General features: G+C 37.3%; 8 protein-coding genes across 8 annotated transcripts; 4 read left to right on the top strand and 4 right to left on the bottom strand.

Annotated features, from left to right (window-relative positions):
* Positions 1–1,193: 1,193 nt before the first annotated feature.
* On the bottom strand, positions 1,194–2,388 carry LOC132854008 (transcription factor HES-2-like). The gene is made up of 3 exons (XM_060882114.1): positions 2,193–2,388; positions 1,994–2,081; positions 1,194–1,889 (listed from the first exon to the last, which is right to left on the bottom strand). Exons 1-3 carry the CDS (start codon positions 2,364–2,366, stop codon positions 1,573–1,575), a joined length of 579 nt encoding a protein of 192 aa, XP_060738097.1. The 5' UTR covers positions 2,367–2,388; the 3' UTR covers positions 1,194–1,572.
* Positions 2,389–13,776: 11,388 nt separating this feature from the next.
* Positions 13,777–14,704, bottom strand: hes2.1 (hes family bHLH transcription factor 2, tandem duplicate 1). Its single transcript, XM_060882381.1, has 4 exons — positions 14,621–14,704; positions 14,415–14,510; positions 14,219–14,306; positions 13,777–14,102 (listed from the first exon to the last, which is right to left on the bottom strand). The coding sequence occupies exons 1-4, from the start codon at positions 14,702–14,704 to the stop codon at positions 13,777–13,779; spliced, it is 594 nt and encodes a 197-aa protein (XP_060738364.1).
* Positions 14,705–25,146: 10,442 nt separating this feature from the next.
* On the top strand, positions 25,147–70,523 carry espn (espin). Its single transcript, XM_060881060.1, has 14 exons — positions 25,147–25,814; positions 30,643–30,836; positions 37,542–37,728; positions 38,407–38,589; positions 40,355–40,486; positions 40,724–40,940; positions 42,055–42,320; positions 49,437–49,604; positions 52,069–52,297; positions 58,328–58,473; positions 60,194–60,586; positions 67,939–68,019; positions 68,436–68,455; positions 68,986–70,523. Exons 1-14 carry the CDS (start codon positions 25,521–25,523, stop codon positions 69,131–69,133), a joined length of 2,658 nt encoding a protein of 885 aa, XP_060737043.1. The 5' UTR covers positions 25,147–25,520; the 3' UTR covers positions 69,134–70,523.
* Positions 60,593–65,073, top strand: LOC132853376 (espin-like protein). The gene has a single exon (XM_060881062.1). It carries the CDS (start codon positions 62,521–62,523, stop codon positions 64,459–64,461), a length of 1,941 nt encoding a protein of 646 aa, XP_060737045.1. The 5' UTR covers positions 60,593–62,520; the 3' UTR covers positions 64,462–65,073.
* Positions 70,524–71,158: 635 nt separating the features above from the next.
* On the top strand, positions 71,159–82,819 carry arhgef16 (Rho guanine nucleotide exchange factor (GEF) 16). The gene is made up of 15 exons (XM_060882161.1): positions 71,159–71,265; positions 72,611–73,230; positions 74,414–74,465; positions 74,730–74,884; positions 75,309–75,365; positions 76,469–76,629; positions 77,824–77,976; positions 78,517–78,646; positions 78,761–78,835; positions 79,011–79,103; positions 79,338–79,492; positions 80,885–81,031; positions 81,517–81,587; positions 81,750–81,851; positions 82,526–82,819. The coding sequence occupies exons 2-15, from the start codon at positions 72,718–72,720 to the stop codon at positions 82,663–82,665; spliced, it is 2,004 nt and encodes a 667-aa protein (XP_060738144.1). The 5' UTR covers positions 71,159–71,265; positions 72,611–72,717; the 3' UTR covers positions 82,666–82,819.
* Positions 82,811–88,163, bottom strand: ybx1 (Y box binding protein 1). Its single transcript, XM_060882163.1, is given in 10 exon segments — positions 82,811–83,163; positions 84,037–84,307; positions 84,429–84,526; positions 84,642–84,953; positions 85,380–85,469; positions 85,591–85,624; positions 85,841–85,904; positions 87,815–87,969; positions 87,971–88,103; positions 88,106–88,163. Coding segments are annotated over 9 exon segments (1,158 nt in total). The 5' UTR covers positions 88,149–88,163; the 3' UTR covers positions 82,811–83,163; positions 84,037–84,078.
* A 1,285-nt stretch (positions 88,164–89,448) lies between these two features.
* On the bottom strand, positions 89,449–113,744 carry ppih (peptidylprolyl isomerase H (cyclophilin H)). The gene is made up of 9 exons (XM_060881852.1): positions 113,575–113,744; positions 103,316–103,380; positions 102,216–102,239; positions 101,840–101,884; positions 98,945–98,987; positions 97,135–97,227; positions 93,076–93,163; positions 92,837–92,877; positions 89,449–89,908 (listed from the first exon to the last, which is right to left on the bottom strand). Exons 1-9 carry the CDS (start codon positions 113,638–113,640, stop codon positions 89,840–89,842), a joined length of 534 nt encoding a protein of 177 aa, XP_060737835.1. The 5' UTR covers positions 113,641–113,744; the 3' UTR covers positions 89,449–89,839.
* Positions 105,431–108,190, top strand: si:dkeyp-100a1.6 (probable G-protein coupled receptor 160). The gene is made up of 2 exons (XM_060882315.1): positions 105,431–105,570; positions 106,577–108,190. The coding sequence occupies exon 2, from the start codon at positions 106,589–106,591 to the stop codon at positions 107,657–107,659; it is 1,071 nt and encodes a 356-aa protein (XP_060738298.1). The 5' UTR covers positions 105,431–105,570; positions 106,577–106,588; the 3' UTR covers positions 107,660–108,190.
* Positions 113,745–114,204: the final 460 nt, after the last annotated feature.

The raw sequence follows: 114,204 nt of genomic DNA, 5'->3' as shown, positions 1-114,204 counted from the left end.
AAGTTATATGCTTGAAATGTGCGTTAATTAATTTCACCACACGGTGGCAGCAGAGACCGTCTCTCGGGTAATTAAAACCACGTGATTTGGGTTTCCACGTCATTTTGAATTCTCAATTATAGTGCACTTAATATAATGTACTGTGTTACAATGCAAATCATGAGTAAAAATGTATAAATAACATCCGTGTTTTTACAGAAGGATGTGATGCCACACCAGGTAGAAAGTAACAGGTTATTTGACCTTAGTTGTCCCTTACAATAGTGATGGTCCAGTCATGTTTGGACACCCAGATTATAATCCCACACCATGTAGCCTTGTGTATTTTCTGCAAGTAAACTGGAGTATGGTGCTTATCCAGTCCAGTGATGTTTTTGTGCTCAAGTCGCATAAACAGTGGCAAAAAAAATTCATTAGCCCAGATCTTTTATTTAAAAGTATAATACATAATAAGAATAATTACATAAACACCTCGTAAAAAGGAGACTTTTGAAGACAACTCTACGTGTTTACAAGTAAACAATAAAGAAATAAATGACGTCTCTGAAAAGGAAACTGTATAACATCAAAATGTGTTTAGAATTAAACAGTAAATAACACGTCTGTAAAAATGAGACTGTATAACACATCATAACGTGTTTACAATAATAAAATAAACAATAATAAATAGCACGTCTCTAAAGAATGAGACTATATAACACATCATAACGTGTTTACAAGTAAACAATAAACAATAATAAATAGCACGTCTCTATAAAATGAGACTATATAACACATCATAACGTGTTTACAAGTAAACAATAAACAATAAATAGCACGTCTCTATAAAATGAGACTATATAACACATCGTAACGTGTTTACAAGTAAATAATAAACAATAAATAGCACGTCTCTATAAAATGAGACTATATAACACATCATAACGTGTTTACAAGCAAAAAACAATAAACAAAAAGCACGTCTCTAAATAAAATGAGACTGTATAACACATAACGTGTTTACAATAAACAATAATAAATAGCACGTCTCTATAAAATGAGACTATATAACACATCAAACGTGTTTACAATAAACAATAAAAAATAGCACGTCTCTATAAAACGAGACTGTATAACACATCAAACGTGTTTACAGCTAAACCCAGAAACACCACGTCTCTAAAATGAGACATTTCTAACACAACATAGTGTGCTTCAAGTAAAATAATCTGCAGAGACTCAGAATCCTGAAGTAGACAGAATCCTGAAGTGGAAGTGCAGGTTTTACACTGGACAACCCACAGGGTTTTACATAGGCGTTTTCTACAAGCCCTCACCCAATTAAGCCCAAACCGAATAACCGAGTTATTTACAGGTCACGCGCAGGATCTCTAAGAAAACGAACCGAAAGTTACAAACGAGCGAATTTTGACAAAAGCGAACGAGAAGTATACAATACTTAAGTAAATCAACTTGACTTAGTACCTCAAGTCAGCACGTTATACACATCTGCAAATATTTACAACACATTTCTGGGCTGTTTATGTACATTATTTGACAAGTGGCATGAAACAGTACGCCGCCTTTCCGCATCTACCAAGGTCTCCACATGGGCTGAGCGACAGCCTGTGGCGCATCCTGGGGTCTCTCCGGTGTGACGCGCGCGCGCTTTTCTCTCCGAGTGATTTCGATCCATTTCAGGCTCAGAAGCCGCTCGTGCTGGACCGGTGATGGCGCGGTGGATGCGCGAGCGCTGCACGTGCTGCAGGACGGAGAACTCGAACGCAGTGACTGCTGGACGAAGTCGTGCACGCGTGCGGAGGTTTGTTGGTCGAGGCTCGTTGCCGGGAGGAGCGCAGAGACCCGCTGAAGGCACGCTTCATAGCCTTCTCTGTAACTTACTGTAACATCTGGGGACAAGAACAAATAACACATTTAGTTTTCTTTGCAAAAAAGATGTGGTACTACGTTAGATTAAAATAACACAAAAATAATAAGAAAAAACAGCGCGCACCATTTGTCGGCATTTTAGGGACATCGGCCAAGAATTTGACCGTCAGTTCCAGGATGTCTGCTTTCTCAAGCTTCGAGTAGCGACAGTTCTAAAACAGAAAACAAAAGAAACGTGAGTTCAAACTGCAAATTGCATTAAATTCATTATATTTCAGACCAGATCTTTGTGGTTCTGCAAATGAAAATGAACTTTTGCTTACATCTTTTCCCATTAGAGGAACGATGAGGTTTTTCAGCTGGTTCAGGCAGTCGTTGATGCGCGCTCGTCTGCGCTTCTCCATGAGAGGTTTTAAAGTTTTTCGGAGCTCCGAGGCCTCTTTTCTCATGGCCACTGTGCTGACACTGCGAGGCGGGAAAGACACAGCCGGAGTCATTCTCGATGCTTACAGAGATCTTGTCTTTCCTGGCGACCAGAGGTTTCTGTCTGAGATGCGCTCAGCGCGCGCTATTTATCCGTGTTCGGTGCGTCATGGGCACGCCCACCACAAGCCAAGCGCGCACACAAGCTAAAGTTTTGAGGCGCAGAACAATAGCCTGGCGTTTAAAATCTGTGCACGTGATCCCTTTTCATTAATTTATCTTACCATACAGTTTTATGATTCTTATTCTGATTAAATTCTGCAATTTATGCTACTAACCAACTTTAAACTTTCCATTAAAATGCATAATTATTTCTGAATCTAGAAATCATTTGTCATGTATTTTTGTCTTCGTTTTGTTTTCATTAACCATCTTATATAATAATGATATATAATCTGCATATGTAAGCTTACAGTAATAGTGAACACTTTTTCACTACTACGTGAGCTGAGACCTAGCAACTGAAAAATAAAGTTTATTATATTCTGGCATTAACATAGAATATAATAAAGGTATTGACACATTGTTAATAGTGTGTATTAAAATATATACAAAGAATGGTGTGAGACAAAAAGGAGGGAAACAACGAATGGCTGGACAAAATAGATGTGCAATGGGCTGGAGAGGGAGGGGGGTGTTAAATATCTATAATTTAAATTACAAGCACAGATCCCCAAGCCACGCCATTTTAAGTAACATCTGCTTGTAAAATTTGATCAACAATAGTTTTTTTCACTGGCGTGTTCATGCGATGACGTAGGAGTTCACCTGCATCCATGGTGCACGATGGTTTGTGTATGTGTGTGTGTTGGGGGAGGGGTACATGGGTTATCTACGTTTGACTTATGTTTATTTCAAAGAGTCCACTAATCCGTATTATAAACGGTCTCTAAAATGGGTATACAACATTTACAATACAGATATTCTGTATTTTTACGCACAGTAAGGAAATGCTCTTTGCGCTTTGGGTATCCTGACTACGACGCATGACTGCTGTCCCATTTGTGACCAAATCTTTTAAAGCAAAACTTTAAAGCAAACATGGCAAAAAATAGGGCTTTGTGGTGTGCGCGCCTGGAGATATTTTCAGTTTGTAACCCGTGCATCCCCACGGGATCCACGCGTCCAGCACGCGTCATGGCGAGGACACCAGATGGCCTCCTAGTTAACTATCCACCCCCTTCCTACTTGTGCGCAATGGTCATGCCTATGTATGCTCCATCCACGAATTTTGTGTGTGTGTGTGCATAGTTTTTTTGTTGAAAAATATTTGGCGTCAGTGACCCATCTGCATGCCTGTCATCAGTGGATTTGGATTACAGGTTATCAGACAAAAGAAGAAGCGTTTCTTGGTGTTTTGCGCGTGCTCATTGGCTGGCTGTTAGCTTGGGAAATTTACGGCTATTAATGATGAACGATGAATGGGACAAAGCGACGCGTGTTTATTATTTTTATCTGTGGAAAAAAAGCATTTTGGTTGTAGAGGGGCTACGTAGGCTTGTAAAAATATTCTTTATATAACTGCTGTATAAACATGTTCAAAAGCCTATGTGTGATTTAGTGAAATATTATAAAATGTAATTTTAGGTTTACTGTAAGATGCGATTCTTTGTTTTCCAGATGTATGTAAGGTTAGTTTTATACCTATGCGCGCATCTGTCCTTATGCGCAGTTCTGTTTAACATAAAGTCTGTAAGACACATTCGACTCTTGTTTGTTATAGTTTTTAAATTGTGAGTTACGGGTGCGTTTTATATGTATTTTAAAATAATAGTAAAAAAACCGTCATCAGGATTGCATAAGCAAACACAAGGGAGCGACAGAGGCCCCCCGCTCCATAGCTTGTAACCGATGCGCGCTCTGCACGCGCCCCAATTCCCTGCAGGCTCCATAATCACCAACCGCACGAGCCACTCGTCGCGGGCACAGAATTGTGAACTCGAGAACTTTTTCCACGGTTGGGGTTTCTTTTGTCCTAATAAACGCATTTTAGCGTGGGTGCCCCATCTGTGAATGCGCAACTGGAGAGCGAGGTTTTTTTTTGTTGTTGTCTAGGGTTTGGGAATGACGAGGTTGGTTGTTTTCTTGTACAACACGTCTGATGGGTGAACAGCAAGCAGACCTGTCGTTTAAACCCCCTCTTTTGTAAAACCCAATCAGTGTGGTCGAACAATACACTTTTACACGAGCCACGCGTCTACACGTGGGAAGAAAGCGACGCACATCGTTTTAACTCAGACTCCTTTGTCCGAAACTAAATGGAAGCCTATTTAATTTAGGCGGTTTTTTAGTGTTCTATTGAGCACTGTAAACAACTTTTACCAGAAAATATTAATGAATGTTCTTAATCTTATATCTTATAATTGAAATTTATCTTATAATTTATCTTATAATTGAAATAAGCTTAATAATAAAACGTTGTCCTTAAATCTATATTTTCCATCCCTCATAATCACAATTATTATCCTGCCATTAAAGTTGAAGTTGTTTTTCCTTAAAAAATATAAAACCTGCAATACTGACCAGATATTCCATATGTAAGTGTGAAGATCATATTTATAGTATGAAATACTGTCCAATATATTCTAGGTGTTATAACATTGTGATGTACAGGATATTGTATACTGTTTTCCTCACTATACACAATGCATATCTAAATAAGATTCTAAGACTCTAAAAACGTCTTGTATTGTTATTATGAAAGGCCTTGGCAGGAATTAAGAAGGTAAGATGAAAAGAAAAAGAGGACAAAGGAAACGGACACCACACATTTTATTTTGAAGTGGGTTTTAATTTTTATTAAAAAAAATTAATCATTTACAGCACTTCATTTAGTCTTCAATATATATTTTGTTAAAACCATAAAAAATCAAGCCTTATGACTTCCCTATGCTGAAATTCATAGAATAACAGATAACAGATTTCTCCATCTCTCTCTCCATCTCTCTCTTTCTCCTCTCTCCAGTCCGCCGAACAAGCAATAAGAGTTCTGAAAAATAAGTATCTATTCCTTCTGGTTTTTCAGTTTTCTTCTTCTTCTGCTATCTTAAAATACATTTTCTTGCATCCATCTGTTTGTTATTGCCTTTTAAATTATAATTGCTTATGATTACTTAATGTACATAAAACTGATAGTATGATATAATATATTCCGTAAATAAATAGAGGAAGACATTTAGAACATGTGTGATAGATTATAGAGTATATATTATTTTACCATACAATATATATTTTGCCATTAAAATGCTGAAAAATTATATCTTTTCAGACATCTTTAACAATAAGATGATGCTATAGAAGTGTGTGTGGTTTTGGAGCACACTGAATCAGATTGGCATGGGGGAAGGGAGTTGTGTACTGTTCTACGAGTTCATTCAAAACTGAATGCAGCAGATGTTATAATACAAACTTAGACATGTAGACATTGAAAAATATTTTATTCAGTAAACTGTGTGAATGTACAAACAATTTCTGAATGTGTAGTTACTGCTGTTATTTCTTCATACTTGTTTTATGCATTCTGAAATTAAGTGCTCACATTAAAGGGTTTAGCATATTGGAAATAACATTATTATGTAACATAAAGGTTAAGTTGCAGCTCAACATTTAGGCCTATGGATATTTTGTTATTCATACATATTTTAAGTCATACTTATTCCCTAAATTTCAATATTAGAATCCCCCCTTTTTATAGAAAGACAAACACATTGGTAATAAGTATCTGGGTAAGATGAAGTGAATTTTGTTTCAACTTGTTCATTCATTCATCTTCTACCGCTTATCCGAACTACCTCGGGTCACGGGGAGCCTGTGCCACGGGGAGAACATGCAAACTCAACACACACAAGGCGGAGGCGGGAATCGAACCCTGTTTCAATGGAATTAAATTTGTCATTCGCTGTTCGAAAAATTATGAAAATATTTCATAAGTTTTTTTCAACATTTTCTAGTTTTATGTATCAGTAAATATGGAGACTAAAATATAACTGGGTCACAGGTTTTTAGTTTTTAGCATGTCACAAAAAACTATAGTAAATGAACAATGCTTTGAAAGATGGTTCTCTTGTTTCATGCCAGAATAAAGGGGCCTTACTAGGATAACCAGCTGCTAACCTCCACCCCATGTTCATAAAGCAGGTTGCTACCAGACACTTTGTGATGGTAAAAGGAAAAAAAACCTGCTTGGAGAGCATAGAAGCAGGAAATGAGTACAAGCAGTGGATGACAGGTACCATGTTTAAAGTCAGCAGGTGACTTTAGAGGCTCTATAAGTTTTCACCTTGAAGTTCTCACTCACACTCATTTTCTACCGCTTATCCGAACTATCTCGGGTCACGGGGAGCCTGTGCCTATCTCAGGCGTCATCAGGCATCAAGGCTACCTTGAAGTTGTCACACAAAATGGAACTGAATTGGATTTCATTAAAATTGTATACTAAATATTGGCAAAGGTTTTTGGACATCTGATCATCACACTCATATGTTCCATTCCAGATTTAGCCCTTCTTTGCTGTTATAATTCCTCTTTTCTGGGAAGGTTTTTGGGATTGTCGCTGTCAGGATTTGTGCTCATTCATCCACAAGAGGATTAGTAATGTCTGTCAGTAATGTCATTCAAGAAGGCCTGAGACACATTGTTTTTCAATTTTCCAATTAAAAGGTGTTCAGTGATGATGAGGTCAGAGCTCTGTGCAAAACACTCCATTTGTTCCTGTCTTTAAGGAGCTTGCTTTATGCACAGGCTCATTGTCATGCTGCAACATGTTTAAGCCTCCTAGTTTCAGTGATCAGGAATCGTAGTGATTCAACATACAAACACAGTATAGTCAATTTTGTGCTTGCAGCTTAAATATTTTGATGAAGGCCTGCATGCGGGTGTGATGTGACCATAAACATTTGGCAATATAGTGTATGTCATGAATATACACAACGTAACCTGTAATACCGAAGTGAAGAGGGGAATCAGTACAGTTTGCAATAAATTTTATAAATTAAAAATAAAAACATTTTTGCATGAGGATTGCATTTTCCTTTGTTGGTGTGAAAAATAAATAATATTTTAAATTAAACAAAATGTAATTAAATAATTAAATTCTAATAATAATTAAATTAATTAAAGTACAATTTTTTTGTGCTAGTCAAAAATCCCAGAATTAGCTGTTTGTAACAACTGTATTGCAGTATTGTAACAGTTTTGTGCATTATCCAGGTTGTTCTTTAAACAACTTCCTCCATCTTCCTTCATTATCTTTCTAGAAATGGTTTGAATATAGCACAAACTGAACCTATTTCTTAATAGCCAAATATTCACCACACTTCATACTTTAATATTTTGACATTATTGTTTCCTGTACTTTATTATGATAGCTCCTTGGTCTTCAAGGACCAGGAATATAGATGTTCATTCAAGTGAACCTTTAAATATGTCGACTCTGTTCATCTAATCATGTGACTTCAAACCTCATTTCACAAACTTTTTACTTCAATATTAAGAACTTTGTTGTGTAGGAAAAATGACATATAATCCAAAAATGACATATAAATAAAAAAAAATCAGTTTCAAAGGTTGAAACTACAAAATGTTGAAAAGTTCAAGGCCAATACTTGATAGACACTGATATTTTTCTGGTTTGGGCTTGATCTGGGAGCGTTGTCCTCTTCACATCCGCTGATTCTGGAATATTCACAGAGAAAGAGGAAATGCATCATGTTAGTTACAACCCAGAATACCACCCCTTACCTCTCCTTACAAATGAACCTGGTTCCCTCCAGGAATCTTTTCCTGGAGTTGGTGGGCGTTCCTGTTTGACCATAAGGATTTGGTGCACTTTTGGCCACGATGCCTTGCAGTCACACTCAAATGTACTGGCCTTAGTGCTGAAGTTGTACTGTTGTTTCAGCACTGCAGGTTCAGAGGAACGAGGAGAGGATTTGTGTGGCTTGAATGCAACAGTGCACACTGTCTCAGGGGCCCCCTTAGCTCAGAACTCCTGGGTGGATGAGGGTGTAGAGGGTGTAACCTTTGGGCTGGATGCTGCATTTTCAATCTAAACCATCGTTCTGTGCTGGACAAAGAGAGAAACCATTGAGTTGCCCATGCATTGGTGTCTTTAGATTTGGCCATACAATGTGGTGGCACATGATTGGTGACCAAGAAAAGGGTGAAGTGCCGGATTGCAAGGTATTAATGAAGTTCCTCGAAGGCAAACAGCTTCGCGTTCAAATGCAGTATTTTTCTTCTCGGTAGGGGTCAATTTGAGGGAGACCAAAGACCTGAAGACAGGGTAGCTGACTAGGACTCTATTGAGTTCAAGGTATGCTCGCTCTGCATTGCTGGTTAACAGCACCCAGTCCACTTGTTCCTTCTTGGTCAGGTCTGAAAGGTCTTGAGGTTATAGAAGAGTAGTTAGTCACAAATCAACAATATTAACCAGCCATACCCATAAAGGCACATACCTGTTTCTTCATGTTGGGTTGGGGTGCTCCATGACTGCCTCAATATTTTTCTCCTCTTCTTCTCCTTTTCCTCAATGCAATAACCCAGGTACTCAGTCAGCCTCAGGTGGTACTTGTGAGGGTAAGCTGTAAAACTCACATTCTAGAGAGCCTCCAGAACCTCCCCCAGATGGTATAAGTGATCTGACCATGTGGAGGAGTGGATAATTACATCATTCATATAGAAGGCTGCAAACTGATGAAGGGGCCTGAGAAACTTGTCCATTAGACACTGGAAGGTCACAGAGAGGCCCACTTGCCAGTAACCGTTTGTTAGGTCCAAGGTTGATATAAAGCATGCTCTCCCTTGGCATGCCACGAGGTCATCCATATGGGGGAGGGGGTAGCTGTCGAAGTCCTATTTCGAGGGATCCATCAGGCTTGGGCGCAACCAATGGGCTTGTAGACTCTTTGATGATCGCATCTCGCAGCATTTTGGGCATTTCCTTTGTACTTTTTTATTATTCACTTTCACTTTGTATTATATTAATCTTTGTATAATATTACATTTTTTGTATTATGTTTCTTATGTTCTGTAAATGTGCTTTGTGACAATGTCCATTGTTAAAAGTGTTATACAAATAAATTTAAATTGAATTGAATTGAACTTTCTCTATAACAAAACTGCGAGCTTTTGTGACCCTATAGGGCCGCTGTTGGACCACCATCCCAGGAGGAGTTTGATCTTCTAATATACCAGGTGGTTGAAGCCAGGGACAGATAACAAGATGTCCCCAAGCTGGTCTGGGAAAGGACCTGAAGTTGGGTTGGTGTTGGAACATTCTTCCTTTGCCCCAGGACTCACTCTTGTAGATATGTGATGGAGGAAGCAAACACAGACACAGCAGGCCCCTGAGAAATCCATTTTTCTAGGACATTGGTGTGATAAAACTGTTGTTCTGCACACTTATTTGGTTGCTGCAGGTGAGAAGTTCACAGGACCTGCCCTCTCAAGTACTGTGTTTGGGCCCTGCAATTTTACCAGGAATTTGCACATCACATTGGCAACTAGGAGGTCTGGCTCTGTGTACATGGGCTTGTCAGTGGGTCCCACGGTGGTGTGTTTGTGTGTGTGAGTTTGTGTGTTCAGTTCAATTCAATTCAAATGTATTTGTATAGCAATTTTAACAATTGACATTGTCTCAAAGCAGCTTTACAAAACATAAACATAAAACAAAATGTTAATATAAAGAATAATATAAAGATTAATATTATACAAAAAAATTAAAGATTAATATTAGATATACTTAAATGTGTTTGTATTAATCTTTGTGTTTGTATTTATATTTTATGAGCAAGTCTGAGGTGACTCAGGTGGCTATGGCAAGGAAAAACTCCCTTGAATGGTAAAGGGAGAATCCTTGAGGGGAACCAAACTCAAGGCGAAACCCATCCTCATTTGGGTGACACTGGAGTATGTGATTATAAATATACAGACCAAAAATGTTGTAGCAATGATTAGGTTGTTGCCCTCAAAGACCACATGGAGTTGGTGTCTCCTCTTTAGCATAGCAGAGTCCAACTGGAACTGGTAAAACTCTGTATGCCTCAGGATCCTCACAGAGTCAGCCTCATCTCAGTGGAGGTCCAAAATCTTCATGGCACAGAAGATAATCAGAGTTGGTACAATTTCTGGATGCCTTGAGATGGGTAGAAAGAGAGAAGCAGTGGACAGGAATTAGCATAGCTGCTGTTCATAATATTAGCAAGCACTAGATGATAATGTGCATTTGGTCAGATGTGTCAGAGCACAAGATTATGGGAAGTATTGTGTCTATGCCTGACTAAAGAGATAAGTTTTTAATCTACTTTTAAACTTGGAAAATTTGTCTGAGCTAGGAAGACTATTCCAAAGTTTGGGAGCTAAATACGAAAACGCTCTACTGCCTTTAGTAGACTTAGATATTCTGGGAACTATCAGAAGTCCTGAGTTTTGTGATCTCATAGCATGAAGGATTGTAACGTGTTAGAAGACTAGTTAGATACATGGGAGCTAAACCATTAAGAGCTTTGTACGTAAAAAGCAGCAGTTTGTAATCAACAAAACTGTAAAGATAATATAATTGGGGTTATATGATCATATTTTCTTGTCCTGGTAAGAACTCTGGCAGCTGATTTTGGACTAACTGTAGCCTATTTATTACAGATGCAGGACAACCACCTAGTAATGCATTACAATAGTCCAGTCTAGAGGTCATGGATGCATGAACTAGCTTCTCGGCATCAGATACAGATAGGATGTTTATTAGCTTGGCAATACTTCTAAGGTGGCAGAAGGCTGTTTTTGTAATATGAGGATATGATTTTCAAAAGACAAGTTGCTGTCTAATACAACACCCAGGTCTTTCACTGTTGAGCTGGTAGTTACAGTACATCCTTCTAAATGGAAGTTGAAGTGTGAGAGTTTCTGTGTACTGGTTTTTGGATCGATAAGTATTTCTGTCTTATCAGAGTTTAACAACAGAAAATTATAGGTCATCCAATCTTTTATCTCTTTAACACATTCAGTTAATTTGGACAATTTAGCTATTTTATCTGGTTTATGAGATATATGACTTGGTATCATCAGCATAACAGTGGAAACTAATCCCATGCCTTCTAATGATTTTCCCTAAGGGAAGCGTGTATATTGAGAAAAGCAGAGGTCTTAGAACTGATCCTTGAGGGACCCCATAATTAACTGGTAATAAACTGGAGTATGTGTGTTTGTTTTCTATTGATACCAGAATAAACATAAGAATTCTTCTTATATTCCACCATGCTATTCATAGTTGAGGCAATCAATAACTATATTTTTAATTTAATTGCTTTTAAAAGCAGGTCCATAATTGATATATCCAGTTAGTCCATCAAGTGATGACACATTGGAGTTTCATGATTTCATTTGGTAAAGAGTGATACAAGAGATGCTAAAGTATACACATAAAGTTTGTAAGCCTCTAGACCCTTTAGTATTTTTTTTCTTGCTTTGTGACTTCTATACTACTATTTGTAGTAGTCCTCAGTACTGACACCTACTCCAACCCTCATGTTTAGTTGTACTGTCAGTTGTAGCTTTGTTTTTCTTTTAGAATTGCCCTATATTTGGCTCCATGGATCTTGCTCTCAATCCTGACTAGTTTCCTAATCCCTGTTGATAGACATCATTCCTCAACATGGTGCTACCACCACCATGCTTCACTGGATGTGTTTTTATGTTTCAATTGGTCAAAATTCAGTGTTGCAGTATTTGTATCCCTAATCTTATAAAATTATAAGCCTGATGAACAAATGTTAGAGCTGCAGAATAAGCAGCATTTTTTTTTACCAGGACCATAACATATCAACCATGTATAGATCAATGAAATTGTCATTATGATTTTATAATGAAGTCATTTTGGTTTATATTTTGGTATGGATATTTTTTTACTCATTAATGATTCATTGTGTCTCACAGCTTCCCTTGCAATGATATTTGCCTTCATGTTGGCTTCATTTACAGTACATTATGAGAAGTCTTTGTTGTTGCACCTACATCTGTAAAGCAGCAATATATTTTTTATGTATTGGGTATAAGCTGCTGTTTTCAAAAGAACTGCTGAAAAAGAATTGCATAGTTAAAGTTCTGGAGTAGTGACATAATAAATGTTATTAAATGGCCATTGGGTTTTTATCATCTGTTTGTCATAATTATTAACTTTAATAAATGTGTTTCACTTTATTTAATGTTTAAGGTAGCAATAATTGCCCATGTATGTAGGGAACTAAATATGATAGAGCATGCTTATAGTAATCTAAAGTTCACCAACAACTAAATGTTTTTTTAATTTATTAATGAAAATGATACTTTTAACTGTTTCACTGTTTACAACTTATGTAATATAGTAAAATGTTCACAAGCTATTCCATCATAACAGCTATAATCAATTCATCACTAGCTGCTCTTTTATTCTCATTCTTTACTTGCATAATACAACAAAGTTCAGCTTGATATTTTAAGATAATGCCCAATATCCTGAAGACTTTCCTATTTCACCTCTTCATTTTTACCATTAGATGCAGAGCATCTGTCTTTCAATTGCCTGTTCATGCGAATAGAAGCTTGTTTTTAAAAAAAAAAAAAAAAAGGAAAACGTTTAATAAAAATGAATATAAACATGCAGTTGTTAGAGCTGTTGTTATGGAAAATGAATCAACTCTTTCTGACTAATCACATTTAAGTATTCAGCAGAACTTGTGTAGTAAACAATAATAAACAGATTTTTATTAGATGACTCTGATCTAGGAAAATATTGGGTTTATGTCATATTTCACAGGTTTAGAAACCTTGAATTACCCCACCACATAAAGTATGAGATATGCATAAATAGAAAAATCCTGCATTTTATATTAAGGCAAAAGATCATGGAAACACACCATATTGAGCATTAGGATTTGCATATGGTATCACCCTTTACTGTTTCAATAAAATACATAATGGCTGAAACCAATGACAAAAACAAACAAGCAGATAATTTCATTGTATTTCTTTTTATTTTTATTTTTTTTCTGATTCACAATAACTTTTTAACACACAGTTCCATTCACTTCATTCACACCTAACAACTTATTAACACACAGTGTTTACAAATTCTTTGCACAGACCAAATATACAAAAGTCAATCGTGCAAACCTCATGAAATTATAACCCGTGGGGTTTACAATTGTGTTGTCTTGACACCCCAGAGAGGATTGCATTATGTTACTAACATTACCTATTGCTATATAGAATTTCTATTTCTATGCATGATCTGTGCTCACTGGCGCTTTTATCTTTGTTCATTCTAGAGCCAGTTTTGAACGCTTATGGCATATGCATGTCACAATAAGTACATTTTATATATGTATATATGTATATACAAAGTTAACGGTGAATCGTTATCTATATCTATTTCGAGACTTGTTTGGTGATCTACCACGGTCTCCACATGGTTTGTGTGGTGGCTTGTGGCGCAGCATGAACTCTACTGGAAGTTGGTCCAGTGATGCTCACGTTTTCAGTTCTACGGACGGAATTGTTGGCTTTCGGGCTAAGAAGTCGCTCGTTCTGCACCGGTGAGAGAGCGCTGGAGGTGCGAGCGCTGCAGGTTCGGCAAGCCGGTGAGCTCGAGAACTTCGACTGCTGGATGAAGTCGTTCACGCGCGCGCAGGTTTCATGGTCGAGGCTTGTGCGCGGGAGGAGCGCGGATACCCGCAGGAGACACGCTTCATAGCCCTCTCTGTAACTCTCTGCTTGAGCTGAAGGGAATAGAGAAAACTAACATTAGACATGCTGTCTTTGGCCACATGAAAAAGAACTGTTCTAAAAACAACAACAACATTTAGGAGATTATTAAATGTACTCTAGAAATTACCTTTAACTGGTGAAGATGGAAGTTCTCTAAGAAACCTAACGGTCATTTCCAAGATATCGGCTTTCTCCAGCTTTGAGTAACGGGAAGTCTACAAAAAATAGAACAAAAACGAAACATTAGGGTTCCATTCAAACGAGTAAATGAACCAAACATTGTTATATGTCATAAATCTCCATCTTTACACAGGTCTACTTACATCTTTGCCAACTAGAGGCACAATCAGATCTTTTAAATTGTTGAGGCTGTCATTGATGCGCGCACGCCTTCTCTTCTCCATGAGAGGTTTGAGAGTCTGTAACAGCATGGGGGGAAAAACACCATTAATGATATGAAAAAGGTAAACACAATACATAAGGATCTTTGTGGCAAAGTTACATTTTTAAAAACAGAAATTGCCTTCACCTTTCTCAGTTCGTTCGCTTCTTTTCTTTGAGCCACAGTCATTCTGGAGCTGAATGAGTCTGCAGTAATTATGTTAGGAGTCATGTTTCTGTAAGCCTTTCACTTAGTAGTGACCTCGTAGAAAGTCGAGAGTGGTTTGTGGTCACTGAGACAGGAGTCCTGGCTTATATAGCAGTATTAGGCGTCCGGGGGAGTGTCCCAAATCTATTGTGGCTCTCTGGTGAGGAGGAGGAGGATGAAGCTGGAGATCCAGCGCGCTTTTTCTTAGCCATCTGCTTGCTCACAGGAGAATTGAGGTTTAATCTGAACTGGTGGCACGCGCCGGACTTATGCTTATGGTCCGACCATATGCGTGTATGACCATATAATTTTATTTTTATATGTGTTTCTGATTTGAAATAATTGATAATAATATAACCCCACTTTGAGATACTGAACCCAAAAATGTTGTGAACTAATTTATATATAATGCATGTCTAATTTTAATGTTATTTTTTACAGGTCATGTGAGGGATGTCATTTCAATTTTCAGAAGCACTTATGCATTGAAAATCCTTCTTTTTTCTTCATGTCACTGTTGATATTATGTTCACATGATGTATTGTGTTTACTGTGCAATTTCAGGGCAATTCACATGAAAGCACATGTGGACAAAAGTATGTGAATTGTTTATTTCTTTAACGTGCATGTAGGTTTTTCAGTGGTTTAAGATGGCTAATATTCATTTTTCATACACTTGTTAATTAAATATCCAATCTTTTTTCATTCTTAAAGAAAACAACAGCACAATGCACGTAAAAAATGTGTATTGTTAAACATGTTCTTGGTATAGATAGAGTTGCTTGTATGCAAATGTGCTTACGTGGTGTTTCCATGAATTTACTTTGTTATAGGTTTAACTGTGACATGGCTGCATATGGCTCTTGGACAGGGGTCAGGTATCTTAAGCACCAAACATTCAGCTACCCAAGCCACGCCACACGCGCACACGTATTTGACGTTTGTGTAAACTTTACAACGATTCTGATTGGCTGAAATTGTTTGTCTAGTGACGTTTAGCTACCTACAAACTATGAGACTTCAGAGGAGTTGGGGGAGGGGACAGTGGTCTGTAAAGCATGGGCTTTTATGAATAAACATAATGCCTCAAAATCTACAAAGTCTAAAATGCTTGCATACTGAATGTTTTTTTTTTAAAATAAGCATGTTGCTTTAAATCGCTGTACTTTTGCTTTCCAAAAACGCACAGGCAGCCTTCGTTATTCGAAATCTCATCCAAAGTGTTGAAAGAATACATGGTTATTATGAAATTGTGAAATCATGCTAGTGTCTTATTCTGAATCACATACTAGACCGAAACCGTTCATCGTAAAGGAAGTCGTTGTATATATTAAATACTGTTCTCACGCGCTCGGCACGAGCCAGTAATGCGCGCCAGATGGACATCTGCTAGTGCAACTAATGTGCGCCACCGTACCAACCCCCAACATCTCTGTCTCACTTGTAACCTGTTCAGTGTCCATACACATCAAGTTTGTGGCCTATATATTAATACATTTAAAAGCAATATCAAACGTATAAAACTATTCTTAGAGGTTCTTAATCCAGAGTTTTATTGTTGAAATGTGTCTCGTGCACGCGTCTCTTGCTTATCGGTGTAACAGTTAAACTGTCGAGCTTCTTGCTATTCGACTCCTAAGGGGAAAACACCCAAAGGGTGATTTCGGTTTGACGCGGTCTTTGTGCATATTTATGGCGTGGATATCCCATCTGTGCACGCTTCAATTTGTTTTAAACGACAGACATAAACCATCCCTAATAGTGCACCAATTTCAGGGACACATAAGTAGTTCATGCAGTTCATGCACCATTACCTTATTTTGGTAATATTTTGGTGAATCAGATCAGAGTTCTAACTAGATTCTTTACACTGGCTCAAAATTAATGTTTGGGAAATATCAAGGCTACTGCAATTCTACACGTTCAAAATAAACAAATAAAGAACCTTTAACACATTTTAGTATGATTAAAGACAAAGAGTAACCTATGTAGCTGCTTTTGACCATTTCCTTAAAAAAATTTTAAAATAGAATTTTTTTCATTTTTTTTTAATCAACAAATTTTAAGCAGAAAAGCTCATATCAGTCCCAGAGCCTGTGCTGACATATTTCAAAGCAGGAATTCTTCCTGGATAGGCCACCAGACTTGAAGCTATTCCACTGCAGGGCACACACAATCTTACACACTTATACCTACCTATAGGATCAATTTAGAAAAGGCAATCCATGTACTGGCATGTTTTATTTGGGAAGACACCAGAGTGCTTGAAGTAACATATATCGATAGGCAATGAGCAGGCACTGATATAAACCAGACTTCAGGATCTAACTATAGACCCTAGAGCTGTGAGGAACCAACAACAGCAATACCTAACAAATGCCTCATACTTCTGGCATAGGCATATTATAAAAACAAATATAATTATGTTATAACCAAACTCAAGTGAATAAGGTTGGAGTACTGATCTTAGTTTACCAATGCTTTCTTTGTTCATGGTTACACTGTCTTGAACACTGGCTCATGAACAAGGGGACTTCAGGGAGAAAACACATCCATTATCAAAGTTTTACATATCCATTATCTAGTTATTTTTACTGAAAGTTGAAAACCTTTTCCAATCTGGTGAGCCTGTGCCCACTCAGATACTTGATCTTGGTGGTTGTTGGGCATCTCATGATATCAGCTGTTTCTCAAATTCGCAAGCCAGTCCATCTAAAACCAACAACCATGCTCACTGCATCAAAGAGAACACATTTTCCCCATTCTAATATTTGATGTGTACTTGGCTGTATAAAGCTCTTGGCCGGTATATGCATGATTATGTGCACTGTGCTGCTGCAGTATATTTGGCTTATTGAATAATTGCATGTAAATGTGTGCAAGTGTCCTCAATAAAGTTAACAATGAATGTATTAGCCTATTTGATTAATACACCTGATTAGAACTTATAGTGCAGTGCCCCTGGACTCAGAAGTTTTGAGAACTGCCGGTCAAGACATAAATGAAGAATATGTCAGCTACATTATGTGGATACTTGACCATCACAACCAGATGTGCTGAATTTTGGATCTGAGATTTTGGACCTTCAATGAGAAGAGGCCAACCCTGTGAGGATGCTGAGGCATTTAAAAATGTACCAGCTGTAGTTGGACTCTGCTTCATGAAGTATTCAGACAATCTAAGAGGAGATGCCAACTCCATTTGGTCCTTGAGGACAAACACCTCTCAGTCAATACACAATTGCCAGAATGTATATTTATAATCACACGCTCCAGTGACACCCAAATGAGGATGGGTTCCCTTTTGAGTCTGGTTCCTTTCTTTCTCTACCATCTAAGGGAGTTCTTCCTCACCACAGATGCCATAGTCACCTCATTTAACTCTAATAATAATTATTAATTTTTGTATAATATACATTCTTTGCATTATGTTTCTTATTTTCTGTAAAGCTGCTTTGAGACAATGTCCATTTTCAAAATTTTAATTGAATTGATTTTAGTCCCTCTTCTGGTCCTTTTCTGCCAAAATAGTCTTAATTTTTCTGGGAAGGGGTTTCCACTAAATTTGGGAGTATGGCAGTGAGGATTGGTTCCCATTCAGCTATAGGCCTGGTATGCAATTGGCCTTTCAAATCAACCCAAATGTGTTCAGTGATTGATGTCAGGGCCTTGTGCATGTCACTTGAGCTATTTTGCACCAATGTTTGCAAACCATGTTTTTATGGACCTTATTTTGTTCAGTGGGGCATTATGATGCTGGAATAAGTTTGGGCAATACCTGTTCTAATGAATGGAGTTCATAATGCTACAACATATAAAGGCATTCGTGGCACATATGTGATATGTTTATGGTAAAATTTTGTGGAAAGCCCACAGTATTTTTAAGAAACATTTAAAAAGTTTTACATCAAAATAAAAAAAAAAAACAGGTTTGCTGTTAAAATTTCGGCTACACTCTTTTGGAATAACTGGAATTGGTTAATGGATATTCTACCAATGCTACTAAATTAATTAATTCATTGCCACTAATAAACATGTATTACCATTATTTCGAAAGTCGAAATATGTCTAAATAATGGACACATATAAAGCTCATTTTACAAATTTTGTAAGGTCAGTTATGGCAACGATGGAATAATCCTGTTATGACCGCTTTGATTGTTGAACCTCCATGTCTACTTTTGCCGTTCTATGGTACCAAACAAATTTACAAGAAAAAAAATATTGTTAATATGTTAATGTCTTGATATGCTAATGTCTATCTTTATGTTAATGTCCTTTATGACAAACATCACTTGGCTCAGACTCAACAAAACTGAACAGCTGAAGATTGGATGAGGAAATTCCACCTGGGCTTTACCAATCTTCGAGTGCCCAGTTTTACTGAGCCATATTTACCTATTTTTCTGTTTTTGTAGCTGACAGAAGTGAAATTCTATGTGCTAATCTCTTTTACTCAGTTCATCTAGGAATTGCACTTTTGTAATAAGAATAAAAAAAGACTAATACCATGACCAAATATAATAGTATTTACTTTACTGATGATTCACAATAATTAGAGGTACAGAGTTTTATATTAAAAATGAGTCATTTGATAGAGAGACATGGCTTGAGATGCTGTGCATCAAGCTGCTAATAATAATTAATCATTCCAGATTTGTGCTTGAGCATCCCAAGCCATAACGTAACATAATGCTATGTTGTGAACATCTGTTATTGTGCAAAGACATGCCATGTGTAGTATTAATATGTGCTATGTTGATAGTAGTGTAGCTATATAGCTTCAGATGTAACACATCTGTTGAAGCACCAGGCTTGTGTGGGGGATGTTCCTGTGGCATTTTAGTTGTTTTTGCAGTCTATTTAGTTGATTTGTATAGACGAGCCAACCCAAGCCTATTCGTGATCATGTGTTCAAAAACATCCAATAGCCAGACATTTGTCTGTCATACAATCTTTCTTATGTGTTTGTAATGTCATGAAGACACACAATTTACCTTTAATTACGCAAAAACCCAAGCCAAACATCAAGCCAAATAAAGTGAACATCTGCTGATGTGTAACTTTACGCACAAAGATGCCTTTCCCCATGTGCATTTTGTGACGTTGTGCAGCATCACCATCTATTTCACCAATAGAATTGCAGGACTCAGTCCCAAACCAGGCATCACAGTCGGAGCCTGAGGTAGAAAATGTAGAAAATTACTTAGCATCTTTAGCTGCTTGTCTGTGTTGGTCGGACACATTTAGCAAAGTATGGTAACTTTCTATCCAGCCTTTTGTGCGCATGTTAGAATAAATGAAAACTGCTGCGCCCCGAGATCCAGAGGGTGCATTTTTGTGGTCATATTTAAAGCACGAGGACGGCACGAGCCACACAGACAAAAGAGCAGATGGCCCTGCAATTATCATGAATGATAGAGACAAGAAAGGCACTCGCACTTTTTCCATTTTATTTATCTAATGATGAATTTAAATGCAGTATAGATGTCCCGGTTAGATATAACATCGGTAAATAGGACAAAAACGCAGGACAAGCAATATATTTTGTAGTAAAAATAGAAAATCAATGCGCTTAATGCTTTATGCAATTTTTATTTTTATTTTTTTTATTTATTTATTTTATTTAGTGCTATTTATGAGTGAGCACGAATTGCCGGGATTGCTCTTATATAAATATGCTCTATTAATTGTTCAATTGCATTAAAGTCTCCAGGCTTAGGCAGGAGTCTGGTGGTTCATGTAGTTCAAGAAAGGGCGTAAATCTGCCCCGCCCACAGAGCGCATGTCCTCCTCTCATTTGCGCTCGAGCTCCTGGACAGAAAGCGCGCTCGATACAAGCGCACGCGCCTGATCTAGTACCTGCAATACTACTCGGGCAGAGAGGCAGAGAAAATGAGCGCATGCCTGGTAAGTCCTATCTCATATATAAATATAAATAATATATATATTTTAAATAATCTTAATTCGGCTTGGTAAAAATAACTGCGCAGCCTACATCCGTTTGTGTAGCATATACATTTTAAGTATTTTAAATGCATTTATTGTATTTTATGCATTTAAATTGCAGATTGCATTGCTATGATTACATTAGTTTATTATTAGCCTATTACAATGATGCAAAAGTGGTTCTGATGTATGCTTCTGATTTGATGAAATCGTATATAATTTGTAAAGCTACGTCATGCGTGATACGGAATGATTAAAGCATGAAGAATGAGTTTTACCTTACACAATTTTAGCTTATATCCATTATCCACTCATGAAGTGTGACGTAAGGGTTCTTTAGCTTGGCTTTCTAGAGGAACCTTTAAATGGTTATGTGTAAAACTCTACTACAGGGTGTTTCCCTATAAGGAGAAGAACTGAGGAACCCGTATGGATCAAGGGCCAGGAAAGTGAGCATTAGAATCTCAGAAAAAATGGCTAACTGTGTTGTTTATGGTTTTATTAAATTACCTGGCAATTTATTTGTTTTATGAAATTATCAGCAAGTACACCGACCTTGACATTCTGGTAAGTCCTAAAGTTCTGAAACAACTACAAACAAGAACAACATCGCAAGCAAAAAATATTTTACTACTTAATTTCAAGAGATCTGTTAAAAATGATGCACAGATGAAGTGTTATCAAAGGTTACCAGCATGCTCTAAAAATGTAATCATATTATAGTTTTGTTAAATCTAAGCATTCACAAACTTTTCGGAGCTGACCCCTTAAATGTCAAATATATTCCTGGTCCTGAGCATAGATGTATGTTATGAGCACACGGGGAGCCTGTGCCTATCTCAGGCGTCATTGGGCATCAAGGCAGGATACACCCTGGACGGAGCGCCAACCCATCGCAGGGCACACACACACTCTCAATCAATCTATTAAAAAAATGGGCTCATTATTTAAATGTGTACAGTAAATATCTAGCTATTTATTGGTGTCAAAGAGCATGTTTGTTCTAAGATTACAATTCACTGTAACTTTCAATAATTATTTATAGACCTATATGTATTTGGGGTGTTAAGATTTGGATTATATCAAATCAAATGTTTCAACACGTAAGTGAATAGCTTTAAGAACACAATAATTATTGTTTAATTAAAGTTACTGAAATTAAAGTTGTGCTGTGATTTCCACATCTGTAACAAAATATTTCCATCTATAGCAAAAACATGACCCCTGGCTTTGTTTCAGTGATCCCTGGTGATCCCTCGATCCCATTTTGAGAACCAGTGTTGTAAGATATTGGCTAAACTTGGATTTACATGTAGATTAAACTACAGTTCAAATGTTCATTTTGGAAGTGGCTATTTTACCTATTCAAATTCTTTTCAGATGCAATCTTCACAGGTTTGAAGTCATCTAAGCTACATGCACAAGAGACAAGTGTCTTCATCCAGGTAATTATGCATTAAAGTGTTTATCAAACACTTGCAAATTGCAGTTTGACATCAGTCTATATTAACTGATGTGGAACTTCTGTAATAGCGCATAAATTAATATACAGGAATTGTAAACAGCCCTAACAACTCCAGGGTCCTGGATTGATCCTAAGCTCAGGTTTCTGTTTGTGTGGAGTCTTAGATGTTTTCTATGTGTTTGTGCAAGTTTCTTCCAGGTTCTAGAGTTTCCTCCAATAAACATGCAGGTGAACTGGCTATGTTAAAGCCCCTAGGTGGAAATGAGCAGGTGCACTCAAAGGACTGGTACTCCTATACGGGTGAATTCTATTGTCCTTTGCCAAATTTGCCAGGACAAACCAGTTAATCATTTTCAATTACACATCTTTAATACAGTAACCATGTGAATAGTAGTTGTCATTGTATACTTATCACATATTAAGTCCTCATTTAATTGATATTCACCAAATGGCAATTGCTGTGCTGTGTGTGTGTGTGTGTGTGTGTGTGTGTGTGTGTGTGTGTGTGTGTGTGTGTGTGTGTGTGAGAGAGAGAGAGAGAGAGAGAGAGAGAGAGAGAGAGAGAGCGAAATAAAGATTTTTCTGTGCATGTTGTGTCTTCTTTGAACACATACACATACAGCCAGTAATAAAATTGATTTTATTCTCGTGTCTGTGTTATTTTTAAATGGTTTTTAAAAAAGTTCCTTTTGCATAAATCATCAGTATGGCCAGGCTAAAAAATAAAAAATGTTTTTGGTTTTGTGTGTGAAAAAGAGAAAATTTTCAGAAAAAGAGAAGCATAAATGACTCCATGTACAAATGCTCAAAATGAACAAAAAGTGCATACAACAACAATGGCATACGATGTTAAAAGAGAAAAGGATTAAGATAAATAAGCAAACTGGCAGGCCTTAATATTAAAAGAGGTATCCATGGCAACTAATGCAACAAAAGATATTACTGCTTTCTTTAGAAATTGATTGAAATGTGAATTACTACCTGACGAATGATCAGATTAAAAAATTTATGGAAATATGAGCTTTGTGAAACGCAAAGAACCGTGTAAAAATCTTGCAATGCTTCATGCAAGAAAAAATTTTGTTTAACATGTTAACATGTCTGTTATAAGGTTATTTACTCTCAGAAATAAGCATCTTTAAAGGATGTGATTGATATGTGTGTGTGTGCGCGCGCGCGCGCGCGTGAATGTAATTCCCCCTCTTGCGCCCCAATATGGTGTCCGTGGGTAATGTTTAAAGCTCTCGCTCTCACACTATAGGGATCTGTCGTGTTTTGTTCTGGTTTAAACTGCTAGAGCACCAGATGGCACTTTTCCGTTGGCGCTTTCTGACTCGTGGCGCTGATAATTGGAGGGAAATTTGAATAACTGTCACGAGTCTGACGCGTGCGACTTATAATTCAGGCATTTCCCACGTCACGGCTAAATAAGTCTCCGCAGGCTATGGGTCTTCTCACGGGTAGCATACACAAAGAAACCATATGAAACCATATTACATCTTAAATCATGTTCCTTCTTTTTCTTTTTTAGGTGGGTTGTGGGGGTGAATTAATGCACTAAATATAGTGCAATATATTAATGCTCTAAATACGCATAATATCTGTCAACATATATAAATATATATATTATATACTATATATAATTATATCATTTATAATTTATATATATATATATAAATATGTACTATATATATATATATATATATATATATATATATATATATATATATATATATATATATATATATATATCATTTATATATATATATATATAAATGGTTTATACAATAGGATATATGATGTATGTTTAAACCTATTATTCGTGATTAACGTACGAATACGAACGTTTCATGATTTAAATATATTTAGGATATATATATCCATTATAGGTTTATTATACATTTATTATTGCATTAAAAATATTTCATCGACTTTATTTCAGTAGTCAGGAATTTGCATAAAATAGCAAAATACTCAGGCGTTTATTGCGTAAAAGTGAAGTCCATGCTCATTCTGAACATCTGACACAACATTCCCTGTGGTTTTTGGGGACTTGTTGCGCGCGACCTTCCTGAGGATTGACCGCCTTAAGCCTGACGCGTGCCGCTCAATATCTGATAAGTGCATGAGAAGAAAGGAGGAGAGGGGGAAGGGGAGGGGGAACATGCAGGGGCGGGGGTGAGCGATTGAGGTTGTCATGAGAGTGTGGCACGCGCCAGGCACGAGCTTAAATCCCCCTCCCTAGGGATCTTGAGCACACAAAAGCGGCTCGAGCGGAAAAAAATAAGAGTCTGGAGTTGCATTAAGCGTGTGAAGTTGAATATAATGAATGAATGAATGAATGAATGCCCGAGTTTTCATTAGTATGTAAGAAATACTACTACTTTTTTAAAATGATAGACAATGTATTTTTATAACAAATAAATAAATTAATAAATAAATAAATACTAAAAAGCGTGTTGAAGCCTATTAATGCAGTTATAGTAGGTTGTAGTTTGATGACTTTTACACTATGGATGACTTTTACAGGAACTAATATAAAAATGCACACACAATTCAATATAATCTAAACACGGAAAGGTAACATTGCATTTAACAGTGCCACTCGTCTGCCATCTATTGGTCATAAAGGGTAAAGTCCTAACACTATTATGCAAACCTTATATTTGAAACAGATACATAGGCAAAGGAGGAAAATAACGCAACAATTAAAAAATCAATAAAGGCAATTAAACATAACAAAGACATTAGACATAAAATAAAAAATGGTAGATTTTTTTAAGTATTAGTAGTGCTAAATAATAACAGTAGTATTAAGATCACGCTTTTAAGACAATGATAAAATCACACATGGCTCACTGAAATGAAATCAACAATGTAACACGTGGTGAATAGCGGCTCACGAGCGGAGGGTGAACTCGTGTTAATAACATGGTGTTGTTTTCACGCGCCGCCCCTTTAACGCTCAGCCGGTTTAAGTGAAACAGGTAACAACCCAAAGCAGCCAATCCTCCTCCCCTTCATAGATTATTTAACAAATTGTCGAGGAAGCAAAGGCGTCTAAAGAGACCCGGAGAAGAAAACGCATCATGACTTCAAACTATTCATCAACACAAATGTAGGTAGGTTATCCAGCAGGTGTCCTGGAGCTGCTGGAAACAGGAAACTTCAAACGATCCTCTCGCATCTGGACAAAATGGACTGGCTTTCATTATCAATTAACATATGAGTAACGCATCATGTCCATGTGACGTGACATGCCGTCCGAGCTGCTCTTGGTCTTTAGGTCTTTCCCATCGTTTTGATCGAGTGAAGAACATTGTGTACGCCTACTTTTCTGAGTATTTTTCTTTTGCCTTGAGTAACACTGGAGGGGTTTAACATGTTAAACGGTGCATGAATAGTCACTTTATCACAGGGAATCATTATGGCTGTAGAGGCGACACTTCTGGCCGCCAGACAAGGCGAATTTGAAACTCTGAAAGTGCATTTAGAGCGAAAAGTGCTCAATAGTGATGTAAAGGACTCGCTCGGAGCGACGCCTGTGCACTACGCGGCGCGCGCTGGGAAGCTCAAGTGCCTCCAGTTCTTAGTGGAAGAAGCGAGTTTACCGGCCATCAGCCTGGCGCACAATGGCGCGAGCCCCGCTCATGACGCAGCTGCCACCGGCAACCTCGCGTGCCTGCAGTGGCTTCTGACGCAGGGAGGCTGCCGCGCAATGGTGAGTGTAACGTATTTGTTTTTTTTGTTTTTCCCCAATTTCCGTTTTTTAAAGCAAACTCAGCTCAGATTGCTCAGTACACACTGAGCAGGTGTTTCAACTATGCATGCATGACATGGCACATGGCACCCTCTACCCAAACCATCTCATGATCAGTGGCATGCTGGCTCAGCACAACAATTGACACTGACATGATAGTGTGTGTGATGCCAGGCAACAGCAGTTCTATGCTCATATATGACATTTACATGAACCCTGGTGATGCCTGGTCCTCAATTTGAGAACAAGCAGAGTAAGGCTATCAACAGGGTTCATGAATCATAACCAGGGAGACTGTGGTTAAAAAAAAACATCAAAATGGTAGAAATCACAACCCTCAACATGTTTTATTCTGGACTTTTATTAGCACACTTTAATTCAAACCGCAGTAATTCAACACAGAAACAGGTCAGCCTATAAATGTCAACGTAATGTGTGCCTCAAATTAAATTGTCTATATATTGTACACATTAAATTAATGAGAGTAATATTTATGTTTCTTTTTTTTTGCAGAAGTGTATGGCTGCAAAAAATCTGAGAGCACATGGTCTAGAAGGCCATTAACACAAACTGTATTGTAGATATCATCTATAGTCACATATCATATCATAGATATCATAGATTTGTACAATTGCTAGATTTCTTGAAAACTGAGCCCATTAAATCAGGTGATTAAGGAAGCTATGTCAAATAAAGTAACTAGTAAGACTGTACTTTAAAAAAAATGTTCCCACTACTAATGATTTGCTTTGATTTCTCTTAAGAAACCTGTGAAACACATTCAGCAATATCAGTGTCACTATTATGCCTAGAAGGACAAAATAATATACCCCTTAAATAATATCTTATATATAATATCTTTTATACATAGATAGATAGATAGATAGATAGATAGATAGTGGGGTGTTGGATATATTTAATATCATTAAGATCAGCTGTCAAAACTGACACAGACACTTTTCACTAACAAACTAGCAATGTTGGATACATATATTAACATACATACATGAGCATATCAGTATCAATACATGATAGTAGGAATTTGGTTACTGGAAATAACTGCCACGCCTCGCTTTTGTGTTTTGGCATCTTGGGAGTCAATTATGATATGATGCACAATAATGACAGTAGGCATCTTTTCACATTAAACATGAGGCGAAATCGGAGACAGTAAAGTATTAAGACTGTGGTTACACATGTAAGATGGACCTTTTTCATTCATACATTTCCTGGAAACGGAAAATATTTCACGATCATGTAGCTTTCACGTTAAAAAATAAACATTTTTTAATCTATTTTTGATTTTTTTTAGGGATTTTCTTTTTTAACTTCTTTAAGGTAGCTAGGTAATCATTAATTAGTCCAATTTTGGTGTTAATTAGACTGATTTTCAAAATGCCACACATTTTTATGGTCCTTAAGAAAATCGCGCAGCAAAAAATGAGCAAAAAGTTATGGTTTAGCTCACTGTTAATAAATTCAGTCCTCAGACTCTACATCTTTATTCTTTTTCAGCTCCTAATGCAGTGACCACACTCAGTGTTCAGTGTCCTCTTGGTTCATGTGTGTGTGAAATCGGGCTTTTGTTGTTAAATATATAATAAAAAATATAATACTGAATATGGGGACATTAATTCAAACAGTTCTGTTTATTACCGTTATATTTCCTGTGCCTTTGTTTTCTAGAGGATCACTGATAGTCATTGTAGGATCATGTTGTACAAAATCAGTCTTTATTTGACCCTACTATATTTGTTTGTATACCGTAATAATGGCCCAAATGTTTGCATATAGCTGCAGGCATGATGCGGTGATGCCGATGCTGGTATTTGTACGATGTCTAGTATATAATGTATTTCTAGGCATTTACACAGTTTACATACAAGTTGATGAGACACGAATCATATTTTGGCCACGACTTTTGGAATATATGTAAAATGACTTCTTAATGCTAACAAATTTGCTGGCTAACATTTATTCAAGAGCACATTGTTTCATTAAGTGTTAAGTCTATCAGACATTAATAGAAATGTGTCAGCACTTCCCAGTCTGGTAAATTGAATTATGTTCACTCCATAATATAAACTACAATATTTAATAATATGGCTAAAGAAATTAAACCAAAATCTGTAACTGGTTCAGACACTGTATGTAGTCCAAGAGAGCACATTCCCAAATCCCAAAAAATTGCTGTCAAATTATAAAAAAGAGCCTGAATTTAAGATTGAATAGTAGAAAATTTACACACATATTAAATATACATAACCAGTTTGAAGAGAAAACAGATCTTAATAGAGAACATGGTGTATGTAAATGCTAGCCTAATAAAGTAATAATCACCAGGAATTAACTTAGAAACATATCAAGCATTGATCACACACAATGTCTCACTTTATCTCAGTTTTTTTATTGCTATATCTTTCCTTCCCTTATGTAAAACAGCACAACAAGGCAGATTTTTGTTTTATGCTCTTACGGACTGGTACTTTGATTTGCATGCCCTGGATGGTATAGGTCATTTGCATGATGTCACTGTGGTACTTCACATGACTTCCTGTTTCAGCAACCTGATCATGTGCAATGTTTGTTGGAATTTGAAGGAAGTGTATTGATTTTCATGTCTAAAGCTCAGACCATTTTTACATTTTGCAAGACCACAATCCTTGTCCTTTTATTCAAGCCTTAATTACTCAGAATATATGATTTGGTTTAAGGAGTGGTTTGTGACTATATGTTTGGGTGGGGCAGGATGATATGGATAAGGACATGAGTTTAAAGTCAAGAGGCTCACACATTTGACTTATGCTGTAGGTTATCATCCACAAAATATTTAGAGGAAGTCCATAATAAGCAGCTGTGATTTAAATGAAATTGAATCAACTACATACATTAATTCGTGCAATTATGGTGGTGTTTGATTGACTTTAAAGTCACTTTAACAACCCAGCTAGATAGCATAGCTAGCTACATAACGGTATATATTAAACTTGCTAATTTTGCATTCTTTGTAATGAGGAAAAGGGTTGAAAGCTGTGGAAAAAAAGATGTTCAACAGTAGGTTTAAATATATTTTTTTAAAACGATGATCAACTGTGTTCAATAGTGGAATTGTGGTTTCAGTCACCATTTCCACACACTGACACTGAAGCAACATGATTCCTATCTTAGTGGACCTCCATAAGCACTTGTAGTTCTTTCTTTTGACCACTAGATGCAATAATAACTCAATGGAGCTAAACATGGCAGGGTGCCCATTAGAGTCCAAATACACTGAACATTAACTAAATGTTCTAAAGGAATTTACTAAAGGAAATAGTCAACTTTTTTTTTTTGTTCGTTGAACAATCAAAATATTTCAGTTGAATTTAATTGGATGTGCAACTATGGAAAGAACCACAACTGCGGCATTCCTATAATATTTGTGATTCTGAAATCATCTTGACTTCATCGATTTGATAAGTTTTATGAGGGAGGCCTGAACCATACATTTGTGATCTTTCAAAAAGGCATTTCCCTTTACAGTACAAAAAAAAGCAAAAGTCAGTATTTGAATGTGGATATAAATAGATTCATCATTTTACTGCGTGACACAGCAGTTTCTTAAAGTGTTTGAAAAGAGTCGCATTAATTCAGTAATTAAAAAGCTTTACACCACATGGTAACACAGCACACAAATCCTAATTCCGTTCTTAAATATGTGCTTAATACATCTTTTGAGAGGTTTGGTTTCAAATAAACCATCAGTTAGTTGTTCCACACAAGAATCTTTGCTGCTGCTCAGGTTATGTAGTGCTGTGTCATAGTTTCGTAGTTCCACAGCACACACACACACACACACACAAAACAGCCACTACACAAACAAGTCTAACCTATAATGTAAAATTATAAATGAAATTATATCCAGTGACCTTTGTGTTTAAAGGTTAGGGTGGTAGCTTCAATAATGGACATGTAACAAGAGTCTTTCGTTTCCATGTTCTTTCTCATTCTCACATTCACTAACATCAGTTATCTCCTTTGCAAGTCGGAAGCTTTAATTCATTCGTAACATAAACCTTATGGGATTAACTACAATACTGTGTTTGATACACGAGATGGCTACTTTAGTGCTTATGTTTGTTTGAAATGCCCCTTAAAGCTGCAGGATGTACCATTTTACTATTTTGCTCTCGATGAAAAGAAGGAAAAAGGCTACTGGAGATACTTACAGAAGAACATTCCATTAAAGGGGTTCTGCTGTGACTTTGCCAAATTAAATCTAATGTCTGAGAGTGCTACCGATCATAATTCATACATAATTAATGTCCCAAACCGCATCTAATCTGGTCGCTTTCAGTGTGTTTATTTTTATTACCTGTTTCATATTATTTATGTATTTTGTTCTCCAGCTTTACACAGTACTTTAGCACAGTAGTTAAAACAGCAATACATGTGCACACCAGGATTAGCATATAGCTGACTATCATTCATCAGTTCTTTAGTGCTCACTGAACATCCTCACAACTGAAGAGAATAAATTGCTAACAAATACTAGATTCACTAGATTCTAAACAGCATGAGAACTGTTCCCAAAGTTCAGCCATGATGTTGGATACCTGAGATAGGGTTTCCAGTGAAAAGGTGACTTTAATTCAGTGGATATGTAAAAGCTTTCGTTTAGTGATATAAAACTTTTGCTTTTCTTGGAAAATAAGCAACTTACCATTAACATGACATGACGTTGTTGATTCGTTTTTCCAAATTGCATAAGGGTTTTATTTCTTATTTAATATTTCTCTTGTGTTTGCAGAGTAAAGACAATTCAGGAGCCACTGTCCTGCACCTGGCGTCACGCTTCAGTCATCATGAGGTCACAGACTGGCTACTAAAGAGTGGTGAAGGGGATCCCAGCATTGCCATGGACACGGGTGCTGTGCCTGTCCATTATGCTGCTGCTAAAGGCGACTTGGCCATGCTCAGGCTGCTATTGGGACACAGCCCAAAGTAAGACCATTTAGCTAATTAATGCCCAGGATAGCCTACTCTACTATTTTCACAAAGGCCAGAAAAACGCTTTCAAAGCCAGATTGGTGATAATCCACAGTATATTGTGAATTTTGGATGTTGCATAAAATGGCAGGGAAATAATGAAAATGTCACTGTTTTCTGTAGGATTGATCTAGTTTTGTTCCACATTTCATCAGTGCTGTAGATCTAAAATATAATTTCAGTATGTCGCAGAACATGGGATGTAAAGTAATGTTCCTCAGTTGATCAGATAGTTGTTACATGTCAGTTTGTTGAGGACTGGAAAATCACCGAACATGTAGAAGAATACAAACGTGAAAAGTGAACTATGCCGTTCTATGACAGGATAAAAAATTGCTTTTTGTTACACATTTAATAAAATAACCTGACGTGACGAGATTATGTTTATGTAATAGAACCATATGCATATCTGAAATTCCAGTACAACACATACGCTGGCATTAGTGTATATCTACTACAGGATCAGTAGATTTTGTATACAACATGCAGCAAGGCCTGGGGGCACGGCGGCTTAGTGGTTAGCACGTTCGCCTCACACCTCCAGGGTTCGATTCCCGCCTCCACCTTGTGTGTGTGGAGTTTGCATGTTCTCCCCGTGCCTCGGGGGTTTCCTCCGGGTACTCCGGTTTCCTCCCCCGGTACAAAGACATGCATGGTAGGTTGATTGGCATCTCTGGAAAATTGTCTCTAGTGTGTGGTTGTGTGAGTGAATGAGTGTGTGTGTGCCCTGCAATGGGTTGGCACTCCGTCCGGCGTGTATCCTGCCTTGATGCCCAATGACGCCTGAGATAGGCACAGGCTCCCCGTGACCCGAGGTAGTTCGGATAAGCGGTAGAAGATGAATGAATGAATGCAGCAAGGCACCAGATACATATATATATATGCTGTTTTTCTAGAGCATATTTGAAAGCCAAATACTATACAAATTTTATGTTATTTAATGTAAAAAACAACAGGCAGTTCCATAATAGAAGTTAAACTTCTGACAAATCAGAATGAAGGTTAATAAAGCTATGCACACATAGGTTATTACTAGATTTTAAAATGTGTCTTATTGATTTATTTATTAGTTATATACAGTGTGTCACAATGGTAATCTTAAAAAACATTTAAATTCATAGTGCATTTGATTTTTCTGTGGGATATGCATTCAAGCAGCTATGTAAAATAAGCTCCACTTTTCAAGCTATTGCCTACCTCTCATGCGACACATACACACACACACACACACACACAGTTGCTAATCAGCTCTGTGTCAGAGGAACTCTGCCCCATAGAGATAACACTTAACACTTATGGCCTTGTTATTGTGATTCAGATTCTGCATGCACCACTGAGCATGTACATCCTTAACGACAACACCAAGGCCTTTTGGTAATTTGCTGATCCTGTGGCAACCTGCAGGTACATCTCCATTCATAAATCTCAGATATATCTTGTATGTGACCTATGTCTTTCCTCAGCTAGCTGACATTTTTACTGTTTACGTTCCTTAAACATTGGAGCCATGCAACAACTGAAAGAAAACAATGGAAACAAGACCAGGCGATGTTTTATCTTCAGCTGTCATGTTTCAGTTAATTTGTGCCCATTGTAGCCTCAGATTGCTGTTCTTGGCAGGCACAAATGGAATCCAATGTGGTCTTCTACTCTTGTAGCCTGTGTCAAGATTTGATTTGTTATACAGGTTGTGGGATGCTTTTCTTCACATCATTGTTGTAAAGAGTGGTCATTTGAGTTACAGTAGACCTCCTGTCAGTGCAAACCATTCTGGACATTCTCCTCTGACCTCTGTCATCAACAAGGCACCCACTAGAGTGTTTTTTTCCATTTACAACAATTTTCTGTGTGTGAATATTCCAGGAGATCAGCACTCAACACCATCTAGCACCAACAAGCAAGACATGATCAAAATCATTGAGATTGTATTTGTTCCCTGTTTGATATGAACACTGACATGGTGGGTGTTGTGATGTTGGGATATTGTACCTTGTTTCTTTTGTCATTCTTATGTCCAGTGAACACAAAATTGCCAGATTTATTCACAGTGCTTTATTAGTTTATTTCCAAAAAAATGATCTACTTCTTCCTCTTCTTTGTGTCTTCCATGATCCTATTTCCCATTGTTTTTGACCATTCAGCCCATCTTTGCTGTGATTCCTAGAAAAGATAGATAGATACACAGCAACGAAATGCAGTTTGGCATCTACCAGAAGTGCAAAATGTAGCAGTCGTGCAAAAGTGCAGATAAATATCTAGCATATTTACAGCAAGTGGTATATAGGAAAGCATATACAGTGAATAAATATAAAGCTTATAACAGTGCAGAGATGTGTGGACAGAGATGTATGGACATACAGGAGTACAGTGAATAAATATAAATGCGTACAGTGAATAAATATAAAGGCTATAACAGTGCAGAGATGTGTGGACATCATTAAGAATTACAGAATTACAGAAATGGTTCTAAGGCTATGGCACTGAAGAGGAATGTGCAGAGTAAAAGGTTACAAGATTACAAGATTATGGCATTTAAGGAGTTATCAAGCTGAATAAACAGTCTATGACTCAAACATATTACAAATTAAGTCTCTACATTGGTTACAAATTGAGTCTCTGCACTGGTTACATTTGTTTGTGTCTGTTTCCCAAAAGGCAGCCCAAGAATAATGAGAAGTCTCTGTCTCAGGCTCTTGCTTTAATTATTTAAAATCCCAACACATTCCACACTTTCACAATAGCATATTTTTCTATTTATTTTACTGTAGTCACTGCACATTTTATCTAATGAATTATATGCTGTAAGATTAGTATCTGAATAATAACCCAAAACTGGAGCTGTTTTTGCTAAAAGGCTTAAATATAGGCTTTATCTTGCAGCATGGTGAGTTTTAGGCCTAGTCTGGACTGCACCAAAGGTATATTCGGTCTAGGAGTTCCCTTTCTTTCTTTTGAGTTGAACAAATGCATTACCCCTGAAATTTTAATAAGGAAGAAAGCTGTGCTAGTGATCAGTACCTTAGTCCCATTCAGCAGTGTGTGCTACCGTCACCATGGTGACCCCTGGCTTAATGAGGTAAACAAATACTGTTGAATAGAGGTCCGCTTTCTGCCGGACCTGCCTTTGTTGATAGGGTTGTTTTTGACGACAAGAGATAGCACCCCCGTGGCAGAATCTGTTACCGCTGTAAAATATATGGCAGATTTGGGACGAGTGTCAAATGCTGAGAATGACCCTCATTAGGGTTATCATTTTCTTCTTGGCACTTGAGAACAGTTTTGATACTGTTTTCAATGGAGAGACAACACAACTGCATTGGGATGCTTTATGTTGATACTATTGAGGTGATGCCACAGAGATTATTTTGTATAATTTGGCAACAGCTAAACCCATAAAGGTTGTTGTTGATTTTCTTAATACATGAATTAAGATTGTAAGCAGAATGACACAAGACTTAACTGCTGCTTCTTAACTGTACATTCTCTCAACACATTTAGTTTTGTTAGAATTTATATAATACAGTGTTCAAGTAGATGATTTATCAAGTGATACCCAGAAACAGGTCTCTATTTATTCTGGTTCATTTGAAAATTTCTTAATCATGTTGGATCAGATCAGAGAGAATTGTTATCTCTACTTTATTAGTGATCTTAAATCTGTCCATCCATCCATCCATCCATTTTCCACAAATCTGATGCAACACGTTCACACGGAACATGGAGCCAATCTCAGCGGACTCAGGGCACCATGCATGGCACACGCTGGACAGGGTGCCAGCCTATTGCAGGACACTCTCACAGACACATTCACATGCTATGGACAATTTAAACATGACATTCAACTTAACTGTACATTCTCAGTTAAAAGACATGTCTTTGGAGGAAAACCCCAAAGTAACTGTGCCCCCGATTTGAAATCGTCAACCAAATTTCTGAAAGCTGCTTTGGCTTTATCGAATATCCATTTTTATAGGTTTTCATACAAATATTATAGAATGAAATTGAATTGAAATACACTTATTGGAAGCACCCATGAAATGAAAAATACTGTGGTCTGTTTCAGTATATTTTTGTACCACAATGATGAAACAATTATTAACATATAATGTAAGAGAAGCTTAAATTGGAGGTGTAATGACCTATAGCACCCATTGCAAATCTTTCTTATGTAGCAAACACAACATATTATGAAGTCTGAATGGCCATATAACAAATAGTGCCGTACAACAAACGAACAGTATTGTACGGTTGAATTGTAAACTCCAATTCTTAAACTCTAAATCATCCCATCTTTGTTTCCTTGCTATCAGTTCTTAACAGCAGACGTGATGGTTGTTATCAACCAGAGTTCACACCAGCTGTTTAAAGGTGTGGAATGTGTCCTGTGTTAGGATATCAGTGTCCTTTTGTGAAATAGTGAAAGGGATTGGAGACAGATGTAGATAAAGCACTCAGACAGTGTGGCAGCGATTTATGAATGCGGTTTGTGCTTTTGTCTGCTCGTATCCTGTTGTCACAGGCTGTGGACTCTATTTTGTAGCTGTCCACTGACAATGCTAATGGTGTATGCTACAACATACAACACATAAACATAAAAACTTGTCAGACACATAAAACTCTTCATGGCAGTGAGCAGTTATACAACCAGTTAGTGCAGATTAAAGGATTTAGCCGGGCTTAGCAAGTTTTTCAGGCCAACAGGGAGACCACGCTGAATAAGTTAAATAATTAGCTGCGACTATTATTCAACATGAATTAGTTTCTGCAGGGACTCACACTTTATTGCTAACTATCACATTTAATTGAAAAGAATCTTCCATGAATAAGAGTGTGTGTGCCCTGCGATGGGTTGGCACTCCGTCCAGGGTGTATCCTGCCTTGATGCCCGATGACGCTTGAGATAGGCACAGGCTCCCCGTGACCCGAGGTAGCTCGGATAAGCGGTAGAAAATGAGTGAGAGTGAGTGAGCGAGAGAGAATCTTCCATTCAGAGCAATGTATACTTGAGTTAGCATCTAGCTAACAGTTGAGAGTAAAAGGTGTGCAGTTCAAATAAATTTAAATTATTTGTTTAAGTTGTTCACATTAATTATGCCTGAAACATTCTAAAAGGAAAAGCCTAGTCATGAATAAAATGAAAGCTAGGAGCAAGTTAACATGACCATTACTCATTACTCATAGATTCATTTTAGTTTAAAGTCTTATGAATAGAAATAGGTTCTCACTAAAATCCATAGTCATGCCTCTGGTTAGCTTAAATGTTAAAACAGCTTAGCATATTGAGTGTTGTACTTGATAGACATGATATAGGCTACAACATACAAACAGTGAATTTTAATCTTGTTAGTCACTTTGCTTGCCGTAAAGTTAGCATTTTGAACCTCAGGTCACCTCGATGAGAAAAGCCCTCAGTCTCTCTCCGGATATCCAATATGTCCGTGCTATGAACATGCTCGTGACACTTTGTTTACCTGAGAGTGTTTGTTGTTTGTACAAAAGGTCAATTGGGCCTTTTTCAGCTGCATTTTATAAGCTGTTTGGCCTCTTATGCCTGCTTGTGTTAGATGAGCCAACTTTTGCACTTGAGCCTAAATAATTCAGATATATTCTGCCACTGAGGCAAATGATGTCATGATGGCCGCATATTACGTTTTGGATTCATTTCTAAGGTTTCTGTGCCTGTAGAGTTCCGGTAGTGTGTGTGTGTGTGTGTGTGTGTGTGTGTGTGTGCGTGTGTGTGTGTGTAATGTGGTAGAGTGATTCTGAGCTTATTTTGCTTTCTCTCCTGACCCAGTACACAGGTGACTGAGCCTGCTAGGTTACACTCATTAATCTTTCACCCATCTGACCACTTCCTAATGACAGAGCCCCTGAATAAGCCCTCTTCTTCGAGTTTGAAATATTCAGTGCCTCTTTGTTGTCAGTTTGAGCCAGTCTTATATAAGGGGACATTTTTGTCTTGTTTATGGACCTGCATGTTCTTGTTGAAAAGTTTGTAGGACTTGGCATTGTAATTGGCTGTGCGTTTGCACAATGTAATATTTCCTCCATTTTGTGGGGGGGGGGGTACTTTTTCTTTTGTGAAAAGGCTTCAATAGGAATCCAGTTCTTCTCTCCTCCCCCTCGACCCTCTCACTCAATTTCCATAACTTAGCCCTGTGTAATACTGAAGCCAATGGAGCAACACTAATCCTCTTAGAGAAGTCATTGCTAACTTGTCAGTCAGTGGCCAAATAAAACCATCCTTATGGGATTTAGACAGAAGGCTCTCACTCACAGTCTGACCTTCTGATATGACCAGACAGTTCAGCTCAGATTGGCTTAGAAAAATGGCTTACAAGTTAAAGCAGCACTTCAGTGTTATATGTCACCAGTGAATCATGTGACCATCAGTTCTGTTCATATGCTTCATAATGATGCTTGATTTCTGCAGTGGATAGACGTAGTTTCGGTGTTTATTTGACTTCATTGAAATGTGAAAAAATAATTATTTTCTGTTTCAGTTCCATAATCAGCTGGAAATCCAGTAGAAAGCACTGTTTAATTCTGCTGCTAAAAAATCCGTCCTCTTTTCTTTTATCAGGTTAGCCTTGTATAATTGAGTTAGCACTTCCTGAACTAACAAAGCAATTACTGTTTTTCATCTTTAATATTTTACAGTGTTGTAAACTTCCAAACGAAGAATGGTGCCACACCTCTGTATCTTGCATGCCAGGAAGGCCATCTAGAGGCTGTTCAGTACCTGGTGAAGGACTGTGGTGCAGAGCCAACTATTAGAGCCAATGATGGCATGACACCTTTGCATGCTGCTGCCCAGATGGGACATAACACTGTCATTGTTTGGCTGGTGAGTTAACAAGGTTGTTTTAGAAATTTATAATCACTTCTTATTTACATGTACTCTTATGTGTGTGAAGCATTTACATGCATTATAGTTTGTACTTCCTTAAACTTTCCTTCACCGCCCCTTTCACCTCTCTTTAGATATTTTTTTATTCAAATAGGTTTATAAACCCATTGAACTTACTCATTGCACATGATTTGAATTAAAGTTCAAGTAAAGGTAATAGATATAATTTGACAAACGAAACTGTATGGAAAAAATACGACTCATAGAACGTTTACACTGTAATCTTTGGCAATATTATGCAGAATTCAACTGTGGTTTAACATAAAAACGAACACTACTTCATTATGTACACTGTAATGTTACGGACCCAAAAAAATAGAATCTTTTTTATAATAATTATAAAACAATGCTGAATGTTCTGCAGACGACTGTATACAGTATTTCCACAATGTATATTCAGATTATATTTGCTATTACAAAATTATAGTTGCTATTATAGTTATACACATCTGCTTGAATCCATTCAGATTTATTCCTTTGTCCATTCTTTTCTTGCCATTATAAAGGCACTTTACTCTTTACTTCAATCCATTGCATCTGTCTCCTAAAATCCTGAAAGCCGCTGTGATTGTCATCCAGTTTCTCATACATATGGTCTGGTTTGTTTCTGTGCAGGTGGACAATACAAACATCAGTCTGTCTGACCGGGACAATGACGGTGCCACTGCCATGCACTTTTCTGCCAGCCGAGGCCATGCCAAGGTTCTCAGCTGGCTCCTCCTCCACGGTGGTGAAATCGTGACAGACAGTTGGGGTGGGACGCCTCTCCATGACGCAGCTGAGAACGGAGAGCTGGAGGTGGGTGATGCACAGAATAAAGTGTGAGGGAATACTCACAATATTTATGTTGTAAACTAAATTATATTATTTAGATCAAATCATACTTGCTTTAGGTGCTGTGGAACTCATGCCTCCAATTAAATTTAATATGGGCTTGGCACTCAGAGGGGAAAGCAGGCGGTGGTTAATCTAAATGCAAAGTGGAAAACCAACATTTGCATGACGCACAGACTAAAGCGTAAGCATATGACAGAGCAAGTCTTGCCATTAAAGGGAATATGTTTGGCTTTCACGCCCACAAAGCAAGTTCGTAACCTGTACAAATGGTCACTTGAGACTAAATTTCAGTCTGCTTCTTTTAAGCCGCAATAATACTTCTGTGTCACAATATTGGTCTAGTATTATTAATACTGAGCAATGGCAATATCTAGAGAATAAATGTAGAATAAATAAATGTAAAATTGTTTCTGTTTAGATATTGTGAATGGTGACTATTCATCGAATATAAGGGAATTACTGACTAAAATCTGACCCCTGATTAAAAAAAAATATTTAATATAGCTTTTCATTCAGACTAAACAACCATTATTCATTTTAATTCAATTAAACTATAAAAAAAATCCTGCATACACATTAACTAAATGTTTTCCAGCTTATTTATTTTGGTTTTGACTTTTAATGTCATTATTGTCAAAAACAAGTACATTTTCCGTGATAAGTGAAACTGTGTTGAATAAGTAAGCCAGACTAAATAAGCCTGTAGAGCTAGACACTAGTAATATTATCCCAGTAAACTAGTCTAAAGAGAAAGAGCGCAGACTCTTTCTGTCGCCCTGAATTTGAACGCAGGACAGCTGTCATCATGAATGTGCTCTTTCAGCAAGAGGCTCTTTTGAACTCAGTCATTAGTTTGAGAGCCCTTAGCTTTTTTCAATAGATTAACATATGGTAGGGAGTGACACAGTCGCAGATATTATTATGTGTTCAGTAGAACTGTTGTTTTCAGTGCATTTTGTCATGGCTGACTAGTTTTTGATAATAAGGCACATGGAACATGATAAGAGGAACATGACGATGGTCCATATTTTATTGGAAATGACAAAATGTATGTGTGTGTGTGGGGGGGTCTTATAGAGAAATAATGTATGGTGGGAGGGCAGCTGGGGGTCTGAAGGTGTGAATATAATTTTTGTGAATGGGAAAACCATCAAGAAAAGCTCACTGGTTAATAATACAGACTATCGCTAGACTTTAACAAGGTATATTATAACAAGTTAAGCAGTATGATTATAATGTATATACTGAAATGTTTATGGTAAATGAACTCACAATGCACTTTTGACACTAGTTGACTCATTTGTTATTTACAGTAATAGTAGTAGTACCATAGTACTGAATGTTTTATGTCCTTTCCTATTTTTGCCCCCATTAAATATTACTAAATATCAATATAAATATTTTACTGCCTCCATTTCCATTAGGAAATTTTAATATCAGTCCTTATTATTGACATTTTTACAGCGGTTCATGAAAATCTTTTATAATATACTTATATATACTATATATATTTATAACATTGAAATACCAGAGACAAAAAATAAGTTCAGAGTATATTATATATTATAGTACAGATAACTATTGCTACACTTTATTAAATTAGTAAAAATTACTAATTTATTATTAATAATTAAACATTCAGATATTTAGAGCTTGTGAAAGGGTGGCAATGATTTTAGAGCTGAATGTATTACTGTCAGTTTTCTTACTTCTTCTGTTCTCACAGTGCTGTCAGATTCTGGTGGTGAACGGGGTGGATCTGGGTATTCGGGACAAGGATGGCTTTACTGCAGCAGACCTAGCTGAATACAATGGACATGAGCACTGTGCCAAGTACCTCCATACAGTCGAAAACATGGTGAGAAGCACAAGAGAGGCTTGTGGTCTTTCCAGCTTTTATAAGAAAAGTCCTCTGCATTCTACAAATCATGATATCCATACAGACCTTACATCTAAACCAGCAGGTGACAGTGTGTAAAGGACTGATTTAGTGATTAGGCTGCAGTAAAAAAAAAAGAAAGGAAAGGCTTAATCATGACCAATGTACAGAGCTACAAACTAATGTAGAATATTTTCTGTCCTGTCTTCCTCCTAGAGCGTGGAGCACCGTGTCTTGTCACGGGATCCCTCAGCAGATCTGGAGTATAAGCAACCTGACTCAGGTCACTCATCTCCTAATGCCACGTTAAACACGGCAGCCTGTTTCAATATGGGCTCTCCCTCCAGCTCACTGTCCAACTACGATTCGGCCAACTCCAGTCAGTCCAGCACAGGGGAGAAAAAGGGCAACACGGCACTATTACGAGTAACAGGTAAAGAGACGCCTTTTACGTTATAAATCACACTGGACATCTCACACATACTGTAGTGTTATACTTTCTCACACACATTGTCATGCCCAGTCTTATACACACTAAATCATACTCTCACGCACATCACCAAACTAAATCATCATCATCATCTCACTAAACATCTTACTCTCTACACTCTGTCATATTCTCACACGCATACTACTATGCTTCCTCATATACCTTCATACTCAGGTCAGGCACACTACCAAACTTCATACACAATTTATCATACTCTCTTACACAAACTACAGTATAATACTCTTTCTAATCCACTTCAAATAACTCTCACAGTATCCAACTACACCCACACACAACCTAAAAGGGTTTTAAAGCATTAACACAGTGAGGCTTATTGAATGCATCTGTTCCACTTTCGAAAGCTGTTTTGTCCTACATGGATTAATAAACTATGTAATTATGCATACAATTTTCTAACCTTCTAAAGACTTTCATCAATCTGGACTTTGGCCTTTATTTCCCTGAAGTCCTTGTTTTGAACCAAACCACAGCCTTCCCAGTAACCCATAACATGCAGGCGTCACATCCTCGGCTGCTTAATGCAGCATGTGTTCTTAACAATACTGATACAAATGTTCCCATGGTGCTTTCAAGTTGCTTAGAGTCTAACCAGTGGTGCCCTCCAATGGAAGCACAAAGATATGCATTTCTTTCTTTTAGCTTTCTTTCTGTGTAAAGCTAACCAGACATTATACAATTTGAGGTATTTTAATCCAAATATCTTGCTTCACCTGTGTGTGTATGTGTGTGGGAATATTAAAATCCTCAAGCTATACTGTACACGCCTACCCAGCCACCTGCAGCTCCATATACCTGTTCTGTTTCTGGTTTCAGTTTCAGAGTATGAGGACAGCAGTTGAAACAAGACCAGTTTTTACAGTGGAGTACTATTGTACTTTTTCAGTGGAGTACTACGATCATTGTACTATTGCTTGTAATTGAATATGAGCTTGCTGAGTCATCATTATTTAGCAAGTGTATGAATGGATAGTGGATGAATAGGTTAATGGCAGACTCTACAACGTTGGATGAATGCTAATTGTGTGTTTTGTCAAAGGGAGCTCTGAAACAGCCATCAGTGACATGCAGACCTACATGGACATGCTCAACCCTGATGTCTCTGTTGGGGACCAGAACAAGAAGGGACCATCTAAACCACCACCTCCTCCTACTTTCCCCCCACCTCCTCCACCTGGCTCTTCGCAAATCCCACCACCTCCACCCATGTATCCCGCACCAAATCTACCCAAGGAGGATTCTGCTGAGTTTCTGAAAGTGAAGAACAACCTGCGTCATGTGGACAATTCCACAGTGAAAAAAGAGGTATGTTCTGTATTATGCTGCATCTTTTATTCGATTGAGGTTGAGTATTTCAAAATTATATACCTACATATATACATAGGTACATATATTTATACATTATAAAATATTCCTCCTGGATTATATAGCTTCTAGGGAACAGGAAGTGTATAAAGTCTGCTTACCATGTCTGTAGATTTTTGCTTATAATTATCCCTTACAAAATACACTGCTATTGCAGTTGTTATAAAAGATTGTTATTCCTTTTCAATTTTAATTGCTTAAACAGTAGTTCATTTGTTTGGTAGACTCTGTACAGGATTATGCTTCAGTGTTGAGCGTTCTGAAACAAAATACCCATTCACTGAGCTTAATGTGGCTGCGTTGTAGTGCACAAACTTTACAGAAAATGAAAAATACCTTCTAGTGTCTGGCTTCTGTTATCTAAGTGGAAAATATACTAATCAGATGTTAGTAGGGTTCGAAGCATACAATGCTTTACGGAATGACAATGTATTGAGAAGAAGATAAGAGGTCATACTTAACCTAATGGTCAGTGGGTGGTTTAGTGTATAAGATAATATGGCATGGAGTAATCCGGTAATCTCCAGGGTTTGAATGATGTGTTGTTTCTAATGTGCTTATCAAACACAGCTCAATTGAACCCCCAAGGATTGGTGCCTGTGTTACTGAAACCTTGGTAAATTTCAAGCAGCTTGTCAGTTCATTACACACAGCCTCATTATATATTACAAGGGCCTCACAGGGCATCACATCAAGCATGAGCAAGCACTGTAACAAGAAGACAGCATTGTTCTGAGATGCATTGGGTATCATTTAGGTGCAAGGGTGCATAAAGTGTTAAAGTGTAATGATGTGAATGTTTAAAATCAATTAAATCAACAGTGTGCACTCTATTCTTGGTTTTGAGTCTAATACAAAGACAAATTTTTGACTGTGTAAAAACTGACTCAGTATTTATTAATTCCCAAAATCTGACACCTCCTATAGCCAAATATAGTTATTTACTAACGTCAGCATACTAAATAATTTATGATGGGCTATAATTTTGGACGTCACACTGCGTTATCCGATTATTTGGCACATTGAGATAACTCTTGCAACAGACTATGAATAGATCAATATATAACAACAGAATGAACATAATTTCCTCCCAAAAGTCAGTTTTGTCCTAAGGGAATCTCAATTCTTAAGAAATGGCACAGTAGGGAATTACTAAGTGTATCCCAGATGTAGGACACAACTCCAGCAAATCCACAAGTAGTAGGTACAGGACAACGTTGTAAACGTGGTGTACTGTGTTGCTTGGGGACCATGAGAAAGTGCTGGATTGTTGGTGAAATGAACTTGTGGCCTGTTCAGAATCCTATGGCCCATTTCCCACTAATCAAGTGAGGGAGGCACAAAAGCACATGGACACAATGCTGCTTTGTGTCCCTGTCCTAATGAAGGAGGCCCATTAGCTGAACCAGACTCCCACTGGTTTTAATGATGTGCTGAATGATGGACCTGACATTAATTCAAGTAATTAACTGCCACCACTCCTACACAAAAGAACCTTTGGCTTTTAATGAGGGAAAGTTTTTACTTTTTTTATAGCTGTATAAGGTAGTAACCATAAAAACTGAATAAACCGTGACTATACATGCTGAAATTATTAACTGATTAGAAGATAAGAAAAACTGAGAACTTGTTCCATTTATCATTTACGTTATAGCAGTTTATAACACTGTAATGTTACAGAGAACCCAGAAAGTACAAAGTTCCCATAGTGCAAAACTTACTGAATGTTATAAAACCCGGGCACTAGACACTCCTTTTGTAAATGTTTGATGAACATCTCCATACAGACAGCTTCATTGTACCAGTGACTGAACAGTTTAATCAGTTCATTAACAACATGACTTTGATTAGCCTTAGCTTATATGGAGCATCTTCCGTACAAGTTGCTCACTTGGATGATCTGTCAGCTCATTCACTAGTAGTTCTCTAGTGTTTTTGGTTTTGTAACGCAGGAAAAAAGTTTAGGTGTGGTTTTCAGGCTTTTATGTAGAAGAAAAAAGAACGTAAGAATATCTAGGAGTTCTACAGTTGTCCAATGTGCTCACTAGCGTGGAACATGTAAGGTGTAAATCATTTAAAATGGTGTGTTAAAAGGTGTGTTTATTTCAGGTCTAAAGCTGAGCCATTGAGAAGTTTGGTTTATTAGAGTAACCCACCTCTCTCACACCTCGCACACACACACACACACACACACACACACAAACACACACACACACACACACACACACACACACACAAACACACACACACCTTCTCCCAGGTGAACAGCTCTGGTCCAGCTTTTTTTATTTGCCTTAAGTATTAATCACTGCCCCTGCCCTCAGTGGACCAGAACACACACACATGCGCACACACACACAAACACCACACACACATGCATGTACTTTATTGTTTGTACAATTTCCTAGAATTACAAAAAACGACTGAGCACAGCTTCAGATATCCTCTTTTCACAAAGCACCTAGTTCAGAAATGGAGGTCTTAATAATGTGTTGGATCAGTTACATAAGGGGTAAAAATGTGCTTCTGTTGCTGGAAATTTTTTGAGAATTCCTGATGTAAACTATTCATGACATTGATTTCTGCACTTGATTATGTATTATTATGAAATATTCATATATTTTTGTAACACGATTGCACTATGCATCGTGTGCTCTTTGAAAGTGAACAAAAGCAAAAAATGGCAAAGACAACAAACAAAATAAACAATACAAACAGATACATTTTACTACACTAAATAAGTGAGTGACTGAACATGGGCTAATTGACATTTCAGCAGCACTGCACTTTCAAGGTAAGAGCAAGCCATCAGAAAAAACTGCTGAAAAGATTTGGCCAGGTGCTAATTTTTTTTTTTCTGAATAGAAAATGTGGCAGCCAAAAGCAAATGGTGCATTTCTCCTCACAAAAAACGTCACGGCTCATAGAGTGTACAGATGTTTTTTGTCTTTCACTCAACTGTGCACACCCTTTCATGATGTACACACGTATGCACGTATATACACTCGCACGCAGTCTTCAACCGTTTGCAGCAACAAGAAGGGAAAAGCAGCATAGCAACAATAACAAACAAAAACAACCCCCTGAGGATACCGCAACGCCACAGGTGCTCATGGCAACCACTTCCTGTGGCGCAGGCTCCTGTTTAGCCTAAAGGGGGTCGGTGGACTTGCATTTGTTTGACGTTCTCCTATTCATTTGGATAGTGCATCACCATACATCTGTTACTAAGTGTTATATTTATAGAGGATAAAAGTAATTTTTTGAAATAAAATCTAAGTCATATTGCTTATTCTGTCCTACTTTGAAACATCCATATTATGCCATCCATATTCATATTATTCTAACTGGGAGCATCAGTGCACTCTTTCTCTTATACTCAATATTACAAGAAATCAATTGTTATTACTTTTACAGTAAAGGAGCTTTGTGTTTGTAATCAGATTCCTGTTCTCTGCCAGTGTGCATAACGCAATCGCTAAGCTGGCTGGAGATTCAATACCAGGTAGCCATGCCCTGCCAGTGTGTCACGGTGCTTTGCATAAAAAGCCCTAACCACTCTGGGTTGTGATTGGTCAGCACTGGGGCACTTACATCACTGTGCTAGGCTAGGATTAGCTAGTGAGTGTGTGAGGGCGGGGAAAGGTAAAGCAGGCGGCAGGTAGAGTGTCACACACGGTGGAATGGGGATCCGGTGTCACCTGTGTGACCAGCAACTCTGGGCTTCTCAGCTTCTCTGTAACTGACTGGACTACAGGGACAGAGTCAGAGTAAGACACATTTCTTATTTCTTATGTATATATATATATATATATATATATATATATATTATTTATTTATTTATTTATTTATTTATTTATTTATTTATTTTTAGATTAATACTAGGATTAGAGTTTGGAAAGAGTTTGAGTTGTCTTGAAACTTCCAGAATGTTCTCACAGCTCGAATTGCTTATATGACCTAGAATGTGCTGTGTAAATGTAAAGTAAATGTTCTTTGCTTTTATTGTGACATCGAGGAGAGGAAAAGTTCATTGTTGTTTATTATTTGGATGTTTTGAAAACTTCAAAGACATGCATAATGCTTTATATTAGCATTATTAATGTCGAGAATTCGTCTCTGGAGCTTGATCGAAGCTTGCTGGTATCCTGAAAACTTTGAATGATTCATATATAAAGTCATGTTTTCGTAGGGGTGAAGCATTAAATGTGTATGGAGGATAAGCATTGAAAAATTCAACAGGGTCTGATAGGAAATGAGCATAGAAAGGCACATCTGTATGGAGTAAAGGTCAGTGTAGGCTTTCACCAATTTCCCTGAGGTATGACAATCACACCACCTGCACGGGGTCGGCTTGTATTACACCAAAAGCCGGGTCAGAGGGAGGAAGGGGCTTAAATCAACAATGCAAATAGGTACAGGTAATTAGGCTCTCAGGGCCAGTATTTGTTAATGGAGGGAGGTATAGATGTTAAAACTACTGTAGCAGCCTAATTATAGAACCGTGGACAAGTTTAAAGTTTTTCTTTGACCATTTGCCTCTGCCATCTATTCTTGATGAATAATTTTCCTCAAGGTTGCCATAAAAGCATGTGTAGCATTGCCATGTCCTCTCTGCTTCATGTACATTTGAATTATTCAGGCTTGTCCTCTCAGTCTGTTCGCCTGTCACCTGTTTTTTAACTCTTTATTCTGTCGCATTTTGTCTTTCTCATTTCAATTTCCTAAAGCTTTTTTCCCTGTCAGTGTTTGCAATTGTCACGCATAATAACACATAGCAGACAGTTGAAGTACAAATTATAGCATAATAACAAACTGTACAGCTTCAATAGCAGACGGTTGAAGTGTTTTTGAAACCGTATAAGGTATGACCCTTGAAAGGTGAGATTGAAATGCAAATCAAGGCATTTTGCATTAGGAAAATCCATTGAGACCAGGAAAATCAATTTTTTTTTCTTTTTGTGGAAGACATGGAAATTTCTAGAAGATTGCTGTCTGTATATGATCGAAAAGAGCTGTAGAAAAGAACCATGTGACTCTTAACACATTTTTGTACATATTTTGACACAGATCACAATGATAATATAGAGTTTTATAGAGAACGGGTAGATGCCAAATAAGCAGAGTGAGTAGAATTAAGCTGGGCTTTGTTTGTGAGCTTTAAAACACTGCAAAGCACAAAAGAAAGAAGATTGTGTAAATCACATGCTTTGGCATGTTTCAGGTAGACCAATGCCACCTTTTTGGCCGGAGGGCCTGTTATGTATCGCATTTATCCTGATAAGTATTGGATATCACACGTACACACCATGCTATTGTTTGCTCTTGTACATTTAAATGCCAAGCAAATCATTTGCGTGGTAGAAACTATTTTTATACATATGCGTATAGAATCTTATCAACTTTTTCCTCCCTTGGCTTAAACATCAGTAGCTTCTGTAGGCCTACTCGTTCTTTCCTGAAACACAAGCACAAAACGACATGATTAAATTTCTCAAAGCGAGTCTGTTGTTCCAGGATTAGTTTTATTTTTTGGAAAGAGTATAGGAAGTAAATTTATAATGAGCTCACTGTAACCTATTGTGTGGTACTGTACGTTTTGTAGTTTCCTTTGAAGCATAAAGATAACATCTCATTGAACCACTGACCACTTTAATAGGAACATTTAATAAATTAGCTTATTAATATTTTTAATATGCTTATTTATACAATTATCCAATTATGTGGCAGCAACACATTGTATGAAATCAAACAGATACAGGGCCAAAGCTTCAGTCAATGGTCACATCATATATCAGGGGAAAAAGTGTGATCTCTGTGACTTTACCGTAAACTTGTCATGGTTGTTGGCGCCAGAAGGGCTGAGTGGAAATTGCTGATCTCCTTTTGTAGAGTTTATACTGAATGGGAAAGAAAACAAAAAACTCCTTGTTGATGAGACAGACCAAACTGGTCTAGACTATAGTTGTCTATAGCAGAAGACCACATCAGGTTCTACACTGAGGCTGTCATGAGAAGAATAGAAGTTTTTTTTTCTGACATCTCTGTTCACCAGACAGTTTTTGCTCACTCGTTTTTTTGCACTATTCTGCAAAATAAACTCTGTGTTAAATTCCTAAGAGCTTAGCAGTTCCAGCAGTTTTAGCATATCTGGCACCAACAGCCATGCCACAACTAAAATCACAGAGATCACATATTTTTTCATCATCCCGATGTTTGTGCTGAGCTTCAACTGAAGCTCAGAGAATTACAGGGAAATTTGTGTTAATTCAAACAAACATGACAGCGTTGATGGATTTTCTTTGATTTCATCTAAAAGAGCTGGGACAAATGCAAATCCATGAACTCAATTTACAATTTGCATCTTTTTTTTAAATAGAAATTACTGGATATAAACACACAGGTAAACAAAAAATATATACATTCTTAAATAAAAAAAGTAACTAAAGATGATATGTGCTGTATAATACAGATGAAAAGGAGAGTATAGATAGAAGGAGTAAGAGGTAGGTGTTGCTCAGGAAGTCAAACCATTAGACTCACACCATCAGCTATGATTTGCGCGTGTTTGTCCATGTACTCCTGAGGTGTAGTAAAATTTATCTGGCCAAAAAGAAATGAGAGGAGAAGAACCATTGTCTTCAATTCAATTATCTGTCAGCTGTCCTGAGTGTATTTGACTTACTTTAATACCTTTAATCATTTCAGTTTGCTTATTATTTTACACTGAACAAAAAAAAAATGACGAAAGGAAATATAAACACCTAAATAAATAATTTAATACATACCAATTGTTTGTTTAGAAAACTGACAGTCATAAAAATTGTGACAGGTTGTTGCAGGAATTCATCTTAAATGTGCTAGGATCTATGATGTGATGTTAATTTTGTAATATCACAGCGGTCCTGCCTAAATTTTAGAAATGGAAAATAGACTGAGAAGATCTATAATCTTTATAATACTGATCTAATATCAGTAGTAGGATAGGTAGGTAGTTTCATATTTAAGATCATTCATCTATAATTTATTCCTCAATTATTATTTTGTGTGCTTTAGTTTCACCAGTTGTCAGGAGGGGAGAACTCAGACAGACTGCGGCGGGTGGACTCCAACAGGAAGTCACGAAGCTTCAGTAAGCAGCCCAGCACTGGAGACTATTATAAGTCCCTGGGCAACGACATCACGGACGGGCAACACGGGACAGACATGGCACCCAATGAGGAGGTACAACAAAAACTTTTTTAAATTTATTTTTTTGTTATTTACATGACAAAAAAAAAGTACAGGAAAGCAGTACCAACATGGCTGCTAGTGTTTGTGTTCCAGTGGGTGTGTGTAGACCTAACTGGCAGCTCTTCTCTCTCCCCTGATACATTACAGCACAAATCCGTGCAAGGTGTGGTCCTGCACTGGCAGAACCTGGCCTTTCATTCACATATCAGTTGCATTGCTCGATAAACAGTGTGAGCTGTTTGCACAGCTCTTTCATCCTGTTACATAACCCTAACATTTGGGGCCTTGGGTTTTTATATCAATAATCAAAACAGAGCTACGCCTCATTTCCAAAACAGAATATGACTCCTCCGGGCATTGTAAAGGTTTATTATTAAAACAAACCAAAGGAATATAGAACATATTATGCATTATTTTTTCTACAAATGAGTTATGAAATACTGATCCAGTTGAAAGAAATTAAAATGCTAAGAGAGTAGGGATTATTATACAAAATTCTAAAAGCTCTCTACCGTCAGTTTTTTTTACTGTCTAATTTCAAAAATAATTTAAGGGACCTAAAAACTAAATTTTAAATGTACATTTTGCATTAGGGCTTCCAAAGTAATATAGTGTAATATATATTAATATATAATAATAATAATAATAATAATAATAATAATAATAATAATAATAATAATAATAATAATAACGGGATGGAGACACTGGCCAGTTATGGTCATCTGTGAGCTCATTTACTTGGAGGAGGGCACATAGGACTGTTCCACAGAGTGTGTTCAGGTGAGGGGCAGGTTAGAAAATATATGCTGGCTGGTTTCATGTCTCAGATAAAGTACGTTAGCCTTCACCCGCTTTTCTTCTGATTTAAGAGTACATGGAAAGCCCATCCTCCTATAATATTTCAGTATAATTCAGTGCAATTTCACACTGCAATTTCACACTGGTTGTTAATTTTTATGTAAATTGTATGGTTTAGTGCAGCCTGCTTGAAAATCTACTTTGAAGCCCCACAATTCTCTATCCTAATGATAAGGATCCAGCAAATCCTGGATTCTGTGTGCTTTAAGTGTACTCGAATCTATAGCAGATTCAAGTTTGCTGTCAATGGGGGAGCTAAGGAGAGCTAAATATTGGGGGTAACGAAAAATTTGGTAAAAATATTGTTGCAGTTTCTTTGTTAAAGCTATTCACTGATACCCCGTGCACACACACCTCACTATTGTCTGTAATCTCTGTTAAGCTTATTACACTCCCAGTAGGAAATTCACCCTCTCCAGTGGAACCAGATGGCACTTGACATGTCCCCTGAGAAAAAACCCATTAGCTGCTCCATTCATTGTGACATGACATGGACCATATGGTGAGAGAAGCGTGGGTTCATTTATTGTAGGGGAGGGAATGACACGCACGTGTCTGGCACGAGCCACATGCAGGGGGTTGTGGAGGCACGTGCCACGGGGGGGCTGCGGTGGGGTTGGGAGTGAAAGGAGGGGTGGAACCTTTATTAGTGCTGTAACAGCTGGGGGTGCTGACAGGGTAAATAATAGTCCCCTGAGAGCAGGAGTGTGGAGGATTGTAGGGCTTAAGTCATAACAGATGTCTGCTCATTCCTTTGAGTCACTGATTGTCTTCTCTTAGCTTCCGAACCTTAACAAGGCAGGTTGAATCTGTGAGCAAGGCGATGCTTTAGAAAAACCTCAAAGATAGTAATAAAGAGTCATAGTTATAATATAGTGATTAATTATAATTATATTAATAATATGCAACTAATATAATTGTCAGTGATGCACTTAATTATTATTTATTAAGTTTATTATTAATATTATTATTATTAATTATTTAAATAAAGGTTTTTGTTTTTTTAATCAAGTTTTTAAATCAAGTACTGAAAACATTTACAAAGAAATGTGTCAAATAATGAGTGAAAGCCAGGATCTTTTAATTCAAACCCCTTTAGTCCTCACTAAAACACAAAACACAGACGTTTGAGTAAAAGTGCTGCTACTGTAGTAATAATAACAAAATTAAAATAAATGTAAATATAAATTGTAGTTGTCATCTAGTGAAAAACTACCAGAGTGCAACTTGAGTCATTATGATAACTGACCAAGTAAACTATTCTAAAGTGCAGAGGAGCTTCATTATCAACAGTATATCAAAAAAAAGGCAAGTTAGCTGACTTCTGCTGTGTAAATATATAGTATTACTCAATTAGCAATTAGACTTTTACATTGATTGATAAATGATGATTTATTTGAAATGATTTAATAATACTCAAAAGGCACGTGTAATTATGTACTTAAGTACTGTAATGCGAATTACTTTCCACCCCTGCTAACTTCGCCATCAGCAGTGTTAAGCTACAATGTAGGAGAAACTACTGCTTACTCTTGGCTCTTGGTTTTGTTTGACATAATTTGACAGTAAAATGATGGCGTCTCCTTTCACTTTGCAGGGTTCAGTGCTGTTGGAGGAGCCAACAGACGCCTCCCCTGTAGTGGAGAATGGGATAGGAGAGACCGAAGAGCCTCCTGCTCCTCCACCTCCACCTGCGCCTCCCCTGCCTCCTGCCCAGACTCCACCTCCAGCACCCCCTCTGCCTTCTGAGCCCCCCACACCTCCCCAGAGCACCAACACTCTTCCAGGGGCCTCAAGCCAGCGCCGCATGTCCTCCTCCTCCAGCAGTGAGTACTCTCGGGCTCATCAACAACAACCCTCCATTCTCATCTCTTTTCTCCTGTCACTCCATATTATAAACATCTAATTATTTTTCTTATTGCGCGTTCTCCCTGACACCATCCTCATAAACTTTTATAGTTTTAATTTCTTCTCTGGCCATGTGTGTGTGTTCTGTTGGACATGTAGGGATGGTCATGTGGTCAGGCACTTAATGGGGGGGTGTGTTAACAGATTAGCAATGTTCAAAATGTCGGTATGGTACCTTTGAGGTTCCTGAAGCCTTTTCCCATGCCAGAAGTCTTTTGTTAAACAACAGCCCATTTTTTATGTTTATTATTATACTCAGATTATTTGGAGTATCTGCCATTCAGTGTAAACCTGTGATATGAAGCAGAGCCTAAACTACTGTGAGACAATAAAATTATAGAAAATTCATTAAGACCATTAAATCTTTATAACAACATGTTGTATTTTGCTACTTTGAAGATTTTACTGCACCATAATTACATTACTGCGATATTTCATTACTGTAAAATGATAGTCGGCCTTTGAGTCCGAAACTAAAACCTAAAGTCTGTCCAAGTTTTTTGGACAAAAACAGACACATTTCCATGATATCAGTGTTGAAAACCTATAGTTAATATAGATACTATAAATAATAGGAGATGAAGTGAACAATGCCACACTGTTTGGCAATAACTCAACCCATCAGCTAGATTCCAAAGTAACCCCTTTTGATTAGACGTTTGCTTTGGTTTACTATGCGAGATAGTATTTTGGACTACATGTGTATTTGGACAGTAATGAAATTATTTAAACATTAGAGCTGGCCAGAAAAATTGTTTCAGTGGCAAAAACAGCATTGGTATGGACTGCCTATACTGAAATGACACTAGGTGTGAAAGAGTGTGTCCTGCGTGTGACTGCCATAACATTCAGGGTGTATTTCAGTGCTCCTGGAATAGGCTCCAGATCTACCACAAACCTGACCATAATAAAGCTCCCTCAAGATTAGTAAAGAAACTGTAACTTGGTTTAATTTTGATTGCCTTGTTAATGTTCAGTAAATACAGTACTCTCTCTTTCTTAATATCTGTCATCTTCCCTCTTAGCCAATCAGAGTTATCCTTTGTGGTAAATGATTTTAACTGGTAAAGCATGGCAAGAACTAACACCTCAGTGTTCCAGTAACAATAATGGACTAGGATCTCTCTGCTTACTATTGTTTGTTTTTTTATATGGACTGTGCCATGTAAAGTTTTCCTCCTGTATTCCACCTTTATTTTGCTAATTATATTTAAAGCTTATGTCAAAACGTTATTGTTATAGCTGTATAGATGTTTTTTTAATTATTCCCTAAATGGTATTTCTAGAACCTTTATATTTATTGCATTATGTAGTTTATTTAAGCTTATTTATGCTATAATAACATAATTAACAATCTGGATGAGATGACTGAGAAATCAGTAAAATCTCTGGAAGTTGTGTGATTGTCTATGTCTTTTCTGTGGATTTAGTCATTTTATTAATCTGGGAGTCTTTAGTGAATTGAAGTCAATTTCTCAGGATGACATTAATCCTTGAACTACCAGAAATCATTTATCTCAATCCACATTATTCAGAAACAACTAGGAATTAATCAGTAACTACAGTGAAACTAATGGGAAACGCTATGTAGTTAAAGTTACGAGTGTGAGAAGTATAAATCCGTACCTGGTGAAAGGTTCTGGGATTTCAAGCATTTTTTTATTTTTATTTTAAGGAATAGACACCTAGATTTAGAGCCAGTTCCATTGATGCTTGCTGATTTATTAAACATATCAATTTTATTCACTTCAGTAAAATAATATTTATTTTTCTAATTAGAAATGCTCCTTAGGAAAAAAAAAGAACACACACTTGTGTAAGCATTAGGTTTTTATATGTAATATGTGTTGATTAAAGTTTTTCATGTGAGAAAAAAAAAATCACAATTAAAAAATAAAAACACATCCTACGTGTGAAAAAAGTGCGAAGAATAGCAAGGGAATTATGTGATTATTGACAGACCGAGTTCATGTTTTCATGAGTTCATGAGTTCACGGTTTTCGCACTTTAATTGAATTCGTTCCTGTTTTTTTTTTGCCAAATTCAGAAAACAAAAGCAGCAATGTGTCGCAATGTGTTCTTTCAGTTTCTGTTGTGTGTAAAGATTCAGTAGTGACCCCTCTAGGTTACAGTCTGCAACAGATTCGCGGTCTGGACACGGTGTAAATATTTTAGAGATTCACCCTGTTACCATGAGAGCAGCCTGCTTGTGCTTCCCAAATATCCGTTTACGAATTAATGCGCGGGGGCTATCGTTACCTCCAAATCAGGTTTAGTGTTATCCCATTTACGTAATTGCTCCTCTTTCTAGAGGCATTGGTCACAAACCATTCATTTCAGGATTATGTCAACAAAACACACTGCATTGTATACCTGGTGTTGCTTTTGTGTTAGTCAGTCCATTTGTTTGTCAGAGTCTCTGTGCCTTAGATAAACTTGAATGAGAAACTCAACAGGATGTATACACAGGCAGCTAACAAAAGAGGCCTCAAGGGCGGCTGTGTACAAAAGTGCACTATGACAACTAGATTGATTCGTTACATGTGAAGCTAAGGATTTGGTTTAGTAAGTAAATTATGCAGTTGTATAATAACTCAGTATAGTGATGCTGTAATAAATACTCTTTTGCTTATCAAGTCATTTATAAAAGTGAGACTAGCTTAGTAATTGTGGTGTTGCTGTAGCTGTAAATTTCCCACAGTTAGATTCTATCCATAGCGACGTTCATCAGCCCATTTGATGCATTTGCTAAAAAAAAAAGCAGTTCACGCTTTTGTTTTATTTGCTAATTTTGTTTTTGTCCTTTTTGTGTTTATTCACTCCTCTTTTCTTATTCTTCCTACATTCATTTTTGCCCCATCCTTACTTTTAAATTTATTATCTCTCGTCATTGTCTTTCCATCACTTGCTCTGTTGTATTCTTTCACTTGGACTTGGGTATTTTCATGCTGGTCTTTCCTCTTTTGGCCAAAATCTTCTTTTCCTCTTTGCGTTCGCTCTAAAGGAGGAAATATCCTCTCTGCCTCTGTCAATCCTGCCCCAGAATCACTACGGAAGAGGAAGAGTAAGTATTCGATTCCCCACCGCACCACAGATCTCTCTACAGCGTGTGTGTTTGTGGGTGTATTCAGTATATATATGTGTCCTTCCTGCTTCCTGTTCTCTTGTAAATTTATTTGAATATGATCCAGCATCATGGTTATATTCTTTTATATACAGTGGCTCTGTTTGAATGTAAGAAATAAAACACAATGTGGCATGCTGTTATAGTAAATATAATCTAAAAGGAATGGTGTGAGTCGCAATTATCACTCTGCAGTTGATTGTCTTCCTATAACAGCATTCCCCAAGTGTTTTATTCCTCTTATACCACAGCAGTTTGCCAACAAGGACAATTTCTATTGGTTAATGAATAACACATCATTCACGTTCGTTCCTGTTACACAGCACTGACACTGGAGACTCCCAAAAAGACTGAATAAACAACCTCAAAGAAAACTCCACCATATCCACAATTATGCATTTTAATCAGTTTGAGTGTCCAAGTACAAATCCAGGTATGTCGTTACTATAGAAACGCAAACAAATTTTAATGCGTAGATTAATATAAACCTTGCAGCCAGAACCACTGTCAGAGCTGCTGACATAGAAAATCAGTCAGAATTGAAAAATTCAACAGCGCTGTGGTATACATAAGTGTTATATTCTAAAAAACAAAGCATTGCATTGTTTTTTAGGATATCATCATAATGTTCAAGATCTATTAATCTTCAGGAGTTTTTTCAGTATGCTGGTTTAACTGTCTTTAGTGTATTAAACCTATGAGAATTCAAACCTATGACAATGTTAAAAAATTTTAATAAATTAATAAATACATTTTTCAATAATAAGCCCACATGACAGGACCATTAAAAATTTACCATGATGTGCTGAGAAACCTTTAAATGTACAATAAATGTGTGTTGCTGATCCTCTGAACAATACAAGGCCAATAATTATAACAACAATGTGTACAAAATTTATTAATTTCATAACTGAATATTTTATGAGTATAAAACGAATTATGAGTTTGCCAAAATGAACAGTAGAATAAAAAGTATATTAATATAAATAAAATACGGAAGTGCAATAAATATAAATAAAATATAAGTGCAAATAAAAACAGTTGGAGAAAGAACAACAAAAAATTGAATCTAAATATAAACATATAAACTTGTAAATTATATTTTCAAATTTTTTATATATATATATATATATATATATATATATATATATATTTTTTTTTTTTTTTAAGGGTTTTTTTTTTCTGGAACTTGTTTTAAATGAGTCGCAGCAAAAAGTGTGTGAAGGTCTGTAAACATCCACTGGGCTTATCATTGCACACAGCCGTGGTGACTGATCCCGGCCTTCATCACTGTGCTCTTTCCTGTATCAGTTTGCTCTCTTCCATGGCACACATATCTCTCGTGAGAATCCCAGACGGCTCTTCTGTTCGCTTTTGTAAACGAGTCGAGATCGCACTGATATGTGCTTGAAGCTGAAGATGTCTCAGGACACTGATGGTATTGTGTGTCATTACTGTCATGCGTGTATGTTTGTGAATATGTGTGTATATTGCATGGTGTCCTTCTGTATGTCGGGAAATTTGTGTGCTCTGTCTGGAATACTGCTGATGCTCCGCTTTACGATGGAGGAGGCAGGGCAGAAAAAGTGCCATGGAGCCGGCTGAAACAGTAATGAGAGGATTATGGAGAGAGGAATTGTTGTACAGTATGTGAGACTGCAGGAAAGTGAGGGAGAATATAGAAAGGGGAGTCTGGGGTGAGCCAATTGAAATCCACTTCCAATTTGGCAGCAAGCTACTGCCCAAGCTGATTAGTGCTGATCTCTTTAGAGTTTAAAGCTGTGACAAGCCAGAGCCGGGTTTTGGTTTTTAATCATTCTTTGGGGAAAGACTGTGATTGAGTTGGAAGTAGAAGCAAGAGTTTACAGCATTGGTGATGTAAGAACGCTACTGTTCCCAAAGGACAGCTGAAGCGAACAGGTGATATACAGTTTTGTTTTTATATTTTATAATGTTAGGATTTTAATACTTGCTTCTAGTTTGAAATTGAATGAAACTGTGGTGCAGAACCTTAAATGTTCGATTTCAATCTATGATTATATACCAGGCTGCAGTTTCAGTCAAGCAGATCTTTTGCGTCGTTTGCTTTTACTTTGTATCGTCTGGAGCTTTACTTTAAAATGTACAAATGAATTTGTTATGTAATTATATTTTCTTGTATAATTACAGAGACATTTTACTTAATACCACAGGAATGAACAGAAAACAGTTGTTCATTGTTTTTGTTTTGCAGTAAAAGTGTCTTTTGTTTCAAAAATGGAACAAAACGAATAATGAATGGGATTAAAATGAATAAAGTGATTAAAACTCTTTGTAAGCAGATTATGACTTAATCTTGCATCTTGCACCAAGATTAATTCTGAACAATTCTTACAAAATATTGCATTGTTTGCTGTAAAACATTTATTTGTTAATCTTTAATGTTTTTTTTTCTTTTCTTTTTTTTTTTTTTCTTTTTTTTTTTTTTTCTTTTTTTCCATTAATTGTACTCTCACACATGGTGTGCATGTCATATGATCAAAACCATCATAAAAACATTTTTATATCTAGGAAAAAAGTATGATTCTAATTAATTTTTAATATTGAACTTTTTAAAAACACAATGCTTTGTATATCCAAGACATTTGGAAGGTTTTAAACTACAACTTCAAAATTAGTCATTGTCCTTTAGTGCTTATTATTTTCAGGTCCAGTTATTTCATGATTCAGATTTAGGTGTATGGCTTCTTTTTAAAATGACAATTGTCTCTCTCTCTCTCTCTCTCTCTCTTTCTCTCTCCATCTCTATCTCTCATTTGACTCATATTTCCTTTGTTTGCCTTAGGCACTAAATCCTTCAACATGATGTCTCCTACTGGCGATAACTCAGAGCTTCTGGCTGAAATTAAAGCTGGTAAGAGCCTGAAGCCCACACCTCACAGTAAAGGCTACACAACTATCTACTCCAGCGGTGGCTCTACAGCGAATAACGTAAGTGTTATTCTGTCAGTAAGTACATAATCTGTCCGGGTCCACCTTAGAAAGATTTTTATATCAGTTTTCCGTAAAGCTTTTTTGTTTTCATACGCTAAAAAAAACCGCCAGATTTTTTTTTCCATATTTGCAAAAGCTTTGGCAAGCTGAAGCATTTCTCCATACTTGTACATGTATGAATGAACACCAGTTTCATGTAGCATGCACACACCACAGCTTGTTTGCACTTATTGAACCCCACAGAACTCACAGAGAGCTGAAACAAATATATTATTTAGCTGCATATTATTTAGCACCTACAAAGACTGGCCGGAAAAATATCTGGAGATGAATTACACAAAAAATAAGAACAAAATATATCTATATTCTATCCAGGTGATTATGGACATCAAACAATTAAGCCCTTTGCACACTTTGGCCTCATACTACAGTATATCAGTCAAATAGTGCTACCTTTAAAGCATTGCACAGCATTAAAGATAGATGCATCTTATTATTTGTGTTATTTGAACTGAATTGTTTGAATTGTCTTCATTTATAGATTTGTGTCCATCTTTTAGTAACCATTAACTTTTTAGTAACCATTAATATGAATGTTATTAGTATGAAATTATTTTAATGAGTTTTGAGAGGCACGGTGGCTTAGTGGATAGAATGTTTGCCTCACAGCGCAGTTGGCGGTTCAATTTCCAGTGTGTACAGATTTTGCATTTTCTCCTTGTGATTATGCCTTTCAACAGGTTGGCATCCTGTCTGGTGTGTCCTCTTCCTTGTTCCCCAAGTCCCCTGGAAAAGGCTCCAGGCTCCCTGCAACCATGAATAGTTTAAGCAGTACAGAAAATAGATGGATAGATCTCGGTGGCTCTGGAAGGATACAAACATTTTTCAGAACTAGCAGGATTTTGATGAATATGAAATCTCTTGTGTAATCATCTTGTAGGCCGTACAGCCCTCGTATTTTTTCTCAAACATAGAAAAACACACAGTTTAATGAGAAAGGACCAGCAAGCTATGAACCTAAACTGACTGCTGGCTGTTCCCCAACATTTTTTCGGGATGTGTCTAGTATATGAATATAGTACTGTTTATATGATGTTGCTGTCAACTCAGCAAGTGTTGGTCATGCATTGCTGCAAACATTCATGAATACTAATAGGGACAGGAAAGGATTAAACAGGTGACTATTTGACTGCTAAACAGTAGGACAGAAAATGGGAAGATGTAATAGAATCTGAGATGTAGCAGCTTGCATGCATGCAGCTACTGTTCTACTGTGTCACTGTCATTGCTGTGGTGTGAATGATCCTAGCTGAATAACTGACCAACACTAGTCTCAGCATTGATCCCAGCATTTCCTTTTCATCACTGACTGTCAAATTATCTGAAAATTTTCCATATATCATCAAATTCTGAGATAATACAACAAAGTTTCAACAGTTTTTTTTCTTTTGCATCTAGTCGAAATGTACTTCTATAACAGTCGTAATTTTGTATGCAAAAATTTTGTTTGCTTCTCGTACTTCTTCTCTGTGTTTACAAGATTATATTACATCTAAAATGTGAAACAGAGATAGTCAGCAAATTAGTTGATTCAGTTTGTTTTAGTTTAGCATTTTTAAATCCTGGAAATAGTTTTTGTCATCATCAAACTGATTTGTACACTGTTAAAAGATCATTCAGGAAAAAAACTGAATCCTTTGTATATTTACCTTTTCAGGGAGAAACTCCAGTGTTGCCACCTCAGTCCCAATCTGAAACCCAGCCTGAGTCCCAACCTGGTCTTCAAACTCAGTCGCAGTCACAGCCCCAGTCCAATGCAGTCCAATCAGCAACCCCCACATCTGCTTCCACTTTGCCATCTACAAACACAAATCCTCCTGCTCGCAGCAGTTCACCCGGGAACCTGAGCACATCACAGAGCTGCGATCAGCTACCTGTTGTGGTCAACGGCAACAGTGCCTCGGGTCAGACGCGCAAGTCCAGCGTGGATATAGAGGCCCTGGTGCCCACCCATGATGAACAAGGCAGAGCCATTCCAGAGTGGAAGAGGCAAGTTATGGTGAGGAAATTGCAAGTGAAGATGCAGGAGGAAGAGGAGAGCAAGAAAAAGGTAAGGAAATGGGTGAACCATGTTTGTATTTGTTTTAAAGAAATGTTTCTGGAAGATAAGCTGAGAAACTGCCTTTGCTTTGCTTTTAAAAAAAACCTCTCAACTGGTAATTGTGGTAGATTTGTAATATTTGCAGTACTATAGGAAAGTCACTTTCTCAGCATATACAACAGCTGTCGTGTTTTTTGGATCTTGCCTTGTAATAATGAGCCTAAAGCGTGTGCATGTGAGACTTTGCATGTTGTGGTGTTAGTGTGCATTAACTCTGAAATCAAATCGTGTTTACCAAATAATCTCCAGTCTGCTATGGAATAATTTTAAACCATGATATTTTGCCCAGATATGTAGATAATCTGATGATGTAAATATATTCAGCACAGAATTGGTTGTAGTGATGAGCAGTTATGAATTATAATTCCCAGTATCTAAATGGAATTTATAAAGAGATACTGGTCCGCATTCATATTTATACAAACTTCAGAAAAGCTATGTCTAATAACCTTAGTTGAAAATATAGTTTTATAGCATTTTGAAAATGTTTACATGTGCTAAATAAGAAAGAACATTACTCTAATGGGGAGTTTTTGAAACAAGAACATCCATTTGCTTAATAAAGCTTAACATGCATTCAGCTGTATCATGTTGACTTGGTCTAGGATGCGACTGACAGAACATTCTAGCTCTTTGTAAAAATATAAGTAAACACACCTGTCACCTGCTGATAACCTGCTGTCAGGATAACCGGCTGTCAGGTACGGCTGAATGTCTGACGTGTCTGATGCAAGAAGCACTCCATCTGTGGCATGCATGTTATAATAGACACATCTGCTTAGCTTTATTATTAACTGCTGCTATGTGATCTCGATCAAAGACCAAATGGGAAACTGCTGCTTTTTTAAAAGTTACGCATTTAATATTCGTTAAGAAAGGAGGAAGCGTTTAATACAGATTTTTTTTTTTCTTTGCCAAAATTGGTTCAGATGTTTTGGCTCCATCTATTACTACCACATTCTTTTGCATGTGTTTTTGTTTTTGTGTCTTTTGGCTAGACATTGACTTGTCCTGTGCTGTTATGCAGTGTTTACTTTGGGGCTGCTGTGGCCATCCCAAAATAATTTTACATAATAACAGTATTGCTTTCATACTCTTGAAGTGCAGAAAGATATAGTTATTGGTGATGGGGCATGACAGCTCTAAGTTTTTACATGGGTATTCAGTGGTGTGATGCAAGGTGCCCTCACACTGCAAATTATGTCTAAATATTTGAATGCAGCAATGTCTGTCTACTTTTCTCCCTATTTTCCAAAATTTCATGTCAATGTTTTCAAAATCTGTCGAGGCCAGTGGTTGTCAATCAAGTCCTTTAAAAGCACCTGTCATTCCATATATTTGTACATGTTCATTGAGGCTCATTTGACCATGATTCTTGTACATCAACAGAACTCCTAGTGGAATGGGCTAATTATGTGGAATGACTGCTTAGGCTTGGTTCATAATCCACACTACAAATTCAGAGTAGGTAGGATAAGTGCTTCTGTTAAATAGGAAATTGATTTAGCTACATTTTAGTCTAGAGATAAAGCTAGTCAAATTGGAAGCTTTTTGTTTAAATTTTCCCAAATAAACCTGCTTTTCTGAGATCCTCAGCAACTGCCAGTTGCTAAAGGTCACACTGCTTCAACTCATCTCAGCCATAGTAAAGCAGCTACCATTGCACCACTAAATCCATGTAAGGTTTGAAACGTTTGGTGTGAAGAAGCATGCCTGAGAAGCCTTGGACCTACAGACTGAAGGACAACCCATCCTTCTGTTTTTGTTCCTCTCTGTCTCCTCCTCTGACCCTGCTTTAGTTTTCTACCAGTGGCTATCTCGAAGCACAAGACTGGCATTACTCTCATGCACACAATGCTATACTGGGTCCATTTGGTGAACTGATGACTGAGGATGACCTCATTCGCATTGAGAGACAGATTGAGAACCTCCAAGTTATGCACAAAGTGACAGAGGTAGAAAAAGAGTTGGAGCAGCTAGAGAAAGAATTACATCAGCTTCTCCCTGTGTCTGCTGCTCTGACTCAGGACCACTTCTCTGTCAACCCTAAACAGGTTCATGGCCAAGCAGAGGACCTTCCTGCTTGGTGTAGCAAAATTTCCACACTTCTTAAAAGCATGGCCATCCTCCTTGCTACATTAGGTGGTAAGGAAATTGACATTCTGGAAATGATTAATCAAGGATATACATATGAAGGTTTAACAGGTGGGAAGGCAGACACAACGTCCGTTACCTCAGGCAATATTGGTCGATCACAGTCTTTCTCAACCCGAGAGGAGGTGGAGAAGGAACTCAAGCAATGTGGTGTGTCAGTGAAAAATCTGAAGGCCAATTATGAGATGATCCAGAGCCAGTCCAAGTATGAAGAGGACAAGATAAACCGTGTATACCAACGGAAGAGATCCTTGCCAGTGGTGAGTCAGTGCAGATATTCCCCTGAGCCTATCTTGGAAGATGAACTACTCTTCACAGCTTGTGATATAAACTCTCAAGTCACTAATGGTCTACCACAAGAGCAAGATCCAAGATTGTCATTAGTAGATGAGCCAGTTATAACACCATCATATGCACCTTTGGTATACAGTGAACCCAATGGTGTACCCCAGTCAGGCACGGATTACATGGCACATTCTCTATCCAATGACCCGGCACTAAATGGGAATCATTTCACCCGCAGCCTCGAAGTGCAGACCGACCTGAGCTACGTTCAGGAGTCTATTGAGATGCGCAAGGAGAGGATTGTGTTCTTGTTTCTGGAGCACTGGAGAAAGTACACTATGACAGAGTCTTACAGACCCAAGTACAAAGAGAGAAGAATGAGTCAATCAGTGGGGATGGATGGCTCCCAGGCTAACAATAACCAGTTTGAACTGGATGGGATTGCGGATGACCAGCTCCTGCACTTCATGAAACAGAGACAGGTAGTAGGGAACCTGCTTGGCCACTGGAGGGCCATTATGAGCCAGGTACCCTCGCGTCAGATCCGTCGGCTCAGTCGTGCTCAAATGATCTACTGGCCCGAGCATTTTCTCCCTCATCTAAATGGGGCTCCAGTTCGTTATGAGAACCTGACCCTTGATCTTTTCATGCTTGGCTACTTCCAACTGCTTGAGATGAACATGTCTCGCAGTGAACGGAAGTTCAGACACTTGCTGTGCTATGAGATGTTTGATCGAATTGGCAGCCATCCTTGGGAAGTGATCCGTGAATTCCACCGTGAAGTGATGGAAAGCATTGAGAGAGGGAATTGTGATTGGTCAGATGGCTTTGAGGACATTAAGCTGAAATATTTTGGCAACACTACAGAGGGGGAAGGGCTGTTGGGGACCACTCAGATTGGTTCACCAAAGAGAATTCAGGAGATCCTAGACTCACAAAATATATGCGAGACAACAACTGAACAAGAGTCTCTTATAAAGGCTGAGCAAAATTCAACAAAAACACCTGCATCTGACAAAGCACAAGCTTTCACCCAGGAGTCTATACAGGACACAGCAGTCAATGTTTCAAAAAATGAAGCAAACCATACAGAGCAGATTAATGAGTCTACTACACTGGACAGTGATCAAAATGCAGATATACTTAATGCAGAACAGCCAGAGATCCAGACAACCATACAAGTGACTGTTGAAAAACCTCTGCCTGAACCCGTCAACATTCATGCTGAGAAGCAGATTCCAGCAAAAGATAATGAAGAGCTGAACGAGGACTCAGTAAAGCTTATTTATGATCTTAAAGAGTTTAGCAATGAGGATATAATCAGATACATTGAGCGAAGCTTTGCCTTCTGGAAGGAAAAGGAAGCAGAATTGTTTGATATCTGAAATATTATTTGATTAAAATGAGAAAATTTTAAGTCTTCAGATAAAGCATGTAATGGGACGAAAGTTCTGAACAGTCATGCAAGAGATTTGTTTAGAGAAAGAATCTGAGCATTTCTTGACTGAAAAATGATCGAATGCAGGTTACCTCTGAACACTGCAAACATAGCGTCCACCTAACTATAATGTAGGGTTAATTGATGGAAGTCAGATGTTTTTAATTGGGATTCCAATTTTAATCTGATGTCCATATAGAAGGGCTATGTTAAATGTGGTGTTGGGAAAAATGTTTGGAGCAAGTATAGAAAGTCCTCAGTCAATGACCTGAGTGGATTTTATGGAATATAATGATATATAGAAATAAAAATAGGGTTTTGTGACTCATGGTCAAATTGTAGTCTTGGATGGTGGTGGGTAACTCAAGTGGGCCAAACAGGAAAATGATGCTGGATATGCAGGTCAAGCCACAAACAAATGACCAATATTTTTCTTTGATTCTTATATAACCCAGGTCCCTAGTAGCTGGTATAGAGAGTAATTATTTCACAATCAGATAAACATAACATTTTGACCATTTCCAGCTAAATCTAGATGAAAATTAATTAAAACTAATTAATTAAGAGACAAAACATGCCAGATTCAGGCTATAAAGTAAGCTTGATATATAATAGTTTGGTGTAATTTGCATTCATAAAAGACTTTTGAATTTGGCTATTCTTAATTTTGAAATTTAATTCTTCTATAAACATATGTTTCTGAGGTAAATTTAATTATTTGGATTCTTGAATATCATTGTTTTTTATTTCATATATATTTCATTTCTATATGGGTTTTAGCCACTGTTGTACTGATGACACCAAAAGCCTAAATCTCTGTTATAGACATACAGTTTTAATAGGGGTTATGACATGAAATGGTACCAAATAGTGAAATCCATTGTTCTTGTTTCGCCGTTATGAACTTGTATCCCATTCAGGGTGTATTCTCATGGTGTATGCTCTGGATTTACAGCTATACACAGATGTGACATTGGCAAATCAACGCATAATTATTTATTAGCTTCTCGTTTAAGTGATTAAAGTCTGTGTATTTAGCATTATTTAAGGGCCCACTCATTATTAAATTACATAATTACTATTTTCATATGAAGATTACAAGTATTTCATCATTTTTTACGGTTCAAATACTACATCTCCTTTTAATTAATTTGTTCTCTAATGAAATTGTTTTTGCTAAGTGGGTGAACATTCGATGTTTTAAACTCAAGCTACAATGATTTATACCATTCAAGTGTTTATTGATGGTAATTTTGGATGTTAATTTGATTTATCCAAGTTTGAAGTGTTTTTGTTTTTTTTTTGTTCCACAACAATAAAATATGTAGGGTTGTTAATGTGTACTTATTGTCTCTTTTTTCTGTAAATGAATTTTTCTACCATTCATTACATGTAGTTCTTAAGCTCCTATACATACTTCGAGGACAATAATGTACTCAAGCACTTGTATTTTTATTTAATGTGCTACCTGTGCATTTCTCTCCTTTTTCCTTTTGACTTAAATGTGCATATGATTTTAAGAACACCATACCTACACTGAAGCATGGTGATGGAAGCATTGAAATATGGGGCTGCTTCACTGCAATAGTACCGTGGCTTTATGTGTCATTAAAGGAAACGTGTACTGTGGCATATTCGAAGACCTCAATAGAGATAAAAATGAATCTGAGGAGAAGATAGAACTTTCAACAAGACAACAATCCCAAATGTACAGACCCAAGAAGGACTTTGTATAGCAAATCTGGGCATTTAATCCCATTCAAAATGTGAAAGATTTTGAAATTGTAGTCTCTCCGACAGACAGTCAGAACCTTGGATAATAGAAGACAGTTTGCTAAGAGTTTAAAGGCCATAATTGACTAAACGTAATTTAAACAAAATTTGAGCCATAACTAAAACTTACCGCTTACTTCTTTAGACACTTCAAAGTTGTAATTGCCAACAATAGCTTTGCAACAAGTACTATTGTCTGTCATTTCCAGTGTCTGATTTTTTTTCCGCTACCAATTTCTGTATTAATGTTTATATTACAGTATTAAGCCAAAAATATATTATTTGTATACGTAAAGTGAATATATGCACTGTATGCATATTAAATACACAAAAATTTTGAAAATGTAAAATATACAATAATTTTCCACCCAGTGTTGACTTTTGATTAGTCAGCGATGTCAATCTGGCTATAAGCTCTTCACTGGTTCTTTAAATGTTTATCGGATAATTAAGAGTTCTTGCTTCCACCAGTTTAATTAGTTGATTTTTGTTTTATTATTATCCTACTTGTCACCCAACACACATTATGTTTGGATTTCGTATGTGTTAATGATCTGAGTAATAATACAAAGATCATATCCAAAGCTTCAGTGTTGAAAACTCTACTAAATTACTAGTAACTAAGTTAAACCTATCCACTTATTATTTACATGTTTTAAGTGTTAATCTATTTGTGCCTTTTTGGTGTTTTTTTTTTTTTTTCTTAATTATAATTCCCAGGGGAGTATTTAAATATTAAGGTATAGATTAGATTACGTAGACCCTGGAACCCTTGCTAGTGAAATTGCTTTATTGAAGCAGATTTAGTGTAATTGATCCACTTTAAAGGGAAGATGAGAAGCTCAAAATGGCCACCTCCTGCTCTGGCTTCTTGTTACAATGTGTAAAGCTGCAGAATAAGGTTTCATTCCATGTGAAGACAGAACTGTAGACGTGAACTGTAGATTGTACACCTTGGTTTCAGGTCTTCCGCCTCGAATTTTCTTTCAATCTTTAGACATGAGAATACACAATGTACAAATTTGTTGAAAGCTTAAAAATAAACATGGCAACTTTATATGCACGTTTCATACATACAGGTAATTATTAAGTGTTTTTAATAAGCAAAAACAATAAATTATAGATAGTATAATATATTTATATTGTATTCAGATTATGTACAAGTGCAAAATGTGATTATAATTAAAAAAAAAAGGTAAGCTGTAAAAAAGTGTAATGCAGAAAATAAAGTCAAGTAAAGTCAGCCAAAGAAGTAGAAATATTTTAACCTGCGTTTAAAAATGTTCTGTAGATTGGTTTTTACAGATATGTAGCACGAAAGCTCATTTTTACACAATATTATACATGTTCATGGATTTTACAGACCTGCTGCGTTTACACTGGCTCTCAAAATATTTGAAGAATGTTTATATATTTTAAAAAAAAAATGTAATGATCTTGTTTTAAATACTAAAATAAATTTTCAGATCAAGCTAGCAATATCTTTATCACGCTGATTAGGTACGTGTAGCACACTACCTGTTAACGCATTACAGTTAATAATGGTTTATTTCTCTGTTCTTAAATCACCTATGACTTGTAGAAGTGTAAATAAATTAAAATGATGTTTCAGTCAGCTCACTGACCTCACTGATTTGTCTCTTTCTTATAGGTTGAGGAGGAGGAGGCTCGGCTCGCTTCGATGCCTGCTTGGAGAAGAGATATCATGAAGAAAAAGCTGGATGAAGAGAAGTGAGTAAAATCACTGTCATTCTCCAAATTATCTATTTGACTTCATTAATTCCTAAGTAATAAAAATATGCTAGAGTGATCTGTAGTCTATAAAAAAAAGCCTCTATAATTGTCACACACTCAACCATGATATTCTGTTTGTGTGGTATTTTTTTTTTCATTGGTATGCACTTTTATAGAAAGATTTTATGCAGTCTGAGAAGCCATATTTACTTCTTTTCATGATATATATAATCTAGCCAGGGATGCCCAAAACTTTAGACATCTGTAGCAGTCTATTATACAGACTAGTTTTTTGAACTGCTTGTAAATGTCTGCCAGTGTCTTGAAGTATCTGTGTGTTTTTACACATCAGTTAGTACATTCCATGTAATTTATAAATGTCTCATTTTCTAATGTCTCTTATGTACCACCTGGACGGGCAGGGAGCAGAAAAGGTAAGATATTCACAATATGGAGGAGATGGAGGAAAATGTGTTGTCTTGTATTAATTTCTCGGCATAATTAAAAAAATGTATAAAGATCTTGATCTTGATAGAGAGAGAGAGTGTATACTATATATATCAACTATATATAATATATATAGTTTAACCAGTCTTTACCCCTACACACTTCTCTCTCTTTCTCTCACAATCCCCTTCAAAAGTATTTGAACAACAAGGCCAATTCTATCTTTTTTATTATTTTTCCCAATATACTAAAGACATTTGGGTTTGAGATAAAAATCTAATTATATTCTATGGTTAAACAGAATTTCCAAATCTTAAATGTTATTTACTTAGGACGTGAAAGCTGAATTTTGATCATATTTTTAACTATTTAGGGTTTGCTCTCAAACCCAAATACATACACTATATATTAGCTAGTTATTTTATTTGTGTGTCTGTATGTGCACTATATAACTGCATTGTTCTCTTTCTTGCCTGTTGACCTTCTTGCATTTCTGTGATTTCTTTCGACACGGCAGGAAAGCAGAAGAGCGACAGAAGATGGAGAAGGAGAATGAAGAGAAGTTGGAGCTGGAACGACTACGTACATTAGGCTATGATGAGACCAAGCTGGCGCCGTGGCAGCGGCAGGTCATTTTAAAGAAAGGCGATATAGCCAAACAGTAGTTTGTCCCTATTCTTTTGCCGCATGTGTCTCTCATCGTGCATCATCTGTAGGACACTGCATTACAGACAATTCTCCAGCTCCATTCCACGTACCGAGTGGCTAAGCACAGAGCATGGCTGTTTGAATTCATCCAACTGCAGATTTGTACTGTTCAGGACTTTTAACAGATCCATAGTACATTGTGATGAGAATTATGTGTGATTGTAAAAGCCTATAATTCATTAGTGGTCTCTGTGCACTTGTAGATAGATTTAAAGAAAGAAAAACATTGTCAGTCCGCCAGCAATAAAGGTACATAATTTCAGTAAAGTTAATATACTCACATTTTCACACTTAACAGTCTTCAAAGTATTTTCATGTCTAAATAGAGCAATTATTTTAAACAAATATTTTTCTTTTTTTAAAACCTGCAAATCATTTTTAAAGGAAATTGGAATATAGCGTACTACTTAAGCAGATGCTGACATCAAACTACATATAAGTGCACTGAAATAATTGTTAAAGAGTGATTTATCAACTACTTTTGGCATATGAGAGAATGATATATTAATTGACAGTAATGTTCACAACGTTAACATGGATTTTTTGTGCATGTTTGTTAGTTTATATTCTTAGCAACCAACCCATTAATTAATAGCATTCTTAATTAAAAAATTTTAAGATTTTAAAAATGTTTTAATTATTTTTACACAGTGATAAAAACGTGAAATTATCCACACCTGACTATAATTATAGCAGTTACTGTAAGATGCACATTTGTATTTTCATAATGTCCAGAAAATGGCAGATTCCTCTGGCTTTAATATTCTACTGTGTAATGCATTACACACATTCTGTCCAAAAACCAAACCACAGAGTTTACTCTATGTGAAGAATATTGGGCAGATTACATGGATGTTAATATTTACATCATTACATCTACTAATAACAGTAGACCATCCCTTGTACACATAGGGTACCTGGATCTCAGAAAAGTGCCGGATGTGTCTTTCTGAATGTCTGTGTATATATTGTTGTGTCTGTTCTGTGTCATAAAAGGTGTGATAGTTTAACGTGATGTATTTAGAGTGTACATTTTTTTGCAAGTGTAAAAGAAATTGTCATTCTCATTCAAATATGTGCAATGCATGCAATATTTAGTTGAAATTCATTTGATGCCATATTGATGTTTAAAAACAAAGCTATAAGCAAACACAATTGCCATTAGAAGATTTTCTATTTATGAATAATGTACATAGTTATACTGGGGGGAAAAAAATGTTTCCCTTTTGTTGCTGCATGAAGGTCCTGTTTTTGTTCCTCCTTCTTTGCTTGCATTGATTTATTACTGTAAACCATCATTGTCAGACGGGCAAATGTAGCAAAATAAAAACATTTGATTTCTTGGAATTCAAAGTGCTGCCTTTGAATAAATATAAATGGCCTGTTTTGAAAATTTTCATTATGTAATACAAAAGGTATTTTTCAAATAATCAGATGGTATATTTATAGTCATGGAATTATATGTCATATATCTAAGCGGCACAGTATTGTAGAGGTTAGTGTTGCTTCTTCATAGCTCCGGAATCCTTGGTTCAGTCCTGAGCTCTGGTTAATGTCTGTGTGGATTTTCTATGCATGTTCTCCATGTGTATTCTCACTCCGGATAGTTTCTGGATCCATTTTGATCCAGACATGGAGAAAGTGGTTACTGGTGATAAATAAATTAAAGCATTAAAATAGACAAACATTATTTATTTATTTGTTTGTTTGTTTGTTTGTTTGTTTGTTTGTTTATCTTTGCCAGGAACTTAACCCTTGCACACATGTAAGTCCAGGGTCGTAACTGTATTTGACCAGCAGATGACGCTATATATACATGACAGTATCTACAAATTAATCGGCCATAATGTATGGTAATAATTATTCTAATGACTCTTTCAAAGCAAAGAAAGCAACAGAATGCTCCAGGGTTGAAAACCGATTTAAATAATGTTATTCTAAGTACTATAAAGCCATATAAGCTCACAGATAAGTACCTGTCTGTGGTGAAGCACAGGGATGTGGGCGTGGCTTTCACACCTGTACTGTATACCCGGAAAGCGCACAGTTTGCTCGTCGGATGAACGTGTCCCAGTTTTAGACTTTAAAGGTATGTTTTTTGTTTTGTTTTTGTTTTTTTATTTTAACTTTAAATGTCATTAACTTGTCACAAATCTTGAGAATGCTGTGAAGACGTTTGCGTTTACGTTTGTTTTTGGTGGTTTGTTTGTTTGTTTGTTTGTTGTACTGAAAGCGCAACCTTTATACTACAAGGGGAGAAAAACTTAGTCTCTTAAAGCTTATACTGTAAAAGCTAGAGTTAAGATTTAATCCTGAACACATTTATATTTCTACATGTTTAGTTTACATAATACTGTTTTTTCCCTAACTAAATAATCACTGTGTGTGTGTTTTTGTTTGTTTGTGTTTGTGTGTATGTGTGTTTGTGTGTGTGTGTATATGTATGTGTGTGTGTGTATATATATATATATATATATATATATATATATATATATATATATATGTATATGTATATATGTATATGTATGTATGTACAGTATGTATGTATGTATGTGTATGTGTGTGTGTGTGTGTGTGTGTGTGGCCTGCAGTTTGAGTCAGGACAGTTGCTTCTATCTAGTTTATCTGGGTGTGTAGTTTCAGTTATGTAGCACTATGTCTATCAAAACAAAACAATTAAATATCCCTAGTAAGTCATTTACTGCTTGCTGAACAGATAATGTAATAATGTATAACAACTAAAAATAATATCATGCATTTAACAACAACTCTTATTTCACTTTTTTTTTTATTTTCACTTTTTAACTCTTATAAATCTGTCCTAAACAGATTGGTGTACTTGAGCTTTGTTCTGCTGTTTAACATGGCAGCTTGATTGTGAAGAGAGTGCACAAGGTTATATTGAAGTGATTTCAATAACAATATCATCCATGTGCATTATCATCAGTACTTGGAGTTTTGATTTTCTTGCTTATACACATTTGATTGAAATTCTCACACAACCGGCTTGTGAATATATACTTGAATATAATTCCAATCTAAATATAATTCCAATCTAAATATTGGAAGGTGATTTAAAAGTTGTGATTTAGTTGCTGTCTTGCTTGTTTCAATTAAGAATCTATCAAACCTTTTTAGGAAACTTTTCTGAAAGCTGTTTCATTCCTCTGCCTTTTAAAAACAATCATAGAAACAATGACATAAAGGATACAGTACTTGAACTTCTGAACAGGTTTGGGATTCCCCTGAATACTGTAGTTTCTGTTCTGTTTTCTAGGACTCACTTCATGTATTGTCAAGTTAATTAGGATTATTTGAACAATGCAGATGAGTTAAACAACTATTAGAATCTGCTCCTAAACAGGTTTGATTGAGTTCTGAATTATATGTCTAACTGACCAAGATCAATCCCATCCCACCTGTCTCTTTTGCAGCATGCAGCTTGTGACAATGGTCTGCTGAGAACCACTGCCCTAAGCCAATGTAACTGTTGCCAAAGAAACCCTTCAGAAATTTCTTTCAGAAGTAAAATAGGTCCACCATGTCACACCAACAATCCCAGACATCCAAGGGGGACCAGTCTCCTCTCCTTCTGGACAGCATGCTCTCCTCCCAGCTTCATCTGGAATGCCAGGACGATTGTTCATCCTCAGGCACAGAACTCACTGTACCTGGACAGCTTTTACAGACTCCTGTAATCCTCAGCACGCAGAGTGAAGTGGCTCGGAAGCTTGGAACCCAGCAGCTCATTCCCAAAAACTTGGCAGTCACCAGTCGACCAAAGAACCGCCACCACACCACTGTGGTCACGATGCCTGTTGCCCGTGAAGTCCAAAAGAACATCCAGCGTTTATCTCATGATCCTGACCGCTTGTGGGAGGACTATGACTGTGATGACGGTGGCTTGAGCAGGAACCGCAGGAACAGGTCATACCGAGCTGCGGTCACCAGTCTCGATGCAGATTTGGCCTGTAAGCAGGACCTGCTGCAACCTGTTAGTGAGGACAAGGAGAGATTACCCAGCCCAAAGCCAGTCCGCAGCCCTCGCCATACGGTGAGCCAAACTATGACCTTCTGTTTTTTTTTTGTTGTTAAACATCTAAGGCCGTATCCCAAGTTGTTATGTATAAGTAGTGAAGATTTAATACCAAAATTGCACATACCAGTATTCAGAACTCAAACATAATTACAGCATTATCCTTTAAATTCTGCTCCTTTAAAAGTATTTTTTTCATGCTTTCATTTTTTTTTTTCAATCTATTGTCATAAGTCTCACTTGATTTTATGTTGCATTGTATTGCATTTGACAGCAAATGTCCTTATTAGATCTGCTATTTTTTCAATGGCTTAAAGGCATGTGATCTAGTCCCTAAAAACAATTCTGTCTCAAACGCTTGGAGGTGTGAACTACGTGCAGTTAATTTGCATAATTTCGAAGAAGCATGCAAAAATAATTGATTTGAGTGTGTGTAACCCCTCTAAATATTAGTAACTCTTTTGAGCTTAATTCACCAACCTTTATTGCTTATGTGTGAATGCACTTTTTCACTTATTTGTTTTTCTTCTTGAATTTAATTTGTAGCAGATGTCGTCTTAGGGCTAAATTTTATTTTAAAATATAGAAACATCTCTTTTTTTTTATCTTTGTTATTACCATTAAAAGCACTGTTTATAGAAATGGACACACACAACCTCAGTATATGCTTTGCGTTTGTCCTAATAACAGGTGTACAGGAAAATAAAAGTTTAAGTGAATTAAAATGAGATTAAGAAAACAAACTCTTCCCTGATGACACCTAATGGGATGTGCTTTGGGCTTGTTCCAAATCATTTTAATTGAACCATGGCTGGTTGATTCCTGTCACCCTGCAGAATAGATGCAGCGATTCTCTGAACAATGATCTGTACGAGAACCTCAAACACATGGGAGTAATCAGTGTGTTGTGGAAAGTTTGTGATCTGGCTTTGTGCTCTGTCCGTGATTCGCTGTGTTAGAGTCAGGAATGCTTGATTTTGTTGCAGCAGCTGGACTGCTGAATCATGTTTGGTTTGTAAAATACAATATGCATCTGTTGTGAATTTCTATTTTAAATAGATTTTAATAATTGAGTATGCAAACATGTGCCAGACCTTGTTGTAATTTCCCATGAGTTGTCATCCCAAGAAGCTCCTTGCATTCCACAGGGATAAGATCACATATTTCTCTCTCTCTCTCTCTCTCTCTCTCTCTCATATAGAGATCCTTGGGTAGAAAGAGGAACCAGAAGCATGCTGGATCCTTTAAAGATGGTATGAAACTAAACACAATGCAGGAGTGGCAGAGATGTCCGCTGTTTATTTGATGGGGGATGTGTTCAGTGTTGACAGGAAGTTTCTCATGGTTAATTGAAAGACCCTAAAACTACCAAATGTGTATTTACTAAACATAAAGCAATATGTGTGATAAATAACATTCCTTCTGTGAACCTAGACCTAAACTTTTGTACAAACGATATTTTTTGATATTCCTTATTCCTAAGTAACACTAGTAGTATCGCTGCCATCTTGCCACAGATCCAAGATTATACCAGGAGATCAAGGAACGAGGTCTCCAGTCAAACAGTCTGGGGCCTGATGATGAAGAATTCAGCCAGATGCCAGAAGAGGACCAGGGCATTGTTGTGAAGAACTACAAGGCAGCATACATGACCTGGAGTCAACTTCCTCAGGTAAACAGGAGACGGAGCAGGAGGGCAGGAATGATTGAGTGAAAGAAGAATGAAAAAGCACAGTAATGGAGATGATAGACCTATGGCTTATGGTTGATTAGCATGTCAGCTTTAAATATGCAGAAAATGATCATGAAAATGATCAGATCAATAAAGTCTGGAAGTTGAAGAGCACAGACTTGCTTTATGGTCCTGGAGATATTTCGCCACTATTCCTTTATAACCTTCAGGGTAATTCCATGAAAAGTCTCAAGCTTTCTGATTCAGATGAACTTTTTTTACTTTGTAGCACCTGAGCAGTAAAAGTTGAATCCTTACCCTACTCTAATGACTGTGGAATTTATAACTTGCGAGATTGAATGATCTGGTCTGACTAATCCTGCAGGATTATGGTTCTATTTTTTGTCTCATGTGAAACTCCCAGGTGAAGGAGATGGGCATTCTGGAGAACATTTCACCCGAGGAGCGTAAGCGGCAAGAGGTAATTGCTGTAAAAAGATCTTATCATTTATTTTTCAAAGATTTTCCTTTCATTTGCTTCTGATATGAATCCATTAATATTATCAATACAAAGGAAAACTTTTCACTGTGTTATTCAACTGAGTGAATAGCAGGGACTTTCACATGTGATAGAGGTTAAAAAGTGGCCTGCTTTGTGGAGTCTCACTGCTGTGTAAATATCAAGGTCCACCTTGTACTCACAGCACGGCCACTCCCTGTTATCCTATTTTTGACTGTTTCCCGTCATGCAGCATTATGGATCCAGCCAGGTGTTTGTAGTGATGTCATATTTTGTGCATACAGTATGTGGTTTACTTTGAAGGCCAAATCAGTTTTCAAACTAATCTATCTACAGGATATATGTAACATTAGGCTCAATTTTGTCCATGCATTATATACTTGTACACATAGATTAAGTAATTCTTCTTCTTCTTTTGGCTTTTCCTGTTAGGGGTCGCCACAGCGAATCATCTGTTTCCACCCACCTCTATCCTCAACATCTTCTACTCTCGCACCAATTACCTTCATATCCTCTTTTAACACATCCATATATCTCCTCTTTGGCCTTCCTCTTGACCTCTTACCTGACAGCTCCATCTCCAACATCCTTCTACCAATATAACCATCTCCCTCCTCTGTACATGTCCAAACCATCTCAATCTATCCTCTCTGACCTTGTCCCAAAACAGCCAACCTGAGCTGTCCCTCTGATCTGCTCATTCCTTGTCCTGTCCATCCTGATCACTCCTAAAGTAAACCTCAACGTCCTCATCTCTGCTACCTCCATCTCTGCCTCATGTCTTTACCTCACTGATACAGTCTCTAACCCATACAGCAGAGCTGCTCTCATTACTCTCTTGTACACCTTTTCTTAGAATATACATTGTCATTCATTATTTATATCCATCAAGACCTCATTTACAGTGTAGTAATACTTTTAATAATAATGCAAGAGTTGCTAAGTAGATGTTAATAATCAAAAGTAATTTTAAAAGTGTATTAATATCAGTATTGCTATCTGTTCACAAAGTGCAATTCTCCTTGTTTCTTTCTCAACCAGTATCTTTCTATGCATTCATGTAGGTCATTTTTGAGATTATGACGTCCGAGTACTCGTACCTGCACAGCTTGAGCATCCTGGTGCAGCATTTCAAAAGCAGTGAGGATTTGAGGAAAACTTTGACTAAAACTGAACACCATCACCTCTTCTCTAATATCTCTACAGTCCACGCCATCAGCAAGCGGTACAACAATGGAAATACAACTCAGTGTCTTGAAAATAACACATTAGTGAAGTGTGTAAATGTATTGCAGAGTTTACAGTACTTTTCTGTGCCACCATCAAATCATACTTTATACCTAGTACACACACATACACACACACACACACAGTCCAATTTTTTAGGAACACCCGAGTGTTCAAATGGCATCAGCACACACTACATAAAAATAATGTAGATACTGGACAAGAGCTTCAGGTCTTCACGTTAAACATCAGAATATGGAAATAATGTGAACTCCATTTGACTGTGGCATAATTTTTGGTGTCGAGTGGGCTGCTTAGAGAATTTCAGAAACCAGGAAATTCTTCCGCACACACAGCAGTCTCTAGAGTTTACACAAAATGGACAGCTGAAGAAGACCAGATGACATTGTTCCATATTCAGCTGTCCAGATTCACTGGATCTTAATTGTCTTATACCAATGTGTGTTGTGTATACATAGATGCATACTGAGAAATGTGGTTTCTGTGGCTTCCTGTCAGTCGAGACATTCTGTGACCATTCTCCTCTAACCTCTCCAGAGGAGAGAGAGAAAAAGCAAACACAATTATATCCCAATGCTATAGGAAAAGCTCTTTTCTTCAAAAGCTTCCCAGTGTGTCACTACTGACTTCTAACATGTTTTATTATGCCATTCACAACGTTCACCTGAACAGAAGACTTGTTGAGACACGCTTGTGAAACTGGTTTTGCAACTGAACCACTGTAAAGAATCAAGTTTCTCAAAATGAGGGTCTTGTTTGCACACCGCACGGCTCTTTATTATTAACTCTCAGTGACTGAGACAAGAAGTCTAGATTTACATCAACAACCAAAAAAAATACAATAATGTTGTCCTACAGATATTTGGAATGATGTGGCGCAAGTCCAGCTTAACTGATGCGTAACTGGGTAAGTATGAGTTAGGCACAGAGCGAGGGAATGTAGATTATGCTATAATGGAAAATGGGAGGGATTACTTTTGTAGTTGTTTTTTAGCCTGGGGGTTGTCATGTGACTGGAAGAAACCCTTTAGAAAATGAAAAAAAAAAAACTTTGGCAAAATACCAAACAAACTAGAATTCTTTTCAATTGCATAAAAAAATGGTTGCAACAAGCAAAATGGTGATTCAGTGGCTCATTGCTAAGCTCAGTTTTATTTTTGATTTTTTGCAGATTTTTTGAAGATCTTGAAAGGCGTCATCAAATGAATCCACTCGTTACGGACATCAGTGACATAGTCCAGGACCACGCTGCAAATCGCTTTGAACCATACATCGTGTATTGCTCTAACGAGACCTTCCAGCAGAGAACACTGCAGAAACTACTGTAAGCTCACATTCAGAGATGGGACAAGTAGCATATTGTGGCTAAACTTTAATAATGATGAGTATAATTTGCAGGGATTTGATCTTTCACTATTTTTGGATCCATAACCTGGGAACATTTTAACATTTTGAAATTAGAATAGAATGTCATTGAGGTTAAAAACCTCTCATAGATTTTTGACATTTTGGAAACATTAGAAAATATCTAAATGTTTGACACAAAAAATTGACTCCTAATTCTTTATATTTTTATATAGATATATATTTTCCACCCTGAGGTGAAAAAATTTCAGCATGATGGATGGATGGATGGATGAGGATGTTAGATACTTTATTTGTTACTGAATCTGATATGGCTTTCTACTCATTATATATGTCCAGTACAAATGCTTCTGCTCCTTAATCCCCAGGGTCTCAATTTCAGTTCTGAACTTTAGGGACAATACTGTCTTTATGGAGATTTATGGAGATTTCGGTTGTCCTATTTCCTCCTACCTTTCCAAAGCAAATCTGCAACCTACCCATCGTTTGTGTGTTTCAGCATAACAAATACCGCCTTTAAGGAGGAGCTGAAACGAATCGAGAGCAGTCCTGAATGTGGAGGATTACCCATGATCTCCTTCCTCATTTTGCCCATGCAGAGAGTCACTCGTCTGCCCCTGTTGATGGATGTGAGGAACACACATACACACACATTTATATTTAGAGTTTGTCTACAAAGGAAAAAATGTCCTATTACTCCCTAGTGGGATAAAAAGTTTTTGTTTCTCTCTACATTCATGCAGACCATCTGTCAGAAGACAATTAAGCAGACGACTGAATACTATGCAGCACGCTGGGCACTGAAGGCCATCAGTCGGGTGCGACAAACTTTTTCGAGAGAGAGATATATATATATATATATAGGAAATTGGACTGAGGAAAAAGTGAAATAAATATGTTTTTTTTAAAGTATGATCAGATCAATTGTATGTGTGTAACACATTGAGTGCAATGTGTGTTTGAGAGTAATTCGATTGTTTGTTTGCTGTTTAGTTGGTAAAAAGCTGTAATGATGGCGCCCGTAGGATGGAGCGCACCGAACAGATGTACACCATCCAGAAACAGATGGATTTTGGAAAGATTAAGGTCTCTGCCAGTGCTCTGTAGTCCTAAATAAACAATATGCCTTTCATATTTATGTAATTCCTGTCGTAAATAGATTTTAGCTAAATACTCCATTGTGGTGCTGCTTCATAAATTCAGCCTCTGAGTTCAGTCTACATTTAACCAAAGAGAATAAAAGAAATAGTGTAGCTGTAATGAAAAACTATTTTTGTGATGTAACCAAATTGAGTTTGTGCTTCTGTTATGTTTGTATAGCCGTTCCCGCTAGTCTCAGCCTCTCGCTGGCTGCTAAAGAGAGGTGAGCTGTCCGTGTTCACAGAGGACCTTGGGATCTTCCGGAAGGCCTTCATTCATAAGAGCTACTACCTCTTCCTGTTCAATGATGTCCTCATTGTTACAAAGAAAAAAAGGCAGGTCCACTCATTCACTGCTCTCCACCACCAGATTACTTAGCTGTCCAATCGTAAACACTAATCTCATGGAGTTCTCCATGCGATGAATTATTTTTTGTAATGGATGGGAGATGCGTTTGTAGTGAAGCAGCTTTCACAATTAACACTAAAATTATCTTGAGTGGAATGCCTAGCAGCAACACAACAAACTTCACACTCATGTACTGATAAATTTCAGGTTTTGTTTTTTATTTTATTTATTTTAAGCAATGTAACCTTCGACATGTGTTTTTCTAACTGCCCTGTGAGTTAGGGCAGGAGGTCAAAGGCGAGATGGCTGAGGTAGAGAGATTTGGAGATAGACAGACGAGAGATGGACGAATGGAAAGACAGACTGAAGAGAAAGGCTCAGAAGAGCACAGACAGAAAGGGATGGACATGGGTGGAGACAGAGAGACATGGAGATAGATACACAGATAGACATGGAGATAGATACACAGACAAACAGATAGACATGGCGATAGATACACAGACAGACAGATAGACATGAAGATAGATACACAGATAGACAGATAGACATGGAGATAGATAGACAGACAGATAGACATGAAGATAGATACACAGATAGACAGATAGACATGAAGATAGATACACAGACAGACAGATAGACATGGAGATAGATACACAGATAGACATGGCAATAGATACACAGACAAACAGACAGACATGGCGATAGATACACAGACAGACAGATAGACATGGAGATAGATACACAGACAGACAGACAGACAGGCAGATAGACATGGAGATAGATACACAGGCAGACAGGCAGATAGACATGGAGATAGATACACAGACAGATAGACATAGAAATAGATACACAGACAGACAGACAGATAGACACAGAGATAGATACACACACAGACAGATAGACATGGAGATAGACAGACAGACAGACATGGAGATAGATACACACACAGAAACACAGAGCCCACACTGAGCAATAGGACAGTTGGTGTAGCAGGACATGCCTTACATTCCTACACAACTCTTAAACATATGTAGCTCAGAGGACCTCAGTTATCAGTCACACCCAGACAATCCACTGAGTGAAATGCCCTTAACAATAGTGGTCATGCACAATAATGGTGAAACTGCCATTCGTGATTAACAAATCAACACAATGATCTATATCCAGTGTTGCTTGTCTAAAATAAATGACTGCAATACATTTGAAATGAACAGAAAGCATCCTCTTCACATTATACCATAAACTGTTCTCCAGCTCTATTTTTGGAAAACATCTCTATGTCTAGTAAATATGGTTTTGTGTGCAAATAAATGAATTGCTTTAATCACAGGCTAATTTTCTAATGCGTTTGTATACGTGTTCTAAATCTGTGTGTGCAGTGAAGAAAGCTACCTGGTGTTTGACTATGCCACTCTGGAGAATGTGGAGGTTGAGGAGGTGCAGGCTGACAAACTCTACCTGCGGCTGGAGATGAAACCCAACAGCGAGGGGCGCTGTGAACAAATGGCTCTGGTGGCTGAATGCAAGTGGGTCAATACACATCTTTAGCACCATCTGCTGACAAAACTAATCAACTCCCAACTCTCTCTCTCTCTCTCTGCACGTATGTTTGAGTGCAGCTAGCACTCACTCACTCATCTTCTGCCGCTTATCCGAACTACCTCGGGTCACGGGGAGCCTGTGCCTATCTCAGGCGTCATCGGGCATCAAGGCAGGATACACCCTGGACTAGTGCCAACCCAGTACCTGCTTATATTCAACAGACAAATCCTTTTCCTATAGCTACACCCTGTTAATGTTACATATGCACAACTGCAGAAGCGTGAAGTTCTAACTTATATTACAATCAATTATTTGGTGGAGAAATGCGCTAAAGAATAAAAGAAAGCAAGCCCAGGATCTAGCTTCCAATGTTTTATTAAAATGATATTATCTGCTCATGTACAGTGGTGTAGTATAATTTTAACAGTGTAATTATTTTAGATTTATGTATGAATGTCTGTGTTTGCAGGCTGGACAGAGCCCGTTGGGTCACCGCTCTACGCTGGTCTAAGCAAGGTGAAACTTCCCCGAACAGAGACGGTGAGTAGGAACTGAAACATTACAAGTGAACAAATTAAAGCTTGGTTTTATTTAGTTTGAAATAAGTTAAATGATTTTCTTCTCTGTAAAACTGTGGTGTTTGTTCATTTAGCCACTTAAAGGTTCTTATTTTAGAAACGTATGTAAATGTGTATATTACAGCACTTCCTCAATATGAAGCCACCAAAGCATATATGCCCAAAGAGCCAGACGAGCTGAGTCTTAAGCAAGCAGAAGTAGTCATCATCTTGCAGGAAGTGGACGGTAAGACAGCTTACAATACTTTTTTTTTTAATAACTTCTCCTTAAGGTTTCAACAACTTGGTCATTTACTAGTAGCACCAATTGTTCAACAATGACTAACTTCTTATATAACTGGTTACCTTTCCTAAAAACAATATTTACATATCAGAGCCTGAAGCAAATGAAAAAGGCTATAATTACATTTGTTTCGAGGGACATCTTGCTCAGCATTCCAATGTGAAAGAGAACACCAAAACAACAGAGTTACACAAGGTGCTCACTTGTATTTTCACTGAACTGATGGTAGTTACAGCTGTAATAAAATTACATTTTAATTAATATGCTCAATACTAAGGAAAAGCATTATTTAACAGAAAACATTAATTCCAAACATGTTTATTACGTGGAAGGAATCTCAGATGTCAGAGCTTTGTAACAGGAGTCAACACTGTATAAATTGAGACAACAGGAATATACATGTCTCTATGAACTTTTCACCTCTTGTGCCATAACAATAGATGTACCTATAAACGGTTAAAAGGATTAACACACTTGGGGAAATGCTGCCCTTCAAATAATATTTGAAAATATTTTGAGAAACTTTTTTGTGCTTTAAATTTCTGCTTAAAGGCTGAAGCTAGTCAATGCATAATCAATATTTTTATAGCTTAAACTGTAGACGCATTTTTTCTCAGGTTGGTGCTATGGGGAGAGGATGAGAGATGGAGAAAGGGGCTGGTTTCCAGCCAGCTGTGCTACACAGATCACCAACAGCTCCATCATCGAGTGCAACATACAGCGTATGCATCGACTGCGCAAAGAGACAGATGTCTGATCAGAGTCTATTCCATATGCCTCTCTGGCTAAACTACAGACTAACGCTGTCCATTAATACACTTTTTAGAAATAAGCATGTGACCCTCTTATTGTACATGAACTATGGATTAAAAAAAACAAAAAACAAACAACAAAACCAATGAGAAAGTTCACCTTTGACTTTTATTTTTCAGCTTGCCTTTTGTTAAAATTCATGTTTGGATACATAAAAAGTTATTTAAAAATGTCAAACTGACCAGATATCAAATTACTTTTTTTTTTTTTTTTAAAAACCATTTGGTGTAAAAACATAAGACCGATTTAGAAAAACATCTGTTGTTTCCCCAAAACTTTTAGCTGTCACAAAAATAATGGAAAAACACAAAATAGGGCTGCATAGATTCTGCAGGCAATCGGTGGTAATCTGGTCAAATGCATGTTGCAAGCTTTAGACGATCGTCAGGTCAAATCTGGTTCTTATTGCTCAGATCTTAGATGTTTCTTCTTGTTGACAATACTGAAAAGAAAATGGGGGAAAAAGTTAATTCAAGTATACTTGGGTTATGTTAGTCATTTTTTTTAAAAAAGTTACTTGTCCAATATTCTTAGATTATAAATTGGAATGTACCCCACAAGGTAATACGTTGGGTATAAGTGAGCAGTGTGTATGCCCGGCCTAAGACAATGCACTAGAGGCTGAAAGATTTAATGCAGAGTCTGATCCAGCTTTGTCTCAACTGAAAGTGCAAACTGAAACACTAGCCCAAGCACCATGCTCTGATTCATTAGTATAGCTTTGCAGTAGACAATTGCTAATAAGTCTTAAGTATTTTTTTAAAGCACTTGTGGATGCAGAATTCATGGTGGGTTGCACTGAACCAATCAGATACAAAATAATGTATATATGTGTGTTAGAATTAGAAAATCAAATAGAGTATTTGAATTCTATGAACCAAATGGGTTTTAAATGAAGCTTTTGCTCATCAGAGTCACATGATTAAGACTACATACAGGATTAGATCAGAGTAGAATCCACAAAAAGCAGTTACTATTTGAGTGCAGTCAACATTAACAAACTTTTGTATTACACCCACAATTTATTTTTCCATAGTGGCCCAGTATTTAAAAAAAAAAATAGATTAATTTGAAAGTAGATTTCACAAAAGGTCAAAAATACCCAAAGTAACATCGACATGAACTACAGTGACTAAAGCATCACTCCAGCACAAAAGTGACCAAAAATAACTAAAGCCCTAAACTGCCCTAAATGGAGACAGCAATAAAGTGGCCACAGCTCATTTAGTAAACCCGTTTAAGTTTAATCAGCAGCAAGTGTTTAACCCTTAGCAGCAGGATGATTACAATAAATGCAGAAAAATATTAAACCAACCCGGCAGGATGGTGTGAGATGGTGACGCCGGCGGCGGTTGGTCTACTCATTCCCGCCCTGTTCGGCCTCGGGAGCGGCTGATTTATCGGTTGATGCATCGGCTGCCTTGCCGTCCTTGCCATCCTGGGGCTTGGTGGACTGAGGCCGTCTGCGGCGATAGTTGAAGTTGCGGCGGTAGCGGCGCTGCCGGGGCTCCTGATTCTGACCACCCTCACCCTGGTTCTCCTTATCTTCTTCCCCTTCCCGTGCAGGCCGGGGTCGAGGTGGTCCTCTGCACACAAATAGCCATGTAAGCCATAAAGCTATAACTGCTTTTACATTGATCCTTTAGGTCATCTATACTCATGTAAGCAGATAGTCAGAGCCCCCAGCTAACAAGCAAGCCTACAAACCTTGGTCTGAACCTTGGCCGGTAGCCTCTGTAGTAATTCTCTCTCACTGGTTTATTGCCCTGGTCTTGACCACCCTGGATTTCATCGCCTTCCCCGCCCTAGAATCAACATTCCAATGAAGGGAGGATGCAGGAAAAAAAGGGTTAATATATCTTTAAATTAGTTTCATCCAACAGTGAAGTCCAGGTTTTTCAGCATCTTATTCCAGGGTACCTCAGTCATCTCTCCTCTGGTTGGAGCACTGCTGTAGGGAGGTCTGCGGCCATAGCGTCTTCTCACGTAGTATGGGGGGTAGCGCCTCCTGCCAGGGAAGGTGGGCTTGCGCTGCTGCTGCTGATCAGCTTCACCGGCACTGTCTCCTGCCTCCCTCTTGTCTCCTTCTCCATCACTTGGGTAGTTGTCCTGGTAGTCACGTGGGGGGCCCCTCCTACGTGGGTAGCGTCTGTACCGGTTCCTGTCGGCCGCATATTTGCTACCCTGAACGGGCACGCCATCTGGCCCAGTAACGTTGGCTGCCTCTGCACCCTGCAGAAATGGGGTTTAAACACGGTAATGGTTAACGGTGTGGAAATGGTTGGATGCATCACTAAAATAGTCTCACACGTATTCACTCATGCTCCATAAAAGGACTGGGAGCTTTTCAGAATCAGAATCAGGTCTATTGGCCAAGTGTGTTGACACACATGGAATTTGGTTCCAGCTGTTTGTGACTCTCAAAAGTACAGACATAAATAACACTATACAATATATTATATATATATATATATATATATATATATATATATATATATATATATATATATATATATATATATATATATATATATATATATATTTTTTTTTTTTAATAACAGACATGCAACATTTTACAGGGATATATTTTATTTGCGTCAGCTTAGTTTTATTTTTTTATATTCAATGTTGTCAACATAGTCAATACAAAGAGCTCACCTTTTCTCCTTCAACCACATCAAACTCCACAGTCTCTCCATCCCCTACACTGCGAAGGTATTTCCTTGGGTTGTTCTTCTTTATCGCAGTCTTGAAATAACAAACAAAAAAAAGAGCAGTCACATTGAGAGTTTCAATGAACCATTCATTTTCAACTAATGCAACAGTAAGAAGGGAAAAAAAACGTTTAGAACACATGGTTCACACATACCTGGTGTACAAAGACGTCTTCTTTTGTGTCATTCCTTTTCATCAAAACAGAATAGCCCCACACAATAAATGCAATACAATTTAAGAGATAAAAAAGAGGATTTAGACAATGGTTAATACATAAACAATAACATGATATTTAAAGGACTCAGCAGCTTGGCTACAAGTATTTAAAAACTCTTAATAGGATTGAGGATGTTCCCTGACCCACATATACTGCCTAGTTTCTGAGGGGGCAACAAGCACTTTACCTGTTGATGAAACCATAGCCGTTTCTTACGTTGAACCACTTCACTGTCCCCAGGACCTTTGTTGCTACAAGGGGGATGAATAAACAAACAGGCAAATAAGAACTACAAGCTTTTTCAGCATAGTATAATTCATTCACAGCAGTGTTTGAGATATTAAACAGCACAGCGATGAAAGAAGCATCAGAAACCTAAACCATTACCAAACTCGAAGCAGACTATTTATAGTCCCCAACTGTCGCGCTGTTTATAGACTATGATCTAAAACTGTCTGCATAACCAGCTGCTCATATCTAATCTTTTATTTCCAAAATTGTCCTGGTGATGAGTCGAGTATGAGCGTGTACGCTGAATTTAAAATGTGCTGCTGATTTCAGACTTGAGAAAACGACACATTCTGGAAGAATAATTCACGTAGAAAGAGTTACATCAGGTAATCGATATAAAATAGTGAATTGACGTAGATTCGAGGAAATGACACGCTGAGGGCTGAAAGCAGGAAGACACTCACGTGGTGCACGATACTAGCTGCCTGAAAAAAAAAAATTAAATAAAATAAAAAAAACTATAGTTTAAAGCAGAATTACTTGCAGTCTGCTGTACGCTGTAAGTAAAATCTGCAGGACGACCCCATACCCTCGGGTTGGGTGGGAGACGATTTGCCCACCATGTAGACAACTAGCTAGGCTGCTAAGTAGCCCGTCATGATGCGTTTGTAGCAACTAGCCTCAACCATGTGGTCGGACCTGAGCCAGTAAGCAAACAGTCAGGTCCGTCTAGCTCACGTATACATACACAAATTAATTTCGTGCTTTCGTGCTCAACAGTTTTAAGACGTGGTGGTGCGTTTCGGTGCTGTTCCTCCCAATCACCCGAAGTTCGTGTACGCTTAGACAATGGAAATGTCCGCATCCCAACAGAGCGGCGGACATTTTGGGAATGCCAAGTTAAAAAACACCTAGCTAGCGACACTAAACCAGTTTGGTCTTAAAGGCGTTTTACGGCTATGGAAATATATCTACGTTATAATAAACCTGGACAACATCATAACTCCGGTGTTAAAGCGTCCGGTTGATTCGCTCTTTGCCCACATTATCGCGCAGTACAGTAGGCCAGAAGGCTGGTCATACACGGACTATGGCAAACAAAGAGTACCTCAGCTCGTTTGTCTGGTAATTCTTAAATAACTGCGGTATACGTTTAAGCAATAAAAAGTAAATTATTGTTCCTTTATTAAATATATAGTTCATAGTGATGTACCCATAACTCACAAAAACAAACAGACCACTAGCTACCAGTGTGTGGATTTTGAGGACAGGAACACAGCGGGTCACGATCAAGGCCAAACTCGCCTCGATACCAGATGAACACAAACCATAGTGTCCAGTGGGGACGGGTTCGTCGCGACAAGTTTATTTATTCTTGTACGACAGAGTAGTCGTTTTACTTAGAATTGAGATCCATTAGAAAATGTTAATTGTTACAAATACAGACTAGTGGCCGGCCGGCGCTGGAACACGCAGCGACAGGCCTCAGGTTAGCATTCGGCTAGTTAGCATTCGGCTAGTTAGCATCTCGGCTATCCTCTCAGCCATGAAACGGCTCGACACGCGACAGGAACGGAACAGAGCGCGTGCGTCGCTGTTTGGATATTTTACGAAAATGAGCCGTCGTCGCGAGTGTAAGTTGATCCATCTAAGCAAATTAACGTTAACAGGGCTGACTAAGTTACTTCAGAAAATTTACCATTCGACTCATTTCTTCATATTTTCCCCTCACAGAGACACAGTACCGTGTCGAAAAACTTCTGGCACACAAAAACTCCCCAGTTCCGATATTTAACAGATAAAGCTATTGCGGTAGCACAGAGGAGAATCGTATCCAAAACGCGTCCTTAAAAACACTTTATAACGCTAGGACCTCGGAGTGTGGTCACTACACAACACACGGGTTTGTAAAGTAGACACCGAGGCTCACCGATGACCTTCTTATCCCCCGCGGTAGCTGCGGCTGCCGGGCTGGATGGACTCTCCACGTCGTCGGCAGGCTGCGGTGGCTGCTGTGTTTCGGCCTCGCTGCTCATGGTGGTTTCTTGTTGGTAAAGCCGGCGGTGGCTCTCTAGTGTGTTCTTTCCCGGTGCTAGATGGTAACCTGGGCCGGCGGTGGTGGGGGCTACTGCCTTCGGGCTCTCTACTTTCCTCTTTCCGCTCCCGTTGCCGATCGAACTGGACGGACTTAGTAAAGACACTGGAGGATATTCCTGAGCAACATCCAATTCTTTCTCTGGATTGGTTGAGGAGTTGGTCATCATCCTGTTTCGCTCATTTTCCTCAAGCTTATTGGGTGGCTTTGATGTCAATCATGTGTGTCATGGCACATAGGGCCTGTGATTGGCTCGCTGCGAAACGAGTCAGCGAAGGTATTGCTCTACACGTCGTTAAAATGGAGACAGAAAAGAATAAACACAAATGCCTGCGGTTTTACACACGCGGGTTAGAACAACGATTTTAAGTATTGGGTAATACATTGATTAGCTGTTAATTGTCCCCTCGTGTGTAAAAAAAGGTACATTTTTAAATCCAAACTCTTTAAAATGGAAGAGGCTGTGCTTATTTAATTTATTTATAATAACAACACATTTAGTAACGTGCCCCTGCCCTTATGAAAGGGACTCCTTTCATTGTAGTGACAAATGGAACTGAGACTGTATTTAAATTTATATAATATATATACACACACACACACACACATATACAAACACACACACACTATATATATATATATATATATATATATATATATATATATATATATATATATATATATATATATATATATATATATATATATATATATATAAAATATCAATGTCAACTTTTCAATATTGTCTTTAATTATTTCAAAATAAACTAGTCATTAATCCCAGATAGAAACACTTAGCAAAGCAGCCAGACAATGTTGCTTTGCATGAAGCACCATGTCTATTTTTTACCCTTGTGACTAAATTTACAATTTCAATGTAGAAACAGGGCGTTTAAAAACCACGTCCCCTCACACAGATACTGCCCACAGCATTTTAAAAGGGAACACTCGATGAGACAGAGTCATGGCAGAGTGTGAGACAGTCCGTCACAACCTCCTCCACTTTTGTCATGTAAATAGTGTGCTGGCGCTGTAGCCGAGTGGCTGGACGACGTGTGAAGAGCTTGTTGTTAACAGCCCAGCACAAAGACAGCCTTTAACATTGACCCTCAGAAACCTCCTGCCGAGACCAGAGCTCTTCCAGCTCTTATGCTGAAAGGGCTCTTTTGTGTGGAAAGGATGGGGGTCTGAGCCATGATGGTGGGTAGAGAAGGAGGCTTTTGGATGGGTTAGGATGTGGATTTGGGGAAGGAGCAGAGACAATAGAAATTTCACTAGTAGGGAACCGGCATCAAATGGCACGCCTTAGGATAAAGGCTCGGTTTAGTTGCATTCCCTGTTCGAAAGCTTTCAAAGTTGTGACGTTTGGACAATTTTTGGCTAAAATGTCGTGTTATTAATGGGCTTAAACAAAATGAGCGCCAACGCTTTAATAACAGTCATGGAAAGTAAAGGAATGACTGAAACTCTTTCTTACAAAAAAGCTGAAATTTATTCAGGATACTTGGAAAAGAATGTAGTCAAACAACATTGTGAATGGATAACTGTAAAATGATCCAAAAGATGGACAATGAAAGTATTCATCTTATGCCTCAAGAGAAACAGGACACACTTGTCTTCAGTATTTGTCTCACAATGTTTGTTATATCAGCTTTCTAAATTTTGAGGAGGACATCACAGTTTATCATGTTGGAATTTGTGAGGAAGATACTGTAGAGCATCATAGATCAAAATAATAGAAGAAAACTCAATCTTGATTTTAAGGTTTCTCTTGTGGGTGACATGAATATAATAAACCAGTGCATACATGTGACAACAATACAGTTGTTAAAAAAATAGATGTGGGAAAAGAAGAAGAAATCACATTTCTCCACACTGGCCAATGAGGATGGGTAGTTTGGGTTTGTTGTTTGGTCCCGTAGGCACATTCTGCAACACAGGTTTAAAAAGAGAATGAAACTAAACATCGTTTACAAAGAAAACATGTTGAAATGTGACCAAAACCTATCAACAGAAATGAAATGACACATTAATACACTACCTTCAGTATTGTACTCAGATCACTAGGTTTGACTACGAAGGCAAAGTATAGGGCTTCTGTTTTAATTAGACGTTTAGAAATTACAGGAATTTTAATACACAGTGCCGATGTGTAATGTAACCAAAAATAATTTTACAATTTGCTGCTCACTTGGTACTGGGACAAGAGAGCTAACAAAAGTGGAAGAGTTAATCATGTAGCTTGTTGTCAATCACCAAAATGAGGCAGGGAGCAAACTTCCACCATTATGATTGAACATGGATTAGCAACGGAAAATACTGAAAATTCAGTATAAATAAAAACAAGTGAAATAAAAAAAAAAATTAAAAAAAACAACAGTGGCAGCTTGGCAATGCTGTAGTTTGAAACCAATCCTCTTATCAACAAGCCAGAGAGCCTTAACCACTTGAGCCACCACTTTCTTATTCCTCTTATACCAAGGGAAATATTTTAGCACTATTAATTTATTATTAATCACAGAATAAGTCATCTTTTTTCCAGATTCTTTTCTCTTCAAGGAAAAAAACAAACAAAAAGAACTAGTAGAACTGGATGGGGTTTTGTCTGCTTCCAACATTATTTAACATTACTATTAAACAGAAATTCAGAATTGAAGAAACACTATTTACATTTGATCTTGCTGTGACCTTGACCTTGTTTGGATTTAATCAGTTCATCTGCTGGTTATAATGATCATTCCCTGTAAATAGTGCAAGCATTCAACAGTGCTGGGCTATTAAAAGCAGTAGCCCTTTGAGCTTTATGGTCAGATCTAATAAAGATTAATCTGTGCTACCGCAATTAAATGAGGAAAAACCCACCTGTGGTTCTGTTGACACAGGTATTAACATCCATCTCAGATGAGCTGATTGCTCATGGACAGCTGACGGAGAAGCCGTTTACACGTGGTATTTATATCAAATGCACCTCTAGCGACCACCTGTGATCTGATTTCATGATATAACTAAGTTAAGTAAGTGCTTCAGCAGCAGGAGTTATAAAAGTAGTTTTAATGGGGAAGGCGTTTACTCTTACTTCAGCACAGCTGCTATAAAGCATAGAGTGTAAAGCTATGCGATTCGGTTTGTGTTTGAAGTGTTTTAATAATAATAATAATAAATCATTTTCTGAGTTCATGGAAGATCATGGATTACTGAGTAAAATTATAAAAAATAAATTTTAAGTTAAAAAAACCATCATGTTGTGTACTGCTACTTAACTCATTATTTTTGTGATGTACTTATGAGTTAAGTAAGAAGGTTGTTTGCCAACCGCCTAAAAGAATTACCAGAAAAATTACTAGCAAGTCATCATGTTAACAGGTAGCGATCTCAAGTTACTTGTGTTTCCATTGAACTGACAAGATTCAAAGAAATGTAATATGAGAAATTATGAAACAATTATCAGCCTTCTCACAACTGCATGACATAAAAAAACAAATCCAGCTTTCAGTTGGTGTATGTGGAAACATTTACTTTCCCTGTTGCTCATTTCTTGGTTATCCATTAGTGGAAAGCAAATACTCCAGAGAAAAGAATTGTTTCTATGATTAATCTGACCATCATGTCATGGTGTCCAGTAGCTGATAATGCGCAAGGAATTCGAGAAAGCACAACTGAAGAGAGTGATATGAGTCATTGTTGCTCTGTAGCTATTCACTGGAAGCTGAAGGAGAGTAATTAAATACACATGGCTCGAGCAAGTGTGAAGCTCGCAGCTAAAAGGCAAAATGTTCGCTGCTTGCCACGTCATACGCTTAACCAGAACTCCACTGAGTACAAAAAGACGGAAAAGAATTGAAATATTTCTTGGTCACTGACAGCTGTGAAGATATGATTAGACAGATGTTATGTGATGTCCATGGTCGCAGACTTCACGAAGTCACGGATTACAATGAATTGTAATCAAGCACTAAATATTAGGGAAGTACCCTAGTACATCGGGTACTATTTTAAGCTCCAAGACACACCTCAGATACCAAGTGATACCAGAGAATGTAAACCTGGTGTACACTGTCATGCCAATGAAGAGACTGGACTGGTGACCTGATAAAAACGTCTTTATAGTGTTTAAACAGAATATTTATTGCAGAAATATTTATTTGGAGAAGTATTTATTGTGGATTTTCAGAAGAGCTTGCATTTTTTTTTAAATTATCGCAGATTTCGATGCAAAGAAGCTAAAGCCCCCTTCAATGTGTGTGTTAGTACAAATGTGTTAGTAAAGTGACCATTGAAATTCATTAACTACGATTTCAGTGGTAGTAGTTTAAAAGATTTTCTGCTTGTAATTTTGACAATTCAAGTAGTTTTCTGAAAAGAAAAAGAAAAAAGAAAAAACTGCAAGCATTTTTGTAACGCAACATGCTTGGGACATTATGTTCCTTAATAATGAGTAATAAGTATCCGGTATAATAATAAGTTATAATTGCCCGCACTAATTACTAAATAAGCCACTTTGGTTTAAGATCAAATTCCTTTCAGGAAGTGGGGACATTGTGGAAGCACTGAAATGTTTTGTATGATAGAACGGTGAATAGTATCTACCCGTTTCCACGTCACTCATCACTATCCTGTGAAAATGACTAATGCACCCAATCTATGTTGCTCACTGAATGGCATCATTCACTGGCACCAAATCACTTATTCATTCTGATAAAGCAACCCATGGACTTTGACTCTATCATACATCCATGTTGCCTTGTAAAAGACGGTAAGTGGTCTTATAATGCAAACACGTCACATGAATAACTAAACCACCCGTGAGGAGCGGGATTAGTCAAAGTTGTTTAAAATAAATTAAAATTAGAAACTCACCTCAATTTTTCTCATTATGAGCAAACCGTCCACCACTTTGCCTAGAGCAAGAAATAATAATATAGAGAAAAGTTAAACATATATTCAGATATTTCAGAGCTCTCTGGAGCACCATGAATCATGTCTCTACTTTACAGTGTCTTGAAAGAAATTTGTGTAAATGATTTCTCCAACTTAGAAACATGTAAATCCATGTAATGGATCACAAGGAAATGTCAGTGTGATGTGCTCACACTCACCAAACACGACATGCTTCCCGTCTAACCAGTCGCATTTTGTACAGGTGATAAAAAACTGGCAGCCGTTTGTTCCTGGGCCACTGTTTGCCTTTGGAAAAGAAAGAAATAAATAAACGAATCAACGCAAGATTCAAAGCAGGAAACCCACAAATTCTGACCAGCAGTCAACCAGTAAATATGGAACTACCAAATCTACCACCATCATCATCATAAAAAACCAAATCTAGTGCAGACCATCATATAACCACTATAAGAAATGTATCACCGTGGTGCAATTTTAAGTCTCCACTAGATTTCTTAATCAGGAAATCCATATATTAATAACATGCAAGAAAACAATTTATTTGTTTAGCTTTAAAAATGGTGTTTTTTCGAGTGCCAGGATATTGTAAAAATAAGTTTTGTCTCACAGTGTCTTGAGACACTGTAAATTTCTTATTGTTCTTTTTTTAAAGTGAGAGCAAAGAAAGGCGATCGATCGAGACGTCCTGTTATCACTTCAATTACACAGCTTCAGTGATCAAGATAAACTTCATTTTAAAACTAGAATCAATCCCCTGATTACACAGTTCCACTTTTTGACCATTTATTTCACAGTTTCATATAATCTGCTGTTACCCAGAAGAGTTCTTTTCTGCATACCGGCAGGAGGTGAAGCGGCTGGTGCTATGGTGAAGTCAGAACAGTCTAGAGCTAAACACCCTCAAAACTGTGGACTTTATGAAAGACCCCTCAACACTGTCATCTGTGGAGGCCTTCAAGTTTCTGGGCACTACCATTTCCCAAGACCTGAAATGGGAGTGCAACATAAACTCCATCATCAAAAAGGCCCAGCAGAGGATGTACTTTCTATGCCAATTAAGGAAGTATGGTCTGCCACAGGAGCTGTTGATGCTGTTCTACACTGCAGTCATTGAATCTGTCCTGTGCACATCCATCGCCATCTGGTCTGGCAGCAACAAAAAAGGACAGAAACAGAAAAAATAATTGGTGCCCATCTGCCCACTCCCCAGGACTTGTACGACACAAGAACCAGAAACCAGCAGGAAAAATCACTTCAGACCCTTCGCATCCTGGACACAACCTCTTTTAGCTTCTCCCTTCTGGTAGTCGCTACAGAACTTTGCATACTAAAACTGCCACACACAGGAGCAGTTTCTTTCCCCAGACAATCACCATGACTCACCATAATTATATTCCCTGCTTCATATCTATAAGTACTGCATTATCAGAACTGTCAGTCATCACATCATCCGTGTATGTTACACACACTACTGCTGCTATATATTGTACAAACAGCATAATATTGCACAATAATGTTATTTGCACTTCTCACACTTTATGTACGTAACTGACCAGTCAAATATTCTGTATTTATATTTAATACTCATACTGTTTTTTGTATCACATTTGCATTGTCTTGTATAATCTGTATTATCTTGTTTTTTATGTCTGTACTTTTGAGAGTCACAAACAGCTGGAACCAATTCCTTGTGTGTCATCACACTTGGCCAATAAACCTGATTCTGATTCTGAGTTTGGTTCCTCTCAAGGTTTATTCCTCATGATGTCTCGAGGAGATTTTCTTGCCAACATCACCTCTGGCTTGCTCATTAGTATGCATTTGAAATAAAAAAAATGAATAATTTATATCCCGAATGTATATATTAAAGTAATTTATCTCCTGGGTGCTCCACAATTTTAAATGTAACCATCAACAGAAAAAAGCTAAGGTACATCACTGTATTAAATAAAAACTGTAATTGTGGCACACTGCTGTGGGTTTTTTTTTTTTATATAATCACATCCCAACATAACATGTATACAAAACATAACATACATTACAAAAAAAACAAACAAAAAACCATTTAAGAACCTAATGTAACTGGGTCAGTGAATCTGTTAAGAAAGTCTGCCTTGCATTATGACCAGATCTCAGGCAGGTAATATATACAAATTGTTTGCATCATGTTAGCATAAACATGGTTGGTGTGAAAAGGACGACTAAATAATATAAAGAAATCTCTGGCAATGCTACTGTGGCTGTGTTGACAGCTCACTGACTTCACACGCTCTCCAGGCTCCTTAGTTTATTTACATACCGTTCGGGAGGAACAGGAATACGAAGAGCAGACTTCGAGCCAGGAAACAAGTACAAGGTATAAACACAAGGGCAAGAGCAGATGTGAAGCAGGATGCATTTTTTTGGCAAATTGTCTCCACTTTTAGATGCACCTATGAGACTATTATGAAACTTTTTCATAAAAAATAATACATAACTAGAAGACTATACAGAATTGTATTTATTTGAGTGACAGATGTTTCGCCCTTCGACAGCTCTGTACAGTAATCAGGTGAACGTATGAGTTGTTCAACGCTCACACTATACAAAAACTGACAGTAATGAATAAATGACTCATGTTGCCAGCCACAGCAAAAAAAAAAATAATTTTTTTTAGTACAGAAGGCAAAATATAACATTTCTTCTTGCTGATTGTTTGTTCATTATATGTTATTAATGTCAAGTTCATTATTAAAAACTAAGATGACAGATTGTTGTCTCATGTAGTATCCTTCTGCCTTGAAAATGAAAATGAAATGAAAATGAAAAGAGGCACAAATTTCAACCTTAGCTGACCAATTGTTCTTGATGATTCAATACAAGGTGTACAAAGGCCTATAAAAAATTGGCACCCTCAATAACAACATACAACAATTCGTAACTTTTTTTAAAGGAATAAAGGAAAATAAAACTGCAGTAACCTAGTTGCAAAAGTATGTACACTCCTAAACTAACTGGTTATTTTCCCAATCTTTCTTGCAAAAGCATTCTAGATCCATCAGTTTTGTAAGAGCATCTCCTGTGCACAGCCTGCTTCATGTCACCCCACAGATTTTTAGTTTGAGCTCTGGTTAAGTCATTCAGAAACACTGATCTTCCTGTGGTTAAGCTGTTCCTTGATTTGTTACTTTGGATGGTTGTATACTTTGGGCCAATGGTGTGCTGAAAAGTGAAATTCAAGTGAAATTCATCTTCAGCTTACTAACAGATAACTGAAGGTTTTGCATCAAAATCTACTTAAAATTTTAAAATATTAAAATATTATTTATATTAAAAAAAAAAAAAAAAAAAAAAACTTACTTTAAGTCCTTAGCTGGAGAAACGTAGTCTCATTTCACTATGTACTTCGACAACTATATAATGACAATAAAAGCTTCTTGACTTGGTATTTGCAGCTCTTCATGATCCCCTCAATCATGACAAAAGCTCCGAGTGGAAAAAAAAAAGCAGCCCTTAAAGCATGATGCTACCATCACCATGGTGTTCTTTTTGGCGAGGAGCTTTTTTCCCCTCCCACCAATATACCTTTTGGAATTGGTCTCATCAGACCATATTATTTTTGCCACATTTTTTTTTTTTTTTATTTAGTTAAGCATGGAGGCGTTTCAGTCTAGATGACAACATAACCCAGATGTGAAGAATACAAGAGATTGTTTTCACATGCAGACAGTAAGAAGTACTTGTCAGATATGTTGCCATTGTTCTCCTGGCTGCCTCAGGGGTAAGTTTTTGTCTTGATCTTTTATAAAGTTTGGCAGGACATTCTGTTCTTGGTGCGGTCGCTGTGCTGCTCAATTTTCTCTATTGCTTGATAATGGCCATGACAGTGTTCCATGGTACATCTACTGATCTTGAAGTTCTTTTCTACTCATCTCCTGATTGATACCTGTCCAGAAGTGAGATGGAATGCATGCTCTGAAAGCTCTTTGTGGAGCTGGCTTCAACAGTTAGAAGAAACCAAGAAGATGTACAGAATACAGAAACAACTGGTCGGCTGTATGATAATTACTTTTGAACATGAGATTGAATGCAATTGGTTCATTCAGCCATGTCCTCGATTATAACAGTGTATGCAGGCTTATACAACCAGGGTTCAAATTTAATTCTAATTTTTATAGAACAAATGCCTGACATTTAACTTATGGGAGTGTGGACTTTCTAGTTGTTGTACATGCTAGATGATAACAGAAGCAATTAGTTGTTTAATGATTGTTTACCATAGATAGCAAGCCAGGAGCAGAATGTTTCAGTTTGAAGTTTTCATCTGCAAATGGACCTCTGTAGATGCTGCAGATCCCTGTTCCGTCTCCCTGTGAGAAAACATCATGGTGAGAGCTCAGAGTAGTTCATGCCACATACACACACACACACACACACCCAACACCTATTAGTTAACAGAGTTGTTTGTGATGGGTTTGAACACTAGAGGGTGAGAGAGAACATTCAGACAGTGAGCCGTCTTCCTGAAAGACGGTGAAACTTATCTCTTAGTATTCGATCACAACATGCAATTTAATCTTGTACAGTGCTAGTTGAAGTGCTAGTCAGATATGACTTCCCATTACCCCCTACCCTGTGTAATGAACCAGTGTAGAGAGTAGGGAGATATTTGATATTCAGATAAAATCGAGTATAAGCAGTGCAATTTTGAACCCGTAGGGTCAGCGTCAAACTTTCTAATAATGAACGATTATATCTTTACTGTTATTCCAGGTAAAGATATAATCGTTCATTATTAGAAAGTTTGACGCTGACCCTACGGGTTCAAAATTGCACTGCTTATACTCGATTTTATCTGAATATCAAATATCTCCCTACTCTCTACACTGGTTCATTACACAGGGTAGGGGGTAATGGGAAGTCGTGGCCTAATGGTTAGAGAGTCTGACTCCTAACCCTAAGGTTGTGGGTTCCCCCCCCCCCCAACTGCTCCCCAACTGTTCTTTTTTAAAAAAGAACACAAAAAGCACAACACTGCACAATAAATGAGAATAACAATAGTTATAGCAGGGAAAATGGTATAAAGAAAAGATTCCAATTTTAAAATTCATAAAAAACTAATTTAAATGTGTAAAATAAAACAGGTTGTCAAGTACTACAGAATTTAGCGCTTACATCTGAGTCAATGTTAAAGAGTCACAATGTTAAAGATTTCCAATGTTTAAAGCTAGGTAAATAAAGTGGCAAAAGCTATCGAATTGTTGGTAGAATGGTGTGGCTAATTGAAATATTGCTACAGCATAAGAAAAAGCACTTTTCGACTGTACGCATTAAACAAGGAATACACACCGTACCAATTCCTTTCTTAAACTGCGGACTAATATTCACAAGTTAGTAGTAGTAGTGGAAGAGCTTTAACTACTTAAAGAAACGTGAATGTGGAATGTTAGCGAGCATGTGCCGAGTTCTCCATTGATATAAAAGTGCTGTCAAAAGCGGTATTTTAAGCGGTAATTTCAATCCCAATCCAAAGACTCTATTAATTAATAATGAATAAGATAAAAATATAAAGTTTTAATATTAGCCAATAAATTGAAAATTCTCCTAAAGTAAGACCAGATCTTAAAAGAAGAATAATTTGTTCATGTTAGATATTAATCCAATATAGCAAAGCCCTAATATTAGCAAGGATAATTGTTTTAATTCTGTGGAAGATCGTAAATAAATAAATAAGTTTATTGGTAAATAAGGCTTATGAAAGCTGTATGTCGGTTATAATTTATGTATGGATTACGAGCATGTTTGAGTAGCATACGGCACCATGTTAGTAGCTTAATAATAAAGGAAACTAAAGTCACAATGGATACAGCTGCAGTACAATGTTTATTTTGGTTCCACCTAGGATATATTACACGGCAATAATGTAGAAGCTGTCAGAGGATTTACCGCTCCCAGAATGCAAAAAAAAACGATACCTCAAGTTAATTCACACGGCTGCTGTGTACTTTAACTCAGAAACCATAACTCACAAAGCTAAGTCAAACAACACGGGTCCTGCATATTTCCATAAAAACACTGCAGACTTACATTTACAAAGTCACCGCCTTGAATCATGAAGTCTTTAATAACCCTGTAAAAGAGAAAAAAGAAAACAAGCGCACGTTGAGTACGTAATGTAAATTAAATGTGCACACAAAAACAAATCAGTCAAAAAGTCTAACAAAGCCTGATAGGATGAGTAACGTTGTACCGAATAATGGGGGAAAATTCATTATTGTATTTATGCTCATTCTCCATACATTTTATTTTATTAAATGTCTACCGTATTTTAATATAATCATTTTTTCAAATTTTTATTTATATATTTTTCTATTCGTTGTTACACTGTAATATGAGGAACATGTACAGTTGCGCTCAAAGGTTTGCATACCTTGGGAGAATTCGCAAGATTTGCAATGTTTTAAAGAAATCATGAGTGAGAAGGCAAAACTAATTTATTTTCTTTTCTTATAGGACTCAAGTCAAACAAAGCATAACAAAAGAGAAAATAAGGAAATAATCCCTGTTCAAAAGTGTGCATACGTTTAGATTTTAATATCAATATGCATATTGATGCTAAAGGGGGTGTATTGCTCGCTTTAGCATCAATGATGGCATGCAGTCTTTTGTAATAATTGTGCATGAGTTCCTTAATTGTCTCAGTTGGAAAATGCTTCCAGTTCCTGTATTTTTTTTGGTTATCTTGCACAAACTGCATGTTTGCGATCTCCCCAATACTGAGATCAGGAGACTATGATGGCCTACAGAACCTTCAGCCTTTTCTGCTGTAGCCATTGGAGGGTCAACCTTTGACTTATGCTTTGGATAATTGTCATGTTGGAACATCCGAGAGCTTTCTGCAGCGTTCGTGCTGTAGAATGCAAATTGCCTGCTTGTATTTTCTGATTTTCATGCTGCACTCATCTTGCCATCAATTTTTACTAACTTTCCTGTGCCCCTGGAGCTCACACAGACCAAAACATAAGAGATCCACCACCATGCTTTACAGTGAGGATGGTGCACTTTTCACCATAGACCTTGTTGATTCCTCACCAAACATTGCATTTATGGTTGTGACTAAGTTTAATTTTGGTCTCAAATGACTGCTCCAGAAGCTGTGAGGCTTGTCTATGTGCTGTCTGGCGTACTGAAGGTGGCCTTTTTGTGTCATGGGCGCAGAAACGGCTTTCTCCTGGCAACTCGACCATGCAGGTCATTTGTGTTCACGTTCCTCCTTATTGTGCTCCTTAAAACAACACTACTTTTTTCCTGTATTTCTCTCAAAGTTGTTTGTGGGTTTTTCTTTGCGTCCGGAACAATTCTTCTATCAGTAGAGGGTGAAATCTTTCTTCTACCTGATCATAACTTAGTATCAACAGAACCTCTTATTTCCACCTCTTTATCAGAGTTTGAACAGTACTGACTGGCATTTTCAAGTGTTCAGATATCTTTTTATATCCTTTTCCTGCTTTATAAAGTTCAACTACCTCATTACGCAGGTCCATTAGCAGTTCATTTGTCTTCCCCATGGTGCAGTATCCAGCCAATCAGTGCATCACCTCATAAGGTGAGAAACTCACTGGCTATTTATGTACAGACACTAATTACAATGAGTCACAGGTGTGGAAACTTCATTTTTAATAGCAATTTAAACCTGTGTGTCAACCTGTGTGTTTATAATGTGGCCAAACATTTAGGTATATGTAAACAGGGTTGTTAAGGTGATTTAAGTTATCATTAGGTTTTAAAAAGGAGTCAAACAACTATGTGATAATTAATGACTTCACGTGACCACTGTCCTTAAATAAGAAAAAAAAAAATTTCACTATCAGTCATATTTTCCAAATAAATGCCAATGTTGAGCGCAACTGTATGTAATATGTATGTGACAAACAACCTTGAACCCCTTTTCCTGGGAAGCAGCTGATCCTGTTTTACTGTATATTATACACACGTATGTTTAAGGCTTGTAAACATGTTGTCGAATTGTGCATGCAGAGAAACTTCTGCAGTAAATGATATAAATCTCTTCCTGCATTCCAGTAGATTACACCATGTCCCTAAATAAGCTGGTGAGGTTGTCATGGGTTGCTAGAAAACTGATGATGGGAGGGGAGGCTTGAGACAACCTCGTAATTTTCTTTCTGTGCTCTGGCAACTGTGCCACTTGGCTTTAAACCACAGCATGAGAATCTTGACATGTAGATTCAAGACTTATGAAAAATTTCCCCCACCACTTAACATTAAACCGCCTCCCAGGTTCGCACTTTACCACTGGAATTAAACCCCCACCTCTACAATGCCATTGTGCTGCTATACCTCATTTAATCTTAAACAAGAACGAGCCTCTTGTGGGAGACAATATTATCAACAAGAAATTGAAAAGCTCTGCAGCAGACATCATAATAGGATTAAAGTGGGTCAGGTACAAGAGCAAAATCTTTACAAAGACTTTCATTCTTCTGTACATCTTTAAAGAAAACCCAGAACTTCTCAAGGAAGGCTGCTAAACCTGATCACAAGCAAAAGAACAAAATGGGTTTATCAGCTGCTCTTTTCTTTCTTGTAAAAACATGAATACAAAACAAGAAATTGTCTTGACAAACAGGACATTCTGGATGGAAGTCTTTAATGAGGCAGTAATAATGACTAGCATGACTGTAAAGGTCATGAACCAAACTTGCATTGGTATTAATCATCAGTTCTAAACAAGATCGCCATATTACACAACACTATCAGAATATAAGTGTACTATTTGTTCCATTTTGAGGAACAGCTTTTTTGAGCTTCCTTATTTTGGTGGTATTTAAGCCTCTCATTAAAGACAAACATGAAAATCCACAGATCACTCATGCATGAGTTATGTTCATGAAATGATATGAACCATGAAACTGACTCCAGTACTGATATATGGGATGGGAAATACATAGAATTAAGCCTTACCTATGGAAGGTGCATCCTTTGAATCCTATAGGAACACCATCTTTCCTGTTGAAGAGGATTTGCATGATGCAAATAAAGGCAAGAGATGAAAGGATGACAGGGAAAAAAGGCACAACACACTCCCCAAAATACTTTCACTCTGATTAAATCTAACACCAAACATGTTAAAGTTGGACAAGGCTGATCTTTACTGTGTTAGTAAATAAAAGCATGAAGCAAAGCTTCAGGAGATAAAAGTGTTCACCACAGTAAGTCAGGAAATAATACAAGGCCATGCATGTTGACAAAAAATAAGGCTTCAAAAGAGGTCTAAAATAACACCAGTGCTTTAAAGAGTTCCCCAGAGACTGAGTAGAAAGCAATTAGACTGAGTTACCTGAATTCCCCTGTGCAGAACTGCCTGCAAGACAATACACAAGTGTATTATTTAAATTTTTTAAAAAATAGACACATACACACACACACACACACACACATACATTTAGGGTTACACACCAACTGCATCTGTTAGAAAATATAAATAATACACAAATTTTTTTGACTTGTGCTAGTGAAGAGTTTAGAAATTAAATTAAAGTCCAAATCATTTGTTCTTATTCACTAAACATTTCTTCTTTTCTGAATTAGCCAGACTTCGTGCAATGCATTAAATCATGCACATACAGTACATGTCATTTGCCTTAGTTAATGTTGACATCAAAAGCACTGGGACCAACCTCGATCCGACCATGTTTCGGGCCATTTTCAGTAAACCTGTGCTCAATGTAGGCTCAGATTCTTGTTCTTGGCTGACAAGATTGGAACCTGATGTGGTTTTCCACTGTAGTAATCTGCCTGCCTGAAGGTTTGATGTGTTTGTGCCTTTTTAGAGGCTTTTCCTCTCAACACGGTTGCAAAGTGTGGTTATTTGTGTTAGCGTATTCTCCCTGTTTGACCATTCACCTCATCTACAAGGCAGAACTGGATGTTTTTGGTTTTGCGCACCATTTGGTGTGAACTTTACAGAATACTTAAGTCCCAATACTCAAACCAAAACACAGATGTCATCATCAGTCACTGTGGTCACATTTTTCTCCGTTATGATGTTTGATGTGAAGATTAACTGGAGCTCTTGACCCTTACCTGAAGGACTGTATGAACTGCTAACACATGATTGGTTGATTGTGTAATTGCTTGAAGTGTTTCTAATAATATATAGTGATCTGTGCTGTACTATTTCAGTGGTAAAAATACCACTAATAAATATGACACACAACATTAAATAAAAGGTTATTTCTATTCTAAAATCAGCTGGATAGTTGAGGCGTAGTCGATTCATTGAGGCGTAGTAATCATGAAGCACATGGATTCCAATGAGAGTGTAAATGTGTATGAGCCGTAGGCCTGCATACTAAACTGACTGTATCCAGCATATGCGTATCCTGGATAATAAGGCTAGTATATCAGCACTACAGTAGACGGGCGATTCATTTTTACCGAAAATTCTCAGCAGTCTTGGGAACAACATCTGCAAACAGTTCAATCTTCATTCTTCCAACATCCTGCAACGACAAACATGATTAGGTTAAAACGGGGCAAAAAAACACACACATGGGTACAACACATGTTAATTGTGCTGCCACTGTATAGTAGGTCAAACAGTGGGGTGATTCTGGCCTACACACACCCACCAGCTCAAGACAAGCACAAATCTCTTAGTGTCACTGAACTGTGTGGGCTTTTGTAGAAAACAGCCAACATGGACATGTAAAAGAAACTCATTTGTCAGGAAAGATTGAGTGAAATTGTCTACAGCACGATCAGAGATTCACTGGTTTGCAGTCATTTTACACTGATCTCCAGAATAATCCTTGGAGAGAAAAGTGGCTGAAGATAATAAACCAGCAAATGCATGGAGGGTTGATAAAGGTAGGCAATATGATCTTCTTACTTTATGCATACATGTCATACTATAAATCAAACGGAAGTGCTGTAAGATCACTTTATCTGATGTGGATGATTAAAAATAACGACGTTTCAATATCAACAGACATTAATATTTTGGGGTCGGAGACTAAAAAAGAAGCAGCAACAAAAATATATAAGTTAGAGCCCAATACATGATGATATATAGTGATATAAATCATCTGAGATAGCTGGCAGGCAACATACAATACATCCAGTCTAACTTCTCTTTTTGAGCATGTGTAGACTTCTCCAATATGTCAGGTGTATTTCCCTTCATCAGAGCATGATTATAAAAGAGCTAATCACATTAACCAGGAAAAACACCTGAAAAAAAAATCTGAACGCGGAGTGTGTGTAGATAAAGACTTGCTGTGACACTGATGGGAATTATTGCATTTAGCAGACAACTAACGTTTATCTCATGCATACAACTGAGCAGTTAAGGGTTAGGGGCTTTGCTTGTTAATCAATAGCCAAAAGTTTTAACCTTTGAGCTTCCACCGCCTTATTGAATTTACTTATATGTATATAAACCTGTAAGAGATCCAGATGAAGGGCTCAGTGATGGCTGGATGGTGTTAGAAATAACCAACATCTACAAAAACTCAAGCAAATTTAATCACCTGTGCTGCCATATAAGTGAACTGGAATTGGTGTATAAATGTAGAGGAACCAATTGGACACTGTGTGAGTGGTGACAATGGCTACATGATAAACACCTGCTATATCAAACACAGCTGTGCAAACATATAAAACACTCATGTCAATATCTCAGTAATATTCTTCTGAAACAGGAAAATAAAATGCACCTACTTCTTATTTAATTATGCCTCATTTTATAACAGTAAACTCTAATGCCAGTATCTACGGTTAGGACTGAAATCTCACTTGTCACTTGTGCACTTGTCTCTAGAACAAGACTAACGGTGGCTCAGTTTTGGTCTGTACACGGGTCTGTCAACTGATTCTAGTCACAAGAAACAAGTTGTCGCATTATTACCCAGGTGTCCATACTCAGGATAGTAAAGACCGTTCATCCTTCTAAAAGGATTTATTCACTCGATAGCAGCACTAACGGCATTGATATGAAAAAAAAACAAAAACAAAAACAAAAAAAAAAACTGACCAACAAATGACAAGCAGGTTTTCCCTATGGCTTTTAGTATGAATACGTTAGTCTTAATGTTATCTAATGTTAGAAAGCTAGTGTGCTCTAAATCGATGACAAATATTTACCGTCCGTCTCTACCATCAATAAGGTTCTACAAGTTTAATGAGATCATTCTGCACTTCAGTATCTCGTCAGATTTTCAGTCCTATCAAGTGTCCCACCTCCAGCTAACTGGAGGGTACGGCTTTTTTAAATGTGTGAAGAGGCACTAGATATGTCTGGCTCTGACACATATTTAAACGAATCTTACTAATACTTATCCGTTTGCAAATCACTGAGAACAGGAACAACATAGTATTGTTGTAAAAAAGCCTTGGGGGGGAAAAACTTGTATTACAAAGGCTTTAGAGCTGTGCATGATGAGAAACATGAGCAGAGGTGTTTCTTTAGGACCCAGAGAAAGCCACTCAATGGCAGGTGTGGTGAGAAGTAGCTAATGTGCTTCAGATTACCAGAAGAAGAGGCGTGGTAGAGCTAAAGGAGGAGCATCTGCACCCAACAGCTCGCACTAAGCCGAGGAACACATCACTCGCTTCCACACACACACACACTTCAATATTGATGGGGTAGAAAGCTCAACATCTTTAGCAGAAGATAACTGGAAAACAAGCAGGTAAAGGTAGCAGATGCTATGCTCTCTTCCTGAGTTGTGTTTATAGATAGGAATCTTGCTATTCGCTGTTTGTTTAACACGTTTCCTGATTCTGTTTGAAAATGAAAGTGTAGAAGTGGGTGGTGGTAGGTAAATAATTTAGCAAATGATCCTAAAATCACTTAATTGTGGTTCTTTATGTATATATTGTTTTTCTTAGAAATCTTGGTTCTTCTCATATGTGATTGGTTTTGCCTCAGGAAATAACACCGGGGAACAGAAAAATATTGTACATGTTTTAGTTTCTGATGTTTCCTGGAAAAAGATATGCGGATAATGCGCTCACGCTCAGGTGCATGTTGTATCCACTTGAGCAACCTAAGTGACAACACAGGTGAAGATGCAATAATGACTTTCAAAACAATAAGGATTATTTTAAGCATAACAGAAATCCACTGGCAGCTCAGGGTAGCGTTGCCCAACAAGATAATTTCCTAAAGACTTGTGTATTGTTGAACGTTTGGTTGAATTGAATCTCCTTGGCAACAAATTTAAATCCTTGATTCAATCCATACTAAATTTGACTATGATAAGAAGCCAGGTATACTGTGATGGGTCTAGAAATCAAGCGCTACAGTATTTAAAAGCCTTTCGAAAGTATAATGAATGAATGTGTATACATGTAGTTGAATGTTTAGGAATTACCATGGCACGTCCATGTTGAATACAACACATGGCTAGTCGTGTTAGAGCTACGAAACAGCCTTGTTTTTCACTGCAAGCGAATAAACATGGTGTGGTAAAGCATTTTAAACGCTTCAGGAGAGATCAAAACTGGTTGACATGTACATAAAACAAGTCTGGTTAATATAATCTAATTTGAATATAACAAAACTGGATGATGTGACAGCAAAGTAATGTGTACTATTGTGACTCCTTTGTCTGCACAGTTTAACAGCAGAATGTGGCCTAACTGGTTTCACAAGCACTTTTTGTGTATCTAATAATTTTCTGTTCTCCAACGCAGAGCACTTCAAAAATGAGCCAGGTTGTCGACACAATGTTGGTTAACTATCCCCTCGGGAGCATGATGGCAGTGCTCCAGGAAAATATGGAGAACTGCACCACTGACACGACTCTGCAATACGTGCTCCTCCTTCTTTCTAAAGTAGCTCTGAACACACTAGTCTTGTCGTTTTGGTTGAGGAGCATTCCCAAGACGCTCCTTGGTGTTTACAGCATCTCCATATACCTGGTGGATCTGCTGCTGATCTGCTCCATCTCCTGGGCATGGTGGTTCTACCAGGATCTTCGCATCCATGAAGTCGTGTGCTTCAGTCTTTCACACAGCTCCATTGTATACTCCCTGCTACCTCTGCCTGTCCTTGTGGCAGGAGCCTTAGATTATGTTATCCAGCATCATGTGGGTTTCGGTAAGAAGTCATTAGGCAGGACTGTTGTTCACTGTGCAGTTGTGGCTCTGATGTGGATGCTGGCTTGCTTTTACTCTTACAGCTACACAGAGCCAGAGCTGCTGACCATCCAGTACAAAGAGGAGGGAACGGCTCTTGTGTGTTCTGTACAAGGATCTCTGGTGGTCAGTCACTTCTGTTTAAATGTGTTCATCATTGTAGGCTTTGTACTTCTGCTTCACTGGAGAAAGCTTCCACGTTGGGTGCTCAGGGCTAACCAACTATCCGAACGGAGGACTGGAACACTTTCTATGAGTGACCTAGCCTTTTCAAAGAAACTGGAAAAACTTGAATCAGGCGCGTTTGAGGAGGCGTACATGGAAAAGCAGCAGGATCGTCCTCCTATCACGATCAGCCTTGTTTTGTGTTTTGCACTGAACTGGACTCCTTATCTGCTTATGAACCTGGTCTGTGATCTCCTGGGATTTGCTGTGCCAGCTTATGCAAGTGTCAATCTCCTTTTCACCGCCTGTGCCAACAGCTTACTTATGGGTGTGGCTTTCTGGTACAGAAGCAAAAAGTATGGACCTTTCTGCACAATGCCAGATGACATCTGTGCATGGAGCTTTTTCTGGTATTTGAGTAAGGAAAATGGCCAGTTTACAGCCAGTACAAAACTCTTTGAAGGACTTGGTTGAGGACTCAATTCTACAGACTACACTAATTACTGCCAGTGAAAATACCTTTTTAAAAGGCTTCTTATCAGGTTTGGCACATGGGTTCATCATACCCTGCACAAGTCCAACGTACAGTGTACATGTTGCCATGGCTTTGTGGATCGTCCTTAATGAATAGTAAATATTGTGCTTTGATTCAGGGCTACCAACTGTGGATTATTTTTATAATCAATTAGTTTCCATAGATTAAAAATCACGATATCACGTTACCTTAAAATAAGCTTTATCCTGAACTTCTGACTTATAATGAAAAATTATTTCCCAACAATTACTGTATTTTTTTAATGTACAAACTTTTTAAATAAAAAAAAAAAACACTACGGAATCAGTAGCATTACTGTTTACAGATAAACTAACCATAATTATACTTTTGCACAGATACAGAGTTTAAATGATAATTTTCCTTTTGTTTAAGCATTAAACAAGCTATATTATATATATATGAAACATGTGTTTGGTCCTAGTCTCTAATAAATTGCTTGCCATCATGAAGCTGGATGCTCTTGTGATGTTCTTGTACTGTAGTCAGAATGATTTTTTTAAATTAGATTTTCTTCTATTTACTAAAACTTAACTTTTAATTGCAATAGTTGGGAAAGGGACACAGGGGACATTTTTCTCCTCATGCCATAGGAGCATATTGATGCAAAGCATACGTGCAATAAACCTAAAAAAAGGGACGAACCCGGATGAATTCTGTCCGTTAATGTGTGGCCGATTCTTCTAACCGACTAGTTTTTAATCAATATAAAGGTATGATTAACAAAACGAGAATAAGAGAGTTTAAAGAAAAGAGAAGAAAAGTCTGCTTTGTAGGAGTGTTGAGATTGTAGATTATCAGCTACTTCAATATCAGTACAGCACCTAAGGGCAACAATGCAATAAAGACACGCTGTGCAACATTATACCCTAGTCAAAAGCCCTGACCTCTTTTTTTAAGCCCACAGTAAAAACATGTCTCCAGCGTACATTTTTATTATACGTAAAAGTCTCTTTTACATGCTGTACGTTACAAACTAAAAGCAAATAAATTAAGCCTTCCATAATACACTGCCATAGCTTAATTATTAACTGCTCATGACTCCTGAAGAACAATATTTGCTTAGAACGATATTTATTCGCCATGTTTAAAAAGAATAAATGAAACTGATACCCGGTCCTATCGTATAATTCCTGTTGTTTGTGAAACAATAAACACAGTGCAGCAGGACTGATTTATACATTTATCTAACGATGACACAGTCTATGATTAACGTCCAAGATCACAATTACAACGGTAATTTCAATTCTAAAAAGCATTTATGTCATTAACTTGAAAACTGCTGCTTAGCTCCACAGCTTGTTCTTTCAAAGACGACTCACTACGGACTCATACCATAGCCTACGTTTAGGAGTAGGGTCAACAGAAGGATAGAGGAAAAATGTGGAAATATAAAGCAGCTCCATACACACCCAGGGTTCATCCGTCAAATATGTGACTTATCTGACACACCTGGTATTATCGAGATTCAAGACTCATTTACTTCACTGAAACTCTGCACTTTACTGTTACTACATGTGATATATCCCTTTCCGTTCTGTATATAAATATTTAACCTTTACTGAACCATCATTCTGCTACAGGTAGCATGTAAACATATAGTAAACATATAGTACTTTTAACCATATAGTACTTTTAACCAACCAGAAGATGAATGAATGAATGAATGAATGAATGAATGAATGAATGATGCATTCGATACAGCTGCAGTTTTAAGTACAGGATTTTCACAAATTGATACTATATAAACTCAGTGTTAAATGAGAACGTGAGAAAAAGTGATCTCTGACTAATTTCAGAACTTGTGGGTGTTGTTTTTTTTTTTGAACACTGGACAGGAACAGTCTCAGGGTTCAGGAAATAAGAGCGATGAGGATGTTACATTACCCCCAAGCAACAAAGAACTAATCAAACTTTAAAATGCCTTCCGGTTTCTCAGTAACGTCACAAGATTTTTTTTTTTTTTTTTTTTATCTAAACAGGCTAAGTAAGATTCTTGTGAAGGAATGATTGTAAATATTATTTCATGCAACAGCAAACTAAACGGAAGACTCCTCCATCTATCTTTAATAATCTACTTACCAAAAACCTCATCCACAAACTTTATATAATAGTATATAAATATAGTGTATATTGTTGTAAGCAACACATTCTCTAGAGGAAGCCCAAACAAAAAAGTGTTTATTATGCTATAGAAATGAGAAAGAGTATATGCTCTGAAGAAGAGTAACAGGCTGAAAAAAAACAACATATATTTTATAAATAAATAACAGGAGGATTGATGTTTTAACAAATCACAACAAAGACAGTGTTGAATAAGGTTACTGGATTGCAGTGTTAAGAAATCAGAAAGGAAAACCTTGAGAAGGTGATAAAAGGGAAACATTGCATGACATACAGGGTCACCGCAACCGCAGAGGTATTAAAGACTAAATTGTGGGGTAAATACGTGTATAGACGTCCAACAAGTACGAGCTACAGTCAAAACTGAAAACAAATGAAAAAATAATACTGATAACAAGTAGTACTGTTAAAACGAGAGAGGCTCAACAATATGAAAAATAGGTCAACGTTACCGGTCACATCCGACCTTTCTGTATGGTAAAGCTCTGAAACCTCACACTCTGAATGTGACATGAGCAGTACAGGAAAAAGAAAGAGGGTCTGTTGACCCTCAATAACCAGAATTCATGCTGAAGAAGAAAGGAGTAGGGGAAAAGCATGACTGACCAACACATCTTAGCCACATTCTTCTTCAAAAATTACAAGAAAATTCACAAGAGAAACCCAGGATAAGAGCCATGAAATCCAGCACCAGGTAATCACACAGTCCACACAGTTTCTTCCCCAGGAACCAATATAATAATAATAATAATAATAATAATAATAATAATAATAATAATAATAATAATAATAAGAGTCTGAAAGGTCCGTTCACACAAGAAACAAGATTAACTTTTTGTCTGCATTCTTGTTAGAAATTCTAGCATTTTGTAAAATATATATATAATATATTCAATTTATTAAAATATATCGTCGCTGTCGGGCGGAATCCTCGTATCTCCAAAACCATTATTTTTCAGGAAATTAAAAAAAACGCCGTATTTTTTTGAGTTATTAAACATTGTATCGTTAAAGTTGTTATTATACCTTATATTGCTATCATATACTGTTGTGTACCAACATTAACACAACATTTTCCCAAAGTCACGTTTTATCGGAGATACAAGCTTTATGACTTGTGAGCAGGGAGATACGAGATTATGCTGTTATTGATAAGAATGGTACGGACACAGACGTCGCTGCTGCCAGCAGTGTTCAATAAAGTCTGCGGCCAAGTTTGAGCCTTTTGACAAGAGACAAGGCTTCAATAGTTAACCAAAGCTAATGACTGTAGTTACATACATCTTCCTAAACTCTATTTTAAAGGTTTAAGAGCTATAAGTGATGCAATACAAAACACGATAAGATGATTAGGCTGTCTAATAGGTGGAAATTAGTCTAATCTGCTCGCAAACTTACCTTCGTGGCTCACGGGTTTCTTTCTGCACAGAAGCATTACAGCAACCGATTTTTAACAAAACAGACCTACTCAAATGTATCTACCCTAACTATTTTCACTTGTTAGTGTCCAAAAAAACAGTGTTTTACATGCACAGTGCCAAGAGAGACATTGTCTATAAGTAGACTGACTTAAAGTCAGTAAAATAATAATAAAAACAATAATTTAATAGTGGTATCCAAAACATTCAATTTAATTAAAATATTATATTATAAAAAGCATTTTAAAACGTCAATGAACATGCATAATAAGCAGTAATAAATAGATATTTAAAATACATCAAGAACACAGATAAACATCGATAAAATCATAGTTAAAGGGATAGTTCACCCAAAAAATAAAAAAATAAAATAATAAAAAATAAAAGTTCAAATTATCGTTTCACTACGTTATACGGCATGTTTACGTACAAGGCAAAAAGCCAGCCAGCTTGCTTAAAGTGATGAGCATGACGGATGAACATAACGGTTTGCCTTGACATTGTAAGATACAATCCTATCTTATCTGCAATGTACAGGGTTTAGTCCGCGTTGCAGTGGATTGTCTTGCGCTAAACTCCTGTCCTCAGACGAGCACCAGAACTAGCGGGGGTCAAGATTTTTTTTCTTTGAGCCCCACGAAAATCACTTTAGCTATCACTTTAAGACGTGTTGATTCGTTGCGACTCTTAATCTCGAGGAGAAATATGCCGCGCAGCTCTCCCGCGGAGTGAAGAAGAGGTGGAGTTACGAGATTTCTCAGACAGTTGAACTGTCCAATGGAGTTAAGAGATTTGCGTTCAAGCTATTTTCAAGACTTTAGATTGGTTAATAACTTGTAAAAATAACAGACCCACATGGGGACTGACCAATAGCATCGATATGTGAAAAAATATGAAATTGACCAAATTTGGACATACGAGGTTTCCGCCCGACAGCGACGATATATTAGTTAGTGGTGCCATGCCCAAAGATAACGTCTTAAACAGAAATTATTTTAAAAAATAAATAATGATAAATAAATGATTTCTTAAATTTTTAAGCTAAACAAAAGCTATTTGTTTGTTATACTCTAGATTGCACTTTATGTCAGTGAGCATGATTATGAATATGCAAATCAGTCTGTGACGTCATCAAGCGACGCGCTCTAGCTATTTTCCCCTGAAAACAGTGATATTAGGTGTGTAAACGGAGTGCGGTGGAGTCTGAACGCGCCACACAAACACAGAAAAACACGCTTTATATACAGGTGCTGGTCATATAATTAGAATATCATCAAAAAGTTGATTCCATTCAAAAGGTGAAACTTGTATATTATATTCATTCATTACGCACAGACTGATATTTCAGATGTTTTTTCTTTTAATTTTGATGATTATAACTGACAACTAAGGAAAAATCCCAAATTCAGTATCTCAGAAAATTCGAATATTACTTAAGCCCAACACAATGAAAAGATTTTTAGAAAATCTGGGCCAACTGAAAAGTATGAACATGTACAGAACTCAATACTTAATTTTTGAAATATATCAGTCACACAGTGCCAAAGCTACCAGTACCTAGTATGGTTAATACCATGGTATCCCTGTTCTTAATTGCCCAGCAAACTGACCCTGACCTTAAACCCATAGAAAATCTATGGGGTATTGTGAAGAGGAAGATGCGATATGCCAGACCCAACAATGCAGAATAGCTGAATGCCAACGATCAGAGCAACCTGAGGCTCTCATAACACCTGAGCAGTGCCACCGACTGATCGACTCCATGCCACGCCGCATTGCTGCAGTAATTCAGGCAAAACGAGCCTCAACTAAGCATTGAGTGCTCATACTTTTCATGTTCATACTTTTCAGTTCACCCAGATTTCTAAAAATCCTTTCTTTGTATTGGTCTTAAGTAATATTCAAATTTTCTGAGATACTGAATTTGGGATTTTCCTTAGTTGTCAGTTATAATAATCAAAAAGAAATAACAACTCTCCTTTAAAACAACCCGACAGCAAATGCAATACTAACTATTAAAAGCTAAGCTATTGTATGTTATAAGTTAGCATGTTATAAGATAACTAGCATCACTTTTACACGAGATAACTCATATAATCTCGTGTAAAAAAGCCACGCAGAAAACTCCAGCTCCTATATGAGTGAATTTAAATAAATGCTTTCACTTTTAGCTGCTTAGCACAGCAGCACATCGTCACGCGCACATTTCAGTTCAAACTGATTTAGCGGTTTTGCTTTAGCTTTAGCTTGGGACCGTCTTTAGCTACATAAAGTGGATAAGTTACAGGTCTTACCTGTCCTCCTATCGTCACATCAAAGAACACAATGGGATTGTTGGGGTTTGAAGGCTGGACGTTCATTTTTGAGCCTTAACAGTAAATAAAACTTAATACAAAAGTAGTTTATTTGGCTAGTTTTAGTAAACAGATGGTACCACGAAACAAAAATATGAACACTACGGCAAGTTTGAAGGGACACTTTTACGGAGGCTCTTAAGGGACATGACCGTCACGCTTTAGTCGTATTAGGCTGTTTATTGAAGTTTAATATAATTTATTTCTTTACTACAAGATTTTCCTGATGCACACAATGAACTACAGGCTTTTGTTGTTTCAGCTATTTCATTTTTTTTGTTGGTAAGGAATTACGACAATGCCAGGGTGTTGTAATATGGTGTTCCATTAAATAAATAAATAAATAAATAAACAAATTATATATATATATATATATATATATATATATATATATATATATATATATATATATATATATATTACATTGATAAACACTTATTTACACATATATTTTTTATAGTTAGAAAATGCAGCTTGCTACTGAGAAACAACAAAGCATCATCTCTTCAAAACCATGACATGAGTTTTCTTACAATTTTATAATATCAGCAGTTCTATATTTGTTAATGA

Source organism: Tachysurus vachellii, chromosome 11, assembly GCF_030014155.1.
Source record: "Tachysurus vachellii isolate PV-2020 chromosome 11, HZAU_Pvac_v1, whole genome shotgun sequence".
Classification (NCBI taxonomy): Eukaryota; Metazoa; Chordata; class Actinopteri; order Siluriformes; family Bagridae; genus Tachysurus; species Tachysurus vachellii.
The sequence above is the reverse complement of the archived record's forward strand: the minus strand, read 5'-3'. Positions and strand labels throughout refer to the sequence as shown.

Excerpts from the sequence above, each read along its gene's own strand:
- LOC132854008 (XM_060882114.1), bottom strand. The coding sequence starts at position 2,366 with ATGACTCCGGCTGTGTCTTTCCCGCCTCGCAGTGTCAGCACAGTGGCC. Across the intron at positions 2,082-2,192 it reads TTCCTCTAATGGGAAAAGAT|AACTGTCGCTACTCGAAGCT; the intron begins GTAAGCAAAAGT and ends TTTCTGTTTTAG. Across the intron at positions 1,890-1,993 it reads CCCTAAAATGCCGACAAATG|ATGTTACAGTAAGTTACAGA; the intron begins GTGCGCGCTGTT and ends TCTTGTCCCCAG.
- hes2.1 (XM_060882381.1), bottom strand. The coding sequence starts at position 14,704 with ATGACTCCTAACATAATTACTGCAGACTCATTCAGCTCCAGAATGACT. Across the intron at positions 14,307-14,414 it reads TGCCTCTAGTTGGCAAAGAT|ACTTCCCGTTACTCAAAGCT; the intron begins GTAAGTAGACCT and ends TATTTTTTGTAG. Across the intron at positions 14,103-14,218 it reads TCCATCTTCACCAGTTAAAG|CTCAAGCAGAGAGTTACAGA; the intron begins GTAATTTCTAGA and ends TATTCCCTTCAG.
- espn (XM_060881060.1), top strand. The coding sequence starts at position 25,521 with ATGGCTGTAGAGGCGACACTTCTGGCCGCCAGACAAGGCGAATTTGAA. Across the intron at positions 49,605-52,068 it reads ACATGGCACCCAATGAGGAG|GGTTCAGTGCTGTTGGAGGA; the intron begins GTACAACAAAAA and ends TTCACTTTGCAG. Across the intron at positions 58,474-60,193 it reads GTGGCTCTACAGCGAATAAC|GGAGAAACTCCAGTGTTGCC; the intron begins GTAAGTGTTATT and ends TTACCTTTTCAG.
- LOC132853376 (XM_060881062.1), top strand. The coding sequence starts at position 62,521 with ATGACTGAGGATGACCTCATTCGCATTGAGAGACAGATTGAGAACCTC.
- arhgef16 (XM_060882161.1), top strand. The coding sequence starts at position 72,718 with ATGTCACACCAACAATCCCAGACATCCAAGGGGGACCAGTCTCCTCTC. Across the intron at positions 73,231-74,413 it reads TCCGCAGCCCTCGCCATACG|AGATCCTTGGGTAGAAAGAG; the intron begins GTGAGCCAAACT and ends TCTCTCATATAG. Across the intron at positions 74,466-74,729 it reads TGCTGGATCCTTTAAAGATG|ATCCAAGATTATACCAGGAG; the intron begins GTATGAAACTAA and ends ATCTTGCCACAG.
- si:dkeyp-100a1.6 (XM_060882315.1), top strand. The coding sequence starts at position 106,589 with ATGAGCCAGGTTGTCGACACAATGTTGGTTAACTATCCCCTCGGGAGC.
- ppih (XM_060881852.1), bottom strand. The coding sequence starts at position 113,640 with ATGAACGTCCAGCCTTCAAACCCCAACAATCCCATTGTGTTCTTTGAT. Across the intron at positions 98,988-101,839 it reads AAAGGATGCACCTTCCATAG|GGTTATTAAAGACTTCATGA; the intron begins GTAAGGCTTAAT and ends TCTCTTTTACAG. Across the intron at positions 93,164-97,134 it reads CTCCTGGCTTGCTATCTATG|GCAAACAGTGGCCCAGGAAC; the intron begins GTAAACAATCAT and ends TCTTTTCCAAAG.